This window comes from Castanea sativa, chromosome 9 (genome assembly GCF_040712315.1).
Source record: "Castanea sativa cultivar Marrone di Chiusa Pesio chromosome 9, ASM4071231v1".
NCBI lineage: Eukaryota > Viridiplantae > Streptophyta > Magnoliopsida > Fagales > Fagaceae > Castanea > Castanea sativa.
The window spans coordinates 26,939,515-27,060,310 of NC_134021.1; the positions used below are offsets into that span (position 1 = coordinate 26,939,515).

The 120,796-nt window shown below is 35.6% G+C and overlaps 5 protein-coding genes and 2 long non-coding RNA genes across 11 annotated transcripts; 4 read left to right on the top strand and 3 right to left on the bottom strand.

The window, feature by feature from the left end:
- The first annotated feature begins 22,592 nt into the window (after window positions 1-22,592).
- On the top strand, window positions 22,593-29,168 carry LOC142611345 (squamosa promoter-binding-like protein 9). The gene is made up of 3 exons (XM_075783455.1): window positions 22,593-23,286; window positions 28,038-28,177; window positions 28,315-29,168. The coding sequence occupies exons 1-3, from the start codon at window positions 22,916-22,918 to the stop codon at window positions 28,926-28,928; spliced, it is 1,125 nt and encodes a 374-aa protein (XP_075639570.1). The 5' UTR covers window positions 22,593-22,915; the 3' UTR covers window positions 28,929-29,168.
- Window positions 29,169-30,528: 1,360 nt separating this feature from the next.
- On the bottom strand, window positions 30,529-38,122 carry LOC142608603 (uncharacterized). 2 transcript variants are annotated; one of them, XM_075780296.1, is made up of 4 exons: window positions 37,933-38,120; window positions 36,130-36,666; window positions 31,237-31,302; window positions 30,529-31,077 (listed from the first exon to the last, which is right to left on the bottom strand). In XM_075780296.1, exons 1-4 carry the CDS (start codon window positions 38,065-38,067, stop codon window positions 31,018-31,020), a joined length of 798 nt encoding a protein of 265 aa, XP_075636411.1. In that variant the 5' UTR covers window positions 38,068-38,120; the 3' UTR covers window positions 30,529-31,017. The 2 variants fall into 2 exon arrangements, with proteins under 2 accessions (XP_075636411.1, XP_075636412.1); XM_075780297.1 differs by lacking the exons at window positions 30,529-31,077; window positions 31,237-31,302 and adding an exon at window positions 34,677-34,738 and having other exon boundaries at window positions 37,933-38,122.
- Window positions 38,123-38,987: 865 nt separating this feature from the next.
- Window positions 38,988-45,519, top strand: LOC142611325 (protein STRUBBELIG-RECEPTOR FAMILY 2). Its single transcript, XM_075783437.1, has 16 exons — window positions 38,988-39,122; window positions 39,722-39,854; window positions 39,954-40,025; window positions 40,114-40,179; window positions 40,277-40,348; window positions 40,443-40,514; window positions 41,037-41,108; window positions 41,203-41,268; window positions 41,353-41,418; window positions 41,521-41,852; window positions 42,732-43,003; window positions 43,109-43,374; window positions 43,693-43,840; window positions 44,328-44,467; window positions 44,552-44,708; window positions 45,123-45,519. Exons 1-16 carry the CDS (start codon window positions 39,029-39,031, stop codon window positions 45,300-45,302), a joined length of 2,208 nt encoding a protein of 735 aa, XP_075639552.1. The 5' UTR covers window positions 38,988-39,028; the 3' UTR covers window positions 45,303-45,519.
- Window positions 45,520-49,099: 3,580 nt separating this feature from the next.
- LOC142610731 (CDK5RAP3 protein homolog) lies at window positions 49,100-55,748 on the bottom strand. 2 transcript variants are annotated; one of them, XM_075782655.1, is made up of 10 exons: window positions 55,507-55,748; window positions 55,257-55,391; window positions 54,066-54,160; window positions 53,871-53,965; window positions 53,634-53,769; window positions 53,382-53,531; window positions 52,727-53,293; window positions 52,298-52,506; window positions 51,705-51,837; window positions 49,100-49,482 (listed from the first exon to the last, which is right to left on the bottom strand). In XM_075782655.1, exons 1-10 carry the CDS (start codon window positions 55,565-55,567, stop codon window positions 49,351-49,353), a joined length of 1,713 nt encoding a protein of 570 aa, XP_075638770.1. In that variant the 5' UTR covers window positions 55,568-55,748; the 3' UTR covers window positions 49,100-49,350. The 2 variants fall into 2 exon arrangements, with proteins under 2 accessions (XP_075638770.1, XP_075638771.1); XM_075782656.1 differs by having other exon boundaries at window positions 55,257-55,344; window positions 55,507-55,684.
- A 931-nt stretch (window positions 55,749-56,679) lies between these two features.
- LOC142611365 (uncharacterized) lies at window positions 56,680-60,055 on the top strand. The gene is made up of 5 exons (XR_012840018.1): window positions 56,680-57,070; window positions 58,078-58,243; window positions 58,327-58,432; window positions 58,551-58,616; window positions 59,679-60,055. It is a non-coding gene; the product is annotated as an uncharacterized LOC142611365 (long non-coding RNA).
- A 1,304-nt stretch (window positions 60,056-61,359) lies between these two features.
- On the bottom strand, window positions 61,360-65,589 carry LOC142610882 (uncharacterized). Of its 3 annotated transcripts, none has more exons than XR_012839894.1 (5): window positions 65,347-65,589; window positions 65,109-65,200; window positions 64,709-64,737; window positions 62,616-64,621; window positions 61,360-61,522 (listed from the first exon to the last, which is right to left on the bottom strand). It is a non-coding gene; the product is annotated as an uncharacterized LOC142610882 (long non-coding RNA). The 3 variants fall into 3 exon arrangements; XR_012839895.1 differs by having other exon boundaries at window positions 61,360-62,833; window positions 64,559-64,621; window positions 65,347-65,579; XR_012839893.1 differs by having other exon boundaries at window positions 61,360-64,621.
- A 23,108-nt stretch (window positions 65,590-88,697) lies between these two features.
- On the top strand, window positions 88,698-95,753 carry LOC142611420 (outer envelope pore protein 16-3, chloroplastic/mitochondrial). Its single transcript, XM_075783540.1, has 3 exons — window positions 88,698-88,922; window positions 89,677-90,026; window positions 95,279-95,753. The coding sequence occupies exons 2-3, from the start codon at window positions 89,690-89,692 to the stop codon at window positions 95,422-95,424; spliced, it is 483 nt and encodes a 160-aa protein (XP_075639655.1). The 5' UTR covers window positions 88,698-88,922; window positions 89,677-89,689; the 3' UTR covers window positions 95,425-95,753.
- The last annotated feature ends 25,043 nt before the right edge of the window (window positions 95,754-120,796 follow it).

Consider the following 120,796-nt stretch of genomic DNA (forward strand, 5'->3'; position numbering starts at 1 on the left):
CAGTGTAGGCGAAGTCTGCCAGAATAACTTGGCATTCCGAATGAACACCTCGTTTAGAAAAGTTCTCAGAAAAGTTCTCCGAAAAGTCCTTTTGGGCATCCTCATCACGGAACCGAACAAAGGAGGGAGTAGGATCAGAAGACGAAGAAGCCCTTAGAATGGAGAGGGTTTTGGGACAGAACAGACTTACGTTTTGGTGTCATAGACACTACTAACGTAAACACTCAGAGAAGTCCCAAAACAATTCAAATATAACAAGTATATTGAAAAGAGAGAAAGTATGCATGGAAAATGCATGAACATGTGACATGCAATATAAAAAGCATCATGGGCTCAGCCCAATCCAAACCTACCAGCACACAAACAATTTGCACACATCTAAATGCATGAGAATACTGTTACGATGCGAATGCGATGCAATGCATGGAGTTTTTAAGATCAATTCTACTAAACCTATCCCAAAAATTGCAACAATAACTCATCAATTTTGAAAAACCCTAAAATTTTTCAAGAACCCCAAAAACTAGGTTTCAAAACATGAAATGCATGTAAATGAAGAAGATTAGAAGCTTACCAAGTGAAGGAAAGCTTGAAAAAATATGAAGAAACCTTGGGTAGAGGTTTGGAGTGAAAGAGAGAGGTTTGGGAAGTGAAGAGACAGAGCTATCGAGAGAGAGATCGAGAGAAATGAGAAGCCGGATCGCGCAGAACCTTTAAATAGAGGTTCAGTAAATCTCGACAGATACAGGTGTCAAGAGGTGTCGAGTCATCTGTTGAGGAATGTGTCGAGAAATGCAACTTCGATAGATAGAGCTATCGAGAAGGTGTCGAGGAACAAAGAAAAGACACAAGAACAAAAGCTCGATCGATCCACCAGGTGTCGAGAAGATGTCAAGATTGCGATAAGAAAAAGCTAAGAAGCTCGATAGACAGCCAGGTATCGAGGAGGTGTCAAGGAGGTATCGAGCCAGCTTTTAAAAACAGTTTTTCGAGAAGGGAAAAACACAGACATGAATGCAATCACGCATGCAACTCAACCAATAATCCAATCAACATATTAGACTCTCAAAATCATCTCTCAACAACAATTTTAAGCACATGGATCCCAAAACATACACACACACACACTAAACAAGTCTAACCAATTTTATATTTCAAAAACAAGTCAAGACTATTTAGTGAGTATACATCAACACATGTAAACCTTGTGATGGCAAAATCACATTGTACCTACACATGTATCAAAAGTAGCAAAGAATATTGCGTGTTGTGTGTGAAAACATTGCAAGAATGCATAAGTGTCTCTATGTTATGACAATTTGAGATATGAGAAAATCACTTTAACTCACACACAATCATAACAGTTTGATGGGGACTATCACCTTTGAGGTACATCCTATAACTCCCACATCTCCTAGAAAACACGCTTGCAATCATATTTAAAGCATTTTTGTTCTTTTTGCTTTTATTTTCTTTGCATATTTTCTTTTTATTAAGAAAACCATGCGTGGGTATATAAAGGAGAGAAAAGAAATACCCAATTATGTTAAACTTTTCACATTGCACTTTTGTTATACCGAAGCATACAAATGTCATTGACATTGCACTTTTGCTATGCCGAAGCATACAGATGTCATATCATGATTGGCAGGCAACAGTGTTGAGATGGTTATTTATACCATTCTCTTAGGATTTTCTGGTCCTTCCCGTCAAAAAGAGTGATACAAGTGTTAAATACAAGAGATCACTTAACCTTACTCATCACAAACAAAGAGCCACAAAGCCCACTTGCTTAGTTTGTGCATAAGAATGCTCATCTAAGCTACAAGTGATACAAATTTTAGAAAACTCTGTTTCAATGGTCATTTTAAGGTTCACAAGAACCGATGTACACATACATACACTGTTTTTGTATTTTTCATTTTTTCATTTTTTTTTATCTGAAAAACAAAATAAAACAAAAACTGAAAGTAAGCAAACAAAAACTTGTTAATCAAAGCAAAACAATGCATAATACTAGACTGGCTCAAAAACAGTAAAGCAAGACACACAAGTAATGCAAAGACAAAAACAAGAAGAGGAGAGAGAAAAAAAGTGATTAAATCACTTGGAACCATTTTTCTTCCACACCTTGGAAGAACCTTTCCTTTTTGCAAACCCTTAAATTAGTGAGGAGGGGGAAGAATTGAAACCATTCAAGTTCGAAAAGAACATAAGGGCTTTGAGAAGATCTCCAAGAGGAGCAAGAGAGGTTTAAAGCTGATTCTGGTTCCCAAATGCTACCATGTCATTGCTCTGTTGAGTGGCTAACCACTTATAACAATTTGGTCGAGTATGACCGGCAATACCACAATGATGACAAAGATGCTGCTTCTTCTGTTTAGGCTTTTAGAGTTAGCCTTCTTAGTCCTAGGGTTTTTAGTTTCCTTCTTCTCAAGCTTAGGGGGTGCTCCTAAGATGGATTTACCCTCGTCTAGGTTCCCACTGGCTAATTCAATTTTAACATCATTGTTCTCAATTTTAATGTTATTAGCAGGAGGAACAAAAACATTAGTACTAGCAGAAGCAATATTAGAAGGAAAGAAATCATACCCCAAACCGGTTCGATCAGAAGCAGATTTCTGAATGCTGAGCATCTCATCCAGCTTCTCACTTGATGTCCTCTCCAATTGAGCTCTAACTTGAAACAGCTCCGCTTCAAGCTTCTTGGTCTTCTCAGCCAAGAAATTGTTCTCGAATCTTAGTGCCCCAATAGTCCGATTTGCTTTATCAAACTTAGTGGAAAGCTCCTCACGGTCAAGTTCCACATCACTGTGCGTCTTGGTGGCCAGCCTATAGAGTTTCTCATGCTTCTTAGAAAGCTTGTACAGTTTCTCATAGGCTGTATGGATGTCATCTTGATCATCCATCTTTTCAAACTTGGATTCCACCAATTCCTCTTCTTCATCCACATCTTCAACAATCCCTTCAGTAGGATTGACAGTGGCAGTGAAGACATTCAAAATTCCATCATCCTCATTGTCGGAATCATCCTCAGGCTCAGTGTCGCTCAAAGTAGCAGCTGTTAGGGTTTATGCCATAAAATCCAATTTATTGGCATGTCATAAATAATTAAATTGTTTAATTATATGAGACTATTTATAAATGAACTAATGGGACATTATCATAGTCCATGAGATACATTGTATGTGATTTATGTGATTTAGTCACAGAAGATGTAAATCACAAGTTTCTTGTAAACTCAAAATGTAGTTCGTAGTCGGTGATGAAAATGGGCGTTTCATCTACGAAGACTATAACATATCAACTAAGATGATTTGTCTTGATCATGGAGGTGAAGACTTCTAGTTGGTATGTTGATATGTTTTAAGAGTTAAGACATATTGAACTGGACCGCTGTGAGATTTATTATTCTCCTAACGACTGTCAATTAAATAATAAACTCACGACTTCTATTAACATCAACTCTAAATCCTGAGAGAATAATGGACCTGATCATAAGATGTTGGTTGCTTTGATATATCAAGAGTGTGATCTATTAGTCACGGTCAAAACCTCAGTATGTTGGGCAACCGCATTTAGTGTTGATGGAACATATATTCTCAAGATGAAATTCATAATCTCTTAATGGAAATATAAAATATTCCCTTGAAATAAGTTTAATGGGTTTGGTTATTCAGAGTGTTGGGCCCAACCACTTTAATAAGGAGTTACTAAAGTATATATTTATGAAACTGGATTTCATAAATATATTATGAATAACATGAAAGATTAAACCGGGTACTCAAGGATTAAGATGTAGTAATCTTCAAAGTGGCAATCTATATTCATGACTTTGTATTACTACGAATATTTTAATGAAGGGGTTGCATGTATAATAAAGTCTTGGGATATAATTTATAGATAAGGCCTAGAGTGCAACTATATTTATATAGTGGTATTAAATATAGTTAATGGTAACTTTGGGCTTGTCAAGAGTTGACGGAAAAGCCCAAGACCCATTGGAGCTAGTGTCTTATTGGTCCCTTTTGGTCCCACTCCAAGCCACACATTAAAGCCCAATTGGAAAGGCCCAATAGGCTAGCCCAATTAGATAATCAGTTAGTTATAAAGGGAGAAACATACAGAATTTTTATGAGAGATATAAGAAACGGTGTGTATGTGAGAGTGATACACACTTTCATTCTCCCTTTGAAAACTGATTGAGAGACCACACATCTTGGGCGTAAAGTGGAATTGGAGTGAAGATTAAAAGTGTTCCCAAGTGCTTCTAATCTTTGTTTTGAATTTCTCCATACCAAGGTACACTATCTTGTTCTTAAATTCTGAAATTTACATAGTACATGTTATCAATCATGAATGAAATAGATCCTTATTTGTTGCTTCCGCTATGTGTTTTGTATGGATACAAAACCAAATTTTTTCCTTCAATTGGTATCAGAGCCAGGTTTTCATATCATGATTGTATAACGTGTGATTGGATTTTAGAATTTAAGAAAACAGTTATCTTTGTGTTTTTAATTTTCTGCATAAAGATATTGTTCCATAAACCTTGAGAGCATTGATCAATATATGCAATATATTGTTTCTGCGTTATACCAAGAGTGCACGGATAGAATGGAATGGAAATCATAGTTTGTAATATATATTGCAAGTGGGATTGAATGGACATTTATGGTGCCGTGCCTTTAAGTGATTGTGGATTGCATTGATTGTTATTTCATCAAGTTAACGCACGGATTGCAAACGGTAGTTATAAAACGGTTACTCTACCATAAAGCATGAACTACTTAGATTTAATGCACCACTTGGCCTTTTTGTTTTCACAACATGGACTTGATGCAATTGTATGGATTGCATGGCTTGCATGGCTTGACTATTCAAAGATCCTTTGTCTTGCATATATTATGGCCATGGAAAGGTTGAATCCGAATATTGTTTTATGGATTCCAACCATCTGAAGGTTAAATATTATATATATATATATATAATGTAATAATTATATATTACATATATTAATTTGTATATTATATTATATATAATATAATATGAATTTTTATATGTAATAAGGGTTTTTATTACGTTATATATATTTATATATGTTAATGCTAGTTTAATGAAATTTATTCCTAATGAGATTAGGATTATGTTTTCAAAGTGTCTAGCATTATTAGGGTTCTTGATGATAATCTTGAAAACCTTAAAGTTTGGTCTATAAATCTTCGTTGATAAAATCAAGAACAATGAAGATGCCAAAAACGATTGCCTGAAAATTCTGAAAAAATTCAGTTTTGCGAGTTTCAATCGATCGAGAATTCTTTTCGACCGATCGAATGCACTGAATTTTGAATTTTCACTTGTTTTTGACTAAGTGTTAAAACTTTAATAAAAGCAAGGCTATGTGATTAATTTTATAGTCCTTAAAAGTTAAGGATATTTATTAATCATTATCTAACTAAAAGACCTAATGAGATCAAAGATGTTAGTTAAATAGAACTCTTAATCTTAAATTGTTGTATGATAATGTCCTTAATTTATTTTAATTAGAGGTTTTTAATGAGATTAAAATTCTAATTAAAGTTATATAGTTTCTAATGAGATTAGAATACTTTATCTAATAGATTAAGGATAGAGTTCTATATAACTAATTTTTGATTCATTAGTGTTTAAGGAATCCTAAATAGTTTAGGACTTCCATTTTAGTTAGTGATTCTAATGAGATTAGAGTCTCCAAAAAGTGCAAGGTTATTAATTGTGATGGGATCACAATTATTTAAGAAAAACCCAAATAACGAGTGCGAGTGTTGAAATAACCCTTTTGTTAAGTTTATTGTAATATGAATAGATATTTTGTCTTGACTTCGAGTCTTGCATTCCATGCGGAGGGTATTTACTTCAAGGATTACAAGGTTAAACTTCTTTGTGATTGCACGAATGTTCGTTACACTAAAGTGACGTGACTTAGTAACATCACATCGAATTTAAACAATTAAACACATTTGATGTGTAGGGTTAAAATTGTGATTAGATCACAATGATTTCAAGACAATCCACTTGTTTTTTAAAAATTTCTAGTGGGAGAAAGATACAAGGGCTGGATCTCACGGCCTCCATTGTTGGTTCATAGTAATGTGAAATATATACTTTGTCTTGCTTCGAGCTTAGCATTCCATGCGGGGAGTATTTATTTCATGGTACTACAGGATTGAATTTCTTGGTTTATAGTAGTTTGATCAAACGCCTTGTCTTAGTCTCGAGCTTTGCATTCCATGCGGAGGGTGTTTTGTATCATGGCACTACATAATAAGCCTGTTAAAGGGATGAAATGTGGCTACACATGATTATAGGCAATGGTGTACACTAGACTAAGTTTAATAGTATCCTCTATGCTGAGTTCTTACTATTATTACTTAGAGGCCAAAGGAAGAGCGGCAAATTATTTTTGTTTGGTAAGAGTTACCATGATAGCATTAATAATGAGAGTAATTCTCGCCTGATCGTAGTGGTTGGTATTCACTCTATGCTGAGGAATATTAATTGCGGGATTAGGTTGTCGTTGCACCTAGTATAGTATGTTTTTCGGGTTTTATACTATATGGTTATGGATGCAAACTATTATGTCCCTGTAATTATGTTCATAGTTTCAAATTGAAGTTGCCATAAATTTTTGTTCTCTAACTACTATTTTACTAAATCACATTAACTAAAAAATAATTTTGGACATGGTACTTAAAGGAGCTGAAGTACTTGTTTATGTTTCGATTCAGTATTGTCATAATTTCCTATACATGATGCATTTATGGAATATGGCTTATGATATAATCATAATCTCCATTGAAATGTTAATATGTTACATTGGCTTTTATCTCAAATGTGTTACAGCATGAGATGCAAGAGTTAGTACTAGACTTAGACTTTGTATTAAGTCTAAATGAGATGTTTGGTATGAAATATCATGCTACTAGACGATATTTAATATAAGTCATATTGAGTGCCAAGAAAAGCTTAAGTAGTTCCAATTCTGTATCATTTTATGAAAATATTTTCATTTTAAAATGAATTGAAATTCTTGGATGTAGAGATTAAATGTTAATCTCATATGGATATGATTCACCAGTCATTAATAGAATCATTTGATCAATTCAGACTATTTTGAAAATAAATTTTTTATTTATTATTTTATCTGAATTGATGACTGAATTCTACGCAAAAGAAGACATCCTTAAAGCTAAGGCTAGGATCAATATGATTTAATTCAAATTCTTAGCCTAGACCGAAAGGAAAATGTGGTAAGAAGAGGAATTAAAATACCAAACAGTTGAGCAAGCTATTTGCCCTAGTAGTTGCCAAAAGGGAATTAGACTCAAAAGTATGACCAAAGGAAAGTGTTTCTGGTTTGGTAATGCTAAGCTTTGTCCATGATTGTTTTCTAGATGGAGATTTACATGTTTTACTTTTTAAAGAGAAAATTTTCGTCCTTTGGTATTGTATGTCTAACACTTATGTCTAGATCTTATTAATCTAAATGGTATTCAAGATTGGTGAAAGATGTGCTTTTAGAACCATTATTTGTTAAATTCCCAATCTATGAATTCTATTTAAGAGGATAATATGATCTAGGGTTCCTTTATTGTAAAGGAATATAGTTTCAATGACTTCTTTAAGTCAATGCATACATGAAGGAGGAATAAAACTCTTTTAGAAATAGTAAAGTACATGATAAGTATTTCCATTTGCTTATTTCTTTTGGAGATATACTCTATTCATTACTATACATTTTCTAAAATTGATTTCAAAAGTTTGTTCTGAAGAAAAAAACTAGTTTTGTATCTCATACAAAACGCATAGCGGAAGTAACAAACAAGGATCTATTTCATTCATGATTGATAACGTGCACTATGTAAATTTCAGAATTTAAGAACAAGATAGCGTACCTTGGTATGGAGAAATTCAAAACAAAGATTAGAAGCACTTGGGAACACTTTTAATCTTCACTCCAATTCCACTTTACGCCCAAGATGTGTGGTCTCTCAATCAGTTTTCAAAGGGAGAATAAAAGTGTATCACACACTTTCCTACACCCCGTTTCTTATATCCTTTTTAAAAATTATGTATGTTTCTCTCTTTATAACTAACTGATTATCTAATTGGGCTGGCCTATTAGGCCTTTCCAATTGGGCTTTAGTGTGTGGCTTGGAGTGGGACCAAAAGGGACCAATAAGACACTAGCTCCAATGGGCCTTGGGCTTTTCCGTCAACTCTTGACAAGTCCAAAGTTACCATTAATTATATTTAATACCACTATATAAATATAATTGCACTCTAGGTCTTATTAATAAATTATATCCCAAGACTTTATTATGCATGCAACCCCTTCATTAAAATATTTGTAGTAATCCAAAGTCATGAATATAGACTGCCACTTTGAAGATTACTACATCTTAATCCTCGAGTACCCGGTTTAATCCTTTATGTTATTCGTCATATATTTATGAAATCCAATTTCATAAATATAGACTTTAGTAACTCCTTACTAAAGTGGTTGGGCCCAACACTCTGAATAACTAAATCCATTAAACTTATTTTAAGGGAATATTTTGTATCTCCATTAAGAGACTATGAATTCCATCTTGAGAATATATGTTCGATCAACACTAAATGCGGATGCCCAACATACTGAGGTTTTGACTGTAACTAATAGATCTCACTCCTGATATATCAAAGCAACCTACATCTCATGATCAGGTCCATTATTCTCTCAGGATTTAGAGTTGATGTAAATAGAAGTCGTGAGGTTTATTATTCATTTGACAGTCGTTAGGAGAATAATAAATCTCACAGCGGTCCAGTTCAATATGTCTTAACTCTTAAAATATATCAACATACCAACTAGAAGTCTCCACTTCCATGATCAAGACAAATCATCTTAGTTGATATGTTATAGTCTTCGCAGATGAAACGCCCAATTTCATCACCGACTACGAACTAAACTTCTGAGTTTACAAAGAACTTGTGATTTATATCTTCTGTGACTTTTCACATAAATCACATACAATGCATCTCATGGACTATGATAATGTCTTAGTTCATTTATAGATAGCCTCATATAATTAAACAATTTAATTATTAAATACATGCCAATAAATTGGGTTTTAGGGCATAAACCTCAACATGTTCCTAGGACATTTGTCAAATTATGGATTGGGTGAAAACCTAGTATATGATACTTCCACTTTTGGGGATGTCCAGCACTTGTGCTAGAAAGGAATTCTAACAAATAGAAATCAAAAGGTAGAAAAATGTGTGTTTATGTTAGGTATCCAAAAGGAATTTCAAAAGATTGTTTTGGTAGTCATAAAGAAGATAAGATGTTTGTAAAGCACAAATACAAAGTTCTTGATGATGACTATGTGAATCATCTTAAAGCTATACATAGAATTTTTCTAGAAGAAATATGTGAGATTTTGTTGAAAGACAACTATAAAATACATTTAGAAATGAGATGGTTGTATTAGATACACCACAAGGAATTATTCTACATATATAGCTAATACACCAATACAATATTGTAGTTGGAGGATTATCAATTATCAAATAAATTCATACTTTTGGAATCAACTTTTGAAGTCATTCCACAAGGATATGAATTTGATCCTCGGTCCTACGTAGAGGCAATAGATGATATAAATATAAATTACTGGATCAAGGTTATGTAAATAGAATTAGATTCTATTTAAAGTCTAGAACTTATAGAGGAGCCTAATGGCATTAAGCCTATTGTTCTCAAATAGGTCTACAAGAAAAATGAGATTGATAGATTTGAAGGTGCAAACCTTCAAGCTCAAGACTAGTGGTGAAAAGATTTATTCAGAAAGAAATGGTTTGATTATGAAAATATTTTTTCACCAATAGTCAAGTTTGACTCTATCTAGATTCTCTTATCCATTATATTTCATTTGGATGAAATATGGCAATGGATATCAAGAAAGCTTCTTTTAGTAGCAATCTTGAAGAAGACATATATATGATGTAACTAGACTTGTACATAGCAAAGAAACGGTAGTATTTAGATTGTAAGTTGCTTAAATTCCATTTAAGGATTAAAGCAAGCATCTAAATCATAAAATACCATCTTTGATCAAGAAATCAAATTGTTTGATTTTGATCATATATTAAAAGGGCTTATGTGTGTAAAGCTATATAGAATAATAAATTTCTTAATGTATGTTGATGACATTCTAATCATTTAGAATGATGTAGAGTTATTGTCATCAATAGAGTTTTTGTTGTCTAGTCCAATTTGATATAAAATACTTGGTAAAAACTAGTTATCTTAAGAATTTAACTTTGTTAAAATTCAGAATTTAGGATGTTTAGTCTATCTCAAACTGCTTAAATAGATTAGATTCTAGCCAAGTATAGCATGTAAAACTTCAAGAAAGGATTCTTTCCTTTCAAGTTTGAAGTTCCTTTATATATAGGACTGTGGTCCTAAGACATATAAAAGGAAAAGCATATTATGACGGTTCCTTATATCATATCAATAAGAAGTCTTTGTGCTATGCTATATACTAGGCTAAATATCTATTTTGCGAAGGGCATGGTAAGCAAATATCATTTGAATCAAAGCTCACTTAATTTATTAGGAGTAAAGCATATACTCAAACATCTTATGAGAATGAGGTGTTATATGCTTGTCCACAGAAGTGAAGTTTTGATTATTACTGGATGTGCAAATATTGATTTATAGTTTGATTACGATTCATGAAGTTGGACTTCAAGATATGTGTTCACTCTAGCTGGTGAAGATACACATTAAGTGTAAATGATATCTTCTCATTAGAAAGATATGAGTACATGAGAAATAGTAGTAGAAAAGATAATTTATGCAATAAATCTGGCTGTAACTTGTTTCCAAGCCTTGCCTTAGAGTGATTATGAATTACTCTAAATGGAGATAAGTGTCGGATATATGGTAAATTGTCTTTGAGTGCAAGTGGGAGATTGTTGGGGTTTATGCCCTAAAATCCAATTTATTGGCATGTTATAAATAATTAAATTGTTTAATTATATGAGACTATTTATAAATGAACTAATGGGACATTATCATAGTCCATGAGATGCATTGTATGTGATTTATGTGATTTAGTCACAGAAGATGTAAATCACAAGTTTCTTGTAAACTCAAAATGTAGTTCGTAGTCGGTGATGAAAATGGGCGTTTCATCTGCGAAGACTATAACATATCAACTAAGATGATTTGTCTTGATCATGGAAGTGAAGACTTCTAGTTGGTATGTTGATATGTTTTAAGAGTTAAAACATATTAAACTGGACCGCTGTGAGATTTATTATTCTCCTAACGACTGTCAATTGAATAATAAATCTCACGACTTCTATTAACATCAACTCTAAATCCTGAGAGAATAATGGACCTGATCATGAGATGTAGGTTGCTTTGATATATCAAGAGTGAGATCTATTAGTCACGGTCAAAACCTCAGTATGTTGGGCAGCCGCATTTAGTATTGATGGAACATATATTCTCAAGATGGAATTCATAATCTCTTAATGGAGATATAAAATATTCCCTTGAGATAAGTTTAATGGGTTTAGTTATTCAGAATGTTGGGCCCAACCACTTTAGTAAGGAGTTACTAAAGTATATATTTATGAAATTGGATTTCATAAATATATGATGAATAACATGAAAAATTAAACTGGGTACTCAAGGATTAAGATGTAGTAATCTTCAAAGTGGCAATCTATATTCATGACTTTGTATTACTACGAATATTTTAATGAAGGGGTTGCAAGTATAATAAAGTCTTGGGATATAATTTATAGATAAGGCCTAGAGTGCAACTATATTTATATAGTGGTATTAAATATAGTTAATGGTAACTTTGGGCTTGTCAAGAGTTGACGGAAAAGCCCAAGGCCCATTGGAGCTAAAATCTTATTGGTCCCTTTTGGTCCCACTCCAAGCCACACACTAAAGCCCAATTGGAAAGGCCCAATAGGCTAGCCCAATTAGATAATCAGTTAGTTATAAAGGGAGAAACATACAGAATTTTTATGAGAGATATAAAAAACGGTGTGTATGTGAGAGTGATACACACTTTCATTCTCCCTTTGAAAACTGATTGAGAGACCACACATCTTGGACGTAAAGTGGAATTAGAGTGAAGATTAAAAGTGTTCTCAAGTGCTTCTAATCTTTGTTTTGAATTTCTCCATACCAAGGTACGCTATTTTGTTCTTAAATTCTGAAATTTACATAGTACATGTTATCAATCATAAATGAAATAGATCATTGTTTGTTGCTTCCGCTATGTGTTTTGTATGAGATACAAAACCAGATTTTTTCCTTCAGCAGCAAGTGCCTTGCTCTTCCCAATGCTCTTGAGATATATGGGACACTCCTGTTTCATGTGACCGAAGTCTTGACACCCGAAGCACTTAGGTCCTGCGGGAACAGTGTACTGACCGCCATCCCTAGCATCCTTCTTCCCTTTATCTTGGCTCTTGAACTGAGAAGAACTGGATTGCCTACAGTCCTTGTCGAAGCCTTTTCCATTGGCATTTTTCATGAATTTCTTGAATTGCCTGGTGATGTAGGACTTCATCTTAGAGTCTTCATCGTTTGATGACTCATCTGCCTCACTGCTCTTGGCTTTCAGTGCCATGCTCTTGCCTTTACCCGACTTGCCAATTGTTGTCAACCCTAACTCATAGGTTTGCAGATTGCCAACCAGCTCAGTTAAAGGAATTTTGTCAATATCCTTTGATTCCTCTATCGCCGTGATCTTGGCATGGAATCTCTCAGGCAGAGATCTGAGCACTTTTCTCACAATCTTGAGTTCAGGAATGGTTTCTCCAAGATTGAAGGCTGAGTTCACTATGTCCTTGAGCTTGACTTAAAACTCATCAAACGACTCATCCTCCTCCATCTTAATTTCTTCGAAACTTGTAGTGAGCCTCTGTAGCTTCGAATCTTTGACAGCCTTTGTTCCCTCATAGGTTGTCTGGAGGATAGTCCATGCTTCCTTAGCAGTTTCAATGGAAGATATCTTCTTGAACTCCTCATTAGTGACCGCATTGAATAAAGCATTCAATGCTCTACTGTTGAAGTTTGCCGCCTTGATCTTAGCATCATCCCAATTGGCCGACGCTTCTGTAGGCTTGGTCCAGCCTATCTCCACAACTTGCCACACCTTCTCATCTAGAGACTGCAAGAAAGCTTTCATGCGTACTTTCCAGTATGCGTAGTTAGTACCATCAAACAAAGGTCAATGGATCACACACAAAGATTAACCCTAATCAGAGTGTGCCTGCTCTGATACCACTTGATAAGCCAAAAACGTATTGACCCCTTGTGATAGATTAAGTTAATTAATTAGCCAAGTTATTAATTAATCAAATTAACATGCAAAGCGCGTGGTAGCACAAACAAATCACCAATTAAACTAAGTATGCAGCGAAAATTAAATTACACGGTGATTTGTTTACGAATGGGGAAAACCTACATGGCAAAAACTCCACCGAGTGATTTTAAGGTCACCACTCCCGAAATTTCACTATTATCACAACAAGTGGTTACAAGTAAAGGAATCCCAAATACCTTACCAACCTATAGTTGAACCCTTACCCCAATACTCAATTGGACTTGTTCTGTAGTGACAATTTCTCCTTTCAATGCATGGCTCCCAAGTACGTGACTAACTAATTGCATGAATCCCAGTACGTGACTCATTCACCAACTTGAGAAAGAAGAATGTTGGCTGCAAAGTTCTTCAATTCATCCACACGATGAAGATCAAGAAGATGCTTGGTTACAAAACCCTACGGTGCACATTACACAGCAACTTCTTCACAAGAGAGATGAATTAAGGCAAGAACTTTTTCTCTAGTCACAACTTGCTTAAACAAGGATTTCTCAATGCTTGTGCAACTTGTGAATGCTTTGACGGCCCAAAGACACATCCACGGATTGGAATCAAAACAGAACTTAAAATCTGTTTTTCTTAAACCTCAACAGATAAAGGTGTCAAGATGCTGTCGAGCAGCTGTTAAGCCACGGGGCTGAAACAACTCTTTAAACCTCGACACATGCTAGCTATCGAGTTTTAATAAACTTGAACTTTTCAGCTTATTTCTTGAACAGACTTAATGACTTCAACACTTGATCTTGAAACACAGTTTCTTGAAGCATAAAACTCATCCTAAATCTACCCAAATACAAGTAAAGTGCGTTTTGTCAAAAGATTAGCCAATTACATAAAAGAATGACATATGTTCTAAACAAGTGAAACACATATGTCCTAACACCTTCGAAAAGACAATCTTCCCATCAAACCCTATCATAGGGGAGTCATAGCAGGCCAGGTCCTCAGGCCTCAGCTTCAGCCCCTTATATAGGTCTGGGTACATAATCTCTGCACCACTACCCTGATCTACCAGCACCCTCTTCACGTCATACCCTTCAATCCTGAGAGTAACTACCAAGGCATCATCATGTAGCTGCAAGGTTCTAACTTTATTCTCATCATAAAAGCTCAAAGCTGGTCGAGCCTCCAATCTACCCCTCTTCGAATCAAGGGCCGAGTCTTCTGTAGATAGCGAGCTATAGACATCACCCTGGATGGCTACGAGCCAATCCTCCCTGGAGCAGCAAGAATGACGCTGATTGTACCCAAAGGTGGTTTAGCAGAAGCATCTCTCTGAGCTCCCGACCTTGCCTGATTACCATGTCCACTAGGTTAGTACAGGAATTGCTTTAACTTTCCACTTCGGACCAGCTGCTCTAGATGACTCCACAAAGTCCTGCAATCTTCTGTGGTGTGTCCTCGCTCCTAGTGGTATTGGTAATAAAGGCTTGGGTTGCACTTTGTGGGGTCTTCTCCCATCTTACTTGGCCATTTAAAGTATGGCTCATTCATAATTTTTTCTAGAATTTGATGTACTGGCTCTCAGAATACCATGTTAACCACTTAAGCAGCAGTAGATCCAGATTTCCCAGTAAAATCTCTCTGGGGACGGTTATTGTTGTATCGGTCCAACCTAAAATCTCTTCTATCTTGAGGGACCACCTTAGCCTTCCATTTTCCTTATTGTTGATCCTCCTCAACCCACTTATACTCGTCAATACGGTCCATAAGCTGACACACACTCCTAAAAGGCTTCCTAGTCAACGACTTTCTCAAATCACGCTCGACAGGTAGGCCGACCTTGAAAGTCCTTACGGCCACATCATCAAAGTTCTCATCTATCTCGTTGAACATCTCCCAATACCTATCAAAATGCGTCTTCAAGGTTTCCCATTTCCCTCATAGTCGTAGACAACAGGGAGTCCAAAGGCCGAGGAACTCTACTACAAGTTACAAAACGAGAACCAATGGCCCTTGTAAGCTCCTTAAAGGAGTTGATAGAACCTTCCTTCAGACCATCGAACCATCTCATCGCTGTAGGCCCTAAACTAGATAGGAACACCTTGCACATCAAGGTTTCATTTTTTGAGTGAACAACCATTCTCTGGTTGAAGTGGCTAACATGCTCCACATGGTCCGTTCTGCCATTATACATGGTGAATGTTGATTGAGTAAACCGCCGAGGAAGTCTTCCTACCTTAATCCTATGGGTAAAGGGTGACTTAGAAATCTGATTCAGAGCCTTACTCATGGCATCATTGCCCAGGCCTTCGTGAGATGGACTCTTCCCTCTCCGCCTATCATGATGCTCCTCATCACACGAAAAGACTCACTGGGAGGAGTCCTTGACCTAGGCTAGTAGCTATTATCATTATCATCACCAGAAGAATGGTCAGGACTCGAAGGAGTTCCTCTACGTTGCTTGCGGCGTAATCTCCTTTGCAAATGATCTATTTCCAGTTGCAGGCTTTTAGTGTTTTCCTCATGAGAGATGTGACTCCCACCTCAAGATTGGCTCCTACTGGTGTGTGTGATGTGCACATTAACCTCCCAGTTCCTTCTTCATTCAAGATTGAGAAAATGATCTTGACGTTGGGAACCAATAGACTCTTCTCAGTTAGGCCCTAAACCTACCATGGCTGAACGTTGATCTCACTAAAACTCAAGAACTTCCCACAGACGGCGCTAATTGTAAGGACACGAGTTAGATCCTAAGCTCAAAAAGGTAATGGGATTGAGGCCCAACTAGCCCAACACAATGAATTTGTAGATAGTGGGTTCAAAACAAGGCTTTAGAAAGTTGGACAACAATTATAGTGGATTTAGATGACAAGAAAAACCAAGGTAAACAAGTTTTATGCAAAATAACTCTTCCTTGGTAAGGTCCAAGGAGAATGGCTATTGTATATATCTTTCTTAAACTTGATTACAATCTCAGTTCCTATTGCTACAGTGTTTTCTCTACAGGTTCTCATACAAAAAACCCCCCTCCTCCTGAAGAATCTCTTGCATTATATAACCTCTTTCAGCTGATCTTGGCCTTCCACTTGTTAATTGTGAAGGACACTACTCGAGTACTTGTCCCATCAGATGCCCTTCTCAGATCCTTTATGAGTTACAGCAACCAAGACAGCACTGTTCAGAGGTCTTCTCTACATAAATGCGGTGGCAGTTACCATCCCTCCAGTCATGTTAGGGCTAATCCCTACTCTGAAGTTCTTTCTCTACAGTGAGGCTTCCTCTGGTGATGTGCCATTGACGTTGTCATGGCCCGCCTCTCCGGCCTTACCGTCCAAGGGTACGGTCTTCTCGGAATTGCACTGGCCTCCTCGGCCTCGAGTATGACACGTGGCATTATTACCTTATTAAATTTTTTTGAACCCCACATGTTTAATTAAATCTGTTAGTCTTTTTCTTTTTTTTTTTATCAATGATCTTTTTAGTCAAGTTTAAAAATTTTAAAAGTCATAATCTCTGGAAAAAAAAAAATTAAATGTAAAACAACATTGTTTTAAGGGTATTAATCGAAATTTGTTAATAACAATTGATGGAAGTACTAAAGTGACTGCATTATCAAAGTTAATGGATTAAAATGAAATTTTTTTAAAACTTAATGGACTAAAATAGCTATTGATCAAAATTATAGTGTGTGCCCCCCAAAAATAATTAAGCTAAAAAAAAAAATATTGAGTCCAAACCAATATATATATGTCGCAGAAAAAAGTTACGTTGCGTATGCTTTTATGGCACTACTCAAATACTAAAAGATTCACTTCTAACTAATCAACTGACTAGTAACTACTTGGTACTGACTATCACAAAACAAAGTAACTACTTGGTACTTGCCTTGCTAGCAAAGTTCTTCTAAAAACAATAAAAATAAAAGAAAAACCTAAAATAGTAATAAAGTAGAGGTAGAACTCTTTAAGAGATAAAGTAGAGGTATTGTAAGCAAGCTTTTATTATTATCTTTTATAAAATTTTACTTTTGGTAAAAACATTGTTGGACACTGACAATGATGCAATGCACAAAAATAACGATGTAACAACACAACTAATGAAGACAGATGGGCTTTATTCGACGTTTGAACATTCAGTCAAACATTCTTCACAATGATACGAACAGCCCGATATTCTACCAAAAAAGAAAAAGAAGATGAGCCAGGATTAAATTTTGGCAAATATGTAAAAGTGTCATTCTAATTTTCATCGTTTTTTATTTCAGTTCTATGACTTTTATTTTTGTTAATTCAGTCCTTTAATTTTTAATTTTTATCAATTCAAGGCACCATTATTGCTACTGTCAGAACCACTAAAATGACACCGTTTTGCTTGTGGTTTTTTTTTTTTTTTTTTTGGAATTAAAATAAGAAAAATCTGGAAAAAAAAAAAGAAAAAAAAAACATTAAGGCATTGTTCCCCTTCCCATGAAATCAAAAGAAAACCAAGTACCTAAATCCCTAACCTGTGAAACTTTGAGAGAGAGAGAGAGAGAGAGAGAGAGAGAGAGAGAGAGAGAGAGAGAGAGAGAGAGAGAGAGAGAGAGAGAGAGAGAGAGAGAGAGAGAGAGACTGAGTATGAGATTGAGACCAAGATATTGAGTTCTGATGAAGATCAATTTGCAGAGATTGAGACCGAGAATCCCTATATTGAGTTCTACCAAATTTTATATATATATATATATATATATATATATATATTAAATATTTTGGTTAGGGCTTAGGATTATTGTCTTGATTCCAGACCCTTCTAAACACAATTGGCTCATCTTCTTTTTTTTTTTTTTTTCTTTTGGTAGAAAATTTGGCTCTTCATATCATATCATATAAATATATATTCCTACGCTAATAATTTAAAAAATTATCACTTTTATATGAATTCCACTAAACTCAATTGATCAAATCACTTATTCTTGAACTCGGGTCATAGGATTAAATCTCACTTGCACTAAAAAAAAAAAAAAAAAACTCATTAATATGTTAATCTAATAATAAAGAGTATAACTATGAAATGAATATCATAAATTCAAATTCTATAATGATTTTTAAAAAGTGCAAATATATGGTATTGTAAAAAAAAAAGTGCGTATTAGGCTTATGGTTGTTTTGGTTAGGTAGAAAAGGGGGAGAATGTAAAATGGAGGATAAAAAATGTGAGATTTAACTCAGGTCCTTTTTATGTGTGTTGTGAAAATAAGAGAGAATGGACAAGGGGGTTGGTGAAGTTTTCCACCTAGGCCCACCAAAAATCATCATTCTCAGAGCATTCACATTGGTAGTGCTAGAAAATTCAACTTTTGAGCATTCACAGCAATCCGTGTATAATAGAAAAAACGTGTAGAATTTATACAGTTTTGCCTAAAAATAACCCACATCAATTCGTATATAACTGTGTAAATTTATAAGTTTGCTACAATAATTGTGTAAATTTACAAACACTATTCATTTTGTATTTAGGCTGTGTTTGGCAAAGTGTAATTTCTAAGTGTAAAATATTTTACGGAAAGGAAAACATTTTTATTTGTTTGGTTGTGATTTAGGAAATACGCCAGAAAAGTATTTCTAGTGTTTGGTTCTCCAATATAAAACATTTTCCAGAGAAAATATCAAAAAATACCTTTAATACAATTGGATTATAATTTTCAATGGATTGATTGATCAAAACAATGGATCGATTAATCAAATCAATGGATTAGTTACAATTTTCAATTTTGGACATACAAAAACAAATCAATTGCAACCCAAAAACAAATCATGGCAAAAAAAAAACACTACACTATAATCGGGAACAACCCCATAAAAACTCAGATCTAAATTAGAGAATGTGGGTCTTGAGTAAAAAGAAAGGAGGAAGATGGGTCAGTGGAGGTGGAGGTAGTTTAGTGGAGGAAAATGAATGGGTCGGTGGAGGTGGGTTAGGGGAGGAAAATGGATAGGTCGATGGAGGAAGAGGGATGGGTCGGGGGAGGAAGAGAGAAGTGCCCAAACTACCTTCACCAGCTGTAGGACTTGCAGGCATGACGGCGGGGCCGTAGGTCAATGGCTGGTTTTAGGCTTCACCAACGGTACCTCTCTCCTTCCTTCAGCTTGGGCATGGCATGAGTGATGAGAGTGTGAGTGAGGTGAGGATTTTTGTGAGGAGTGGAAATGCTTTAAAGGTAATTTCAAAGTGTAAAACATTTTACACTTTAAGGGGGGGGGGGAAGGGTATTTTACGATCAACTGAATGTATTTTCAGTTTGACTGTAATTTCCTAAAACACCATCAATGGTGTAAAACATTTTCCAAATATCAATTACCGTCGAATCAAACACAGCTTATTTAGTTGTTTATTCGTTCTTTACGTATCTCGAGGATAAAGGAAATAAGTGGATAGTGTTTGTTGTGTGTTTATTTAGTTACAATTTTCAATTTCTAACATACAAAAACAAATCAATTGCAACCCAAGAACAAATCATTGTTATTACCTCAACCAAATCATGGCCAAAAAAAAAAAACTACACTATAAACAGGAACAACCCCATAAAAACTTAGATCTAAATTAGAGAATGTGGGCCTTGAGTAAAAAGAAAGGAGGAAGATGGGTCGGTGGAGGAGGAGGTGGTTTAGTGGAGGAAAATTAATGGGTTGGTGGAGGTGGGTTAGGGGAGGAAAATGGATGGGTCAGTAGAGGAAGAGAGAAGTGCCCAAACTACCTTCATCGGCGGCAGGGCTTGCAGGCATGATGGTGGGGCCGTAGGTCAATGTCTGGTTTTGGGCTTCACCGACGTCACCTCTCTCCTTCCTTTAGCTTGGGCATGGCATGAGTGATGAAAATGTGAGTGAGGAGAGGATTTTTGTGAGGAGTGGAAATGCTTTGAAGGTAATTTCAAAGTGTAAAACATTTTACACTTTAAGGGGGGGGGAGGGTATTTTACGATCAACTAAATGTATTTTCAGTTTGACCGTAATTTCTTGAAACACCAAACACCATCAATGGCGTACAACATTTTCCAAATATCAATTACTGTCAAATCAAACACAACCTATTTAGTTTTTTTTTTTTCTTTATGTATCTCGAGGATAAAGGAAATAAGTGGATAGTGTTTGTTGTGTGTGAAGAAAGAGAAATGATTTAAAAAATCAAGAAAAATTGATATTTTAATGAAATGTAGTGTAAAATAGATAATCTGATGTGAGGTGTTTTGAAGAATGAGTATGTAAAATATAAAAAGTAGGTTCTTATGTTAAAATAAATAGAAAGTAATGAGTATGTAAAATATAAAAAGTATGTTTTTATGTTAAAATAAGTAGGTTCTTATTTTTGCACGAACTGATGTGAGTGCTCAAATAACCCAAAAAACTATGTTATCTATTTTAAGATTTCATTTTACAATACACCCAACATTAAAATTTTTAATACCACTTTATTTGAATTTTTTTTTATCACTTTCTGCTACAATAATGAGAAGATGTGACCCCACAAAATAAACTAACTTTTTTTTTATCACTCTATGGCAACTAGTTGTATAAATTTTTAACTTTACCACCACTAATGTAGCATAATTTTCAGTATTTTGGGTACTAAAATAGTATTTTAATTATTTTAGCATCACCAATGTGAATGCTTTAAATTTGAAGAAAAAAATGTTTCTTAAATTGAATTTACTATTTTACCTTTATTAATTATAATTGTTTTTTTCTATCATTTTTTACACCATGTTTGGTTGCATAGAAGCCAGAGGGGAGGGAAGAGAAGAGAAAAGAGTAAGGGAATGGAAATGGGGAAAAGAAAGGCAAAGAAAAAGACTTCCCCATGTGTGTTTGAATGTAAAGAGGAAGAGAGAGGAAGGAAGGAAGTGAAAAAATTATAATGAAAAAATTATTATACTATTTTATTTTTATAAATTACAAATTGATAATTAAAAACTTATTCTCCTTAATTGTGAGGGAATAAAAGGGGAGAGGGAGAGAGAGAGAGAGAGAGAGAGATTCTTTCTTTTGTCAAAGCTATCTTCTTTTCTCTAGTATGATTTCTCCCTCTTTGATCAAATTGGCTCAGTTCATTGTTGGTTGCTAATCTATTATTTTGTTTACTTTTTCTACAATAAATATAATTTTTTTAAAACTGAGATAGAATTTTACTCTAACATAATCTAAGTGTATGTGTGAAACTCTCATTTGAAAACTTGAAAACCGACCTTTGTCCCCTACAAGCACTTATAATTTTGGAATGACAATAATGCACAATAGTAATATAATTTGTAATTAGGGATGTTTGTATGTGTGTGAGAGTATTTTAATATTTGAAGAATGCTTATATGGCTAGGTGTAGGTGAGAATGTAATATGAGAGTTTTACGCAAATAAAGTTTGGTTCCAAACATGTGTGAAGCCTTGGACTCTAACCACTAATAGAAAGATAACATTTGTCATTATTACGTGTAATACACATGACTCACTTAACCCAGTCAACCAAGTAAATCATGTGTATTATACTTGACAAGATACATGTCATATTTCTATAGGTGGTTTAATCATTTGACTTCAAACATATTTAGAGTTAAAACTTTATCTTTTATAGTTTTACTTTTAATTTTACACCACCTCTCTTTACTCAATTCATTCCCTTTCTTTCTCTCCACTTTTTTTTTTTAACCAAACAAAGAAATATTCTTTCTTTCCCTTTCCATTTAATCAAACAAACTTGTAAGTAATAAGAAAATAATAATAATAAATTTATTCATGTAACTTTTTCTATCCTACTCCCAACTCCCAACCAAACTAACTCAGATGAATTATAATCCTCCCCAACTTGTTAATAAAATGGTGGACCCCAAAAGCACACTGAACCCATCAGGCCAGGAACCCCAACCACAATCCATCACCACATAAAGGAAGAAAGATGTGAGAGAGAGAGAGAGAGAGAGAGAGAATGCTCTCCCACAGTGGCACAGTCCATACTAGACAGACAGAGAGGGGCCAAAATACACAGGAAAAGAAGTTTTACAAAACGACAGATAGTGATGGTGAGAGCATAAAAGGCTAAAAGTAGCTTCGTAAAAGCTCCACAAATACTAAGTACATACGTGCCCATCAGTCTCTCTCTCTCTCTCTCTTTCTCTTTCTCTTTTTCGTGCTCTTTTCCCTGCATTATTTGGAGCCCAGAGTCTAAGACAGTCTCTGAGTGTACCATACTACACTATACAACACAGCTACAAACACCCAGCTCAGCTGTGACTCAGCTGTCAGCATGTCCTATTACTGTCAGATCGCTCCTTCTCAAAACCTCTCCTCCTCCTCCACCACCACGACCACCTTCTTCACCCACTTTTAAAACAAACCCATCTCTCTTTTCTTTCTCTCTCTCTCTCTCTTTCTCTCTCTCACACACACACACGCATAGTTTATTGGTTACAGTGTTACACGTACCACTACTCTCCCGGTGTTATCAAAATGACAAAAAATGAATGAGCTTTAGAGTAGTAGAAGCTAGAGAGTACATACTATGGAAATGGGTTCTGGCTCTCTGGCTGACTCATCAGGAGGCTCATCCTCTTCTTCCCCACCAAACTCCTCCTCTGACTCACTCAATGGTTTGAAATTTGGGCGCAAAATTTACTTTGAGGATGCCCCTCCTGGTCCCGTGGCTCCGGCCAAACCGGGCGATGGACCCGAGTCCACCCCTCCAAAGAAAGTCAGAGGTGGCGGTGGTGCAGTGGGTGCTCAGCCACCTCGGTGCCAAGTTGAAGGGTGCAAGGCAGATCTGAGTGATGCCAAGGCTTACTATTCAAGGCACAAAGTCTGTGGCATGCATTCCAAGTCACCTAAGGTCATTGTTGCTGGCATCGAGCAGAGGTTTTGCCAGCAGTGTAGCAGGTAAGCTAACCTTCCTTGATTTTCTTCTATTTCATTTGGTTCCTATTTGTATTTGTTATTCAAGTTATAATCTTTGATGGGTCGTGTTATTTTTTCTTGAACATTTGTTGGTCGGTTTTGTGTTTTGGAGATTCTTGTTATCAGTAGGATGGGGTTTTTGGATTTCTTAGGTTTAATAAGTATGTCTTTTTTCTTTTTCTTTTTTAATTTAATTGGGTTTTGATGTGGGTGCTTGTTGTTGGGTTTAGGTGTTTGTTGTTTAAGGTTTTGTTTGCTTCTGGGTGAATTTAAAAAATAAATAAATAAATAAGGGGGCAGGGGATTAGACATTTTCATTTGTATTTTGGTATTGGATTCATAGTGAAAAATGGTTTGGTATTTACTGCTTGTCCTCTGCTAGGGATTTCTTCATATTTCTGAAAATTTAAGTGTTGTTGCTGATGCTGCAGGATACCGGGTTTGTTTGTAGATTGGTTTTGGGATTATGGGGTTCTTTTTCCCCCATTTCACTGTTTAGCTTTGGATATGCGTGTTGATGGAAGTTGATTTTTGGCCTGTTAATTGGAATGTTCTGAGTTTGAGGTTTTTTTTTTTTTTTTTTTTAATTTTAATTTTTTAGGTCATAAGGAGAGTTTTTTGTATAATTGTGTTGTACAAGGAGTATGTCTTAGTGAAAGGGATTGCATTTTAACCCAAAGCTACACCTATGCTTAGTTGCTGACAAATTGATATAATTCTTCCATCTGTTATTGGCATTGCTGTGACTTTGGGCCTGTCTAAAGTCTCTCTACAAATAGGCTATGGCTTACCATAATTTTTTTGTAATAATTATGGTGTACGTCATAAGTAGTCTTCTTCACACACACACACTAAGACAACCTGCTTTAAGACTAAACTATATCTCTACTTCTAAAATGAGTTACAAGTTAAACATAAACTTCTTTGATGTAAGCACTTGTAACATGTGTAGTTATCATTCTTAAGTCTATCAAAATATCTAGCTTCCAGGTTCCATAACCAAATTTGAAGCATAGGCTCAGCTGTTCAAGAGCCAAATAACTAGGCATTTTACAGTCTTTAAAGGTGAAAGTAGCTCTGGAAAAATTTCAATTAGGGGTTATCTATGTGGAAAAAATTCATTGTGTTTGGATTGTTTTGGACCAAGTCTTTGATTTATGCATCTAACTTAGGTGGGGTGCACTAAATGTTGGTTTGATCCTTTACTTGCAACCTGTGTGTACTTGAATTAAGGATAGAAATATTTTTTCCCACCCTATATACAGGAGATGATGGGCCATGTCTGTTTGCCATGAGCTTTTTCGTTTAGCTCTAGCTTATTTTGATTATGTACAGATTTATAAAAACTTATCTACTTTTTGGTAAAAAGGAACCAGCAAAAATCCAAATAAGATGATTCCAAATGGACTCACTGCATGTGGTGTTACAGAGATTAAGCTGGCAACTTGGGTTGGACAAAAATAGCAAGTACCTTGTTTACCACACAGTTGATTCTAAAATAAAGGATGTTTTAAGTGCTAGATTCAATGACCCAAGTGGAAGCACAATATTTGGCACTTGTGGCTTGAAATTAGGAGATTGAAATCGAACGTTTGATATATTCCACTTTAGTGAAGAGAACAGGTTTATTGGAGGGCTGTTAAAGCTGATTTTATACCCTAGCTTTCAATGCTTTGATATCTGTTGCAAGAAATGCAAAGATAAGCATGCAAATCAAATGGTCCAAAATCATGTAATGAGTTAATCATCACGCTGAAGTTTGATCAAAGGTGCTACATAGGTCTAAAACATAGCCCTGTATCATAAATAAATAAGGAATGGTGAATGTGAATGGTAGAACTTGTAAGGTAGGATGTCGAAAACACCAACAATAATAGCTGATACAAAGGTCAGCTATGTATGACATTTCAGTTCCAAACCAGATTTGGGAGTTGTGTCTTCTCAGCATATCACTGTTAAAAATATTTGGGCGCAATCAAGCTGTATCCAACAGAGTACTGTAAGAGAAATCTTTTCCAATTGGGATAAGGTTTCTCTCTAAACTAGTTTGAAAAAACCCTTCAAACTCCTCCTATATCTTTTTATTGGATGTGAATTTTGAATATCTAACTGTTGGATTGCATGTTCTTTATATTCTTAACACGCACGTCAAATTTTGTTCAAACCAAATGTTATTTACTATTCTATCAATGAACTTATTTTTTATGAATAATTTTTTATCACAAAAACTTGAAATTCAAACATGTCATTGATGACAGAGCTGTTGATCTTTGATTTTCTTGAAATTTGCATGTACAAGGATATTATAAAAACATACAATTTAATGGTTAGATTTTCAAAATTCACATTCAATTAAAAGATAATAAAATGATATAGCAGGAGTTTGAATGTTTTTCTCCAAGATAGTTTGAAGAGAAACCTTTTCCAGTTGGTATAAATTTCTAACGCGTTTGTAATGTGTTAATCTGTAAAATGATATGTAAGTTGAAAGTTCTAAACAAATATCCTGTACATATTGTTAGACCTTTGCAATGTAGAATCATGATTGACCTACAGCTCATGCAGTGAGCGCAGTTAGTTGTATTTGTAGGACCTGGCAATCAAAATGACCATTGACATGTGTGGAGAAGCTGAAAGTTCTTGAGTACTTTTCTTTGTTTTCTGTAGATTAGTGAATCATCATTAGGTAGCGGATTTGATCACAACTCTTGCTTAAGGTGTCATCTGTTATAACCACATCAATCACTGTTACTACATATTCAGGACTTTAAAGTTCTGCATAGTGATGTATGGTTGAAACTAGGAATATGGTTTGCTTCACAATTATTGTCTTTGTTTTTATTGAGGATAAAATTTTCCTTAGTTGTTAATTTGAGAATGGATTGTCAAACTGTTAAAACGAAATTGTGAATAAAAAAGTAGGTTTCATTTCTGATGTTACGTTTTCTAGAAAGTCCCTAAAGAAAGATTTGGTTTTCAGTACTAAGTTTAAATGACTTGAATTAAGTATGAAAGGGCCGATTTTTCCTATTGATGGAATTTATGGATGGATTTAATCCCAATTAATATTGGATTTGAAATTATTACAAAGATTTTAATTTAAATCCATAACGTCACAAGTATTTCAAATCCCAAAATTTAAATCCTTCAATCCAGATGTGAGGAATTATCTAAAATTTTATAAGACTTCTCTAGTGAAAGTGTACTAATGTTTGATTTGGGGTGGGGTAGTCTTTGGTAGGAATAGAGATATAATTTAGATGAAAGTGAGGCTTCAGCTTTACCATGAGAAATTCAGTTTATTAGGCACGGACCAATTTATACCGCAGTTAGAAATGACTTGCAAATAAATTCAGTAATTAGGCACGGACCAATTTTTTAAATAAATTTTCCACTTTTGAAACTAAGAATGCATATATAACTGAGATAAATTCAAAGATCCGTCATATTAATGGATACCAGTTAAACATGGAACAAATTGCATGGTTTCAGATGCTGTAGGAAATAAACATAGATTGTAAATAAAATGGTTGTATATATATTGCATTTGCATGACACAATAACTTTTGTTTTCATGGGTTTTCAAATGCAGATTTTCTAGTTGAGGAAAAGTTCTTGAGTTTCTGAAAGGTGATAGATGCTAGATGCTAGATGCTAACTAATACTATTATTCTTCTAAAGGCATTGGTAGGCCCTAAAGTTTGTGAACTGTCAATGTGACAAATTGGCATCTTTCATTTAAAAGTTGCTTGTTTTGTCTCTTATAAGCTATAATCATTGGACAGAATTTTGAGAATTTCTTTAGACAAAAATATCAAGAGTATGGTGGGTCATCCTATAGGCTCATATATCTCTTTGAGATCTAAGGAGACAGGGACCTGACTCTGGTGGGTAGGTGTAAAATAACTCACTTCAAATGGAATAAAGGTTGATCTTTGGAGTCATCAAAGGAAGTTGAATATTCATGTAAATCAGCTTATTTTTTAATTCCTACTTTAAAAAAAAAAATGTTGACATTTGCTCCAACATTACCATATTCATGTATTAAATGACGATGTAGTTGTAATTCTCTTTTGTTTTTCATGTATAGTAGTTTCCATGAGATCTAGGATTGACCCTAGAGACTAGTGCCGATATACTTAAAGAACTGAGTAAGCTAGCAATATCTGTGCTTCAGGATTTTCAATTGAAATAGTAGGTCCTGGCAAGGGCTTTTATGTCATTAACTATGTGTTTACGTGTGGTAGGGGATGGAATTGAGTGGGATGAATGTCTAGATAGTAGTTAATCAGAGACCTGTTGCCCACAACTTCATGAATCCTTAAAATTCTTATATGATGAAGGTCTTTTAGTTCCTCTTTTGTGGGTACCTCGTCTAATTTGAACATCTGACCTGTTGAACTGAGGATGTTGGGGATGTCTGTCGATAGCAAGCTAGTGCTTGTTCATTTTAAGGTTTGAGGGCTTGTCTATATGCACATTCATGTGTATTGAACTGGATGATTAGTGAGGATTCTTGAACTTCTCCCATTTCAATTCACAGAGGCAAAGAAGAGTATGCCATCTCATGTTGGGGAAACAATTACCAGTTTACGTGTTATTATTATATTCAGTTCTTGGCCTTATTTTCTTGCTGTGTCAATTTTCTATGAAAGGGTTGGTTTTCTACCAAATAATAGGCAATCATGCTTCATTTATCCCAACTAATAGCTACTGTGAAAGTTTCTGCCCAGATTTCATCAGCTCCCTGAATTTGACCAAGGAAAACGAAGTTGTCGCAGGCGCCTTGCTGGTCATAATGAACGAAGGAGGAAACCGCCACCTGGATCATTATTGTCCTCACGCTTTGGCCGACTCTCATCATCCATCTTTGGTTAGACATTATCAGTATAAATATCATTTTCAATGACTGACTTTGCTTGTTTAGCTGTGTGAAAATATATGCAGTTTTTGGTTATGCTTTACCCTGCTTATAACTTCAGTTCAATTGTTCGATTCCTGAAATGACAGAAACCAGCAGTAGAGGGTTTCTGATGGACTTTACTGCATATCCAAGGCATTCTGGGAGGGATGCATGGCCAACTGCAAGGTCAGAGCAAATGCCTGCAAATCCATCTGCCACTTCGATGGGAAAGTTTCTTCCTCATCCATGGCAAAACACCACCGAAAATCCTCCATCTGACCTATATCTGCAAGGTTCAGCAAGTGGGAGTAGTTATCCTGGTCCAGGAATTCCTCCGGGAGCTTTCACAGGAGTCACTGACTCAAACTGTGCTCTCTCTCTTCTGTCAAATCAAACATGGGGCTCACGAAACCGTGCATCAGGTCTTGGGGTGAAAGACTTGATGAATACGGAAGGGGCATCTATGTCTCAGCCAATGGCTCCCAATGGTGCAGCTATTAATCAGTTTCAAAGCAGTTCATGGGGTTTCAAGGGCAACGAGGCTGGTAGCAGCTCACATGAGATGCCCCCTGATCTGGGTTTGGGCCAAATTTCTCAGCCTCTTAACAGTCAGTTTTCTTGTGAGCTTGAGCTGCCTCAGCAGGGTAGGAGGCAATACATGGGACTTGAGCACTCCAGGGCTTATGACACCTCCCCTCAGCAGATGCACTGGTCACTTTAAGTGCCCTGTTTGTGCTCTGGTTCTTCTGGACACCTCGCTGACTGGAAATAAACAATTTGAATGTCTGCAGATGAGCATATGCCTTTATTTTGGGACAGAGCCAAAGTAACTGATTTGAATGTTTGCAGGCCTTTTTGTTGGGATAAACCCTAAGTAACTTTTAATTTGTGTTGTTTAAAACTGTAGCACTGATGATCAAGGTGTTCACCCTGCATTATCTAATTAGTAAGTTTAACTGTTTGTTTGGGATCATTTGATGATGGTTGGTTTTCTTTTCAATGAGTGGTTTTATAGTGGGAAAAGTTAATGGATGCCTTGAGGGCATTGGTTTAAAAAATATTTTAAGAAACTTTTTATGGGAAAAGAGAAAAGTTATTGAAATTATGGATAGTTTTTTATATTTCTCATAAAAGTGGTATTAATATTTTTTTAAAATAGTCCATTAACAAATGCCTAAGGACACCTGTTAACCGGACCTTTTATAGTGAAATATTTTTTCAAGCACATTAGGTTATGATAGGTTCTGGTGCCTTTTCAAATTCTCAGCTGCTGTCTGGCATTGGAACTGAGGGACTAATCCTTCACCTTCTCAGGGCAGCTAATTGTGGTCTTTTTACTTTAGTGCCATGGAAGATGGAACCCAAGTATATAACCAGCACATATATCAAGAGATAAATAAAAGATGCTGGTCTTTTACTGATTGAGCACGAGAAATACATTGTCCAACCAGTGGGGATTGGGGTGAAAATGGATGAATTGACTGGAAGGTTTGCACTAATTATGCTTGTGTTTCTGCTAGTGTCATATTTTGTTTAGTGGTTTCAAACGAGGAGGAAGAGATAGGTTGATGATCAACATAAAATTTAATCATTTTATTATTAATGAATTTATTACAAGTACACCTTGTGGCCTCTCTATTAGGAATTTAGAATGCATGTGGCCGACTCTAATTAGTCCGTTGACGGTTGAGTATTTATAGTCGATCTTAAAATTATTTTGATAATTCAATAGTTGGGGAATACGAACTTTGATTCTCTTAATAAAAGAGAACTGGCGCTGCTATTGATATTCACATTTGGAACTTAAGGTTTAGTTATGATTAAAAAGTTTTTCTTTACCTGTAAATAATGCTTGTCGCTTAAGCATCCATCTTGCTAGTGGCTTCCTTACTAGTGGACTGCTACTTATTGCTGTTGTGACCACCGGAAGGTTTGCACTAACAGTAATGCTAATCACTTATGGCATCTATGTTGCTAGTAGATTTCCACCCCCAACCCCCCCCCCCCCCCCCACGGGTGAATAATGACCTGTGTAATTCGTGTGCAACTGTGACGCATACTTCTGGCGGTACAACAAATTTTACAATTGCAGAAGCCGTTGACTATAGATGATAGACACAACTGACACTCAAGGACACATCACTCAATTGATCACTTCAACAATTGTGAATATCTTATGAATTAAATTGTATCCGTAGCATTATTGATTATAAATTTTAAAATATAGGTCCACGTACTGTTTCTCTATCGCAGTGCTACACAATGGGGCAGGCTCGTTGGAACCTCATCAAACAGAAAATTCTTGCATTCTAAATATCATATGACTAGGGAAGCTTTAGTATGATATTGTAATTATCTTGTCTGATTGTTTTTTGTCAGTCCCTGTGATCCTTCAATACACGTACAACTCCTCCCATAAGAGATTTAGTGAATTCTATAATTTTGTGCAGTTCTTAATCCTTTACATGGAGAAAATACAAGGTGTTTCGGATGTATGCATCCTCTCACTCACATGAGGGTGGGTCCCACACTTGCCCACCTTCATGTGAGTGGGAAGATGCATGCATCCGAAATAACTTATACCACCTCCTTTAGATGGGAGAATATTCAAAGAATGTATACATGGTGTACAGGTCTAATCCTACTGATGGGAAACCCCAGGATCAAGTTGCTCTTTTGGATACTCATTTCTGCTTTCCACTCATCTCATGATAGTGGGATGGCAGAGCACTGAGAGAGAGGTCCACTTGCAGAAATGACAGTTGTACACCTAATCTTCCATTGGAACAGAGCGAGCAACTCTTACAGTTTTAATGGTCATCTTCATCAGTTCCTGGGCAGTTAGCCAACAGTGCCTCCACTGATTCATACTGAAAGAAGAAAGATGAAAGGGTGAGGGGAAAGAGCTATTAGAATTTGGGTTTAGTATCATGGATTAGTATTTATAGTAGCGATGTCAGTTTGAGAGCAACATGGTAAAATCTTAAGCACTGCTTTTGAGTATTGATACATAATTATACCCTACTCACCCGACATCCACAGAAGAGGCAGTACTGATATTCATCTCTAAGTTTCATCAACATATCCTGCAAATCCTGCATATAATACAGTGTGATTATCACCCACTATACATTTACCAAGTGCATAAGTAATGAACTCAAAAGCAAGAGTTAGATTATGAGCAAAGATCAAATATGAAAATAATAGCCATGTTTTGATTAAATGTAGCCTAATGATGAAAATGAAGCGATCCTAAGTAATTAAAACTCAGCTGGTCCATCCTAGTTGTCACATCCATCATCAGTCCATAGATCATATAATTGTCTTCGCTATCTTGATAGAATCAGGTTAATAGCTTGTCTTCACACATAAGCCTATGTCGGTTTTCACTTTTCACCCAGACCCACATACTTGAATGTATAAATTCAATCATAGGAATAACTTGAAAACTTTAAATGCAGATATACCCTGATGACGAATCACTGTTTACGGCTTGAGACTATTGCACCATATGAAATCAATCAATCAATCAAATATATATATATATATATATATATATATATATATATATATATATATATATATATATATTATATATAAAAGCAGAGAGCTTATGTGAGAAAGCATGAGATTCTGCCAAGTGGCACATTGTATGAAATTCTTTTGATTTAGACTTCTACCTCATCTAATTTAGAATTTATGTCAAACTATTAAGTAATTGTGGATACATTTATTTCAATGTATTAATAAAATTCAAAAAATTCATATATATATTTATAACTTTAAATGCTTTGGATTGATATGGATGGATATAAAAGTCATGAGAAAAGTAGGGACTACGACAACATAAGACTAACTTCAATGCAAAATTGCAAGAGTCGGATTCAATAAATTGGATATCATAATATGATATGATTATTTGTCTCCATATTTGTCCAATATAAATTCTCGTTTGTCCACATTTGTCCAATATAATTTCTCTCATAATATCTTTGGTTCCCTTTCTGAGAGGTATGTTAATTTCTAAAATATTATGTTCATTTTAAATATTTTTTTTAGATTTTATGTATGCGTTTTTACTGATGTAGCATTGTAATATGTTTAGATTGGTTTTTTCATATTGTGTGTCAATTTAGATTTTTGACTTTTCATATGATGCATATATATAGTTGGTAGAGATTTGTAGTATTTTTGGTGTTTTGATTGCTTTTAGGGATGTTAAATTGCGATATTATTATGTCACTATGACATTATTGTTTGTATTGTCGTATCATGAAATTATAGCAGCTTTTATAGCTAATTGATTAGTGGTGGATAAAGACTGATAGAATATAGAATAGACATTAGAGGCTTTGGATTTGTCATCTTTGAAAGTAATTCGAAACATTCTATGTTAAAGGGTAAAGTTAAATATTTAAAATTTAGGGATAACAAATCTATTGTCACAAAACTATCATTATTTCAATTTTCATCTTATTATAATTACGATCTTAAAAATCAAACTTTCTTCAATTAAAATGTTAATGTGCCTTAATTTTATCTATCATGTCAATTCTAAAACTAAAGAAAAGCTATTTTGAATGACATAAAAATTATAGGTGTTGAAATAGTAGAGAATAGAGATAGAAAATTAGTGACATAAGAAATGTAGAAATTAACACCATAGAATCTATATATAAAGCATAAATCATACAAGAAAAACACCTAAGAACCAACAAGTTTGTAGGTGATATTGTTAACTGTGAGTCTGTGACTAACCATAATAGTATTCATGAAATCAATAGGTCATAAATAATTTCTTATAAAATTTATCAAAATGCACCGCGTAGGATATTGGCTAGTTGCTTTCAATGGCTGAGATTGAAACTTGAAAAATAACAACTTTCAATCTCAACCATTAAATAAAAATTTTTAAAATAAGTAGAAAAATTAGAAGTTAAAAAGTGAAGTGGTAAAAAAAAATTGTGAGAGGGGAAGGGGTAATTACACCCGGTTCAATACACCGGACCCTAATCCACTGTTTACCACCCCAAGTATGTAAAAGAAGCTTTTATTATAGGGTTTTTGGAGTGAAAATTAATAGAAAGATAGGTCATATAATCACTGCAACATCTCTTTCTTTCTTATTCTCATAAAATTAGTTACACTATGAAGCACGGGTGCGTTTCGGGACTCGGGTGCAGGTGTGAGATTCGGCAATTTTTGAAAAAGGTGAGTGCGGGTGCGGTGGGACTCGGCAATTAAAAAATTATTAAAAATATTTTTATTTATATTTTCTATATATTTTTACTATTAAAATATTCTTAAAAAACATATTACTATGCCTTGATTCACAAAATAAAGAAAGAAGAAGGCAAGAAACACAAAACAAAACACAAAACCAAAAAGAAAACACAAAAGAAGTAATAAATATTCAAAATAAAATTGAGGAAGGACAGATTTAGGGTGTTTGGGCCTCATTCAAAGCCGATTTCGGCATAATTCAAGGCCGATTTCGGCCAGTTTCGGCCGCCGGCCGATACGTACCGATTCTAGCCGAATTGGCCCAGTTTGGCGCGATTCAAAGCTGAGTTGGCACGAATCAAGCCGAGTCGGCGCGAATCCGTGAAAAAAAAAAAAAAAAAAAAAAAAAGCTTAGACGCGGCACTGACGCGCGGGCAACCGCGTCGGACTCGGGTGCGGCACCCTCCCAGCCGCGTCCGTGCTTTCTAGGTTACACTGCAGGAATTTAATCCCTCATGGCTCTTTTTCTTCTTCTTCTTTTTTTTTTTCTTTTTTTTTTTTTTTAATGTAAACTTCAATTCATATGTTTTCTGTAATTAGAAGTGAGAAAGCGAGATGCCAGAGAAAATGCCTGCGTCATTTCTGACTTATATGTGGGCTGCAAGTAATGTATTTGCCTTCTGTTTACATCACGAGTATATTGTAGGTGAAAATCAAAGAGTGCTAGTAAAATAAGAGCAAATTAAAGAGAGATGGAAAAGTTATTTTGATAAACTTTTTAATGGAAACAATATGAAAGATTCTAGTGATTTGGGTTGTCCAATGGAGGATAGAGACCTTAGGTTTGTTCAAAGAATTAGGATGACTGAGGTAAAGAATTAAAGAGAGATGGAAAAGATATTTTGATAAACTTTTTAATGGAAAAAGTATGAATGATTGGAGTGATTTGGGTGATCCAATAGAGGATAGAGACCGTAGGTTTGTTCAAAGAATTTGGACGGCTAGGGTAAAGAATGCATTAAAGAGGAGGAAAATGGGAAAAGCCATGGGACCGTATGGAATCCCCATTGAAGTTTGAAAGTGCTTGCATGATGTGGGGGTATTTTGGTTGAATAGCTTTCTCAATAAGATCTTAAATATTAAAAAAATGCCTAGCGAGTGGAGGAGAAGTACTTTAATACTTATTTACAACAAAAAAAGGGGGGGAGGGGGGGGGGGGGTATTCAAAACTGTACAAATTACCTTGGAATTAATTCATGAGTCACACTATGAAACTTTGGGAAAGAGTGATTGAACAGAGGTTAAGACCTGAAACAACAATATTGGAAAATCAATTTGGTTATATGCTAGGACAATCTACCATGGAAGCTATTTTCTGAATTAGATGTCTAATGGAAAAAATAGAGAGGCTTGAAAGGATCTTCATATGGTTTTCATTGTATGATAGAGTCCCTAGAGAGGTTATGTGATGGGTTTTGGAGAAGAAATGAGTTTCTCTAAAGTATATTAAGTTTATTAAGGAAATGTATGACAAAGCTGTATCTAGTGTGAGAGAACAAGTGGATGAACCTCAAGTGAGTTTCCTATCACTATAGGTTTGCATCAAGGATCACCACAAAGCCAATGGGCCCGTTTGGTTGGAGATTTTTAGTATCGTTGTTTAAAATAATGTGAAAACTATGGTTTAAAAAGTGTCATTGAAACATGTGTTTAGAGTATTCATAAAACAAAAAATTTGTTTGGTACCATATTTCAAATAACACATTTCAGTGTGTGAAAAAACATAATTGTATGTTTGGTATGTGTGTATTTTATTTTTAAAAAGTTGACAAGCACAATTCCATTTTTTTTTTATTTGAGGAGAGAGAAGTCAGTTTCTGTTTTGTCTAATCAAGTGGGCCCCATGATTTTCAATATATTTATAAAAGTGCCATTGAGCAATGTTGTTTGAAAACTGAAAACTGGTAAGAGGAATTTTCTAAATTCAGAATTTAAACACCCTTAAATGAGCAATGTAACTCAAACACTCCAGTAAAAAACACCCTTACCAAATGCTTTTTTTTTTTTTGGGCCCATAGTTTTCAATGTTTAAACACTGAAAACAATTGTTCAAACACCCTAACCAAATAAACCCTATATCTCTCTGCACTAGTGATAAGAGTAGCCCCTATTGATGAAAAGATGAGGAGAATCATTTGAGATAATTTAGTCATATTTAGAGGAGAGCGAGTAATGAACCAATAAGAAAGAATGAGTTGATCCAAGTAGAGGGAATGGAAAAAAAGTAGAAGAAGGCCAAAAATAACATTAGTAGAAGTAATAAAAAATGATGTGTCAATTAGGGAAGTAACAGAGTTAATGCCTTCAGATAAATTAAAATGGAGGAAAATAATTCATGTGATCAACCCAATCTAATCGTCGAGGATCCATATCCCAAATTTTGGAACTAAGGCTTTGTTGTTGTTGTTGTTACATCACAACTTAAAAGTCGGATAATGATTACTGCATAGTCTGGTTGATCCATCTAAGTTACTATTGCAGAAGAGAACATAAGAACCCGCATAAGAGGCATTCCTGGCCAAATGAAGAAAATGTTCCACTACCATTTTACAATCAAATGACACCAATTTCCATGTACCAAAGCCAAAAATGGCTTATGCAGAACGTCTAGATGACAAACATAAATGGAAAATACGTACCTCTTCTGTTATCTCCTCCTCTTCATCTTCTGCCTGCTCACCCTCCTCTTCATCCTCATTCTTCTCAGGCTCCACAAATTCCTTATTCTCCAATTGATCAAGAGCGGCCTTCGCCTTTTTAAAATTAACTACAACTTTTCGACTATGCCACTGTGACTTCTGCCAAGACCCAAACTCTACCATCAAAGTTTCTACCTTTCTCCTCTTCTTCTCAGCCATGAGCTCCTCCTCCTTCCTCTTCTCCTTGTGGGGGTCCTCTCGACCAATCCCAGCTCGTGACCTTCGAATCTCAATCCCCACAGGTTCAGCCCTGCCTGACCCCTCCTTTCCTAGGGTTGAACCCGGAGTGTACCCCATTTGCTTCAGAAGTTTGAATCCAATGTTGGATTGTGGGATTGGAGCTTCCACTTTTGCTAAGGTTTGCTCATCCTCCTCTTGTTGCTTTCGCTCTCTTTCAAGTTTACGCCATTCTTGCCAGTTTAAAATTTTGGACTGCTTCTTGGAGGATTGAGCAATTAGGGATTTGTTGTTGGAGACCTGCAGAAAGCAAGGAGAAAATAAAGGAAAAGGCAAGTTATTTGCAAAACAATAATTTAATCAATAAATATATTTCTGCATTCTCATTGAACCCAGCAAAAGAAAAGTAGAAACTATAATTTCTTTGCATATTTTCCTCAATTTTGAAGGCAACCGAACAGGGTGGTAGGTTTGCTTCCACTTTCCTTTGAGTCAATCTTGTTCTTGGTAATTCAAAGCTCTGGGTTTCTTGTTGGAAAAATTAAGCGGTTGATGTTTGCATACTAATAATCCCTAAAGAAAAAGGTTTAAGTATTGTCCCATTTGGTCCCTAAAGTAGGAAAAGAAAGGAAAAATAAAGAAAATTATGACCCTATCTCCCCATTTGTTGTTGAGAAAACTAAGTTAACCCACTTTAAATTTCATGTCTAATAAGGTTCAAGCATCAAGCTGAAAAAGTGCCTAAATTTCAATCTGAAGAAATTTCAAAATTTTTTTTTTCTTTTAAACCCCAAAGCATTCCATTTCTTGGTTTAAAAACATTAGTTTGATCATAAACGTAGAGCATTCATCCGGTGATTCTGGTCCCTAAAACCTTGAACACAACATTAAAAGATAATAAGCGATATGTCAGCTCATTTCATCTAAGATTCAATTTTTTTACATCACTAACTATGATTAGCTTTCCTTACTTTTTAATTCTTCCTCCTTGCTGATGACCAAAAACAAACACTAATCTAATATAAACATAGCTTCATAGTTCATGCAGCTAATTAGATTAAAATATTGGAAACCAATAATACTGTTTAAACTCCCGCCAAAATACATACAACACCACATCAAACATTGTCTCATCTTTCCTTTTTTTTTTTTTTTTCATTTTTCGCGGCAACCAAACAGGGTTTGTATTCTACACTATTAAGCCCTTTATAAATAATAAGGGGAAAAAAAAACTTCAATTCAACAGGCTCGTAATTTTCACAGGAACAAGACAACCTGAAATATGAATTAAGTAAAAAAGAAAAATAAAAATAAATTTTCTCCATATAACGATTACTTTAGGGTTTGGAATTTCCTAGAAGTATTCAAGTGGTAGGGTTTCGTTGTCGAATAGTTTGTGAAACACTGGGGCAATTACGCGCTGAGAAAGTAACGAAAGAGAAAAGAAAGTAGAATTCAGTACTAAGCTGTGAAGTAGATTGTAAAAGCGATAGAACCCTAGACAATTTTGGCAATTATTATTGTCACAAAGTTTTTTCTGGCGAACCAAACAAGGCATAAACTGACCTTTTTGGAAGCAGGTTTTGGAGGGAGAGAGGTTTCCGGTGGAACAAAACGAGAGAGATCCCCCATGTAGTCCTCTTCTTCTTCTGGTTCCTCAGATCCATTGGTGTTGCCTTGGGCTTGGTTCAATTCCGCCATGGTTGAGACTTGGGACTGAGAGAGCTTCGTTACACTTTTACAGTGAGGTGAGGCTTTGAGGCTTTCGGATTTCAGGGCTCAGGAAATGTTCGCTTAGTGGGCCGAACTAAAAAAGACTTGAGGCCCAACTTGGTGAGCCCAAAAAAGTTACACATGAGTCACATGAGCACGTGTTGGTATATTAATCATAACTAATTAACGGAATTTGCTGACGTGGATGGATGCTAGCTCAGCAAAGAATTAATTCAGTATCAGACAGACAGAGTGTGAACTGCTAAGTACACTACATACCTCCACAGTAAACATTCTGTTCTATACACAAATCCCTCTCTCTCTCTCTCTCTCTCTCTCTCTCTCTGAAACACAGACACGCACACAAAATATTATAGCTTAACAGTTTTCATTCTCTAGAGCTTTTTCATTTCTTAACAGTTTTCATGCTCTAACTAACTTTTTTCTTGCGAAATTGATCAAACTTCTGTGACTGTTTCTGGCTGATTCCGATTTTCAGTGTTCTTTTGGCTTTGGAGGTCCAAAATTTCACTAATTTTCACGATATATTTCTGAACTTCAATTTACTTTTTTATTCGCTTGGAATTGTGTTCTTGATCGTGTTTGATCAATGTGCACTGGTTCTTTTAGCAGTACTCTGCTCTGTTGGACTCTGAGAAAACAGAGGAAAATGACAGAAACTTGTAGTTAAAAACTGTTATGTATACAAGTTTTTTACAATCACTTACTTGCCTGGCTTGGATTGAAATTTTTCGTTTTCTCGGGAAAGCAAGTTAGAGTGTTATATATATATATAAATATATATATATATATATATATATATATATATATATATATATATATATTTCTTCGTGCTTTCTATAGACTTGCACTGTTTCACTTAGAACTGTCTCTGTAATTTTCAGGGAAGCACCAAGAATTCCTAGTCTGATTCTCGAGAAAAAGAAATATGGCCAAAAAGTATCTATGCTTGTGTCTCGTGGTAGTTGTCTTCTCAGCAACTCTGGCTTCACAAGCTAAGGCATTTACCAATCCACTTGAAGGTAATTCTGTTGATCCCTTTTTTTTTCTTTAATTCTAGTTCTTGATTTTCTTGTGTTTTATCTTTCATTGGATTCTTTTATAGGAAAATTTATAGAGTTTAGGTATTCTAGAGATAATCTGTGATTAGAATATTCATTATTCTCTGTTTGTTTAGTGAGAAAATAACTTTTAAAAAATAAAATAAAATCAAAGAGAATTAGTACAACACTCGCGCTTCCATATTGTGAAAGCTTCATTGTCCTTGCTCACAATTTTTGGCGGGAAAATTGGGCCCAAATTTTGGCGGGGGTAGGAAATAACTGAATTTTTTTACGTGGCCCCCAGCTGTAATTGATAAATCATGTACAACTACAATCTAATTGTGTAGTGGGTTCCGCGCGATATGTGAAACAATCAGAAATTCCCATAAACGATAGTGTGGTAGATTGATACCCGCAGCTTTGAATTTACGTCATTTTTAATTAATTTTATTTTTTACACTGATTCGATTTATTCTGGGTACTATACTAATACTAGTGTTATTTATTTTGCTTCTCTCTATATTTGATTTGAGTTCAGATATTGCTGTGCTGTGCTCTCATTTGCTTACATTGTGCAGTCAGTGCCCTTCAAGATCTATACAGGACCCTGAACAACCCACCAGTACTGAAGGGATGGAGAGTGGATGGTGGGGATCCCTGTGAGGAGTCATGGACAGGAGTGTCATGTTCTGATTCATCTGTTATACACCTGTAATCCACTTAGCTAACCTATTTTTTCTACTAACAATGCCACATTTTGCCAAAAAGGCCCAAAATCTTACCCTTCTATGTTCAACTAACTTTATGCAGTAAAATTCAAGGACTAAACCTCACTGGGTGGATTGGAGACCAGCTTAATAACCTGCATCATTTGAAGCACCTGTAACTGAAACTGCCTTGTTATATTTAGCTCTTATTGAAATAGTACCTGTACTGTTTATTTAATTCTTTATCCTGGTTTCTTCTTTAGGGATGTCAGCTACAATAACATTCAGGGTGAAATTCCATATAGCTTACCCCCCAATGCCACAAATATGTAAGATGCCCATTTTTTAAATTACGATTCTTATATGCTTTTTTTTTTTTTTTCCTTCAAAGTTTTTCGTGATTCTTCTACTTTTTCATGAATGCAGAAATATGGCATTCAACTATTTGAGCCAAAATATCCCCCACTCTTTACCGACCATGAAATATCTCCGACATCTGTGAGTTACTTATCCCCCCCAAGTGCCTAGTTACTGAATTGCTTTTTTTTTTTTTTGGTTATTCAGTCAGAATCTCTTAATTCTTTTCTTGTAGAAATCTAAGCCACAATTTGTTGTCTGGACCAATTGGCAATGTCTTTACTGGCTTACAGAATCTCAGAGAGATGTATGTGTTCTTCACCTGATCTTTATATTTCCTTTTCCCTGGCGTTTGAAGTGAAAAGAAAGTAAAGTACAACATTCCATGAAATATAAACAAACTCTAGTATAACTGAACTTGGGGTTTCTGTAACTAGTTTTTCTTATGAGCAATTCTGAAACTTCTTTCATGGTACAGCCTCTTACTATCTTTTTGATGAGTTTGAATCAAACTTAATATAAATTGAGTAAAGCAGAACTAAGATAGTTGGTATTGCTTCCTGAAATCTTGTCTTAAGTGTTATATTTATTTATATTGTAACAGGATGGGCAAATGTTTTTTCTTCCCAGGTTAAACTGTCAAATTAATCTTCTTTCTTGTGGTATTTCATTTGATGAGTTCATTGCATAATTTAAGTTTAAGCATTGGGCTACCCTCTTTTTGAATTGATTATTATTCTAAACTTAAGTGCATTAAGCATGTTGTCAATTGACAGTATAATCTGATGGACATCCTTAAATTAAATGTTTTGTGTCACTCCTTTAACAGGGACCTATCATACAATAACTTTACTGGAGATCTACCAAGTTCATTTGGATCTTTGACAAATCTTACTAGATTGTGAGTCCCCACCCCTCGCTCTTGATTTCTGTTCTACCATAAGCACATTGTCTTTCTTGAGTTATTTGTCATTTTGGTTTCCATAATTATGCAGGTTCTTGCACAATAACAACTTCACCGGATCAGTCACCTACCTGGCTGAGCTTCCACTAACTGACTTGTAGGTTTCTCAATAGCTGTTCTTTTGCTGCACTTTGCAACTTATATACATCCTGATTGCTTGCTTGAACATCTCTTTCGCCAGGAACATTCAAGATAATTCTTTCAGTGGCATTATACCAAAGCATTTTCAGACAATACCAAATTTATGGTAAGTGATCTAATTTTCAATGGGGGTTACCTTTCAATCGCCTGCATAAAGTATGAAATCAAAATTATCAATTCATTAATTTTTCATTTTCCCTCTTATTAGGATTGGGGGAAACAGGTTCCACGTAGGGGACAACTCTCCACCCTGGGATTTTCCCCTGGAAACTGTGCCAATTGAGCAAAATATTAGTACCCCTCCTACAACTCAGTCAAGTGCTGTTGAGAACTATCCCCCTCACAAAGAAAGTGGACACAAGAAGAAAAAGCTGGGTCCTGGAGGAATAGCTTTTATGGTTGGTGGAGGAACTCTGGTGGCAACATGTGCAGCCCTTGCCATTGCAATCAGCATTAACCGATCCCGTGCACAGAAGCATAAGATGTTGGAAAACAGCAATAGATCCCTGTGCTCTCTTCCTGTCAGTACTACAGCCAGAGGTACTCTTATATACAAGTTTTAAAGATTGGTGCATTGATGAAATGCATCACTGATTTTCATAATTTGACAAGAGGTTCCTACATATATGACTCAAATATAAGATTGATGTTTGCATAGAATTATCTTCTTTAGTATTAAAATTGAATCTTAACTTACTGTCATAAAATTGTACTCTCCTCCTTGATTATGCAAAGAGGATGCCAAAATTTTCTTGCAAGTGAAAGTTCAATGGCCGTACTGGTATATTTCCACTGCAAGTTGCATTCCAAGAAATGCTACTCTTCTCTTTCTGCATGTGAATGAGTAGACAATATTCTCTGTATTTTCTTGTCAATTTTCTTTTTCCTTAAGATTTTATAGCATTTGCGCTTTGAAAAGAATATTTGTTGAACCCAAGTTTAAACCATATTGTTATAGCCTCCAATTAATATGAATGGAGTTCTTGTTTCATATGTTTATCTACTCAGCATTAAATTTTTATCCATCTTTCATCTGCATAAACTTTCTTAGAAATGGAGTGTGTCCTTGAAACCAAAATTTCAAGTGCTTACAATGTCACTTTTGGCAGAAGGCTTATTTGAGACTAATGGCACAAAGATAGGGGATGTTTGGTTTGTATTTTCAAACAACCATTTTCAGTTTTTAAACAAGATTACAAGTATTTCTACACACTTTTTCACTCACACGTATTTTCACAAATATTTTCAAACAACAATTTTCAGTTTTTAAACACATGTACCAAACGGGCCCTTTAGTTTGGATGGATTTCAATTCATTTCTTTACAGCAGAGCTTCTTCTTGGGATATCAAGCCTGCTTGTCTCATAGATTACTTTGTTAGTGATTTTTTCCCTGTATGTTTTTTGTACTTGATAACAGACTATTCTACTGCACCAGAAGAGAGCCCTACAATTTTGACCTTGAGAACTCCGCCCATTCGTAGTCCAAGGCGGATTCCTCCTATTAACCACACCAGAATCGAGAAAACATCTAGAAGAAAAAGTTTCTCTAAGAAATGCGGAATCCCAGCACGAACTAAGATTTACACTGTGGCAGAGCTTCAATTAGCTACAAACAGCTTTAGTGAAGAGAACCTTCTTGGAGAGGGATCTCTTGGTTCTGTTTACAAAGCTGAGTTTTATGATGGCCAAGTACAGCTTACACTTATCATATATTTTCTCATCTTACTATAACGTTCAAACTTAATACAAGTAGGAGATTATTTGATTGATTTTTTTTTTTTTTTTTGTGTTCAGATTTTGGCTGTGAAGAACATCAATACGGTGGCACTTTCTTTCAATGAAGAAGAACAATTTATGGATGTGATTTGGACTGCTTCCCGTTTGAGGCACCCAAATATTGTAACGCTTATTGGCTATTGTACAGAACATGGACAGCATCTTCTTGTGTACGAGTATGTTAGAAACTTATCTCTTGATGATGCTCTGCACTGTGAAGCATACAAGCCTCTGTCATGGTGTCTCCGTCTCCACATTGCTCTAGGTGTTGCTCGGGCTTTGGAGTAAGTGTCCTATATTGTCCCCCCAATACATTCATATCTTCCAGTGCTATTCCACAATTATAGAATGGATATTTGGATGTAAAAGACCATTAGGGTAATTGATAAAATCATTTAGTGAAAGCATCCTTTTATACCAATGCTTTTCTAAGTATGAATTTGGTTCAAAATTGTATATACCTAAAGAATTTTGCTAGGTAAAACAGCGTAGATAACCCCTAAAAAATTACACCTTTCATGTGAGGAAAAAGGAGCAATCCTAATAATAAGTTTTTCTTCTCCAAATGTTGATTATCTTCATTTTTTAAATGATGCTTTCAGCTATTTGCACTCCACATTCTCGCCTCCTGTTGCTCATAGCAACTTGAAGGCTGCCAACATCTTACTTGATGAAGAACTGACACCTCGTGTCTGTGATTGTGGACTAGCTGTTTTGAGGCCACTAACAAGCAATAAAGTTAAAATTAAGGTAAGTGTCACCATGAATTAGTTTCATTTTCCAAATTAAAATTATTGCTAAATGTTCTTTGGCCAAATTTTCCTAACATTCGTAACATTTTTCTTTCATAATAAAAAGAGTTGTTTATATGCTAAAATATTTAGGCCACTAATATAACAAAGTCATAAGTCACCCCATTATTGATAATGGCTTATCACTTCTTCAGAAATTTATCAGAAAGCATATGCACACAAGCACATGCACTAGGTTATAAGTTTGTTTCCACAAGTTCCTAAGAGTAGGCCGCTTAAACTTAATTAAAAGCTGAGGCAAAGAGGGCCTAAAAAACAACAATAACAACAAAGCCTTAGTCCCAAATTTTTCGGGGTTGACTATAGATCCTCAACAAAGAGAGCTTAAACATAGTTTTGAAAAATAAAATTCATTAAGGAACTTTGCTAGATATAAAGATGGCCAAGGAATACACTTATACATTATAATTGCTTGTTGCAACCAGGCTTCTGAAATTGCTATTGGTGACACTGGCTACATTGCACATGAACATGTCCAACCAGGAATTGATAACACAAAGAGTGACATCTATGCCTTTGGGGTGTTGCTTTTGGAGTTATTAACGGGAAGGAAACCAGTTGATGAGTATGCTTCATGCTCATTTTCTTTATTTCCTAACAAATTCTTGTTGTGTTTCTTCATTATGTCTGTTCTCCTCTTTTAACACAGTTCAAGATCAAGGGAGGAGCAATCTCTGGTGAAATGGGCTTCATCACAGCTTCATGACAGTGAGAGTTTGGAACACATGATTGATCCAGGCATCAAACGAACAATACCCCCCAAGGCTCTCTCCCGTTATGCTGACATTGTATCCCTCTGTGTACAGGTATTAGCCCTTATCTTATACATCAAGGATTAATTAGTTGTATTGGGAAGCTACAAGAAAATTGATTCAAACGATCTAGTTAGACATCTTGCTAAAATGAAGTCGAAAATATAATTTTTAGCTTCATGATTTTATTTTGCAAAATAGTTTTATTTTATTGTTTAAACTTCCAAGCAGTGCCTTTTTTAATTCACCAAAATGCTCTTGAGACATTGAAATTAGAAATTTTTTATTCAAGTCTAGTTTCATATTAAACTTCTTTTAAATTTGATTATAAAGCTTGATACAAATCATTTGTTGCTTGTGAACACACATAACATCTACACACACACAAATATAGGTATATAAATTGCATTGTCGTGATCATGTTACCCAACTTTTGTGTGTTTGTGCATGTGACTGGGACTGGGACAGCCTGTGAAGGAATTCCGACCTCCAATGTCTGAAATTGCGGAATCACTTACGTCTCTGTTAGAAAAGCTCAGCAAGGCAAAAAGTGGCACAGCAGACGGTAATGAAGAGGAGGAAAGGTCTTTCATCTCAAGCAATACCCGCTTCATGGGTTCACCTACATTGAGCTACTCATCCCCTTGACCACTGATTACCAGTTCAGAGACTGAATTTACTGTAATATGCTTCATGCCATTGCCATAGTTGCTTTACAGTAACTTGATTGCTTGGAATGTTTTGTAATTTTAGTTCATTGCTCCTCAAAACAAAATCCCATAGTTAGCATCAATGATCTAATATTCATTTGTACAGTTTTCATATCATGCAATGGCAGTTTAAAGCATAAGGATTCACTCTTTAATTCCATTAGATTCTACTGATTCTTGAAATGAGCGATAACATTTTCTTCCCTGCTTCCTCAACCGTCATTCCCATCCTGCCAAGCTGAGGCCACCGGCACGTTTTACCTAACCTCACTGGAAAATCAATACAAGTAGCTAAACAACTTGTTATACAATACAAAATTACCTCCTGCAGAATGGTTAGGTAAGATTACGGCAGCTTGGCACCTATAGCATCCACTGGTAATGTGTCAAAAAGGGAAGTTTTCTATATGAGTAGATGTATTCCTTTAGAAAATAATTCTTCAGCTGATTAACTTGTTGCAGCACAGTTAGACTTTGGATTTTGTGAACTCTCTTCTAATGTATCAAGCAGAAGAATTATTTTGTTCAAAGGATCAGAAATACTTTGTTGTTGAGGGAGACAACTTTTCAAAAAATTGTGTCCGCTCGGCGGACTCCTCTGTAATCATATCAATATGTTTACAAAGACGGTCACTGGGGAGCAACTAGATTTAAGCACCTTTGGATACATTTAGCGTCTATTGATACATTTCGAGGTAGCTTAGTATGATTTTATTTTTTTATTTTTTTTTTTGGGTAAGGCTCTAATTTAGTTTTTGCACTTTAGACATTTGTAGTGGGGTTGGCAATTTTTCCCCGCCTCGCTTGACTTGCCCCTCCCCGCTTCGCCCCGTGTGAGTTTTTTTTTTATCTCGTTAAGGTTGTGGGACGGAGAGGGGGCAAGATTTTAGCGACGGAATGGGGATGGGTTTAGACTTTTTAAACCCATTCTACCCCATCCTGCTTTGGTAAGAGTTACAATTGTAAATTTTTCATTACCTAAAACTCTATTATTTAAACAAATATATCAATATTAGATTTTATTTTACCCAATGTGACTCTCCGCCTCTATTTTGTTGTGTTATACTATGAGATTTTTATTTTTGTTGTGATATTGTATTGCTAAACATTTGAATAATATTATTTAGTTTTTGCTAAAAATTATTTAGATTTGATGGAATAAATCTAGTTGTAATTTCAAGTATATTTTCATTAATGAAACATGTTTTATTAAAAAAAATGTAATAATTGTGGGGCAAATTAATAAGAAGTAGAGTTTTATGAGGTGAGGTGGGACCCCAAGGGGTGGGGATGGGGAATGGGGTAAGAAAATTTTCTCCATAATTCGGGGTGGGGCGGGGGCAGTGGCGAGGATCCCATCCTTCCACCCCGCCTCATTGTCATCCTTAATTTTTTATTTTTTATTATCATCTTAACCATCTTTTCAGATCTTTGAGGTTTTTTTTTTTTTTTTTTGTCTTTAGCAAACCCATTTTTGGAAACTCATTTTTGAAAAAAAAAAATCACTCTTGAACTCCAATGGCATTTCCTCATGAATCTCATTTTTTACTCTTTTTTTTTTTTTTTTTTTTTTTGCAATAGGATGGTTTAACTCAAGTTTGATCGAGTCAATTCAGTCAAACTTGAGTTGACACTCTCACTTAAAGGAGAGAGAGAAAGAGAGGGGAGGCCGAAACTTTGGTGGTCTTCCTCCTCCTTTATCTTTTTTCTTTCTTTTCTCTCTTCTCCTCCTCCATTGTCTTTTGATTTTTACCATCATCTTTAAAATCTCTTCAAATCTTTGAGTTTTTTTGTTGTCTTTGGCAAACTCTTTTTTGGAAACTCATTTTTGAAAAATTTTACTCTTGAACTTCAATGGCATATCCTCCTAAAATTCATTCTTGACTTCTTCTTCTTCTTTTTGCAATTGGACAAGTTAGCTCAAGTTTGACCAAGTCAACTTAGTCAAACTTGGGTTGACTCACTTACTGTGAAAGAGAGAGAGAGAAAGGGGAGGCCAAAAATTGGGCCTCCCTCCCCTTTTCTCTCTTCTCCTTCTCTATTGTCACTATTCACAAGCTCTGTCTTTTTTATGTTCTCTTTCTTCACATCATTCTTTGCTTAGATAATCACTTTTCTTGACTTCTACACTTGATATCGACTATCATCTTAAAAATCTCTTCAAATCTTTGTGTTTTTTGTCTTTGGCAAACCCATTTTTAGAAACTCATTTTGGAAAAGTTGCACTCTTGAACTTCAATGACATTTCCTCCTGAAACTCATTTTTTACATTACTTTTTTTTACAATTGGGTGTGTTAACTCAAGTTTGACCAAGTCAACTCAGTCAAACTTAATTTAACTCACTCACTTAAAGGAGAGAGAGAGAGAGAGAGAGAGAGAAACTTTTGCCTCCTTCCTCCTCCTTTGTCTTTTTCTTTTCTTTTCTCTCTTCTCCTCCTCCACTGTCACTATTCACAAGCTCTCTCTCTCTCTCTCTCTCTCTCTCTCTCTCATCATTTTATCTTTCTTCAAACCATTCATTGCTTAGAAAATCACTTTATTTTACTTATAAACTTGATTTTTACCATCATCTTGAAAATCTCTTCAAATCTTTGAGGTTTTTTTTTTTTTTTGTCTTTGGCAAACCAATTTTTGAAAACTTATTTTAGAAAAATTTCACTCTTGAACTTCAATGACATTTGCTCGTGAAACTCTTTTGTTACTTTACTTTTTTTTGCAATCGTATCTCAAGTTTGACTGAGTTAACTCAGTCAACCTTGAGTTGACTCACTCACTTAAAGTGGAGAGAGAGAGGGGAGGCTGAAACTTTGGCCTCCCTCCTCCTCTTTTATATTTTGTTTTTCTTTTTGCTCTTCTCCTCCTCCATTGTCACTATTCTCTCTCTCTCTCTCTCTCTCTCTCTCTCTCTCTCTCTCTTGCATTTTCTCTTTCTTCACATCATTTCTTGCTAAGAAAATCATTTCTCTTGACTTCTAAACTTGATTTTTACCATCATCTTGAAAATCTCTTCAAATCTTTGAGGTTGTTTTTTTTTTTTTTTTCTTCCTTTTTTAATGTCTTCGATCTTAGAGGTCTCGACGATTGTGGTATTCGTTGGCTCAAAGCCGCTGTAACCACTCCTTCATGGTCTCAAATCACCACCCCTACCCCCAGACTATCAAGTTTGAGTAAATATCACCCCATCCACATTTACCTTCTAGCTTGGTGCCACCATCGACTCACCGGTAACTTTCAAGACTACTCCAAACCCTTATACTTTATTGGTTAAAATGCAAAACTGACCTTCTAAATTTCTTCAGATTTCATTTCAGTCCTCTAATTTTGCTTTCATTCATTTCGGTCCTCTAAATTTTAGATTTATTCAATTAAGGCCTTTTCGTTAACTTTTGTTAAAAATTTTTGAAAAAATAAATCTGGAAATTATTTTTCAATCATTAATTGAATTTTTTCAATTAAAAAAATTTGAAGAAAAATTTATAAAATTAAAAAATTAACCACAATATATAACAAAAGTTGATGGAAAAGTCTTAATTGAATAAACTTGAAAGTTAGAGAACTGAAATGAACAAAAGCAAAGTTAGAAGACCGAAATGAAATCTGAAAAAACTTAGAGAGTCAGTTTTGCATTTTACCTTACTTTATTTCACAACATGGTATTAAAGCCATGGTACCTCAACAATAGCATTGCACGGTGTCCATAAAATAAATAAATAAAATTGGAACCATTAATGGACTTTGTGACCAAAGCAAAATTCCAGATGCATAAGAAAATAAAATGTATTTTACCTTAAAAATTAAAATGACATGTTTGTTCAATTTACATAAATAGCTAAGTTGAAATTAATTACTGATAATTTTCTATATCCTTTAAAAAAGAACAGGAAAAAAAGTTAAAATAAAGACTCCGGCTCAAAAGAATGCCATTTGATCCTGCAACCCACTACCTCACAGAATATTTCATTGTTGCCAAAAGCAACTCAAGTGTTTAAGCCCCGAGGCCACTCGTCAACAGGGTATTGATCTCGCCAATGATATTAACAGGTCTTCCATCGAACATGGACGAAAGTGTACTCTCACAAAGCTTCTTCAACTCCCTGGTTTTTGAAAGAGCTGCTTCCTGAAATGGAAATAGATATACTCACTATTTTGTATTTGATAAATCAGTCACCAGTGACAAAGGGAAGAAAAATAGTGGATTTTAATTGAACCACATATAATTGTGTATTTTTTTCATCTGAGTGAACTCAAACAAGAACTAATAAAAGTTATAATAAAGTTGATTTCAGAAGGGGGTTAATAAAGGCAAGAAACATGGTGCAACTGCATAATGAGTGTAAGTGACAACTATATTGCGAGTAATCTAAAAGGAAATGAATAATGAGAGCATGATTATATATGCCACTTAGCTACAAAGAAAATAGTCTAATGCACATCTATATGTAATTTCTAAAATCTTCCATGCATTACATGTGAAAACTGTTGTGGACTTGCGAAGAGAAACATGTAGGAGAAAATTAACTGAGATCTTCATTTTAAAAAGCTTTGCATGGAAACCAGGTTCTCTCCCATTAGTTTTTTTTTTTTTTTTGGACAAGTGACCAGTTTCTCTCATTAGAGCATCCACAGCAGATGTGGGATATGTGCCAAATGCTAAATATTTGGCACATATCCCACACCAAACACCATTTGACCCCATTTATCAGATGTTCTAAATGCCATATTTTTTGCAACATGCTACAGTAGAGTCACAAATTTGCCACGGTACGGTAAGCTGTGGCATATGGATTTATTAATTTTTTCTTCCTCTTTCTCTCTCATATCTCTTTCATCTTCTCCTTCCGCTATTCAGTATTCACCGCCTCCATCTCCACTCTCCCATACTCTTTCTTCTTCCCTCTTCCCTCTTCCCTTTTACTCTATTCTCTTCACATTCATGAATATGAGCCACCACCGATTTCCTCTCTACCATCACTGATCTATAAAATCTCCTTCACTGGTTTTTTTTTTCGCTCTCTCCTCTCTGTTCTATCTCAGAATCGCCTATTGGCGTGGGTCTGGTTGTGGATTTGTGATTTCCGATTGTGATCAGCGTGGGCGTAGGTCTCTGGGTTGTGGGTTTATGACTTCGGATTGTGATCAGCGTGGGTCTCTGGTTGTAGGTTTTTTTTTTTTTTTCGTTCACGTTTTTTGACGGTGGTGGGTGGGTTGAGTTTCAGTGGTGGTGGGTCTCTGGTTGTGGGTTTTTTTTTTTTTTTTTCACGTTTTTTGACGGTGGTAGGTGGATTGAGTTTCAGTGGTGGTGGGTCTCTGGGCGTGGGTCTCTGGTTGTGGGTTTTTTTTTTTTCCGTTCATGTTTTTTGACGGTGGTGGGTGGGTTGAGTTTCATGGGTTGTGGGTTATGGCAGTTCGGATGGGCAGATCGGTGGTGGGTGGGTTGTTTTTGTTTTTGTTTTTTTGTTTTGGTGGTTGTGATTTGACGGTGATTCGGCGGCGGTTGTGGGTTGATTATGGTGGTTGTGTGTGTGTGTGTGTGTTTTTTTTTTTTTTTTCCTGGTGATTGTGGCCGCAACAATTTTTCTGTATGTTGTTGTAATTGTTGTTGTTGGTGTTGGTGTTGGTGTTGTTGATGATGAAGATGATGAATTTAATATATTATTTGAATATGTTGAAAATATTATTTTAATACATAGAATTGAAGAATAGATCATCTGATAAATGGGATGTTGTAAAATGATATGGTAAAATAATAAAGTAAGGTTTTGGTGTTGCAAAATGACATTTTTTTTGCAACATCTGTTACGGATGCTCTTAGTAAAGATGAATTTCTAGAAAACTTAAACATTCAAATATGGGGTCTACCAAAATGGTTACCGGTTAATGTGCGTTGGGACTTGTGTGGGAGTGGACATGCACGCACACAGATAAAAAGGTCCTCAAAAGGCCAAGAGTTGGATAAACACTACTGCATCATTTTAGAAAATTTTGGGTGGTTAACATCTTCAAGTAGAAAAATGATTTCACAAAAGTAGATTATGAATTACCAAAAATATAAAACATATTTTTATATGTCAAGAGCCTTGTAACTCAACTTGCACCTCGTGGTGTTTCCAACGTAGATGTCCAAGATTCAATTTCCCTTTCCCCTATTGTAATTATTCTAATACATTAAGGGAGTAGAAAGTTTTAGTAAATACAAAAGAATTTTTTTTTTTTTCTAAAAATAAAATATGTATAATTTGTGTTCATTTTTATATAGTGATTCATCTTGGAGCATGCTAAAGAAAACACTGGTATAACAGTATAGATAAGCATTATTCATCAAATCAAAATACAACTCACTTGCTTTGGCCAAGAAGAGGATAATGAATTGTGCAGCTCCATGCGTTTGGTAGCCAAGCTCTTCAATCCCTCTTTCAACTTGACTTCATGATGCTTCTTCTCCTCTAATGTGGTCACTAGTCTATCTAAAAATCTGAAATTCAGGCCAAAACCAGAGTTAATTAGAATTCTAAATTTTCTAACATTTAGATTGAACCAATGGCTACTACATATACTACAAATGAACTAGTGACAAAAGAGAAGCAAAAAGTATGTTTTTATTATTAAAAAAAATAAAAAAAGAGGAACAGGAACAGAGTTCCAAGATATATTCGATATCAAATGATTATGCAATATCTGAGCAAAAAATTACCATTATTGTGCACTAATCAAGAATACAAGATGCTACATCCACATTTCGGTATACAAAAGATGAATCGAAGGTGGAAATTCCAATCAACTTAACTCATTACTGCAGCCTTTTACTGCTTTTCAAACCAAATGTATAAAAATTTCGTTGGAAACTTAAAGGGAAAAGAAATGCAGAATAGGGGGGAGAAGAAGAGAACGACAGATGTGAAAGGTACAATGCAGTCTAAAATATCGACTAGCACCTTTTAGAGTTGAGGATCAAGATCAAGTCCCTTGTTTTCCTATTAGTCAGCAAGGACATGACTAAGGAAATGTCAGATAGCATGGTCTCCATGGCATCAGGAGCATACTGCTGCAGCACAAAGGGAGCAACTGCCTGGACTTGATGTTGCAAGGACAAAGTTTCTCCATTCTTCACCTCTGCCAATCGTTGATTTAGAAAAGCCTTGACCTGGTAACATTATGTCAATACTAAACATCAACCCTTGAACTAAAAATACTTTGCTCATGTTAGAGCAATACCAAACTAATTAGTTCTGTCAAGGCTGGATCACAGTTTTTCTACAGAAGAAGTAAAAGACGTCTAATGATCTAAATATTGAAAAAAACAAAAAAGGTTTATTGGATTCCCATGAGCCAGTAAGATATAAAACACAATAATTAACACAGACCTCATGCAGATCATCAACAATCTTATTTCTGTACTCAGTCTCCAAAAGCTTGCTCCTCTCTTCATTTATTTCTGGCATTTGAGATGAAGTATCTGGAACAAATGTCTGTTTGTCCAGACCTACGTTTGACAAACTGACATCATCAATGACATCAACTTGGGGAGTATCAACACTAACATCCCAAGATATCTCTGACACAGAAATCTCTGGGTGTAGACCAAGTTCAACTTTATCTAATGAGGTTCGATCAGATTCCACAACTTCATTTGGTGAAGGGTCCTGTAAGACCTCACTTGCATTAATTATTTCATAAGGACCCAAACCATTGCCATTATCATCTGTTTCTTCCACAGTACCAATATCCCAATCAATCTGAGAACTGTCAACCGAAATATCCCAGTCAATATTATTGGCAGCAACATCCACATCTGCTCTCAGAAGATCTGGCTCATTATAGCTTGATTGAGTATTTACAGAATTATCAATCTCAGACCCCACATAAACATGCAAAGACGGGGGATGTTCACGTATGTCTCTCAAGTTAGGTAACACAATCGATAAAGATTTCTGCAAATACATTACAATCACAATTCATTCAGGGAAAATCTATCTAACAATCATCACAAGACAAATGAAAACCCAATTATTTCCTTACATCCTTTTTTGTGTGAGCATCTCTCACAAAGTTTGAGTAGTACTCCATAGCCTGTGACATAGAATCACTATTTATAACTTCCAAAATCTTGTTGAATGTGCTTGGGAGAGATCTTGCGGTCTCTAAAAGTTCAAGCCTCACATTATTTCCCTGCAAGATTTAACAAGTGCCAATTTTATGTATTGATTGTAAGCAAGAACATACACCAAACCAAGATGCCAAAACATTATTAAAGTGGTCCACTATCATAACCTGCAATCCAAGCTCTTGACAAGCCTCAACATACTTAGCGGCTGATAGAGCTGCATTTCTTTTTATATCAGCTTCCTTGCGCTCTAGCTCTGATAGTTGTTGCTGAATCTTCTGCACCTGTTTCTTCTGATATGGTCTTCATATTTGAAAAGAAAGTGAACCACATAGACATTAAATAAGCTTCTTACAAATTCTCAGCTAACAACCTAGAGAACAACTGCAAGAGAGCACACTTACATTTCATAGTTTACATTTTGAACCATAATTTGAGTGGCCTCACCAAGGTAAATATGATCCTTTTCAAAAGAACGCACAATTGCCTCCCAAGCACCCTAGAAAATTCTAAGATATATTAAACTATCTTATGAAGAGTTTAAACACACACACACACACACACATAGAGAGAGAGAGAGAGAGAGATGAATGTCTTACAGCAGCACCTGACAGCCGGCCAAATATATTCCGGCTTTCTGGAGTTGACTTTAGAAGAACTTCATATATTCGTTTGGACTCTAAGTAATCAATCCCTGGAAACAATATCTTAATCATCATAGCACCACCAAATGGTCATATTAACCAACTCATCACTTTAGCGCCTAATCCCTTACACTTCTAATGGATATTTATATAAATAATAAATAAGAAATAAAAATCTCACAAGTGAAGTGCTTTAATTTTTGAAATCTTAACACCTCCACAACTCCAAATTATACACTCCAAAACTTTGTTCTTTGATACATTGTATGATGATTTAAATCATAAACAAGTACTAGCAATAACAAACAAATAAAGTGAAGAAAAATAGTTAATTCATAAAAATATGAAGTATTACTATCTTGATGACCATATCTATAAGATGATGGTTCGGCGTTTAGATTGTTATCTAAAACCTAGAATATATCTTTCACTAAAATTTAAACTACTTTGATTTCTTTTCTTCTCAAATATTACTTTCAACTTATAGAGCCTTTGACTTGTGCCATTTGTACTTATCCACTTGTTCTCATTATAGGTTTTTCTCCAACCTAAGACTTAAGAAAAAGCATATCAGCTAATTTAAGTAAAGAACCTACAAAAATGGACCATAATTGTCTTTCATATACCCGAAATAGTCTACTTAACCAAGCAACGGCTGTTCGATACACAAACCAATTGGGTTCCCAACATATTTAGCCTCATCATCAAAACATTTTATACTTTTTTGAAAATTTATTGGGTTTCTACCTGCCTAATTTAAGATTTTTTTTTTTTTAAAAAAAAAAAAAAATCCTTTGTAGGATTTGTAAGTCACATTATGAAATATGAATCATACCCTTTCTAATCACACAAGCTTTGCTAATGCCAGCATTTGTTAATGTTTGAATTTTCAACATATTCTACTACCTAGCCACAACCAAAATAAAACACAAATTCAACCAAAAAAAAAAAATTTCCCACAACCAAACAGAACCAAGTAAAATAGGTCATTCCCCACGACACAAGTTTTTTATCATAAGTAATTGCAAAAGTGAACCTAAAACAAGGTAAAAATCCAAGACAGTGTAGCAACATTTTCCATATATTTATATACCAAAATCACACATAAAAAGTCGATAAATGTTTAGACAAGAAATGGAAACACACCTTCAGGTTCTAGGGTTTGGAAATAGGGATCGATATCCTTAGGGAGCGAAGAGAAATCCTTGGAAATCCGAGCTCTGATCGCAGCCAACTTTTTTCGCCAATCCGAAGGTATTCGTTTCCGATCAATCAACCATTCTTGAATTCAAAAGGAAAATACAAAAATATATATATATATATAAATAAAAAGTAAAAACGAAATTGCGTGAATTCAACGAAAGAATTGAAAGTGGTGTGGGTATAGATAGTTTACCTCCGAGACGAGAAAATGTGATGTCGATGGGAAGGTTTCGAATGTCATCGCCACTCTGCATTTTTTTTCCTATCTGGGTTTTGAGAGACTTGTCTGTCAGACCCAAATTTCAGTTTCAGCTTCTTCAGCTTTGTCTTTACGGGTACCGTTAACAAACAAACTGCCCGGCTTGTTTCCGTAAAATATAAATAATAAAAATCTTGTTAGCATAATCAAACTAGTCAAACCCAAATCCAATAACCAATATATATATATATATATATATATATATATACATACTAGACTTTTCTTCTTTAGTAGTCCTATTTGGTAGAAAAAAACTATATTTAATTATTTTATATATATACATTATTTTTATTTTAAAAATCTAATTTATAAGTAAATAAATCAATTTAAAATTTAATAGGAGAGTGGTCATATTTTTTAGGCAATATTTTAGTGGGAGTTGAAGTTGCATTTTTACCGGATTGTCCTTTAGTTTTGTCTATACTTAAACATAAGACTGTAGGGGCATTTTTGAACTAAAAAAATGAGTTTTTACCAGATTGTCCTTTAGTTTTGTCTCTATTTAAACATAGAACTATAGGGGCATTTTTGAACTAAAAAAATAAGAATCCAAACAGAAGAAGCCCCTTAAATAGTAGTATAGATAATCAAACTAGTCAAACCCAAATCCAATAACCAATATATATATATATATATATATATATATATATATATACTAGACTTTTCTTCTTTAGTAGTCCTATTTTGTAGAAAAAAACTATATTTAATTATTTTATATATATATATATATGATTTTTATTTTAAAAATCTAATTTATAAGTGAATAAATCAATTTAAAATTTAATAGGAGAGTGGTCCTATTTTTTAGGCAATATTTTAGTGGGAGTTGAAGTTGCATTTTTACCGGATTGTCCTTTAATTTTATCTATACTTAAACATAAGACTGTAGGGGCATCTTTGAACTAAAAAAATGAGTTTTTACCGAATTGTCCTTTAGTTTTGTCTCTATTTAAACATAGGACTATAGGGGCATTTTTGAACTAAAAAAATAGAAATCCAAACAGAAAAAGCCCTTAAATAGTAGTATAGATATATAAAACCGAAGCTGCCACAATTTTCCACGTCAGCAGAGTATTTTTTTTTTAAAAACACCTATTCTAAAACCCGATAAACGCAAATATATATTTGAAAACCCTAACCCACGCTCTGCCTTATCCTTCCTCCAAAACGCAGATCCACGCTCTGCCGTTCCTCTCTCTTCTCTATTCTCTAAAACCCGATAAACGCAAATATATATTTGAAAACCCTAACCCATGCTCTGCCTTATCCTTCCTCCAAAACGCAGACCCATGCTCTGCTGTTCCTCTCTCTTCTCTATTCTCTACCTTCTCCTTCCGCAAAACCCAACACTGAACATCAATCCTGCCAAGAAGCCATCCCCACACTGTCAGGTCCGAGATAGAAAGAAGGCATCACCGAACAAACCACTGTCCCAGCTGTGGCAGAGGGTATGGCTACTGTGTATAACTCCCTTGGTTCTTAATTTCGCTTCATAATTGTAAGTCTACTTTTTCCTTTTGCTGATTGGTTTCTCACAATCCTAATTGTAGATTCAAGATTGGTCATAAAGATTGGGCTTTTAGGGTCGATTATGAGAAACCCAAATAGATTTTTTGAGGGGTTTTGTTTGATTCTTTGTTTGGTTGCAGACCTAAGCTTCTTCTCCAATGTCCTGCCCTGTTTTTATTTACTTTTGGTGTTTTGGGTTGCTATGGCTGAATGATTGGCCTTTAGTTCACCAAGCTTTATATCTTATTGGGGTAGAAGTCGAACACTTTAGTGGGTTTTCAAACTTGGGCATCTTCTTCTAGAGGTGGAAGATTCTTTCTTTAATTTTTGGTTATTGGTTCTGGATTTACATTACTTTGTTATTATTATTATTTTCATACGTGATGCGTAGAATTGGATCATGGGTGAATTATAATCTGATTCATTGTTCTCATAGTTTGAATTTTCGCTGACCCTTTTTTGTATTTTACTAATCCCAAGAGAAGAAATTGATGCAGAACATCCAACAATATCGAGTCCCGCTGCAAAAATACATTGCCTTGTTGGAGCTTCACGTAGGACTTAGGAGTTTCACTGTCATTGAATTTAGTTGTACATTGTTTGCATATGGTCACCACGTGCAAACAAATTGTCTGATAATATTTTGAATAGTATTGAAAATGATTGTCTTGAGCATAATGACATTTGGACTGATTGTGTATTTTCAAGTTTGGGATCATCTTGAGATGTTGAGACATTGTAGGACTATAGTTTGTTTAATTATGATGCCTTAACATTTTTATTGTTTCTTTATTTCCTTCATCTTTCTATTGTTGGTATAATTAAACCCCTTTCTTTAGTGAGGCTTTGTTGGAATGCATGTTTGTGTGCTTAGAATTCTGTGGAAAGACAAATGGATTTATCCTTATGTGATGAATGAAGTCCTATTAAAATTTTGAAAGAGGGGTAATATAGATTTTTATTTTATTTAAATTTTTTATGTTTTATTTTTTACAGGAGAGGAATGAAAGGCTATTCTACAAACTTCTCATTGATAATGTTGAGGAATTGCTCCCAGTTGTCTATACTCCAACTGTGGGTGTCTATACTCCAACTGTGGGTGAGGCTTGCCAGAAGTATGGGAGCATTTTCATGCGTCCTCAGGGTCTTTACATAAAGAAAAGTATGAATTTCTGTTTCTGCTGTAACTATGTGCAACTTAGAGCTACTTTAGTCATAATATGAAGGAGTGCTCGGATTTTGCAGGGGCAAGATTCTTGAGGTGTTGAAGAGCTGGCCTGAGAGGACTATTCAAGCAATTGTTGTGACAGATGGTGAGCGAATTTCGGGACTTGGGGATCTTGGCTGTCAGGTAGTTATGATGTCAATCATCGTTTTTAAATTCTATACTTATTAAACAGGGTTCTATGTAAATTATTGGGCTGTAAAAGTGAACTAGCCTTCACATGATGGTGTTGGATATGTTTTAGGGGATGGGGATTCCTGTGGGGAAATTGTCTTTGTATACAGCACTCGGAGGTCTTCGTCCTTCTGCAGTAAGTTTTTTTAAATAAAACTTGTGGTTCTTGCTTCATTTTGCTACATTGTAAATTGTTGGTCACATGATGTACTTTGTTTTAAACCTTAGGGAACATTTCTAAATGCCAAGCAAAACCAAGTTCAAAATAAAAGCCTTGGTTGTAATCACATACTATCCCTTATTCTGATCAAGAATTGTATGGACTGTCTTCTTGTAATGTTTGCCTATAACAATTGATGTGGGGACAAACAATTAACAGTTGTTGAAAGATGGCCTTGCTCCAATTTTGGTTCATAAATTTTTGCAGGTGATAGTATAATATACATTCCATAAGGTTATTTTGAAAATTCTTTTCAGGAATATTATGAACTTCTGCATGAGTTCATGTCCCCTGTCAAGCAGAACTATGGTGAATTTTCAATAGTACTTAAATCTTAAATTAGTATACATTTATTTCTAATTAAGATATAAATATGTGGATGAGTTTAAAATTGAACATTACCAAAATATAATTGATTGAATGCTCTACATCATATCATCAAGAATATATCGTATTTACTTTTTTTCACTTGAGCTGGATTAATGCATAATATTGCATACTAAACCAAATTAAACAACTTTAACACCACCAAAATAAATGAGGACAATGAATTGCTTTGTCATAGCATGGGCAAATGTATCTTTCAGATTGGTGAAGAAACATTAGGCACATATCTTCTTCGTTTTTGGGTTTTCTTTTAGGTTGCAGATTTAAATACTGAAGTTTCTTTTAGGCTGCTGAAATCAGTCTTTTTTGGACAGACATGCAATATGTTTGATAAATCCCAAAGTTCAAATGCTTAGAGATCATTGAAAATATCAGTATGGCCTGGCCCCTTAGCTGCCCAATAAATATCAGGATGTCTATTTGATAGCATGGCATGATAGGATAATACGGTCATTTTAACAATGCCTTCAATATTGTATCTGATTTCTCTCAAGATGTTAATTAAATTATATTAAGGACTGAAAGGATGAAGTTCTTCTTTTTCTCATTCATTACTATTAGCAACATCACCAGGCTGCATTTCTGTTCCAGGTTTTTTAGACGAATCAATATAGGAACCAGAGGTTGGATGACCCAGAGTTCGTGCTTGCTTTTGAGGAGATTCATGCAACAATTAATCAATTACCAGAGCTAATGTTTTTGAGGATATTTGTTTGTGAATTTTAGTTTTAAAACTGCAATGACTATTCTTCTTATGCTTCTTGTGGATGTGATGTGGCTATTTGCTTCACTTTGCTTAAGCAGTTTAGTTATAGGACCATGTTTCCAAAATGAAATGGAAATTTTAGGTTATTGTTGAAAAATTTTAAGTTCTTCTCCCCCCCTGCCCTCCCAAAAAGAAGGATGCTTGAAACGGAAGTGGAGATTTCTTATGATAGAGATTTATGTAATAATCAATCAAGAAGTTCCACTTCTTCTTTTTTCTTTTTTCTTTTTTGTTGCAAAATCTGTCTTTGTTGACAAAAATATACTTAATTATATGTAGCTCAATCTCCAATTTTCCAATTCATGATGGCACTTGGAGGCCTCTAAAATGGGAAAATCTTAATGAGTGTAATATAAAATTTTAGCAGCATAATAGTGCTCAATACATAAATTTATTGCTTTCCATATTTTCATCTTTTCACATCTTAAGCAAAATCTTCACATGGAGCTCACTGTTATTACTTGGAAGAAGATATTGTCTATATTGACGCAAGATTTTGATGTTTGACACAAGATTTTGTTATTACCAAAAGAAGATTTAAATTGTTGTATTAAATTATAGGAAAGAGGCATTAATTTTCATATTGTGTGGTGTGTGTATTTTCATATTGTTTTTAATCTTTGAGGGTTTTTTTTTTTTTTTTGTAAATTATTACTTAAATTTTAGGCCTGCTACATTTCAACATGTTTTGTTTTAGTGTCTGATTCCTCAAGGTGAGAACCTTAAAAAGTTTTTCCATGTATTTCATTGGTTATTCATCTGTAATTTTGGCTTTCATGTTGCTTTAAACGTTGCTTTAAACATGTTAAGGATTGTGAGAAGGTTTTCTCGGAGGTAGCAACCGAGAGAGTTCTCGCTGAGATGATGACCACTGAGCTCCACTATTTGCTGTTTATGAAGAAACATTTAAGGCAATGTCATACTCAATTTGATTGATTTTACTGACATTATTTATTTTTTTAATAAATATTTGTAATTTTTGTTTAATTATCCCGTGCATTGCATGGGTTAATGACTAATAATAATAATAATAATTAGTCGCTAACCCGTGCGATGCACGGGATGGTTTTTAAAAAACATATATATTTACTTTGCTTAGAGAAATAATCACTTGAAACAAATAAGAATTCACCTCTACTTACTATGGCTCAAAACATACTATGTAAGTATGATTTTATTTGAAATGTAATCAAACATTAAAGGAAACTAAAATATTGTATATCAATTATTGCAAAATATCTAGATGAACAAAAAATATATAATAAATGAATGCTTAGGCAAATAATACATTTAATATTTTTTGTTTATTCATCTTTTGACTTATTTAGAAAATATATTCCTTATACTTTGTAATCTAGAAGAGTAGATGATACTCATATTCTACATGAGCACAATATAAAGGAAGAAACTCATAACAAACTTTAGGGATAATAATTTAATGATTTAACTATTTTTAGAGATAATTTTATAACTAAATTCATACAAATAAGTTATAAACACTCCCTCTCTTGAAAACTTTAAAAACTACTACTCAAGCATAAGTAAATAAAGATACAACAACTAACAAAATAGCTTTCACATAAATATTTTGAAATTCCCAAGGTCTTTATACACAAAGGCAAAACAAATCTCCAGTGTACAACTCCTAATCTCCACTTGAAAATATTATCTGCAAAATAAGAGAATTCATACCTAAAAAATAATTCATTTAGAAGGAAATAAAAGGAATCAATATATATTTTCTACTGTTAATGGAGGCTTGCAATTAGTATGCACCTCCCTCCCTTTACCACTCATCTGAAACAATGGGAAGAATACTTTACATAAATCCATGAACTACTTATATACTCAGGACATGAAGCAATTATGAAAGATACCATTTATTTCAACACAAAAAAAAAAAAAAAAAAAAAAAGAATAATCATGATGAATCGAAAAGCAAGCAATATGGATGGCTTAGGGATGACGATCCAATATGTTTTGATAATATTGAACATCAATGCAAGAACCTATACGTGACTTTCATTAAACATTACATTTATCATGAATTCTATCCAACACATGCTAGAAACTTTTAATTCAAAAACTTTTCACAACTAAAGAAAATCAAATATGACTACAAACAATGTGAAAAAAATTTAAAACTTTATTAGCAAATTATATTAAAAAACAAACATAGACCAAATACAATAGAAACTGAAAAGGAACTTCATTAGCACAACTTTCCAATCAAAGCACGAAAGCGTACGAAAATAAAGAAAATGCTAAATGTACTACTAATTTTACAACAAAAGGCTTAGACAACTTGCTTCAATGAACAATTGAAGGAGTGACATTTCATAACTTTGTACAAATGAGTCATTCTATCCACTACAATGACAACTTCAAATTCTAAAGCATCATCCAAGATGTTAGATTTGTGAATGTAGTATTATACAAAATATGAATGATTCCAATTCATGGGCAACTAAAAAGGCCAAATAGATGTGTCTAACGAGGGAAACATGAAAAGAAAAAACGTCAGCTTGAATTTTATTTTGCTTAGTCAAATGAGTTTGATGTTGTTTTAGAGAGAGAGACTTTCAAAGGATGTTACAAACTCCAAGAAATTGCACATTGGAGATGGTGAATTTAAAAAAAAAATAATGTATGATATAGGTGGAACATTTTGAACAATGAACTTCATGATTTTATCTTCTCATATACTTGGTTCAGCCACAAAAATATTGCTTTACACGCATAGGAGGGGATGCGGAGTTTACCTTCATTGGTAAAGTAACAATGTCAGCACCGAATCACCCAGATCTGGAAAGACAAATTAGACTCTAGTAGAAAAAGAATTTATTGGCACAATCACAATCCTTAAAAGAAGCAATATAGAAAGAGTTTCTCTATTCCTGTTCCAAAAAAGCAATCTTTAAGCTGCAGAGTCCCACTCCATGGTCAGAAACTCCATGCATAAACCCGCTATTGGATATAACTATCAAACTAATGGTTAAAAAAGCCTATAACTAATGATTAAATAGAGACAAATAGAAATGCATATCATTAGTTAATATAAAGACATAATACATAAGCTAAGACATAGGCAGCAGGAATATTAAAAAAATCTTATCAGATTAATATGAAATTGAAGTATTCTAAACATAATAACAAAGTTTGAGAAAAATGATTTGGCAATTTTTCTATTATTTGAATCTTAGAATTTTCTCCTATCTTAAAGCCAAAAAACAGTTCCAATTATAAGATATCACATTAAGGAATCATGGATGAAAAGAAAAGATACCAAGTGTCAGATTAATTTGAAGATAACTATTATAAAAATAAAAACAAAAAACAAAAGAGTCAGCAGTGAAGTTGGATAGAGCAAAACAAACATCTTAGACTTCTAAAGTGATCAAGCAGAGGAGGCATCCAATTCATATTCATTTGTAGGCCCAAAATGTCCTAACTATAAATGAAGCAAGGTGAAGGTGACTGTTGCTACCATTTTGAAATAAAAAAGGTAATAATTTCAGTTGCTCAAGTCTTTGCAAACAATTAAATGTTATTGTTCATGAGAGAGGGCCATAGATCATATTAGTTTTATGCTGATTTTAAAAGGGGAAGATGAAAGAAAAAAAAATCAGAAAAATTCAAAGAAAAGACAAAAGAAAAGAACCAATTTATCTTAATTAGATACATATCCAACCACAATTCTTCCAGCATACAGTCTAAATGCATAAGGTATAGAGAATCAGTACATTTTGGAAGTAGTTTAACATAGAAACAACTTTGAAATACAAAATAATTTCAACTTAAAAGACATAATGCTATGATGTTAACTGCTTCATTTGGTCATAACTGGATGGGTTAACAGCATTTACTGTAGCATTTTGTGCTACATTAGGGCCAAGGCTAGTCCAATAATTTTCTTAACAGATTTGTGAAGGACATAATAGCTTACACTCATGATTCTTGTATTTGAATTCAGTTAGCTGTTCAACTCAAAGTTTTGTTCCTCTGGGTAAAAGTAACTAAGAGTAATTAATAATATGTACAATTCCCCTACTACATAGCTAATTTGTCTTTAAGTTGCGCATGCTTAAATATCTAAAGCATTTAAATAATGTAGATGTCAGTGGTACTGACCTCTTAACTTCCAAGGATTTGTTCACAAATGATGAAAATATTATACCTGAGCACTTATTATCTCTAACTAATGCACAAATCATTATGAAATTTGTAATTCTCATGCCTATAGTGGTTCTTTTTTAAGAGAACCATCTATAGCTCACAATATCAATGGAATAAGAAAAACAAATTCTAAAAAAATATAAATTATGCAGTAAACAAAGAAGGCACTAGATGACCAATCAAAGTGAGTATTGGCTCTGCAATGCCCCAATTTATACTATCTTCCCTATGCCCTGCTCTTCCTCATTTATTGGCCAACAATCTCTTCTTTTTTGCTTTTTTTTTTTTCTATATCAATTAACACATGTTAGAACAAAGAAAAAACAACAAAATTGAACTTTATGTGACAGCCCAGAACATTAATAGTGAAACTAAAACAAATCCAAAGAAGACAATATGTTGCATAATAAAAAGTGAAACAAATCTAGGGAAACTCAATACAGATCAAACCAAAACAAAATCCATATTTGTTTCTCATAAAAGACTAAACACAACAAATTTTTCCAACATACTCAAAATATGTCTTTACCTGCACATCACAGGGTCCAATTGTATCCTTATGGCCTGCAGAAACTTGATGAGTAATGCCTCCCTAAAACCCAAAAAACCCAATTTTAATTTATTTACAATTAAACCTGATAATAATCAAGTAATTGAATAGCTTTGTGACAAAGTGTACCTGTAACATGTATGCGACAGTCAAAAAACCTGTAAAACAGAATATATATCAGAATATACTGAAATTATCATACACAATGAGTCAAGATTAATGAACGCACATAATATCAAAAACAACAATGAGTGCAGAACCTCTGTGTGGATGATCTAGAAATCCACCGAGAGGAATCACTGTGATCGATATCAATCAAAGAAAATTGAAATTTGAAAAAGATCAAAATGAAAAATTTTCATACATTAAAAATAGTCAAACATCAGAAGAATCCAAATTCTTCAAGTCAATCTTGAAAATCTAAAACCCAGATGATAAACACTCAAGAAAACAAAATAACCATGAATCAAAATTGACACAAACCAAACTTTAAGGAGTGAGAGGAGTGAGAGCAAATCAGAATTCTTACCTCGGGTTTGGACTTCCTCTATAGAGGAGACTGGCTTTAGTTGCAGTTGACGGCCAAAACCCAACACACCCAAGGCTTAGGAAGTGAAATCCCTAAAATGACAGAAAAACCTAATTAAAGACGAAATCCCTAAATTGACAGAAAAACCTAATTAAAGACAATAGGAAAAGATATTATTCATAGATTAATTGAGAAATACAAAGAGAATGGTCTGATACGGAGAAGGGGTTTGGCCGACCTGTATATGCGATTGGAGTGAATCTCTTCTGAGGCGTTTTGGACGACGGAGAAGGGGAATGGGATCGGGTTTTGTTGGAGCTAATATGGGTCTGAGTTTTGGATGATGGAGAAGGGCTTTGGCCGTAGGGTCTGTTTTGGACGACAGAGAAGGTTTGACTGGGGTGTGTTTTGGATGACAGAAAAGTGGAACGGGGAAGAAGAAGGGGAACGGGAGAAATAGTAAATCAGAATTTAGTTTTTTATATTATTGGGTTTTATGTATTATCGGGTTTTAAAAAAAAAAAATCAGAAGTTTTGTTTTTTTTTTTTAAATAATACTGACGTGAAAAATTGTGGAGCAAGCAAAGTTTCGATTTTATATAGATAATAATAACTTTTAACCAAAATAATAATAATAATAATAACTAGCGGATAATTCGTACTATGCACGAGAACTTAAATTGATTATGAAATTATACAATTGTATAAAACTACTCTTATCTAACTTGAATTTATGTTACAATTTGATGAAGAAGTCAAAACTTAAAATATTAGCGAATTGGAAAATTCATTGCCTAAGAATTGTTGAAACAAAACAAAATATATATGGCTACATAATAGAGAAATATTAGCTATCTTCAAAATAATTACCCATGGTATAGTCCTTGAAATCTACCAAACATGTTCAAATATTGCTAAAACTAATGCACAAAGTCAGATGTTAAAATTTTTAAAATGCCAAAAAAATAATTTAAAAAAATTAGAAAATTTTAAACCTAGAATTATTGAAATAATAGAAAAAATATATGACTATAGTCATTACACACAAAAGAGAAATATAAAAGAAAGATGCCGTTAAAATATGCCAGACGGTTTCATATAATGCAAAAAATAAACCTAAAAATTCAGATGAAACTAAAGAATTAGAAAATTTGGCACCTACAAATTATTGAAACAAAATATAAACAAAAAATATATATGTAACTACACATAGAGAAATATAAAAGAAAGATATTCTACCCTCAAAAGAATAATCAATTGCTATAATTGTTAAAATATATAAGAAAATTTCAAATGTTACAAAAAATTAACCAAAAAGTAAGCAGTTAAAACACAATAGAATTATTTAAATGAAACAATCTACTGGTGGGTTGAACCAAGTGCCAAGTTTACCCTAGGATAATAGCTTGTTGTTGAGACTTGAGATCGAAATTATATATATATATATATATATATATATATATATATAATGCGACTTCTTTTTCTTCATCACCAATCAAGCAGTCACTACTGAGAGCCATGTGCCAATAATTTCTCCACTAAGTGGTTAGTCTTCTAAAGTTCTAATATATCATGATCTTTTAATATTCGAAGAGTTCAATTATTATATACACATAATTAAAATAAAAAAAAACTCTTTCAATCAGTTTAATAATATGATTTAGATTTGATGTTGGTTTTGATTTGGTTTGTTTTTATCCTTTCAATCTTAGGGTTTCAAAAAAGTGGTTTTTGAAGTAGCATCCAGTTTTTAATTACATCTTTTGTAAAGAACCTGATTATAAACATTCTCTGTTTGTATATATCCCCCTACAAAAAAAAAAAAAAAAAGGTTTGATATATATGTTAGGATGTGTACCCTTAAATCCTATTGTATGATGCTATGTATGACTTAATGTTATGATTAATAAAGTTGTTTTATTATTATCTAAAATAATTGTAACATGAATATTTGGACATTATCATATAGTCCATGAGATGCATAGTATGTGATTTATGTGAAAAGTTATAGAAGATATAAATCACAAGTTCTTTGTAAACTCAGAATTATAGTTCGTAGTTGGTGATGAAATTGTGCATTTCATCTGCGAAGACTATAACATATCAACTAAAATAATTTGTCTTGATCATGGAAGTGGAGACTTCTAGTTGGTATGTTGATATATTTTAAGAGTTAAGACATATTGAACTGGACCGTTGTGAGATTTATTATTCTCCTAACGACTGTCAAATGAATAATAAATCACGACTTCTATTTGCAATAACTCTTAATCCTGAGAGAATAATGGACTTGATCATAAGGTGTAGGTTGTTTTCATATATCGGGAGTGGCATCTAAAGTCACGATCAAAATCTCAGTATGTTAAGCAACCACATTTAGTGTTGATGGAACATATATTCTCAAGATAGAATTCATAATCTCTTAACGGAGATATAAAATATTTCCTTGAGATAAGTTTAATGGGTTTAATTATTCAGAGTGTTACGCCTAACCACTTTAGTAAAGAAATACTAAAGTATATATTTATGAAATTGGATTTCATAAATATATGATGAATAATTTAAAGGATTAAACCAGGTACTTAAGGATTAAGATGTAGTAATCTTCAAAGTGACAGTCTATATTTATGACTTTGTATTTCTACAAATATTTTATGAAGGAGTTGCATGTATAATAAAGTATTGGGATATAATTTATTAATAAGGCCTAGAGTGCAATTATATTTATATAGTCTATATTCATGACTTTGTATTACTACAAATATTTTATGAAGGAGTTGCATGTATAATAAAGTATTGAGATATAATTTATTAATAAGGCCTAGAGTACAATTATATTTATATAGTTGTATTAAATATAATTAATGGTAACTTTGGACTTGTCAAGAGTTGACAGAAAAGTCTAAGGTTCATTAGAGCTAGTGTCTTATTGGTTCCTTTTGGTCCCACTCCAAACCATACACTAAATCCTAATTCGAAAGACCGAATAGGCCAGCCCAATTAGATAATCAGTTAGTTATAAAGGGAGAAACATACAAAATTTTTTATTAGAGAAAAAGAAAGAGAAACATTATTGTGAAATGATGTGTATGTGTGAGTAAAGCCACTTGATTATTCTCCCTTGGAAATTGATTAAGAGACCACACTTCTTTGGCGTAAAGTGGAATTGGAGTGAATATTAAAAATGTTCCCAAGTACTTCTAATCTTTTGTTTTGAATTTCATCACACCAAGGCACGCTATCTTGTTTTTAAATTCTAAAATTTACATTATGCATGTTATCAATCATGAATGAAATAGATCCATGTTCGTTACTTCTTCTGTGTGTTTTGTATGAGATACAAAATCAGATTTTCCAACAATATACACAATATTAATGTAGAGTTCAAGAATTTTAAGGTATTTGATTTTTACTTGGACTTCTTTTAAGTGGAGAATGTATATATATACACGGTTAGTTGGTGTATTTTTTTTTTTAATGAAATTTTATATTCTTTAAAACTCTACTTTAGATTGATACAATTTATGTTTGTATTTTTAAGTTGTTATTTTTTTTTTCAATCTAATTAAAGAAATTAAAAAATAAAATAAATTATAATGAGGTGTAAAAAATTTAAATAATTTTGTTTTAAAAAAATAATAATGATGTGTCAAGTTCTGGAAATGTCAACAAAAAGTCAAAGGCTTCGGCTTAAATTTGAGTTTGAGTTTGAGTTTAAGTTGGACTTGTTAGAGAGATAAAGTTTCACTCCTTGTTAAATTTGGATTAAATAAAAATAATTTTGTTTTAAAAAAATGATAATGATGAGTTTGAGTTTAAGTTGGACTTGTTAGAGAGATAGAGTTTCATTCCTTATTAAGTTTGAATTAAACAAAAATATGGAGTTTCACTCTTGTTAAGTTTGGATTAAGCAAAAATAATTTTGTTTTAAAACAATGATAATGATGAATTTGAATTTAAGTTGGACTTGTTAGAGAGATAAAGTTTCACTCCTTATTAAGTTTGGATTAAACAAAAATAATTTTATTTAAATATTAATGATAATGATGAGTTTGATTTTAAATTGGACTTGTTAGAAAGATAGAATTTCACTCATTATTAAGTTTGGACTAAACAAAAATAATTTTATTTAAATATTGTGCTGACGTGGAATGTGCTGACGTGAAAAATTGTGAGAATTTCAAAGGTTTTGGTTATAATAATAATAATAATAATTACATCCTAAAGTTTGGGGTGTTTGGATTTTACATCCTGAAATTTTAAAATTTGAACTTTACCCCTTGAAATTTGGATGTGTATAGATTTTATATTCTAACATTTCAGAATTTAGATTTTACATCCTAAAATTTGAGAGAATTTGAATTTTACACCATGAAATTTAGGTGTAAAATCCAAACGCCTCAAAACTTCAAGGTAAAACCCAAATTCTAAAGTTTTATGATGTAAAATTCAAACACTTCCAAACTTTAGGGGTGTAATTTACAATTTATCCAAAGGAAAAAAATTGTTTATAAATAGGCTTGTGAATGTTAAGGCTCGGTACAAACCAACTTGTGCTTATTTATGAGTTTGTAATAAACTTGATATGTGTCTGACAAATAAAACCTAATCTTACAAAGACTTTTGTGACTACTCGTCACCAAATAAGCTTGATGCTATGCTTGATAATGTACTTGTGTTAGATCTTCTGTTTGTTTCAACTTTAAAATTTTCTAGAAAATGAGTTATTTTCTAATATTTGATAGCAACCTTAAATGTGTAGGAATAACTGTTGGGGTTTATGCCCTAAAATCCAATTTATTGACATGTCATAAATAATTAAATTGTTTAATTATATGGAACTATTTATAAATGAACTAATGGGACATTATCTTAGTCCATGAGATGCATTAGATGTGATTTAGTCACAGAAGATGTAAATCACAAGTTCCTTGTAAACTCAAAATGTAGTTCGTAGTCGGTGATGAAATTTGGCGTTTCATCTGTGAAGATTATAACATATCAACTAAAATAATTTATCTTGGTCATGCAAATGAAGATTTCTAGTTGATATGTTTTAAGAGTTAAGACATATTGAACTGGACCACTGTGTGATTTATTATTCTCCTAACGACTATCAAATGAATAATAAACTTACGACTTCTACTTACATGAACTCTTAATCCTGAAAGAATAATGGACTTGATCATGAGGTGTAGGTTGCTTTGATATATCAGGAGTGAGATCTAAAAGTTACGATCAAAACCTCAGTATGTTGGGCAGCCACATTTAATGTTGGTGGAACATATATTCTCAAGATGAAATTCATAGTCTCTTAACGGAGATACAAAATATTCCATTGAGATAAATTTAATGGGTTTGGTTATTTAGAGAGTTGGCCCCAACGACTTTAGTAAGGAGTTACTAAAGTATATATTTATAGAATTGGATTTTATAAATATATGATGAATAACTTAAAGGATTAAACCGGGTACTCAAGGATTAAGATGTAGTAATCTTCAAAGTGGCAGTTTACATTCATCACTTTGTATTACTACGAATATTTTATGAAGGGGTTGCATGTACAATAAAGTCTTAGGATATAATTTATAGATAAGGCCTAGAGTGCAACTATATTTATATAGTAATATTAAATATAGTTAATGGTAATTTTGGATTTGACAAGAGTTGACAGAAGAGCCCAAGACCCATTGGAGCTAGTGTCTTATTGGTCCCTTTTGGTTCCACTCCAAGCCACACATAAGAGCTCAATTGGAATGGCCCAAAAGGCTAGCCTAATTAGATAATCAGTTATATATAAGGAGAGAAACATACAGAATTTGATAAGGAGTTTTTTCATTAAGATCATATTAGGAATGAAATAGTTTGTATGTGAGTGTTGAACACTCTCTTATTTTCTCATTGAAAACTGATTGAGAGACCACACTTCTTGGGCATTAAGTAGAATTGGAGTAAAGATTAAAAGTGTTACCAAGTACTTCTAATCTTTAGTCTTGAATTTCACTGCACCAAGGTAAGCTTTCTTGCTCTTAAATTCGGAAACTTACATAGTACATGTTATCAACTGCGAATGAAGTAGATCAGTTAATTTTTCGCTGCGCGTGTTTTGTATGAGATACAAACACGTATTTTTCATGTGTTTTTCCAACAATTGGTATCAAAGCGGTCTTCAATTTTGAATTGTATAACATTTTTTGTGAGTTTTTGAATTAGTGACAATAGTTTCATGTTGTTAGAAATTAATTTTCTGCATGGTTGTTGAAATTATTGGTTGATGAAAACTGATTTTGATGTTATGATGTTGTTTAAATTTGAGTTTAAGTATTTTAAATCGAATTTTAAGGCTATAGCATCAATGAAATTCAGTTTTGATATCAATTTTTGTCCATTATGTTCATATGATGTTGTTTGTTCATAAGAAACGTTAAAAAATTATCTTAGAAAAATTCTGGAAAATTCAAAATTCGCGAAACTCGATCGATCGAGCATCTATCGAGCATTGATCAAGCTGACAGAATTTTTCTCGACCAATCGAGGATCTATCGAGCATCATCGGGCTGGCAAAATTTTTCTCGATCGGTCGAGGTACATCCTTGATCGATCAAGGACTCAAGATTTAGAATTTTCTCTAAGTGTTTTTTACATATATAAAGAGCAAGGCTATGTGTGATGAGATTACACATAGTTCTAACTAAAAGACCTAATGAGATCAATGGTATTAGTTAAATAGAACTCTTAGTCCTAAATAGTTTGGGACTTGTCTTTTAACAAACATTCTAATGAGATTGGAATTGTTGTATGATTGAAAGTCCATAATTTATTTTAATTATAAATTTTAATGAGGTTATAGCTTAATTAAAAATGTATATAGTTTCCAATGAGATTAAAACTTTTCATTTAGGAAATTAAGGATAGAGTTCTTTATAACTAATTTTTGATTCATTAGTGTTTAAGGAATCCTAAATAGTTTAGGACTTCCGTTTTAGTTAGTGATTCTAATGAGATTAGAGTCTTCAACAAGTGCAAGGTTATAAGTTGTGATGGGATCACAATTATCTAAGAAAAACTCAAATAACGAGTGAGAGTGTTGAAATAACCCTTTTGTTAAGTTTATTGTAATGTGAATAGATACCGTGTCTTGACTCCAAGTCTTGCATTCCATGTAGAGGGTATTTGCTTCACGGATTACAAGGTTAAACTTCTTTGTGATTGCGCGAATGTTCATTACGCTATTGTGACGTGACTTAGTTACATCACATCGAATTTAAACAATTAAACACATTTGATGTGTAGGGTTAAAATTGTGATAAGAGCACAATGATTTCAATACAATCCACTTGTTCTAAAATTTATAGTGGGAGAGAGATTCAAGGGTTGGATCTTATGGCCTCCATTGTCGGTTCATAGTGGTGTGGGGTAAACATCTCGTCTTGGCCTCGAGCCTTGCATTCCATGCGGAGGGTGTTTATTTCATGGTACTACAAGTTTGAACTTCCCGGTTTATAGTGGTGTGGGGCAAGCACCTCGTCTTGGCCTCTAGCCTTGCATTTCATGAGGAGGGTGTTTTGCATCATGGTACCACAAGATTAAACCTTACAAGGGTAGAGTTATGTGGCTACACATGGGTCTAGGCAATGGTGTACACTAGACTAAGTCTGATAATATCTTCTATGCTGAGTTCTTGCTATTATTACTTAGAGGCTAAAGAAAGAGCGGCAAATTATTTTTGTTTGGTAAGAGTTACCATGATAACATTAATAATGAGAATGATTCTCACCTGATCATAGTGATTGGTATAAACTCGCTACCGAGGAATATTAATTGCTGGATTAGGTTGTCGTTGCGCCTAGTATAGTATGGTTTTATGGGTTCCATATTATATGGTTATGGTTGCAAAACATAATGTCCTGGTATTAAGTTCGTAGTCTCAAAATAAAGTTGTCATAAATTTTGTTTTCTAGCTACTATTTTAACTGAATCACATTAACTAAGAAATAATTTTGGACATGGTGCTTAAAGGAGCTGAAGTACATAAATATGTTTCGATTTAGCATTGTCATAATTTCCTATGCATAATGCATTGATGGAAAATAGCTTATGATATGATCATAGTCTCCATTGAAATGCTGAAATGTAACATTAATTTCTATCTCAATTGTGCTGTAGCATGAGATGCAAGAGTTAGTACTAGACTTAGACTTTATATTAAGTTTAAATGAGAGTTTTGGTATGAATCATATTGAGTGCTAAGAAAAGCCTAAGGAGCACCAATTTTATGTCATTTAATGAAAATATTTTATTTTTAAAATGAATTAGAATTCTTGGATGTAGAGATTAAATGTTAATCTCATATGGATATGATCTACAAGTACTTGCTAGAATCATTTCATCAATTCAGATTGTTTTGAAAATATTTTTTTTATATTATCTGAATTGATGAGTGAGTTCTATGCAAAGAAAGACATCCTAAAAGCTAAGGCTAGGATTAATATGATTTAATTCAAATTCTTAGCCTAGACCGAAAGGTAAGGGTGGTAAGAAGAAGAATTATAATACCAAACAGTTGGACAAGATAGTTGCCCTAGTAGTTGCCAAAAGGAAATTAGACTCAAAAGCATGGCCAAAAGCATGACCAAAAGAAAAGTGTTTCCGATTTTGGTAAAGCTAAGCATTGTCCATTATGTCTAGTTTTCATCATTTAGCAATGTATGTTTTGACACTTATGTATTTAAATGATATTCAAGATTAGTGAAAGATGGGCTTTTAGAACCATTATTTTGTTATATTCCCAGTCTATGAATTCTATTTAGAGGATAATATGATCTAGGGCTCTTTTTGTAAAGGAATGTAGTTTCAATGACTTCTTTAAGTCAGTGCATACATGAAGGAGGAATATGATTTTTTTAGAAATAGTAAAGTACATGATAAGTATTTCCATTTGCTTATTTCTTTTGGAGATATACTACAATTATTACTATACATTTTCTAAACCTGATTTCAAAAGTTTATTTCTAGGATATTTGTCAAATTGTGGATTGGGTGAAAACCTAGTATTTGTTACTTCCACTTTTGGGGATGTCCAGCACTTGTGCTAGAAAGAAAGTCTAACAAATTAAAATCAAAAGATAGAAAAATATGTTTTTATGTTGGGTATCTAAAATGAATTGCAGATGATGCGAACCTCAATCGACACGCTTTGAGACCCAACAAAAATATTGGAATACTTGCCCAAGAAAGCTAAAATTTCAGATTTTTGATAGAAACCCTGACCCAACGTTTATAATTGAAACGCGAACCAAAGGTATAAGTTGACCTTGACCCAATGATTATAAAGAATCACGAACCAAAGGTATAAAGTTTGAACGCCACAAGGAAGAATCCTTGATAAGTTCACAGTTCTTGAAGAACCAAAAGAGAGCAAAGCCTCACATTTTCTGATTTCTATTCAATAATATGATGAAAAACGTTTACAAACTTTAGAGCCTATTTAAGGGCTCCATAAAACTTGACAGACAAGAAAATATATTCTAAAATAACTCCTAATTGATACCTTACCATATCAGGAATCAAATTTGACCTAAAAAGCATTAAATGCACCTAAAAATAAGGAAATAAATCACCTAAAACTAAAATAACGTTTTTACATAAAAATACCAAAAATAATAAATTACAATAATTAAACAATAAATTGTGTTCTACATCAGCAGAAGATTGTTTTGGTAGTCATAAAGAAGACAAGATGTTTGTTAAGTACAAATACAAAGTTCTTAATGATGACTATGTGAATAATCTTAAAGCTATACATAAAATTGTTCTAGAAGAAAAATGTCAGAATTTGTTGTAAGACAACTATAGAATACATTTAGAAATGAGATGGTTGTATCAAATACACCACAAGGCATTATTCTAAATATATAGCTAGTACACAAGTACAATATCGTAGTGGGAGGATTATTAATTACCAAATAAATTCATACTGTTGGGATAAACTTTTTGAAATCATTCCACAAGGATATGAATTTGAGCCTCAGTCCTATGTAGAGGCAATAGATGATATGACTATGGATTACTGGATCAATGTTATGTGAATAGAATTAGATTCTATTTAAAGTCTAGAACTTGTAGAGGTGCCTGGTGGCATTAAGCCTATTGTTCTCAAATAGGTCTATAAGAAAATGAGATTGATAGATTTGAAGGTGCAAACCTTCAAAGTCAAGACTAATAGCGAAAAGATTTATTTAGAAAGAAATGGTTCGACTATGAAAAGATTTTTTCACTAATAGTCAAATTTGATACTATTTAGATTCTCTTATCCATTATATTTCATTTGGATGAAATATGACAATGGATGTCAAGAAAACTTCTTTTAGTAGCAATCTTGAGAAAGACATCTATATGATGTAACTAGACTTGTACATAACAAATAACCAGTAGTGTTTAGTATGCAAGTTGCTTAAATTCCATTTATAGACTAAAGCAAGCATATGAATCATAAAATATCATATTTGATCAATAAATCAAATTGTTTGATTTTGATCAAGTATTAAAAGGCCTTATGTGTGTAAAAGCTATATAGAATAATAAATTTCTTAATGTATGTTGATGACATTCTAATCATTTAAAATGATGTAAAGTTATTGTCATCAATGGATTTTTTGGTTGTTTAGTCCAATTTGATATAAAGTACTTGGGAAAGACTGGTCACATTCCAAGAATTAAACTTTATTAAAATTCAGAATTTAGGATGTTTAGTCTATCTCAAACTGCTTAAATAGATTAAATCTAGTCAAGTATAGCATGTAATGTTTCAAAAAAAGATTCTTTCCTTTTAAGTTTGAAGTTCCTTTATAAAGGGCTATGGTCCTAAGACATATAAAAGGAAGAGCATAATACGACAGTTCCTTATACTAATTTGATAGGAAGTCTTTATGCTATGCTACATACTAGGCTAAAAAAAAAAAAAATTTATTTTGCAGTGGGCATAGTAAGTAAATATCAATTCAATCAAAGATCACTTAATTTAGTGGGAGTAAAGCATATACTCAAATATCTTAGGAGAATGAGAGATTATATACTTGTCCATCAAAATGAGGTTTAGATAGTTATTGGATGTACAAATATTGACTTGTAGTTTGATTGTGATTCATGAAGTTGGACTTCAAGATATGTGTTCATTCTAAGTGGTGAAGATACATATTAAGCGTAAGTATCATCTCATTAGAGAGATATGAATATGTGAGAAGTAGTAGTAGAAAAGAGAATTTATGCAATAAATTTGGCTGTATCTTGTTTCCAAGCCTTGCATCAGAGTGATTATGAATTACTCTAAAGCAAAATAAGTGTCGGATATATGATAAATTGTCTTTGAGGGCAAGTGGGAGATTGTTGGAGTTTATACCCTAAAATCCAATTTATTGGCATGTCATAAATAATTAAATTGTTTAATTATATGAGACTATTTATAAATGAACTAATGAGACATTATCTTAGTCCATGAGATGCATTGTATGTGATTTATGTGATTTAGTCACAAAAGATATAAATCACAAGTTCCTTATAAACTCAAAATGTAGTTCGTAGTCGGTGATGAAATTGGGCGTTTCATCTGCGAAGACTATAACATATCAACTAAGATGATTTGTCTTGATCATGGAAATAGAGATTTCTAGTTGGTATGTTGATATGTTTTAAGAGTTAAGACATATTGAACTGGACCGCTGTGAGATTTATCATTCTCCTATCGACTGTCAAATGAATAATAAACTCACGACTTCTATTTACATGAACTCTTAATCGTGAAAGAATAATGGACTTGATCATGAGGTGTAGGTTGCTTTAATATATCAGGAGTGAGATCTAAAAGTCACAATCAAAACCTCAGTATGTTGGGCAGCCACATTTAGTGTTGATGGAACATATATTCTTAAAATGAAATTCATAGTCTCTTAACAGATACAAAATATTCCTTTGAGATAAGTTTAATGAGTTTGGTTATTCAGAAAGTTGGGCCCAACCACTTTAGTAAGGAGTTACTAAAGTATATATTTGTAGAATTGGATTTCATAAATATATGATGAATAACTTAAAGGATTAAACCAGGTACTCAAGGATTAAGATGTAGTAATCTTCAAAGTGGCAGTCTATATTTATGACTTTGTATTACTACGAATATTTTATGAAGGGGTTGCATGTACAATAAAATGTTGGGATATAATTTATAGATAAGGCCTAGAGTGCAATTTAAATTTATATAGTAGTATTAAATATAGTTAATGGTAATTTTGGATTTGTTAAAAGTTGACAGAAAAGCCCAAAACCTATTGGAGCTAGTGTCTTATTGGTCCTATTCTAAGCCACACACAAGAGCCCAATTGGAATGGCCCAAAAGGCTAGTCCAATTAGATAATTATTTTATATATAAGAAGAGAAACATACAGAATTTGATAAGGGGTTTTTTCATTATGATCATATTAGGAATGAAATAGTTTGTATGTGAGTGTTGGACACTCTCTTATTCTCTACTTGAAAACTGATTGAGAGATCACACTTCTTAGGCATTAAGTGGAATTGGAGTGAAGATTAAAAGTGTTCCCAATTACTTCTAATCTTTGGTTCTGAATTTCACCGCACCAAAATACGCTTTCTTGTTCTTAAATTCTGAAACATACATAGTACATGTTATCAATTGCGAATGAAGTAGATCCGTTAATTTTCCGCTCCGCATGTTTTGTATGAGATACAAACACGTATTTTCCATGTGTTTTTCCAATAATAACTTGCCATGAGATATAGTTGTTTTACAAAAAATTTAGTGGAAAACAATTTTTAGTAAATAAGTCATACATTTTATGTTGACCCAAAGTAATTTTTCTTTAATTCATTTTTTCTAATGCTAACAACCATTGAAAAATGCAAAAATCTATCTTCACATAAGGATTCCCACAAAAAATCAAAGAGCTCGATATTGAGCTTGAGCTTGGCTTGATTAAATGAATCAAGTCGAGCGCAAGCTTTTAAACTTTTTGACAAGCTCAAATTTGAATATCATTTATAGGCTTAGTTAAAAAAAAAAAAAAAAATCTTAAGGGTTCGTTTAGTTGGAGGAGTAGAAAAGTGGGAGAATAAAAGAGATATTAGTTTACCTCTCTTATGTTTGGTTGGAGGAGCAGAAAAGTAGATGGATGGAAAACATTTTTGTTTTGTTAAGAAGAAAAATAGGAGGATAGAAAATGTAGTTTTTATAAATTTACAATCTATCCCTATTAGATAAAACAAAAAATAACGCTTTAAAATTTTCATTAAAAATATATATATGAATGGACACTTCAATAAAATAAAAATAAAAAACACAATAAATTCAAGAACCCAAAATTGTTTTTTATAAAACCAAAAAAAAAAAAAAAACCAACACCAAAACTAAGGTGGAAAAAAAAGAACAAGAAGAAACAAATAATCCCTAAAAAAAAAAAAAAACCAAAACAGATGAAAAAAAGAAGAAGAAGATGAAGAAATGAATAACACTTCAAATAAAAAGAACTGACACGTTGCAGGTAGTGGGCATTTTAGTCCAGATTTTTGCACCCCATTTTCACTCGCATTTTCTCTCTATTTTGGAGAGATTGGTTTTTAGTGGTGTACCGGCCTGGGCCCTGTGGGCCTTGGGTGGGCCTAAGCCTTGCGATACATTATATGATCCTGTCCCCATTCCGGATCTTTAGCCCCAAACCAGATGCCTTAGGGCCCAACCTGGGCCAATAGCTGAAATGAGACTGTGCCATCCTGGATACCCAAAGAAGGCCTCTCTCGATCATCTCTAACCTGGTCGGAGGCGCTATTGCTCGGAGACACCCTGTACTCAGCTGCCCGGTAGTGCCTTTAGGAATATCACTGCTAAACGGGCTTTTAGAGGTAAGAATTAATTCCAATGCCGTTACCACCTCTCCCGACGGAACATCCACTTAGAGATGATAGAATTGGACCCCTATTCGCACTAGTAAGGGGGAGTAATCATAACATCTCCACTTATCATAGCCTATAAATAGGAGAAAAGAAGGAGGAAGGGGGGTTGGCAATTCTGGGGAGAACACACAGAGAAAAGAGTGACTATTTCAAGAAAAGGAGGAGTGAAAGGAGGAGTGACTTTGTGAGAGAGAGAAAGGCTTGCAAAATCTAGAGTGAGTGGTCTCTAGGCGAAGGATCACCCACCCAAAGCCCATAATACAAATAGATTATGAGCCCAAAAATAGGTCGAGCCCGTTAATAATATTTTTGGCATGCACAATTGGTGCTGTCTGTGGGAATCTCCTACATAGCTGTGGTTCTGCCAAAACTCACGTAGGTAAAATATCCGAAGGTCAATCAGGAAGTTATGCTGAAAGTGGTTCTCAGAGATCTTCATGGGGATCTACTTGGCAAGAAAGAAGGCAAAAAAGGCACGAAGACAGGCAGCGTAAGCAGGAGGAAGAGCAGTTTGACTTTAGAGAAGGGTCATTTCAAATGCACCAAACAATGTCGAATGCGTTGGGACATCATTGTTTTGATGAAAGGGAAGAAGAGATCGAACGTTTACGTAGTTTGGTGAGGGATTTGGAGTTAGAAATAAGAGGTAGGCGTCAAAAAGGGGACCGCGAGGAGCGTAAGGAAGCGTCAGCTAGCGTGGGAGGTCGCCATAGAACAGGCTCCCACCAATCTGGTTCCCATCGACACCGGGATCGTTCACGGGAGTATGCAGACCGGACTTAATTTTCCCAGAGGAGCAACAACCCCGAAATGCTGCTATGAACGCTATGAGCCGAGCATTACGCAGGGCTGCTCGTTCGTCATTCTCGGGGGACATTGAAAGGGCACCCATGCTGGGTAGATTTGTGCGGCCTTCGTTCAATTCTTATGACGGAAAAACGGACCCGGTAGAGCACATAAGCCATTATATTCAGATGATGTCCTTGCATACTCATAACAATGCATTAATGTGTAAAGTATTTCCCTCAAGTCTTGGACCCATCGCCTTGAGGTGGTTCAACGGATTAAGGAAAGGCTTAATTCACAGTTTTGCCGAGCTGATACAAGAGTTTGGTGTCCTGTTCATGACATGTAGCCGAGTTCCGCAGCCCGTGGATGCATTACTATCAATGAAAATAGGGCAGGGGAAACCTTTCGCAGCTATGCTAACCGATATTGGGAGTTGTATAATGAAATTGGAGGAGGCAACGAAAAAATCGCAGCGAGTACCTTTCGGTTGGGATTGCTCAAGGAGTCCGAACTACGAGACTCGTTGACAAGGAGACCACTTGAGGATATGAGGTAGCTGATGAGGCGTATTGAAGAATACAAGAGGTTAGAGGATGACCGGCAGCAGAATAAAAGCAAAGCACCGATCATGAGTCAGCCTTGGCAGGGTGGTTTTCAATCGAGACCCCAAAGGGATTTGAGGATTCGGGAGTTGGGCGTACAGGTGGGGGAGATGAACGTGACGTTCAAAGAGCCGGTGTACAGAATTGTAGATCGAATAAAAAATGTGCCATACTTTCGATGGCCGAATAAGATGGGGGTGATCCATCGAGGATAAATCAAAACCTGTACTATACTTACCATAAAGATAAGGGGCACACCACCGAGCAATGCAGGGTGCTGAAAGACTATCTTGAGCAGCTGGTAAAAGCAGGGTACTTGAAAGAGTTTGTAATAGACCCGAGGAATCAAGTTGCCGGACAGGGAGCTCGGCCGTGTGGAAACCCTATCCCACCCCCATTAGGAGTGATAGAGGTCATCCATGCCGTTTCAAGGGGTATCAGGGTATCTAGAAGGAAAGGGTATTAATTGTGGTGCCAGCAGAAGGTTGCCCGGAAAAATAACCCTCCGAGAAGAAGTTAAAGCTCACTCGGGAGCCCATTGCCTTCGATAATGATGATCTACCAGGAACAATCCAGCTACACGACGATGCTTTAGTGGTCACCACTTGAATAAATGGCTTCATAGTGAAAAAGATATTGATAGATTAAGGGAGTGGTGCTGAAGTGATGTATTCTAACCTATTCAGGGGGCTTGGGTTGTAAAATGAGGATCTCATTAAATACGACACACCCCTAGAGGGCAAGGAGGTAATGGTTATGTTCATAGTGGTCGCCTCATTTTCGCCGTATACAACAATTCTCAAAAGGCCATGGATTCATGCAATGGGGGCAATACCATCCACCCTGCATGTGAAAGTCAAATTCCACACCGAGCAAGGTATTGCTATAGTGAGGGGAAATCAACAAGTGGCCAGGCAGTGCTTGGTGGTCGCTGTTAACAAGGAGATCAAACAGAAGGAGCCAGTCGAAGAGGTTCCCTTATAGCAATTATAGGGGTCCCAAGAGGACATGGGGGCTTGTGGTGCCGAGGTACTAATAAAGGTAAGGATACTATCAGACGATGATAAGAGTTTCCAAATAGGAGCAAGTATGAAGGACGAGGATAGGGTAGGGATGCTGCTGTTCCTTGTACAGAATGTGGACGTGTTTGCTTGGAGCCCGTACGAGGTACCCGGGGTAGACTCTGAATTTATAGTTCACAAGCTTAATGTGGATCCATTATTCCCCCCCCCCCCCCAAGAAGTAGAAGCTGAGGAGATCAACTAAGGAGCACGTTGAAGCCATTAAGCAAAAGGTCAAGAAATTAATGGAGGCAGGGGCAATAAAGGAGGTTTTCTTTTTGGAGTGGCTAGCGAACACCATAGTGGTGAAGAAGAAGAACGACAAATGGACGGTTTGTATTGATTTTATTGATTTAAATCGAGCATGTCCAAAGACCCATTCCCCATGCTGAAGATCAATCAGCTAGTGGATGCCACGTACGATCACTTGAGAATGAGCTTTTTGGATGCTTTTTAGGGTTACCATCAGATTGCCTTAGCAGTTGAGGACTAGGAGAAGACGGCATTCATTTCCCCTGATGCTAATTACCATTATACCGTAATGCCATTTGGGCTAAAGAATGCTGGGGCCACTTATCAACGGATGATGACGATAATGTTCAGAGATAAGATTGGGCGTACAGTTGAGGTGTACATTGACGATATGGTGGTAAAAAGCAAACGGGAAACACAGCATATTGCAATCTCAAAGAGGTGTTTGAAGTACTCCGAAAACACAAGCTGCACATTAATGCTGACAAGTATGCTTTCGGAGTAAGGGTTGGCAAGTTCCTTGGGTATTTGATCAGTAACCAAGGAATAGAAGTCAACCCCGATCAGATAGAAACTGTGAAGCGCCTCAAGTCGTTGAGCAACCTAAAGGAAATCCAAGTATTGACCAGCATGTTAGCTGCACTTAACCGATTTTACCAACTTTTGAAGAAGTGGAAGGGATTCGAGTGGAACGAAGAGTGTGAAAAAGCTTTCCAGGACCTGAAAGAATATCTAGTACGAGCGCCTATGCTGACAGCCCTGGAACATGACGAAGAATTATTCATGTACCTCTCGGTATCCGAACACGCTGTGAGTGCCGTGCTTCTAAGGGATCAAGGAGTGCAACAGCCAGTATATTATGTCAGCAAGACCTTGGTAGATGCAGAGACGAGGTACTTGCCTTTGGAGAAGTTGGTCTTAGCGCTAGTGCATGCCACAAGGAAGTTACCCCATTACTTTCAGGCCCACACTATTTATGTACTAACTAAATATCCACTTTAGTTGTTGCTGAAGAGATCAGATTTTACGGGCAGAATAGCTAAGTGGGGGACCCGACTAGGCTATTTTGACATTAGATATACACCAAGTAGTTTGGTGAAGAGTCAAGTTCTAGCCGATTTTGTGGCGGAGTTCTCCCCGAGGAAGGAAATGGAAGTGGTTTGTCATATGGAGGTGCACCTGTGGAAGGTCTTTGTGGACGGTGCATCTAACACCATGGCGCTGGAGCTGGAATTTTCATCATTACCCCGAAAGGTATAAGATTGGAGCATTCTTTTAGGTTGGGCTTTAGGGCTTCTAACAACGAAGCCGAGTACGAAGCCCTGCTTGTTGGGTTAAGGGCCGTGTTGGATTTGGGTGCTCGGGAGGTGGAGGTCTACTCGGATTCCTGATTGGTAGTTAATCAGGTGCAGGGTAGTTTTGAGGCCAAGGATCCTTGGATGATGGAGTACCTGTAGCTGGTGAAATAAGTTATGAATCGGTTTCTGAAAGCAAAGGTGTTTCAAGTGATTAGGGGGGAGAATCGGCATGCTGATTCTTTGGCCATTTTGGCATCATCGTTAATCGAAGAGGTACCTTGATTAATCAAAGTGGAGCTAGTAGTTGAACCGAGTATTAATGTAGGGGTAGGCGTCTCTCTGATAACGGGGACTAAATTGTGTTGGATGGATCCGATCATCGACTTCCTAGCCGAGGATTGAGTGCGGACTGATGAAAAGGAAGCAGAGAGAATATGCTGGGCAGCTACTTGGTACTGGTTACCAGTTGATCATAAGCTGTACTGAAAGTCTTTTAAGGGGCCTTACCAATAGTGTTTGCACCCCAACAAGATTGAAGAACTCCTGACCAAGCTACATGAGGGAGTGTGCGGTAGTCACATTGGGAGACGTTCGTTAGCCCACTGAGCGATGACTTAGAGATTTTGGTGGCCACGAATGCAAAAGGATGCTGCTAAATATGCACGAAAGTGCAAGCAGTGTCAGAAGCACGCCCCGATGATCCACCAGCCGGCGGGGGGCCTAAATCCTATTAGTAGTCCGTGGCTCTTTGCACAGTGGAGGTTAGATATTATTGGTCCATTCCCTCAGGCTAAAGGAAACCAAAGGTTTGTTTTAGTGGTCGTGGATTATTTCACCAAGTGGGCAGAGGCAGAGGCGTTGGCTAACATCCGAATTGTGATGTTAAGAAATTTGTATGGAGAAACATAGTAACAAAGTTCGGGGTGCCAAAGTCCCCTGTATTAGTTAATGGGCTACAATTTGACAGCAAGGCTTTCTGCGAGTTTTGTAGCGACCTCGGCGTTAAGAGCAGGTACTCTACTCCAGCATACCCGCAGAGTAATGGCCAGGTGGAGGCCACCAACAAAGCCATTGTGAATGGATTAAAGAAGAGATTAGAGGGTGCTAAGGGCAAGTGGGCTGAGGAATTGCCCAATGTCTTGTGGGCATACCAGACAACACCGAGAAGGTCCATGGGAGAGACTCCATTTTCTTTAACATATGGAGCAGAGGCAGTTATATCGGCCGAGGTAAATTTGTACAGTGCCCGAGTTTTGGGATTCTTTCCAGCTGAGAATGCGGAATTAATGGTAAGACAGTTGAACCTGTTGGAAGAGTACTGGGAGTCGGCAACCACACGACTGAATTACTAAGATGAATTATTCAAAGGACAGAAACCTACTTCTCGGTTCAATTTCAATCACCGGGTAGGTGGAAACCTTATATCAAATTACTCTAAGGATAGAAACCTGCTTCTCGGTTCGATCTCAATCACCAAGCAAGTGGAAACCTTATATCAAATTACTTTAAGGACGGAAACTTGCTTCTCGGTTCGATCTCAATTACCAGGCAAGTGGAAACCTTATATCAAAATTACTCTTAGGACGGAAACTTGCTTCTCGGTTTGATCTCAATCACCGGGCAGGTGGAAACCTTATATCAAAATTACTCTAAGAATGGAAACCTGCTTCTCGGTTTGATCCTAATCATCAAGCAATCAGAGACCTTAAATCAAAGCATTTAAGGACAGAAAAGTAAAATTTGATTTGAATAACCGGTCATCAAAAAATGAGAAAATAAGGTATGATGAGTAAGTTGACAATCACAATCATTTATAAATTCAGCAATTATTTATAAACATGGATAAAAAAGGCGTCCAGACACCATTTTGGAATGACTAAGTAAACAACTAAAAATTAAACCATTGTTCTGTCACCACAACTATGTGACCATAAGTAAACCATTTAAAAACAAAAATAAATATAACATGTAAGTGATTAAAAAGCTTTCACGGTTTCACGGTTGGGTCAGTGACTGAAGGGCCTCGTGCGTCAACAGTTGGCTGAGCAGCAGAGGTAGGCAGGGCTGAAATGTCCCCCAAACTGAGCTCCAGGAGTGCTGGTAACTTCCAGATCGATGGCCTCCACGTGGGAAACAATTTCCTGCACCAACTCCCTCAGTTGGGGGTATCCTCATCACTAGCATCAGCAAGTTTTTGAATGGGCGAGGCTTGGGGAAGGGTATCTGCTTGGGGTTCCTTGATGGAGAATCGTCCGGCACCCCCATGGCCTAGAGAGCAGCCATCCAGCCCTCTTGGAAGCTGAGTTTCCCCGTATCATAGACGACCGGCTCGGCAGAATTCTTAGCGTCCATGAAGCCAGCATTGTACCATTTATCTTCACATACTCCCAAGGCCGCCTTCAGGTCTACTATCTCGTCCACCTGTGAAAGGTTGAGACTCTTCGCCTCCGCTAGCTTGAGCTTGGTGCCACCCAGCTTTACGTCCAGCTCAACTAGCCTCTGCTCTACCAATGCCTGGGCCTTCTCGGAATCGGCAACCCTTTTCTCTGTAGCCGCGACAACCTTACCCTTATCCTTCGCTGTTGCCACAACAACATCTTTTATTGCCTTTTCTCGGTCAACATCCTCCGCCACCTCCTTTAGCTGTTCATCCATTATATGGGTCAATTGCGCAGCCTAAGATCATAGAAACACCTCAGGTACTTAAGTTGAGTAAAAATGTAAGTAAGCCCAGAAAGAGATGGATGAGGAATGTTACTGTTATAACGTGCCATTGCAGTATAGCAGTCAAAGACTCATCAACGGCCTCCGCGTAGAAACATATGTCCTCAGGCAAAGAAGGCCCTAGGTTCTCTGGGTAACCCGACCTCCCTCTTCTTGAGCCCAAGTCCTAATGCTGGCTGTGGTAGGAAGAGGCTCACTCCCTAGCTTGAAGATGGGTTGCCAACCTACTGTCGGGTGGGAAGAAGACGCCATATTTGACCCTAACTGAGTGACTGGCGGGGTGGCACTGCAAGGCTCTTGTATAACTATTCCACCCGTTGGCCTAGTTGGAGGAGTTTTCGGTAGAGCGTCTCCCGGGCCCCTAGATGGTTGGTCGGTTGTTCGCTACCTTTTTCGGGAACGGGCAGGAGCAGGGGGAAGAGTCTGACTTCTTACTAGAGGTGGCTATTGTTGCCCCGGTGGATGGGCGCGGGGCACGAAACGAGTTAGGCCCATCTTCCGCCTGACCACCATTTCGTTATCCTCTTGATTGGCTTCTGCTTTCGAGGAATTCATAGACTCAACTACTGCTGGTTTGGCTGCTTGAATTGGGGCTTCGGGCTCTCTAACGGGAACGTGAACTTTATGGCTTTGAGACATAAGTTCAGCCGAGGCGTCCCTCACTGGTGCGAGATCTTCTGCTGTAGTATACTTGGAGCCGAGGTCCCGAGCTTCACCGATTGTCAAGGAGGGCGGAAGAAAATTGGCGTGCCAAACGTCAATGTATGACAACAACGAGCTATCCACTAACAAAGCTGGCCTGAAAGGCTACCAAGTAGTATAAATGGGATTGCAGCCGAGAATAAGGTGCGATGCCCAAGGCTGCCCGTTAGAGTGCACAAATATTTTAGACCGGAGTATGAAATTCAAGTCTCTCATATGCACTACTCTAAGGTCGGGCTTAAACCTTTTGCTTTTTGCATCAAAACAATACAAAAGTTGGTCAGTGCCTATCTGAACAAAATAATAACAGGTAAAACATGATTAACAAGTTAAAGATGCTCGGTATCGGCCAACATCACGCGACGAAAGTGGGCAGGGGAGCCCATCGGCAAGCTAATTGCCGCTCACCCGGACGAATTCTCCCACCGAGTTTCTATTAGAGTCGGGAAGGCATGACATAAGCCGTACCCGCATGTCCCTACTCTTTAAATAATAATCTGACCTAATATTGCTGCATAAACTATACATAAAGTTGATGTCATGATGGTTCAGTTGCAACCCGTATATTTGGTTTAGTCTATTGACACAACTCACAACTTGGTAAAAATTGGGAGGGAGTTGGTTGGGGCATAGGCCATAGAACCTAAGAGTACCTATAATGAGAGGGTCCACGGGAAACCTAACCACACCCTCTAGCATAGCCATCAAGGGAAAAAAATACTATGTTTGTGCCAGAGCCCCTCTCGAGAGCAATATCGCCCTTGTGACAATAGGCAATATCGACATCCCTAAGGACGCCATAGGCTTTTCTAAAGTTGGCCAAGGCAGCCCCAGGTGCAAGAAGATGAGAGTATCCTATTCCTAAACTCTGGAGTGAAGAAGAATTGAAAGGAAGAAGGAGTAAAGAGAACTTACTTTGGGCATTAGATAATGATGATCTGAAGTGGAGTGTTTACGCACAAGAGGAGGATGCTTGATAGGGAAGAAGATGAAGGAAAAAGGATGTAAAGAGTGGTGTGGGAAATCAGAGGGAACTATTTATAGGGTCTAAATGGAGTTAAGAGCATTTAATGAAAAAAGGGGGAAGAAACTTTCCGAATTCTTTTTGTAATTGCCATGCGTGCCGCCTCGGTTCACGAACCGTCAGACTATGATGACAGTTACACTTGACAGTCTGGCGTAATGCACCTTTTAAGAGCACATAAATGAACGTCTTATCCGTTCAGTCACTGACACATGAGCTTCCCAAGGAGCCTTAGGCGCATGTCTTCCTTGATTCATGCTCGGGATCCAGACATGAATCAAGGGGGGGGGGGCTATTGTATGGGGATGGGCCCCAGGCACCGCGGGCCTTGGCCCAAGCCTCACGATACATTATATGACCTTGTCCCCATTCCGGATCTTTAGCCTCGAACCAGACGCCTTAGGGCCCAACTTGGGCTTAAGAGCTGAAATGAGACTGCGCCATCCTAGATACCCAAAGCAGGCCCCTCTCGATCATCTCTAACCTGGTTAGAGGCGCTATTGCTTAGAGACACCCTGTACTCGGCCGCCCGGTAGTGCCTTCAGGAATATCGCTGCCGAGCGGGTTTTTGGAGGTGAGAATCAGTTCCAATGCCATTACCACCACTCCTAACGGAACATCCACTTAGAGATGATATAATTGTACTCCCATTCGCACTAGTAAGGGGGAGTAATCATAACATCTCTACTTATCCTAGACTAATAGGAGAAAAGAAGGAGGAAGGGGGGTTGGCAATTCTGGGGAGAACACACAGAGAAAAGAGTGACTATTTCAAGAAAAGGAGGAGTGACTTTGTGAGAGAGAGAAAGACTTGTAAAATCTAGAGTGAGTGGCTGGGTCTCTAGGCGAAGGATCACTCATAGTAGGAAACCCAAAACCCACAATACAAATAGATTGTGAGCCCAAAATAGGTTGAGCCCGTTAATAATATTTTTGGCACGCACAAGTGGGTCTAAATAGAAATTGTCGGGTCTCATCATTTTTTTCTTCCCCTTCCTCTCAACCAAACACCCTTCCACTCATTTTCTCCCTTATTTTCTATTTTTCCTAAAATTATTTCAACCAAATATACCATGAAATATTTTTAATAATTTAAGAACAAAAGATGATTTTTTTATAAATAATTTAAGGATAAAAAGCAAACCTTTTAAATTTAAATCAAACTTAACTATGGAACCGAAATAGTATTTTATAGAAAATAGAACAAAGAGAGGATAGTATGGTAAATACGCGAGCTTTGGGTAAAACGGTGCGGAAGAAGTAGGAGCTGAGCTCTGGTATAGCACTTAAGAGTTGTTATACTTATAGTCCACCTGACACACACACACTCCCTGAGGCAGCTACGCTCTCTCTTTCTCTCGCTCTCACTCGCGCATTTCATCAAACACCACTCAAACACAAAGGTACTTTCTTCTTCTTCGATCAAAATCCATTTCATTTCTGTTCTGTAAAACTCTAATTCCTATTCTAACAAACCCAAAGGTTCGTCGATTCATTCAAACCCTTTTTCTTTCTTCTAATTCTTCTAGGGTTTGAATCCGATCTCTTTTCTTTCTGATTTTTTGAATTCGATCTAAACCCAGATTTCCTTGTAATTTTTCAATTAATCATTGATATTTTCTTAGATTTATTACTCCTTTTATTTCATTATTATTATTATTTTTTTGCTTGGACAAAAGTGCTTCCAGAAATGCTATCTTAATTTTATGCACCCTCTTTTCGATTAATTGAATATTCAAAAATTAGATATTCCTATCTGTAACCAAGTTTCTAGTTTGGATTAGTTCGTAAAGTTTTTGGGAAATTGATTTTCCAAAATGTTTCTATCTTAAAATTTGGGTGTGTTGAGATTGTTATCTGTGAAGCTATCTAAACAAACATGGTGTATGATTACTATGTGAATTATAAAAAATGCCCATTAAGTAAAAATCCGGTTTTTAACAAATTTTCCTGGAAAATGTGAAAAAAAATTATTTTGAAACAAAGGGTGCCTGAGAAAGAGAAACTTCTGCTTAAAACGAGGGTTTTCCGTTATCGTAGTTTGGCATTAATCTAGAGTGTAAATATTGTTTTGCCAAGTCACTTTTGTCTTTGAGGAATCAAATGTTGTATAACTTCTGATTTTGGTGTTTGGTTGTAACTTTAATGAATACCCAGTTAGAAGAAAGCCATGGATGTGGACCTAGTAGATCGTAGGTATTTGGAGGATGATGATACTCCAATGATGAAGACTATTAAGGCTGCAACAACTGGTTTTGTTACTGGTACTTTTTTTGGGACTGTTGTTGCTATATGGTATGATGTGCCTCGTGTTGAGAGAAATGTTGCTCTTCCGGGTCTTATAAGGACCCTAAAGATGATGGGCAACCACGGGTTGACATTTGCTGCAATTGGAGGAGTTTACATTGGTGTCGAGCAGTTGGTGCAGCATTATAGGATGAAGAGAGACTTTGTGAATGGAGCTGTTGGTGGTTTTGTTGCTGGGGCTTCTGTTATTGGTTTCAAAAGTGAGTGATTTGGTTGATGCATACTTCTTCTCTTTATTTTGATTCTTTCTTTCATAGATGTGGAAGATGTTAACTTATGATAATTGATATGGTTTGGCAACACACTTAGTAAGAAAATATTAACTTAGTTGGACATAATCTACATATATAAATTCTTTTACTTTTTAGTGATTTGGATGCTTATTTGAATTATATTTGATTTTACCCTTTTTTTTTTCTCTATTTTATTTTGGTTCAATATTTCGTTATTCCAATTAAAATTTATGTATCAAGTTATCACCTTTGAGCCGCATGTTAAGTATTAGCCATTAGCATTGGTTCTAGTTTGGCTTGAGTGAACTAAGGGTTAATGTGGAAATTTGGGGTGTTGTAGAATTTAGATATGAAAATATCAGCATTTATTTTCTGCTGCCATATGGGGCATTCATTTGATTTATTTCTGTTTGGTTGTCTCTTGATCCGATTAAGAACAAGTTATTAGATTTTAATTTCAGCAAAGGTGATGGTAAAATAAGGGTGCTGCTGGCTATCATGTTATGTATGTCACCACTTGCGCGCTAGCTAGATGGTTTAGATGATAACTCTGATATTTATATGCCTGAATTCATATTCTTGTAAAAAATTCAAATTTACTACACATAGCTAGCACCTAATTCACAAAATTGTCTCCAGAAAAATCACAAAATAAACTCCACTGGGTCTACTTTGTATGAAAACCAGACCTTATCTAGTAGGATTCCAACCCAATTTCCTTCATGTAGTACAAAATATAATTTTTCATTCAAAGTGCTACCAGCATTACAGATGAATCTAGATCCAAATTTCAGCATCAAAGGCCATTTAGGATGCCAATTATCTAGTGTAGTCCAAGGTGAGCTAGGCGCTTGCCTAGGATCTCGAGTGAGGCGCCACTAAGGGGCCTTTGAAGCCTTGAGGTGAGGTGCTTGACTTTAGAGCCTCAACAATTGCCTGGGTGCCTTGAGCATTGTAAGGCCTTTGAAGCAAGAGCCTCAATGAAATGAAGCAAAGGAAAATTAAAAAAAAAAGAAAAAAAGGAGCCTTGTAGCTCAACTTAATTGGTTGGCACCTCCTAGTATTTCTAACGAAGACATCCAGACCCCAAAAATGACCTCCAACAAACCCCCAACCATTGATTATCAAAAAAATATTTTACTTATAAATAAAAAATAAAAAAGAAGGCAGTTTTGCAATTTGGCAAAAAAAAAGGTCAATTCTATTACTTAATTTAAGTTAGTGGGTGTCTGTTTCTCTTGCTCTTCATCTCTTTCTTTCTTCATCAATTTAAAAGTTTTTTTAAAAATAAAATAAAATAATCTTTTAGCTTTGCTAGCTGTTCTCTTTCTGTTTTTTTTTTTTTTGAAATTATTTATGTAAGGTTGTTGGAAAGTCTATTCTTATATTAATTAATAGTCTCTTTCCAATTTGAAAGATTCAAATTGGGCCTAATAAACATTAGGTGCGAAAGATTTTTGTTCATTATATGTATGATAACTATATTAAGAGTCCGGCTTATTGCTGCGCATGAATGAGTGCCTTTATGCCAGCTCACGGCTCAGGTGATACAAATACTTAGTGCCTGAAGGTAGCTTTTGCCATTGACTGCACTGCAATTTTCCAATCAAAGGAATGTATAAGCCATTACTAATATCAAGTTTCAGAAAAGGTCTTGCCAGGAATTTTTATTACTTGGATGCAGGCTCTAGATGACAATTTGAAGTAGGAGAATTTAAGCCCCAGGAAAGAAGGCCCATTATTCCATTTTTCCAATATGTTTGCTATCACAAGTCTTTTATTTATCTATGTTATATTTTGTTATTGTTATGTCTTTAGTATTTCAAAAGGTCATCTAGCCATGTGACTAGCATGTGACTTTTAATTAGATTGGATTAGGATAATATGAGGGATGAAGAGTTAGGATTTTGGGGTTAATAGAAGCCATTATAATAGCCTCTATGAAAGATGAAGAGTTAGGATCCTGGGGTTACTAAAAAAGCTATTATAAATAGCCTCTTTTTGAGTAATTGTAGGCTTTTTTTTTTTTTCCTTATCTACATTATGGAATTTCATATTTGAATATTTCTTGGACTTTTTAAGCCTATAAATTTATCTTTTTAAGTGTTCCGACTTCATTCTTATTTTCTTCTCTATGCTATAATCATGTTATCTCACTGGAATTTCTTATTAAACTCTTCTAAGCATCAATTTTCTTGAAAGGTGGCACCTATTGCTGGTTCATATTAGATCTACACTAGATCTAATTGTCCCTACTGCATCAAGTGGTATCACAGAAAAAGACCCTTAATCTAAGCTACAAAATTCAAATATGAGTCAAAGGTTGCAACTTTAAGCTGTGGTTGATTGTGGTAGAGGTTGCGGGGGTTATAGGAAATCAAGGCCATCATATTTAAATGGCTGAGATGAGGCATATGATTGAAGATTATTTTTTGATAAGTATGTATGATTGAAGACTTGTTGCGAGCTATACAAAGATTTTAGTGACAGAGACCAACGGGAGCTGTATGGAGATTCTAGATGGCGGCTGCGACCCTTTGGACATTCTATAAGGTGGTCTTGATGATGGGAATTATGAAAATAAAAATTTGATTATGTTTGGGAAGAATATATTGAGGGATAATCAATTCAGCAAGGTTCAAGAGATGTAAGGATGAGGTTAGGCTAATATTTGGAATGAAGTTGTATGGTTTTGTATGATAGTAATTTATTCTCCGCGACTTATTTATGTTAAACATTTTCAGGCTTGTTAGGCACAAGTTCTTAAATAAAAGATTTGATTATGTTTGTGAAGAATTTACTGAGAGATACTCAATTCAACAAGGATTGAGGGATGTAAGGATGAGGATAAGGTAATTTTTAGAACAAAGTTTTATGATTCAGTAAGATGGTAATTATTCTCCTTGACTTGTTCATGTTACAATTTTTCAAGCTTGGTAGGCTCAAGTTCTTTTTGCCTCGTTTGGTTGTGCCTGATCACAGCCAAAAAAACTGAAATCCGGAGCTTTTTAGAAAAGATACAATTTAGTGTTTATACTTTACCAATCCAAGGCATTAAAGCACTCCTTAATGTAATTTGCCAAATGCTCAAAATGCTAAAATTCTTTTTAGTTAAAAGCTTTATATCACAAAAGCTGAACTTCTTATGGTTATGCCAAACAAGCACAATGAGCCATTTCTTGATGTACTTAAGACAACATAAAAGAAAGAAAGGATTGTAGATTGTGGAAGATTGAACCCAAACTCAAAGATGAGTTTTCTCCAACCTGGTAAGAACTAATGTTGGAGAATTTAAGCCCACGGTAAAGAAGGCCTATTCGTCCATTTTTCAAACTAGTTTGCTATCACAAGTCTTGTAATTATCTATGTTATGTTTTGTTATTATTATGTTGGATTCTAAGATTACTAAATGTTGTTATAAATTGTCTTTTTTAAGTTGTCGTGTAAGATCTCGGGTCTTTCAAGCACAAAAGGCTAGCATAATAGGGAAAGGTTGCCCAAGAGTTGTGAACTTATCTACCTCTCTGTCAATATTTGATATGGGACTCCATTACACTCCCTCACATGGCTCATGACATGGCATGGCATGGCCCCACCAATGAATAGGACATTGCTTTAAGGCAACTTAGTAATGCCATGTGGCTCACGGTTTTGAGGATTTGATTGGATTGAAATATGAGTGTGTGGTGTGTTATGTGTTGAGTCCCACATTGAGTGTTTACTAAGTAGATCTTAACTATAAGCAATTACAAGGAGCCCTTATTTTTATATGGCTAGTTTTTTTGAGATAAAAGGTAGATGTGGCTACTGCATTCCTAAGGTTGTGACATGTTGTAAGCAGTCTACTTTATGAAATTTCATAGTTGAATATTTTTTGGACTCTTTGAGCCTTGCAATTGATCTTTAAGTGTTCCAACTTCAATTATAACTTTAATCTTGCTTTTATTGCTGGAATTTCTTCTTAAAACCTTTTTAAGTATCAATCTGCTTGAAATATGACACTTCTGGCTGTTTTATATTAGATCTACAACCACCACCACCAACAACAATGCCTAGTCTCAATATTTGGGGTTGGCTACGGATCCTCCATAGACTAGCCAGGGCCAATCACATGTACTCTTTTCCGCCATTCTTGTATATCCGAAGTCATAGTCTTTGTTACTTCCTTAATTGACATGATTTTTTTTTACTACTTTTATAATGTTATTCTTGGTTTTTCTACCTTTTTTTCGATCCATCAACTTAATTCTGTAGATCTAAATTCTCCCATTTGCATCACAAATTTTTGGGAGTTCCAGTCATGAGTTCGTTTGCTTCTGAGCATTGGTCTGTCTAAGAGATGCCTTTTTAGGTATGATCTTTTTTGCAACTAGCAAGAATGTTGCATGTGCAAGGGCAATATATTTTTTTGGGCAAGCTTTGCGCATTTTCTTGAACTTGATAAGTTACCTGGTTTCTGTGAACTGTACATAGTTTTCTGCATTTATTTATTTTTATTGCTCCTTTTTTATTTATTTATAACTTTTCAATGTTTTTTGATAGGTTAGTTACACGTGCACCCAATGTGTTTTGAACCTTTAACCTCACCCTTGTAAGAGTATGAAATGACATTTGAGCTAGAGCTCATTGGTCCCTTTTACTTTTCAATGTGATATTGTGCCATAGCTTGAGAATCATGCTAGGTTCATTTGGATGTAGATGAGGATTTTACATAGTTGAAAAGTATTCACTGTCCTAAAGAACATCTTTGAGTATATATTTCATTTGCAGTTTGTACTGTCATGTTTTGCAAAGATTAGAATTTTCAAACAACTTGCGAGTTGGAAACATTAATAATTCTTTTTCTATTAAAATCAGAGCATAGAATTTGGAGGCCTTCTTTTGGCCTTCAATTCACAAAGTTATGCTTCTCATAGAAGGCACAGGTGAGCTGTACGTGTCCTATACAGGTGATCAAATTAGGGCTTGATTTGCATCAGCACAAATATGATTGTTCTCTTTATTAAGCTAATTTGTCAATTATATTGTTTAATGTGCTATTCATTCTGCATTTGGAGTGTAGATGCTCTCCCTATTATGTATGATTGAATCAGGACTTTGGATTCTTAAGATGTTTGTATGGTAGCCAAGCTTATTATCTTCAACAGGCATTATTGTCAATCTGTTTTCTGAAGGCATTATTGTCAATCATAATGGTTAATGTGCTGTCCATTTTACAGATAGAAGCTTCTCAACGGCAATTTCAGCTGGAGCAGCATTGGCATTCACTTCTGCTGTTATTGATATTGGGGGTCAAACTACAAGAGTTGACAATGGCAAGGAGTACTACCCTTACACCACCAAGAAAAGATCTGCTGTCGAGTGATAAATTTTTCATTGCTTTTATTGGAAAAGAAGACATTGGCATGTTACAATAGAAGTCTTCACTGTTTTCTGAATGGTGTGTGTATGTTTTTTGGGAGATGTAATGGTACTCTTGGATGTCTTTCTGCGTTTATGTAGACTTTTTAAGGTTTTATAGCTTGAACCAATGATGTAATAAATATGCTTTGCCATTCTGACAAAGTTAGATGCTAATTCTTGATTTGAGATCATTGCTACTAGTTTGTGATTATTTCATTTGACTGATCATTGCTACTAGTTTGGGTAAATGATTAATTCTTTTGGGAGTGAGAATTATTTTTTTGACTGATCTATTTAGATGTTAAATTATGAGGCTTTGCTTTTCTTTTTCTTTTCTCTTTTTTTACATTAATCATTTTTGGATGTACAAAATTGTAGTTTTGTGGAGAAGTTCTCTCAATAAATATATATATATATATATATATATCAAAACCAAGATGTTTTCCAAATGAATCCAATTATCATCGTGGAGCAACAATTAATGGTATGACATTTTGTATTTGTTTGCAAAAAATAAAATTATAATATATATTGGATTTGGTAGATTTTTAGGAATTCGTACCAAGATGACCAATATATTCAACAATAAAGATCATGTTCATAATTCTATATTGGCACTTATTTAGACAAAATAATGATTAGTCAAATAAAAATGATCAGATAAGTGAGCCATTTTAGCTTTTGCAATTATATTTTCATTTTTTTTTAAAGAGGCATATACTTAATTATGAGACTGCTAATATTTATTTATTTGACAATCTTTTTGAGTGGAGAATTTGCAATTTGCTGTGGAGAAAGTACTTTCATTAGGTTAGCAACTGAAAGTTGTTTTCCTAATCGGGCATTGTTGGGCAACAATTGTTGATATGCAAAGTATCTTTTTATTAGTATATTTTGATTCAGTAGATATTTATGAATGTATCAAGATGAACAATGTATTTGGTAAGAAATATTATGATCATACTTTTGTGTAATTCAAAAGAGATGGAACTAGGATTATTAGTTGAAAATGTAGTGGTTTGGAATTAAGACATCAAAATAGAGCATTGCTAGTAGAAGTTTTCGGTGGAAACTCTACATTTTTTCTAACCTTTCAACTATCATAATTGGAAAATTTTAATTCCCACCAATAGCAGAGTAAAGATTTTGGTTTAGGGAGCCAAGATTAAGATGATATATTGAAGAAAAAACTAATTCAAAAAAATGTTTATTAATATAAGAAAAAAATTACTTAATTTATTACACAAAATATTTGATTAACATATAGAATATAATCTAAATATAAATTATAATATATTTTTCAAGTCCAATATTACAGTTAGAAAATCTTTTTTATGCTAAAAATTATTTCATATTTTAACCTAAACTATAATTATACATTTCAAACGATTAAAAAAAATAGAATATAAAAATAAGGACAAAGTTTGGTTATAAACTTGGTTGTAGTCTAAGGCTACAACTCCCTACAAAAAAAAAAAAAAAAAAAAAAAGCTACATATTTTGAAAATCTAACTATTAGATTATATGTTCTTTATATTTTTAACACACATGTCAAATTTCATACCAATCAGATGTTATTTACAATTCGATCTATAACTTATTTTTTATGCATAATTTTAAACTATAAAATTTTGAAATTTAAACATTTGATTGATAACATAACTATTGATCTTTGATTTTCTGAAAATTTTGCAAGCATGGAGAATATAAGAATAAAATGTAATCTAATAGTAACTTTGTCAAAATTTACATCCAATAATGCTAAAAAAAAATTTACATCAAATAAAAAGATATTGAGTGAAGTTATAGTCTTATGCTACAACTAAGCTTGTTGTCAAATTTGTTCCTAAAAATAATCTATAAATAGTTATTACTATATGAAGTTGAAAGATTAATCTAAATATAAGATATGCAAAAAAAATATTTGAATACTTAAAAAATAACAGGAAAAAATAAATTAACTTACAAGTATTAACAATATGATCACACAGTCAAAAATTTAAAATATTTTATGTATACTTTGATTTTTTAAAGACATTTTACGACATATTTTTTAATCAACTTAAAGTATCAATGTTTATCCGATGTTAATGGTATTTTTTTAAAAAAATTTTAACTACATTAGGGGAGTTAAAATTTATTTTCAATAAAGAAAATTTGAATTTGAAATATTCATAAAAAAAAAATTGGAATATGATTTTAAAAGAATCTTGGGGAAGGGGAGAGACCTTGGGTGGGGGACTAGGGGAGCAATTACCCCCATCCGATTGGCTCATAATAAGAGTAGATTAAAAATTTAAACAAAAGAGAGTAAAAATATTAATAGACAACAGAATTTTCATAAGTTGACACATAACACAATAATTTAAGTTAAAAAAGAGAGGCTTCTTACACTTGGTTGGTTTTCTAAGGGGAAAGATAAAAAAAAAAAATCAAAATTAATAATTTAATACACTTTAAATGAAATATTCTTATGAGAGAAATACTTTCTTATATTTCACTAATCCTAATATATAGTATTGTGAATATTTTTTTAAAATTAGTTGTATATTATATCCCATTATAAAATAAATCATTACATATTTTCGCAAACCCGGAGGATTTGCGACTAGTATTTATATAAACATCCAGAGGCCATAAACTAAGAGCATGGTTTTGAAATTTGGACCGTTTAATGAACCGTAAAAGGGAGAGGTTCAAGGTTTTTAAGATTGGACCGAAGTTGAACCGAGGTCGAACCGTAATGACGTCATAATTAATTTAATAATTATTTAAAATATAAATAAACATATTAAATTAGTAAAAAATAGAAAAATTGACTATAATAGTTCAAAAAATATAAAGATTTATCTTTCAAATGTTTTTTTTTTTATATATACTATAACTTTCATAAAGAAAATAAGAAATATTAAATTCTAAGCAAACATAAATAATTTTTGTTAAGGTTTAATATTGTACTCTTTTATAGGAGCTTGTCTAAATGATCTTAAATCATTTTCACACCCATTTGATAACCCAATTATTTGTCATACCCAACAGCCCAAGCCCATTTGACTAAAATCATTTATGAAAACTTAAAAAAAAAAAAAAAAAAAAACAAAAGCTAGAAGAGTAGCCGGCCAAACTATTAAAATATTTGAATAAATAAAGTACAAAAGCCAATAACATTTTCAAAAGAAAGTAGTTGACAACTTGACAGCAAGTATTTAGTGGGTGACAGCAATGCAAGTTGTCCATTACGCAGAGAAGAGTCAGTAGCCCTGTAGACTGAAGACTCTAGAGTGCAAAGGCAAAAGCAAAACACAGGGAGAGAAAAAAAAAATGCAGAAAGAGCAATTGGAAAAAGTGCAGAGAGAAAAATGCAGAAACAATAGTCAGCGAAAACCATGATAGAGAGATCGAGCTAGTGAGAGTGAGAAGAAGAATAAAAAGATATGGTGGTGTGATCTAAAGGTCTGAGGTTGTAGAATGAAGATTCAACAATGGCTAAGCCGGTAAGTACCCAAAAAAGAAGAAAAAAAAAGCTTTGAACTGAACCTGCGAGAACCGTCCATGGTTTTCAAATCCGGAGGTTCAACCGCGGTTTGCACGGTTCACTGACTTTTGTGTATATGCCGATTTTTAGAGTTAAAAAAACCGTTTTGATGGACGGTTTTCAGTCAATCCAGTCAAATCGTACGGTCTGGTCCGGGGTTCAAAACCATGACTAAGAGTACCAATACATTAATGATACAAACTAAGAGTACCAATACACTAGTGATGTGAATAAAGTCAAGTGACAAATTGTCTTGGACAATTTTTGATAGGCTAAAATGGAGAGAATAAGCCCAACAAAAAAACAATCCTTTGGGTTTTAGAAAATGCAATAAAATGAAGAAGTCAAGCCCAAACTTCCAATTGTTTTTTTTTTGAGATAAAATTTCAATTGTTAAATAAAGGTTATTGGTGCTCCACAAGAACAAGCTCAAGGTGCTAGACAACAAAAAAATGGCAAAATACATGAAGAAAGAGATTTTGAGAGAGATAGTGAGGGAGAGAGGGAAGACTTGTTTGTGCATTGGATTTCACCGCAAGATCTCAAATAGGGACGGCTTGATACATTTGGGGGCTTAAGACGAAAATTGAAATTGACACCTTTTATATATTTAAATATGACTTTGAAAGATTAAATATTATTCAAACTCTATTATCTTGTTTTATATGCAAAATTATTATTAATTAACATGAACCATGTAATTTTTTTTTTATTTGTAGAAAGTTTATAAACACAAAAAATTTGACACCTGTTGACGTGATAGTGGTAAGTAGAAAAGTGATGTTAGTGGTGGACCTATGTGAGAACTAGTAAAAATTTGCCAACGCAACAATTATGAAAAATGTTTTGAATTTTTTTTTCTTTTGTGTATTGCTCTTTTTTTTTTTGTGGAGAAGTGCTACATTCACAATAGAACCCATGATGAGATTATTTTTTTGTCAACAATAACAGCCTTTAAGAACCTGCTACTTTGGATTTGTTGTAAAAGTGTTGTGAAAATTTTTGTGAAAGTAACATTTTTATCTTTTTTTATCTTCTTATTTTTCATTTGATAAAAAATATTATTTTATTTATTGGCTAATATTTGAGTTTAATTAAATTAAAATTTGGGGCATTTTTTATACTTGGGGGCCTTGGCAACTGTATCAATTGCATTTAGTATTAAGCTGGCACTGACCTCAAAATGTTGCTCCTATGCTATTTTTATATGGGTTTTTACTCTAAAGTCAAAGTTTTTGTGGGCAAAACATGATTAGTTGGTTTAAATCTAATTGGGAGGTTTTATAGCAAGCTTGGAGCGTACTTAAGGACTAGTCTACTGATAAGAAGTGAAGCTATTGACCCCAGGTTGTTAAATAGGTGGAAAACTTCATATTAGCCTTTGCTTAGGTAAAAGAATGGGTTTCTTTTTGAATAAATGAGGAAAAAGCTTAACCAAATGCGATTGGTTGCATTTCCCCTTCCAATTCAGCCCCTTAGGAAGTTGCCCTAAGTGGCATCATGCAGCCAGAGTTGCCAAGAAGTGAACTTGTTCTTAGGGGCTAAAAAAAGGTCCGTTTGAAGGTTTCAACCACATATAACAAGAACTATAGGTCTCCATTTGGGTAAAATTTTTGGACATGTGTCCTTCTCCATGAGCACTACCCACACCAACCAAACCACAATCTCTCATATCTCCCTCTAAACACATGACTTGGGTTATAATGAAAAATAAAATGAGATGAAGTATGAGTTGGGTCCAAGAATAAATTGGGCTTGACTTGCATTGGGCTTGTAGGATTTTCACGAAATGGGCATCAACATAAATTTTCACTAACGTTTTTCATCATTGTTCAAGTAATATTTTGTGTAACTGATTCATAAATAAAATCATATTTGTGGTAGGATCATGTGATTATCACTTGTAACTTCACACCTATAAGTTATGGAGAACATCGTGTCAATAACATGATTATTTTTCTTTTAACTAACCATTTTTCTAAATATATCTTGCAATATCTCTTTTATTATTACTAAGTTTGTAGCTAAATTTTGTCTCAAAATAAAATATAATTGATTATAAGTTCATAAAAAAATGACGAAAAAGAAATAGTTGAAGATATTTTTACTTGTTTGGTCAAGTTTTTGTTGCCTTTTTTTTTTTTTTTTGGTGGTAATTACACTCCCCTCCTTTGACCTTGAAGTTTAGATAAATAACACTCCACCCCAACCTTGGAGGGAAAAAACACTTTCTCCCTTCACATCCTTTTGATCAAACTCTATTTAATTGATGTTAAAAGTTTTGAATACTAACCTACACAATTTATATGTATTTTGTTGGGTATGGCAAGTTATGTATATTTGCAATTTATGAATTTTTTTTGGTCTTATGTATTTGCGGTTGCAAGGCTTTTGGAGCTTGATACACTTTTCCTTTATATTCTAAATTTATAAGCTATGTTTTTATTAATCATTGTTAAACTCTGGTAAAGAGAATATTTTAAAATTTTAGAATATTTTGTTACTAATATAGACAGATTGGTCATTTTCTTCAAATCTAAAAGGAAATAAGTGTTTATTTATCTTCAAGTTTGGGGTAGAATGTCATTCTCCCAAGTCTTAAGGGCGATAAGTGCAATTATCTTTCTTCTTAAAACAGACACACACACACACACACAACTAATAGCATGATTTCCCTGTTTGAGTTTCACCATTTTGCAAACCAAAATATCCTCACACAAACTCTAAAATTAGATACTCTTTAGTTTAATTTTATTTCCTACAAAAGACAAGAAAAGGTTAGAAGAGTTTTTTGATATTCTTAAAACTTACCCAAATTATGTTTACTTTTTATTTTTATTTTTTATCTCAATCCATCCAATTATCACAAATCTTATCCCCTTGGTGCGGTGGTCACTCCACAAGTATAAATACTTGTAGGGTGTGGGGGGTAAGGGTCGGAGTTTAAGTCTCCAGGAGGGAGCTTCACACACATATACACGTAGATTAGGCTAGAGTAGAAATTCTATCTTCTATCAAAAAAAAAAAAAAAAAAAAAAAACCCCCAATCCAAACAATTATCCCAACAACTAAATATGAATAGAACAATTTTGTGAGAACTATCCTATCACTCCACAAGCTTTTTAGAAAGTCTCTCCGTAATAGAGAGTTTGGGACATCCACCTTTCTAAATATTGGAATGTTTTTCTCCTTTCTTCAGTAGAAGGGTGATCTTTTTTCCTTCAAGTAATAATTTTACTATATATATATGGGTTGTGTTAACGTGTACCGCAATGTGCCTGTTAACAGCAATATTTTTATATTTTTTCTGACAAAAGCTTTTCTTTATTCACATTTATGTCAAATTTTCAACTTATTAAGTACTATATAATGTTCTTTTTTGACTTTTTTCTGATATTTTTTGTCATTTTTCAGCTTAACAAGCACCGAATCGGTGCTTGTTAACAAATCCTTATATATATATAAACAAATCAAAACAAGCCCAACCTTTACAGCCCAAACCCCAATTCCGTAATCACCGGTTCAACTTCCACAATTGTCAACTCTGTTGCCACTTGCCATGCCTCCAGCCATTGTCGTAAGTCGTAACAGACAGTGCTCCAAACAAAGACACATCAAGAGAGAGGAAGTCAATCACATATGGGCTGAAAATTACAAAAACTTAGAACAAGCCCCAAAATGTTACAAAAATGCCACCCAACTATATAAAAAAAAAAATGCTGTCCAAAACATAAAATATAGATTGAAAACATCAAAAACTTGTTTCTTATTTTTTGTTTTGCACAGTGAAAATTCGATTAAGTTTTTTGAAATCAGAGAGCTGAAAACATTTGCCAAAACGATTATCACACTACTGAGGCCCACGAAATTTAGAAAAATAAAAATAAAAACAAGCTGAAAATAGCCTGACCAAATAGGGTTTACCAAATATATTTCCTGTATCGCATCTTATCCTTGTATCTATTTGATAAAATTTACATATTCTAAATCATCTGACCATTGTTTGGAATTTATGAGCTTTGATGAATTCTTTCCAATATCTCCATGATGCATCAATCAAAATTACAAAGGCTATAGTAATTCAACTGTGTGGGTCTTTTCTACAAGTGTCGGGCTGGGCCGCCTGCTGCAACACTGGGCCCAAAGTTTTCTGGATTAGGGAATTGGGACCGCTCCAATAGCAACTCTCCTTGGTCCGGCTTGTGCACAAACGACGAGTCCAAGCCCAAGGGAAGACGCTGCAAAGTGGACTTATCCCTTGTTTCTGCCGCAGAAGGAACTTTTCTTCAGTTTCTGCCTCAGGTCTAACTCTTTTGCTGTATGATAAAACTGTCTGCGGTGCAACAAAACTGCTTGTTGTGCAGTTAAGCTGTCTGCTGTGCTAATAAAATTGTTTGCCATGCATTAAAACTTTCTGCTGTGCAATGAAGCTTTCTGCTGTGCAGTTAAGCTGTCTGATGTGCTAACAAAGCCATCCGCTGTGCTAATAAAGCTGTTTGCTATGCTAATAAAGCCGTTTGCCACGCATTTTAGCCTTTTGCAATCTGAACGACTCTTCATTTTTTACTACAGAAATATGTTTCTGCTTCCTGTACATAAACAAATCTAAAACCCAAAGAAAATACCAATCAAGCAAGTGTTAGCTTACATGGGTTAGCATATTCTCAAATATATACATACTTATATTCATAAATATACTTATACGTATACACAGAATGTGAGAAACAAAATATATGTATATATATACTTGTGGCAAGATAATGGGTCCAAAGTAAAACATGTAACAATAAATAAAGAAAAAAGCTTTAGCAGGAAAGGTTAAGATAACACAGTAAATGCAATAAAAATGTGCTACAGCAGAATAACTAGTACAACAAGTAAAAATACCACAGCAGGACAACTGATGCAGTAGAAATGATAAAAAACGTGCTACAATAGGATAACTAAATACAGCAGATTTAAGTTTTAATGAGTGAAATCAAATATATTTGCGCTCAAAATCAAATATTGAGTCTTCCCATAGAATAAGTAAACCAAGAAGGAACCCAAACCCCAAATTGAACAACCTTATCATAGACTCCTGCCATAAGTTTTTGCCATCAAAGTTGTGCATTTTGGAGAATAGGCCTAAATGGCTACTAGCTATCATTTTTTTGGAGACTTCAGAGAATGGGTTTGCTAAGAGGGAGGGAAAAGATGGTCTATTGATGCATGCCCCTATTCCTGCCGCGTTTTCTCTCTTCTTTTTACCACTTTCTTTCTTTCTCTCCGTTTTTTTTTTTTTTTAACTTTTAGTTTCCTCACTACTCTCTTGCCGTAAGTTGTTTTTCTCACTTGGGTCTTTTCCTTTAGGTGTTTCCTCTCTTGGGTCCCCTTCCCATTGGGTCTCCCGTGCTTATTGGCCTCCCCTCGGTTTGGGTCCCCCTTTTCTCATCCATGGCTACCTCCTTTTATAGTGAGCAAATTCAATAGGATTTCTCCCTTTTACCCCTAGGGCTTCACCAATTGTTTTTGGTTCGTTGTGGGCATCCATTCAAGACTACCCATTGACCCATTATTTGCCCTGACCACTATCGTTGCTCAGTTTGTTTGCTGCACCATTCTCATTTCACGACAAAATTCCTTTTTGTCTGTTCTTGCCGTATACCTCTACCTCTTGGGCTATCTCACTACCTAGCTCTATGGCATGCATCAGATGGTCCCAACCATCTATTACTTCTTTTAGGTAAGATACCATCCCAGTAAGGCATTTTCCCAAAAGAAGTTATGGCAGGAGACCAAATATAGACCCCTTTTCCCCCCACCACCAAGCCACGCCCTCTGAATCTCCTTGACCATGGGCCCACCTCCCTTGTATTGGCTGGGTACAAGTTGGTGGTGCCCCGGCCCTTCTGTACTTGCTCTATCATCTTCTGTTTTTGTCTCCCACGCCGTTTCTGCCGCAGCAGATCAGCTCTGTTTTGTCCTGCTGCATGTTTTTTGTCTTATTTCTTCATGCGTTCTTGCTGCATTTGTCATTTTCCTTGGTTTGACTTTTATTTCCTTCACGTGATTCCTGCTGCTGACACTTCCTGCCGTGCCTTGTTTCTTTTCACCGTGCTTCTCCATATTAGTTTTCACGCCTATCTTCTTTATCCAAAAGGATTTGGGCCTTTGTGGGCCAAATAATGTTTGTTGGATCAAAAGGGTCTTGGGCCCAATTTATCTTCATTTGCTGAAACCATTTTGCCAGAAAACTGTATTCCGCGGCAGATTTGTATCCTGTGGCAGATTTGTATTGCTGCAGCTCATTTTCCCATGCATTTCTTCCTTTGGACCTCTTTTGCTCTTTGGTCTTCTTGGTGGGCCATTTGGGCCTTACTTTTCATTGGGCTTTCCTCCTCATAGATTTGCAAAAATGGGCATCAACATCAACCTAATACATGACTGACTAGAAAGAGAAAGCATATATATATATATATATATTAACTGACCGTATTTTAGAAAGAGTACTTTGACATGAAACTAAATTCTTCATAGACACATCATCCAAAGTATATATTGGCCACATAAAAGATGGTAAAAAGAATCATACTACAATTTCTTGATAAGCAGATATATATAAGGAAACTTCAGAACTCTTATATTTTTATTTTGTGCTAGAAGCCGAAAGACAGTGAAAAAGCTCACAAGAATTTCCTTATGCTGAAAATTACAAACGAGATAGCTTTGAATTGATAGGGAAGTGTGGAACTAGAATTGTGGTCTGAACTTCTGTTTTAATGAAATTAGACTTCAGAGGCTGATTCAAGGCACCTCCTCCATCATTGGACACACGAGAAGAAAGATAAAAGTAGCAGCAGATGGATGATAAGAATTCCATGCTCTTTCTCTCCCTTTGTACCACTGATCTCTTCCTCTCTAGGATTGATGCTATATCATTAGCCACTTCAACTTACCAAGAGGTCTATGTGAAGCAATGTTTTGCTTTTCTGATATTTTTCCTTTTAGCTAGTCAATGCTTGTGCTATGACTTACGACTTATGACCAATGGCTTTATAAAAAAAAAAAAAAATTTATCTGTAGAAAAAGTTCATGAATATCCTGATCACTTTGGTTTAAGAAATACTTTAAAAAAAAAATTTATAGAAAAAAAAACTTATTTTTTTATGTAGCTTTTTATATCAATATATATATATATATAAGCAGAGACCTCATACGGGAAAACATTAGATCCTGCCAAGTGGCATTCTAATTTTGCATTTAGCTTTTTTTTTTTAAAACTTCTTTTATGATTATTTTTTTACTGTTACCAAAAAGTTCATATTAACTTATTTGACTATTATCTTATTATTATCTCATTAATTGTCTAAACTTACACTACACATTTCTCTATTCTTCATGTTTTTTAGCATACCCACTGTAAGGACACAATTCAAATTCCCAAACCACGACTGGGAGGAAATGGGCTTGAAAGGCCTTTCTTCACAATGAATTTGTAGAGGATGGGTTTGTAATCTAGATTTCAAGGAAGGCTTAGACAATTACAAAAAGAACGGGCTTTGGGCCCAATGGAACAAAACAAAGAATCGTTTGCAAAGAGTAAGACTGAGAATTCCTCCTCGGACTGTTTCCGAGGATAATTTATAATAGTATTTCTCAAGTTTGGATACAAATATTGATTATCATACACTTTTTCTTTCTCAAAAAGCCTCTCCCCTCCTTTGTATGCCTTCCCTTCTATTTATACTCCTCTCCTTCTCTTCATCATCTTCCACTTTATGGTTGCAATCTTGATTTTTGGATACTTGTCCCATCCATTCTTCCCTAAAGCCCGCTGGGATTAGGGACCAAGTTCCAAGCTCTATGCTCAGGTCCCATCCTTCCATCTCTCCAGTCAGCGTATCAATTACAGAGCTTTTAATGTATGGGCGGTGGTAGCAGCTTTACTTTAGACATTCCACCGTTCTTTCTATTGTCCTCCACGTATACTGTGTATCCTCGGCTTAACATTCCGAGGACAAATCTACTCCTTAGACGTTTTGGGATATTTAAATACTCCACGATCATTTTGATGTTTTCGGTTTTGGGTTTCTAGCCCAAAAGACTTCGTTGGGCCGTCCTTCATAAATTACTGGGCCCAATACCCCTACACCCACTATTTTATTATTTAAAAAAAAAAGCAAAATAATAATAATTAAGGACTAATACTAATAACAAACCACATAAGACCCTAAAGAGAGGTAGAGAGACACAAAAATGTTGTGGATTGTTAAATAAAATGCACTGTTTCACTATATATTACCAAAATAAAAGACCTGAGACTGACAAAACATTCGAAAGTGAGAGAAAGAGGAATCTGAGAGGTCACTACCTCTGCTATACTAGACTCCCACCACCATCAAGATGCTGAAACCCCTATAGATATATAATTTTTTTTTTTTAAATTAGGGATTTAAATATGATTTAGGTTTGAGTAATTTGGTTGGATAGTTTTTGTTTTGGGTATATAAGTAGAGATAATATTTGGTGCGCAATGTAAAACCATATTTTACCATGGTTTAGTTTTAAATCATCTATAAGACACATGAATACACATTTGCCCACATCATGTTTTAATGTTGCACTATCAATGAGTAGAAGACAGTGAGATAGTTGAACATCTTTCATTTCATGGTATGAAATAAGTGAATACAACACAAATTAGTTGATTTTCATGGTCCTGTTATTCTTTTTCATATATCTTTGGTTTCATGATTTAAAAAAAAAAAAAAAATCTTACCTTGAGAAGGCTACAAATATGCAGTGAAGTTACTAAACTAATTTTTAATATCTCAAAATATACATGTTTCTTTACTCTAATTTAGCTTACTTTTTCTTTATAATATATGTACAAACATTATCTAAAACCGTTTTACATAAAATATCACAAAATTATCCGTACATCGCACAGGCAACTTACTAGTTTCTAATAAAAGTTGTATCAAAACTTTATTATAAAAGCTTATTTACGATTGCAATCGACTCTTTTTTTGTCAGGATGGCATAGTGATAAATAAATAACAGGTTGTGTTTCACTCTGGGAGAACTTATTTGCATTAATTTATTAGTATGTAGAGAAAATTAAATAAAAGTACAGTTATACCAAAAACAAAAATGAAAACTTACATTCTATTTGTTTCAATGAAAATCCTTATATGAAGATAGTTTTCAGTATTTTCAAGTGTCTAGTAGCATTATAAAAAATGAGTTAAAGGAAAACTATTTTGGTCAACAGGAAAAATATAGCTTATTTTTAGAAATTTTTTTTCACTAATATGTTTTAGGAAAACAACTGTATCTCACAATAAACTAAATAAGGGAAGTTAAGAGATAGTTTTTCACCTCATTTAAGGTTGCTACAAAAAAGAAAAGAAAAAAAGAGGATAGTTTTATTAAAAATACTTTTTGAAAAATAACTCATTTTTAAAAACATTACTGCAGAAATACTAACAATGAATGTAAACTTAATAGTTTATAAGTTTAAAAGTTGAATAATGAATAGGTTGAAAATAAGTTTAAGATTTCTGTTTAATATTTTTATTTTATTTTTTAGTTTTAAAAAATTAATAGTTTTAACTTTTAAAATGTTTAAATTGTTATTTTTTTAAAATAGTTACAACATTCCTATGAAAGATGTTTAAAGCTAAAAATGCTATATTTTAGCATCTTATTCCAAAAATACACACTACAACAAAGGTGTTATTGTTAAAATTTTTAAAAACTGAGCTACAGTGGACTGCTATATATGACAGTCCACTATAGCTCAAATCTTATAATAATAATAATAATTTTTTAATACATTTCCAATTAAAATATCTTCTCTCTCTCTTCTCTATTTTTCTTCTTTCTTCAGACTTTCTTTTCTCTCTCTTCTTTCTCATTTTCTTAACTCTTTCACTGGTTTCTCTCTTCTCTATCTTTTTTCTTTCTTTCTCACTGGTTCTCTCTATTTCTTCCTCTCTCCAACCCTCTCGCCCTTGCCCTCTCTTGCTCGTCCCAACTTTCTCACCGATTTCCCATGGGGGCGAGTTATAGTGCTTTGGTGGTCACCATGGGTCGCTTGGTCATGGTGGGTCTGGGTCGTGGGTCATAGTTTGGTGGTGGATCGGATTTGGTGGTGGGTAAAATCTTGTGATCGCTGGATTTTGTGTTTGTGATGGTGGTTGTTTTGTGATTTGTGATTTGGTGGCTAGGCTTTTGTTTTGTGATTAGTGATTTTGTAATGGATGGGTTTTGGTGGTTGTTTTGTGATGGCTGGGTTTTGGTGATTGTTTTGTGATTGGTTTTTTGATGGCTGGATTTTGTGATTTGGTGGTTGTTTTGTAGTGGTGGTGGCTAGTGGTGGGTTGATTTTGAGTTAGGGTTTATGGTGGTGGCAGGTGGGGAGGGTGATGGTGGCTGATGGTGACTATGGGTTTGTTGTGGTTTGGATTAGCTGGTGGTAACTGTGGGTTTGCTGGGTTTACATTGGTTTGTTTTTGTTTGTGATTTTGGTGGTTAGGGGTTGGGTGGTGGTGGTGGTGGTGGTGGTGGTTGTGGGTGGTGGTGGCTGTGGCTGTGGCTGTGGTTGTGGGTTTGTGGGTAGTGGAAGAGGTGAGAGTGAGAATAAAAAATAATAATATTTTAATGAAGTGGTAAAAAATATAAAATCTTTGATGTTGGGTGTATTGTAAAATGAGTTGTTAAAACAAATAAAGTAGGTTTTTGAGATGTTAAATGTTAAATTTTTTGAGATCTTTGATGAGAATGCTCTTAATGGTAATTTTTTTGCTGACTAACATTGACAATCAATGTAAGTTTAATAGCCTAAATTGACAAACAAAAAAAAAAACTTAGAAAGAGAAAAAAAAAAAAAAAAAAACTAACAATAGATCAAAATTAAGAGGTGTAATTTACATTTTAACTAAAAAAAATTTATACTACTTGTAACTAATTTATCGTCAGATTCTATTTTAATTTTTTTTTTAATTTTTATTTGAAAGAAAGTTTTTCCTTAGCAAAAGTCTTTTATGAACTGTGTATGAGATTTATGTCATAATGACATGTGAGCGTAAAGTCTCCTTTCCTTTCCTTTCAAGCAACAAGGATCCCTTTTTCCTCCTTTTATTTATTTATTTTTATATATATTCGTTTGAACCCTTTTTTCTATATCTATACAATAAAAGCGCGAATGTGCGCACAGTGCATCCAGTGCAAAACACTGTGCAGCACTGTAGCTGCAACAATGCTTTGGTTTAGTGATCCTTTTTTTTTTTTCTCAGTAATCGGTTTGTGTTTTTTTTTTCTTTTAAATATTGATGTAAGCTGATATTTATATTATTATACTAACATAACAAATTTCACAATATTTTCACAATTATTGACATGTCAACTTCTTACAAATCGAAATAAAATAATAAAATAAAATATGAGATTGTTATTATTTTTTTTTCCAGTAATCGGTTTGTGTTTTTTATTCTTTTAAATATTGATGTAAGTTGACATTTATATTGTTATACTGACATAACAAATTTCACAATTATTGACGTGTCAATTTCTTACAAGTCGAAATAAAATAATAAAATATGAGACTGAAGCCAACCGCAACTGAAAATAAATGTTTTAAAAAAATGTTACAACACTTATTGTTATCACAATACACTGTAGCACTGTAGCTACAATAGCGCTTTGGTTTAGTTTTCACAATTATTGACGTGTCAATTTCTTACAAGTCAAAATAAAATATGAGATTGGCTTTTTTTTTTTTAGTAATTGGTTTGTGTTTTTTTTTTTCTTTTAAATATTGATGTAAGCTAACATTCATATTGTTATACTGACACAACAAATTTCACAATATTTTCACAATTAATGACGTGTCAATTTCTTACAAGTCGAAATAAAATAATAAAATATGAGATTGTAGCCAATTGTGGGGGCCTTTTTGCAAATGTTGGGCTAGGCCGCCTCCTGCTACACTAGATCCCAAAGTTTTCTGGATCAGGGAGTTGGGACCGGTCCAATAGCAACCCTCTTTGGTCCGGCTTGTGCGCAAACGACTCCCCCATTTTACCAAGATTTTTATCACTTGCCCATGGCAGGCAGAGCTGTTATAATAGCTACAGCATGCAGATATAATAAAGACACAAATTCTTTTACTATTCAGACAAAGGTAAATAATGGGCTTTGATAATGAATACTCGTTTTATGAAATAGCAACAAAGGATAAGTATTAAACAAATGGCAATAAGCTTATTAAAAGAAAAATGTCAGTCTGCCGTATCAAGTTACATTGCTGGGTCTAAGTCAAGAAGGGGAGCCATCTCCTCAATGCGACTAATCTCTCTAAGGGAGAAATTAACTGCTTTGAGGGGGCGGGCTTGAATGACTTGTACTTAGAGAGATCCTTTGCCGCTATTAGAGAACATGGGTCGGAGAGGGAGAGGGGGATCAACCTATTTGGTGCATGCTTGCCACTCTATTCTCTCTGTTTTTTTGCTTTTCTTTATATTCTCTCTAATTCTTTCCTTCCTTTTTCTTTGTTTTTTTTTTTATCTTTCAATGTTTTTCTTAGTTATGGTGATTCTCTCCCCCGAGGTTGCTCTGCCCCCATCGTGCACAGCAAGGGCTCCTTATGTAATGCTAGCCATGGCTGGATTTTACCATTTTAGCCCTTAACCATTTTTATCTGGTGTGGGTGTCCTTGCAGACCATTGCTGATTGGTCAGTCGCCTAACCAGCGCCACTTACTTGTACTGGCCGCGTCACTCCACCTCACCAGACAAAGAAGACTCTTTTGTTTGTTTGCTTGCTTGCCGTGGCATTCTTAGTTGCGATGGTGTAAGTACTCTCTTCCTCTTCGTCCCTCATGGCATGCACCTAGTGGTTCCAACTTAGTTTTGCCTCTTTTGGGTGGTATGTCATCCTAGCAGGACACTGCATCCAAAAGAGCCTGAGCAAGAAATACGAAAATAGGTTTTCCCCTTCCTTACCGCCAGACCATGTCCTCTTATCTCTAACCCATGACCCACCACTTCCTGTTTTGGCTGGGTACACGATGGTGGTGTCTAGGTCTTGCGTGTGCCTTGCTTCCATGCTCGTCCAAAATCTGCTTGCTCCTTGCTGTGGTCTGAAGATCTGCCTGTCCTTCTGTTTGTTTTTAACTTCTTACGATGTGGGCTGCTTTATCAATCTCTGATTCTTTATGGCTTGCTGGGCTTTGCCTGATTGTGGGCTTCCTTTCCTTTGCACCCTCCTTCGTGTTCTATTGCTAGCCTTGCTATTACTTCCTGCTACCTTATTCTGTCATGCTTGCCGTGATGTTTACTTGACCCAGGGCTACTAGGCTTCTTTTGGCTTGCTGTTCATCCAATTTCTAATGGCCCAATAAACTCATTGGGCCTTTTATTACTTGCGGGCTCTTGCATCCCGCTTACTTTCTTTTGGGCATCCTTGGCCCGTTTACTTTCTTGGGGCATCCTTGGCCCTTTTCAGTTTTGTGCTTCCCATGGCCTTTTACTAACTTCTTGGGCTTCCTTGGCCCAAGTACTTTATACTTTATCCTTGGGGCTTATGGATTCTCCATTGTCCCTTACTCTCTTTACTTACATTGCTTTGGGTCTGCTGTGATAGCTGTGGCCCATTCTCACTTTTCTACATCCATACTGCCCATAGGTTTGCTATTTCTTTCTTTCCGGGCCTTCTTAGGCCCGTTTACTTCTTTAGGGTCCATTTGTTTACTTTATGGACCCATGATCCATTATTCCTGCCACTTAGGCTTAATGGTGTTTCCATCCCACTTTCTTCTACCCACGTTGTTGGGCTTCCTCCTCCTGCTGGGCTTCTAAAAAAAATGAGCATCTACATTTAGCCCCCTGAGCATTTGAAATGCTCCTACAGTTCATATGTGAATAAAGACTTTCCTATCTCTTCTGTTTTCTTCTTCTTCTTTTCCTTTGCGGGCTTTTTCAAAAAGTGGACCCCAACTCATTCATTTTTTTTCTTTTCTTGCTGTGAATAGTATTGTCTCTTCGAATTTTCCAATTTAGCAGTTATTCTGAAACACAACCTCCGCTTCATTAACTCCTTCCCTTATCTGCTGATTAACCCATCGCATCTCTTCGCACCATTCTCCATGGCGCTGGTATTTAAGACCGAGTCCCTTCATATTTCGGACACAAACACCTTTTGTCTTCTCTTTTCTTCTCTATGTCTTTCCCAATCACCACAAACCGTCTTCTCCGATTAGCCGATACTCCATGACACCGGCGAAAGGTCAAACCTCTTCCTGCCTTAAGAGGAAAAAGGTTGTTGATGATCCTGTTGCGCGTGAGGCGGGTGAAGAGGCCGCCTATTCTGAATCAGACCATTCTAATGAAGAAGTAGAACGGCAGGATCCCACCAGTGAGTGTGCCCCTCTTATAGATCCTTGGTATGATGTTCATGACCACTTCCCCAAGGTTCCCGGCGATTATGCACCGCCACCGCTAGGCCGTGTGTGGCTCGCCCTTTACCGGCTTAACCCCGACGTTTCTTGGGCTCCATTGGCCTCTTCGATTTCTGATCTTGCCATCCGCCAAGGCACTTCACTCCCTGTACCCATCCATTTCGAATTTGGGTCCGACGCCACCTCGAGTTGGAAGGAGTAGGTAGATAGAGAACTGTCCGATACAGACTTCATGAGATTGCTACAGCAGGCTGGTGTATTGAAGGCCATCCTTCTATCTCGTCGCTTGGCTAATTTCAGAGACTTATTCAACCTTCGCCATTTAGTCCGTTGATGGTGCACCACCACTCACACCTTCTTTTTCTCCTGCAGTGAGATCACCATGACTTTGGAGGATGTGGCGAATCAGTTACTTCTGCCCATCCTTGGCGATGTCGACCCTGCCACTCTAGAACTTACTCCGGAGGAAGAGGCCGTGGAGGCCGAGTTGAAGAAAAGGATGAGTGGTAACTCCAAGTTATCATTTTGGATTGGTTCTCCTTCAAAGCTCTCCGTCGCTGCCAACCGTGCGGCCTTTATCACATTCTGACTTTGTAAGTTCGTCTTTGGCTCCTATCCCCACTATGCTGTGAAGCTCTGTACTTTCTGTTGGCTATTAAGATTTCTGCTGGGGTGAGTTTGCCGCTAGCATCCATGTTCTTGGGGCATTTGTATGTCCAGTTAGACATCTTACGGAGTGATGAGAGTCAAGCAGGTTCCTGTCATATAATCACCACTTCTGTTTATAGTACCATCTTACAGCATGTGTTGTATGAGCATTGCATCAGGCATCTGGCAAAGTGTAGGCTTGTCCGATTTGCCAAAGAAAAGTACAGTTCATGTCTGAAGGTTATCACGGACTTCTGTGGCAGGTTTGATTCCGATTTTCCTTTGGCTTTTCGTTGGGCTGGTTTAAAACCGATTGATCATCCTGTTGTTGAATTCTTTCATAAAGGAGTTGGGTTTTCATGAAGGGCGTATAGGAGTTTAGGTACAGGTTATACGTGTGTGGATTCTGTAATGGGTACATTTGTTGATGTTGTTGGCACTACTACCCCGCTGATTAGCTTTGAGGAGAGGGGTATAACATACTTGGCAGCCACCAACGTTGGGTGGTTGCCTTATTTGGCTGATGAAGGAGTTAGGTTTGTACATTATCCTGCTAACCGAGTGAAGAGGCAATTTGGACTGGATCAGGACATTCCTAATGACATCTCTTTTCTGGTGGAGTCTCCCACTTCTGTCCGACAGTTCCTATGGCATACCGCTTTTGAGTTTTAGAGCTAGCACTTTACCACAGTTACTATTCCAGGCTCTTAGAGGGAAGGCATTTGTACCGCTACTATGCACGGGTACTGGCAAGCAGTGATGATTTCTTTCGAGAAGGAGTTGTTAGGTAATCACGAATTTTTCCTCATCCCTCCTGATGAGCTTGGTGCAGTTAGTTCTGCCAATCCTCGCTTGCTTTTGCCTTTTATGTCCATGCTGGCTGATGCTAGGAAACAAAGCCGTTCTGCCATATTCGAGTGGGTCGAGGAGGAGAGAGGGTGGTACTGGCACGCTGGTGATTACCTCGCGGGTTGGGAGAAGAGAGTGAAGGTGACTAATGTCCTCGTGCCCGCGAAGAAGGGTTCCACCAAGTCCAAGTCTACGAAGAAGAAGGCAGGTAATGATTCCTCTGAGACTTGCTCGGATATTGTACCTTTTGAAAGTGACCTTCCTCCTATGAGTAACATTGTATTAGAGAGCACTACTTCTTTTTCCGTTCGCACCCGCTCCAGCAAGCGTTCCACCGCAGGCAAGACTAGGCCTACCATTCCTTGGCCATCCACTGATGCTCCTCATTCTAGCAGGACCCGGAGTAGTAAAAGGAAAACTTCTCTCCTTCAAGCACCCACCACTACTGAGCAGAAAGTATGTCATCTCTAACTTTCCCTATTCTTTATCATTCTTGTATAGGATTCTTCTTGCGGCTAACCCTCTGCTCCTGCTGGCTTGTCCCCTTCTTCTCATTTTTTTTACAGTCTAAGTGCAAGGAGGACTCGTCTATTACCCATCCTATTTTGCTCAATGAGCCAAGTTTGAAGTATGCCTCCTTCTTCCATTTTTTTTAAATACACCTCATTAACCTTCGTCTTTTGTTTTCTCAGGCCGAGCCTGAACCCATCTTTGTGTATTGCCCCGCGACTGAAGAGATTTTTGCCTCCATGGGTACTCCCATGGGAGGTTTCTTTGATGGGGTGGATGTGGTGTTCCCTGTTGCAACTTCTATCACTCTTGCTGTTCCACAGGGCGTTCTTATTGAAAGGGTTAGTGAGACCATTCCCATTCCTGCCTTGACACCTACTTCCCAGGAAGGGGCCATCCTTGCTGCTGCTGTCCAGGCCGAGGCTGTTTCTCCAATCACGCCCTTTATTATCTCTACGAGTGACCCTTTCGCATCTCTATCCCAAGCCGTGAAGGATGGCTCCTCCTTAGTGGTTACCCCTTCCTCCATTCCTTGTTCTGCCACACGCGGTCCTGATGTGGACTTGTCCTCTGAAGAGTCTGAGGATGTTCTTGAGGATCCTGATGATGAACCTGCCAAGAAAAAGAGAGTTTTCGAATCTGAAGGAGAAGAATAAGAAGGCTCTGAGCATGAGGTTGAATTCATGGGTATGTTTCTCTATGTATTGCCAAACTTCTCTTCCCTTTTTTTTTTTGCTATCTCCCCTTTATGTATATCAGTGTTACTCCTTCTGCTGCGGTTTCCTTTTATTTTGTATGTCCATTTTTTTTATTTATTTCAGAGACTTCTGAAGAGCCAGAGGTTGCAGCAGACAAAGATATGCCTACAACTACTTCCCTGCCGCACCTGTAGCACCTGTTTCTGTTGTTCCTACAACCCCTATTCTTGCAGGCCCTGGTGAGTTCATCTTTTCCTCTTCTCTTCATCACCCATTCACTATGTGTTTCAATTTGCTTGCCTCGTATATTCTTATTCCACTCCTTACACCTTCTGCCAGGTCCGCTTCCCACCGTTCCTTCTCAATTTGAGGTGGGTAGTAGTTCTGCCACAGTGCCGGATCCGGCGAGTGATGTCACAACTTTCTTTACTCGCTTTGACCAACACGAGGTCAATAACCTCTATCCTGCAGACATCTAGGGTTCTGGGCCTCCCTATGTCGACTTTCATGGTTTTAGGATACCTGAGGGTTGCGCTTCTCACCTAGTGGTGATTTACAGCAGCCGCGACGACTTTATGCAAGGATTTCGATATGGTCGTTGCACCAGGGAGCACTTTCAGAAGCTGCTAGGGAGCGTGATGAATGATATTGAGCATAATTTTGTTGACACCGTTTCAACCGAGAGGATCCTGCAGTGGAAGGTTGCAATTCAGGAGCTTGTTAGTGTGGGGTTCACTGTAGAGTTCATCTTGGATCACCTTCGTGAGATTGCTCGCGAATTTTTTATGAGGAAGGTTCAGCCTGCCATTGATGCCATTGACACACGCCTTGAGGTTCTGAAGAAGGAGGTGGCAGACTTGGAGGGTCGTCGTGAGCGCCTCCTTTCCAGCATTGGTCGTTCCAGCCGTTTCAGAGACCAGACCCTTATCTCCGGACTTCGTTGATGATGATGTGGTTCCTTTCCTTTTCTATCTAGTACCTCTTATATTTTCCCTTTTTTTTTTAGCACTCATTTGGCGGGTTTGCCACAATTTGAGTTTTGTAACTATAAGATGCTACACTTGGTTACTGTTTCTTTTCATGCTACTGCTATGACATAGAACTTAGTTGGTCCTGCCATGCCTCGCCTGACGTAGTCTACCACCTTTAACACGAGTTATCCTTCTGCATATACCCTTTCTTTAGTCGTCCTGCCGTAGGCTTCCGTCATCCTTTGTCTATATCTGCGGTTGCGCTCCTGAGCTTCTTCTTTCTTTTCATCAAGCCTTTCTAAGTCCTCATACCTTTCTGCCGCAAAGACCTTCTTCTCCTTTTCCTTTTCCTTTTCCTTTTCCTTCATTTGCATAACTCGTAGGGAAGGGGTCATTATTTTTGCTGGGCTCATTACTTCTGTTCCGTAGACCAGAGAGAAGGGTAATAATCCTGTGGCTGACTTCAGCGAATTTCTGTAGGCCCAAAGGGCATCTGGTAGATGCGTTGCCCATCCTCCTGTATATTCTTGACTCATTTTACTGATGATCTTTATGAGGGTTTTGTTTGTCGCCTCCGCTTGCCCATTTCCTTGCGGGTAGTAAGGTGATGATCGATGGTGTTTGACCTGGTAAAATTTTATTATCCTTCTCATGTCACTGTTGACAAATGGCGTGCCATTGTTGCTGATAATTCTATGGGGCACCCCGAACCTTACAATTATATTTTCCTTAATGAAGTTCACCACTGCTCCTCCCGTGACTTTGCAAAGTGGTACTGCCTTTGCCCACTTAATGAAATACTCCGTAGCCACTAGGATCCATATGTATCTGCGCGATGGTGGATTAACCGGCCCCACCAAATCAAGCCCCCAAGTATGGAATGGCCATGAGGTAACCATACTGTGCAAGTGTTGCGGGTGGGTGTGAAACAAGTTGGCTTGTACCTGGCAGCTGTGACATTTTTTTACAAATTCTACTGTGTCCCTTTTCATGGCAGGCCAGGAGTAGCCCATTTGTAGCAGACATCTGTATAGCTTCTTCTTTCCTTAGTGCTCCCCACATTCTTCCACGTGTACCTCCTTTATCATACTTTTTGCTTCTTCGGGGCCCAAACAATGTGGTGGATCTCCATCTATGTGGGCCTTTTTTGCCAGTATTGGGCTGGGCTGCCTGCTGCAACACTGGGCCTAAAGATTTTATGGATCAGTGAGTTGGGACTGGTCCAAGAGCAAACCTTCTTGGTCCGGCTTGTGCGCAAACAATGCCCCTTGTTGGCTAGGCTTTGATTACATGTCCATGGCAGGCAGAACTGTCATATTAACTACGGCAGACAGATACAATAAGGACTGTAATGGAAATTCCTTTAAGATTCAGATAAAATAAATAGTGGGCTTTGATAAGGAGTGCTTGTTTTACAAAACGACAACAAAATAACAAGTATTAAATAAACAACAACAAACTTATTAAAAGAAATAAATGTCAGTCTGCCGCATTAAGTTACTGCCAAGTCTAAGTCAAGAAGGAGAACCACCTCCTCAATGCGACTAATCTCTTATGAAAGGGGAAATTAGCTGCTTTGAAGGGGCGGGCTTAAATGACTTGTATTTTGCGAGATCCTTTTCCGTTACCAGAGAGCATGGGTTAAAGAGGGAGAGGGAGATTGACCCATTTGGTTCATGCCTACCACTCAGTTCTCTCTGTTTTCTTTTTACCCTTCCCTCCATTCTTTAAATCTTTCCTTTCTTTCTTTTCATTTTTCTTACTCTCCCTTTTTATTTCTCCCAGATTCTTTCTCTCCTTTCTTCTTGGTTTCACTCTCACTCTTTATCTTTTTTGTGATTCTAGTGATTATATCCCAGAAGTTATTGTCCTCCCTCGCCGTGCACAACAAATGCTCCTTATATAGTGCCAGCCGTGCTTGGCTTTTACCATTTTAGCCCTTAATCATTTTTTTCTGGTGTGGGTGTCCTTGCCGACCATTATTGACTGGTCAGTCACCCAGCTAGCGCCACTTACCTACACTGGACAAAGAAGGCTCTTTTGTTTGCTTGCTTATCGTGGCACTCTTACTTGCCACGATGTAAGTACTCTCCTTCTCTCTGTCCCTCATGGCATGCACTTAGTGGTTCAAACTCAGTTTTGACTTTTTTGGGTGGTATGTCATTCCAGCAGGACATTGCCTCCAAAAGAGCTTGAGTAGGAAACACGAAAATGAGTTTTTTACCCCTCCCCACCACCAAACCATAACCTCACCATTTCCCGTATTGGCTGGGTACAGGTTGGTGGTGCCTGGGCCTTGCGCGTGCTTTACCTCCATGCTCGTCCAAGTTCTGCTCGTTGCTCATGTGTCTGCCACGGTCTGAAAGTCAATCTGCCCTGTCTGCCGTTCACCTTTGACTTATTATGGCGTGGGCTACTTTCCCTGACTTTGCATTTATGGTTTGCTTCTCTCAAGGGCTGGGCCTTGCCTGTTTGTGGGCTGGTCTTATGCTTCCTGCCCTTGTTATTTGTTTCCTGCCGCATCATTCTACTATGCCTGCCGTGAGGTTTGCTTGACCCAAGTCTGCTGGGCCTTTCCGGGCTTTTCTATTCATTCTTTTTCTGAAGGCCCAATAAACTCATTGGGCCCTTTACAACTTGTGGGTTCCCTCGTCCCGCCTACCTTTCTTTGGGCATCCTTGGCCCATTTACTTTCTTGGGGCATCCTTGGTCCGTTTCTGATTTTTTGCTTCCCATGGGCTTTTACTAACTCCTTGGGCTTCCTTGGCCCAAGTGCTTCTTACTTCATCCTTGGGGCTCATGGATTTTCCATTGCCCCTTACTTTCTTTACTTACATTGCTTTGGGCCTGCCGTGACAGCCGTGATCCATTCTTACTTTTCTACATCCATACAGCCCATGGGTTTGTTATTTCTTTCTTCCGGGCCTTCTTAGGCCCATTTACTTCTTCAGGATCCATTTTCTTGCTTTATGGACTCATGATCCATTATTCCTGCCACTTGGGCTTAGTAGCATTTTCTATCCTACTCTCTTCTGCCCACGTCTTTGGGCTTTCCCTCCTACTGGGCTTCTTAAAAATGAGCATCTACACCATCATACCCTTTTTTAAAGAGGACCCTGTTGTGCAGAAAGTAACATGTTGCCAACCTTTTAAGCTTGTATCGCTCATTGTGCTTTGTGGTAGGATACCTTCTGCTAAGTACTAGGTGAATGGTTTTCTCCAGTCTTCGCTGACGAACACAACGTAGCTTTCTTCTTTGTTAGCCATAAGTTAGCAGGTCTTGCATTGGACTTGGACTCGGTCCGCGTTTCTTCCTATACTTGGCCAATAAAAGCCTGCCTTTTGGAGTCTGCGGTGAAGGTTGATCTCTCCGCAGGATCCCCAAGTCTTGTTGTGTACTTCCTTTAACTTTCTCTGAGCCTCTTCTTGCCCCACACATCTCGACAAGACCCCACCTAGCATCCTGCGGTATAGTTCTCCTCTTACCAAGGCATAATCTTTTAGTACCTTTAATTCCATAGGCTCTCCTTCCTTCATCAAGACCTCCCTTATGGGATTCCGCCAATCCTCTTTATACTGTTCCTCCTAGAACTTTTCTTTCAATACTTCGATAATAGATTCTTTCCTCTTTCTATCCTCTATCCTAGTGCTATCCCCTTCGAAGACTAATGCGGCCAGCG

Bases quoted from the DNA above. Each gene is read 5' to 3' on its own strand.
- LOC142611325 (XM_075783437.1), top strand. From the start codon at position 39,029: ATGGCCAAAAAGTATCTATGCTTGTGTCTCGTGGTAGTTGTCTTCTCA. The intron at 40,180-40,276 runs GTAAGATGCCCA...TCATGAATGCAG, and splicing joins CCCCCCAATGCCACAAATAT to AAATATGGCATTCAACTATT. The intron at 40,349-40,442 runs GTGAGTTACTTA...CTTTTCTTGTAG, and splicing joins ATGAAATATCTCCGACATCT to AAATCTAAGCCACAATTTGT.
- LOC142611420 (XM_075783540.1), top strand. From the start codon at position 89,690: ATGGATGTGGACCTAGTAGATCGTAGGTATTTGGAGGATGATGATACT. The intron at 90,027-95,278 runs GTGAGTGATTTG...TCCATTTTACAG, and splicing joins TTCTGTTATTGGTTTCAAAA to ATAGAAGCTTCTCAACGGCA.
- LOC142608603 (XM_075780296.1), bottom strand. From the start codon at position 38,067: ATGGCGGAATTGAACCAAGCCCAAGGCAACACCAATGGATCTGAGGAA. The intron at 36,667-37,932 runs GTCAGTTTATGC...TGCTTTCTGCAG, and splicing joins CAAAACCTGCTTCCAAAAAG to GTCTCCAACAACAAATCCCT. The intron at 31,078-31,236 runs GTGAGTAGGGTA...TTCTTCTTTCAG, and splicing joins GCCTCTTCTGTGGATGTCGG to TATGAATCAGTGGAGGCACT.
- LOC142611345 (XM_075783455.1), top strand. From the start codon at position 22,916: ATGGAAATGGGTTCTGGCTCTCTGGCTGACTCATCAGGAGGCTCATCC. The intron at 23,287-28,037 runs GTAAGCTAACCT...GTTTCTGCCCAG, and splicing joins TTTTGCCAGCAGTGTAGCAG to ATTTCATCAGCTCCCTGAAT. The intron at 28,178-28,314 runs GTTAGACATTAT...CTGAAATGACAG, and splicing joins ACTCTCATCATCCATCTTTG to AAACCAGCAGTAGAGGGTTT.
- LOC142610731 (XM_075782655.1), bottom strand. From the start codon at position 55,567: ATGCAGAGTGGCGATGACATTCGAAACCTTCCCATCGACATCACATTT. The intron at 53,294-53,381 runs GTAAGGAAATAA...ATGTATTTGCAG, and splicing joins ATGCTCACACAAAAAAGGAT to AAATCTTTATCGATTGTGTT. The intron at 49,483-51,704 runs GTGAGTTGTATT...TTTCCATTTCAG, and splicing joins CCTCTTCTTGGCCAAAGCAA to GAAGCAGCTCTTTCAAAAAC.